This window comes from Cornus florida, unplaced genomic scaffold (assembly GCF_030987335.1).
Source record: "Cornus florida cultivar Cherokee Brave unplaced genomic scaffold, ASM3098733v1 CherokeeBrave_3.0.0_Hap2_Chr06, whole genome shotgun sequence".
Taxonomy (NCBI): domain Eukaryota; kingdom Viridiplantae; phylum Streptophyta; class Magnoliopsida; order Cornales; family Cornaceae; genus Cornus; species Cornus florida.
In genome coordinates, this window is record NW_026775576.1 from 83,749,692 (window position 1) to 83,876,849 (window position 127,158).

Consider the following 127,158-nt stretch of genomic DNA (forward strand, 5'->3'; position numbering starts at 1 on the left):
TATACGTGCTGCAGGTAGAGGCACGTAACAATACACCTTTTTTTTTTTTTTTTTAATAAAGAAATTGTTTGGGCTAAAACAGTAATTCAGAGAAATAATTAACTTGCAAAATAATACTGTATCTTCTAGTAAAGTTATGTTTATTTAATTTTTTTATTGAAGGATAAATTGGAAATTACGTTTATAATAAAATCAAGACAATATAAGTTAGGAGTACATGTTACTATTGAAAGAAAAATTAAAAATTATATCAAAAAATATATTAGACTAATTATATTTGATGGCACGACAGTTAGGAAATAACATGTGCAAAGAGTGAGTATGGGCCGGCTAGAATAGGAGAGATGTGTGTTGAGATTAAAAATGATCATATTTAAAAAAATTATTCAAAGTAAACATATGCATAATGTTCAAAGGTCATGAGCCAATATATATATATATATATATATTAAGTAGTGATATAACATTAGATAATTGAATATATTCAATTATTTTATATGAGTAGAGATTAAAATTAACATGGCATTATGTCATTCCTCTCAATTAAGAGGAGTTCTTCATAGTGTTCATTTATATGTGACTTTGGGCAAGGCCCACTCCAGAGTAAAGCCCAACTGGAATTCGTATTTTATTAAAAAAAACACACACACACCTCTTATGTTTCAGGTTTTTTTTTTTTTTTTTAGGTCATGGCAAATAATTAAAATCAGAATCTGGATGATTTTCCCTATTTTTTTTCTCTCTCTCCAATACGTGGTAATGTTTGATCTCATAATTTAACTTGTGTTATATCAACTCATTTTTAATCAAGCATGAAATTATTTTGCAATCATCAAAACAAAAACAAAAGTGAATAGACTGATGTGACACCTTCAGAACCATAAAACCTTAGAAAGATTAAAAAAAAAAAAAAAACCCTAAGAGAAATAATTTCTTAACCGCCTCAAAAAGAAATGAACATCCTCATCTTTAAACTTTAATATTTCATTTTAATAAATTGAATAGATACCACCCAAATACAATACAGGAGGTTATACTATTGGGCTAATGCCCCATTGGCCCACTATTTGATTCCCTATTTTTAGCAATTTTCTTACTGAATTCCTTCCTTAATGAGTGGTTTAGTCATTCTGGACTGTTTTCTTCCCTTTGTTTTCATACTGAATTCACACTACTCACACAGTCTTCCACTAATATTCTACTACTGCTGAAAAATAAAAATCCACCTCACAGATGACATGACATATTGGTATAAACATTGCTCCCACATAAACAAATGATTATTTTCCGATTCACCATTACAAGATGGATGGTAGCATCGTATCATCGTTTTGAATTTGAAATTAAAAGAAATTTAATTTAAATTTTAAACTTCCAATTTACAGAGATGCAAAATTTGCACAATCCACTGAGAACTTTTATTGCCTGGTGATAAAACCTGCCAAATGGCCACATAGGGCATGGGCTGGTTCAGAAGGAAAGCACCAGGATAGACAGACACGGTGATATGGGAGAAGAGGAAATTCAATATGAACAAGTCACACACAGCTCACAGAGCAAGATCAGAAACTCAACACAAGAAGCATAAATGTTGATATATTTATTTATGCAATATACTTTTTATGTAATGATAAACGCGAACACTGCCATTCATATTGTCTTCCCTAGTATGTACAAGAAAGAATTGCCTACAGGTAGAACCATCATCAAGTATCAAGTATTAGTCACACATCAACTCCATTGCTAAGATGGACCTTTCCAATTCAAAAACATATGGAGATATTTGAGAACGAAAGAACTGGGAAAGAAAAACATCATCCAAATAACAAAGATCTCTGAGAATCAAGCTTGAGAGGTAAAACTAAACTAAAGAACATGAATCCTCCGAATCGCCTCTTGTTGAAGAGAGTATCCATTTAACACCAGCTTTACCATCTCTTTTCATATGCCCATACACCAGTATGCCACCAATGACTTCAAACTCCCAAATCTGATTCCAAATTCAGAAGTCCCCAAAATTGTAATCCTACTCTCTGCCCGGTTTCAAGAAATCGAAACCATGATCAGCTCCATAATTTTCCTGCTCACAGTGCATATTTTCAAATAACTTTGCATCCCAATTCTGCAGTTGGTATACTGAATCTGAATGCCTTTCATGCCCCACATTGTTATAGTTGGACGCCCCCAATTGACCAACATCATTACCCGAGTCATGCAAGTATGCTGGAGCAGAATAGGGAGAAGTTAAAACCCCAAGTAGCTCTTCCACATCGAACATTTCATCCCAAAGTAGCTCTTCCACATCGAACGTTTCATCCACTGATAAGTTATGCAAGGTGAACCCATTGTCCTGATTGATATCCGTAAGCTCTCCCATTGATTCATTCATCGAACTCGTTGATGGACCAGCCCCATAGGCTGACAGAAGTGGATTACTATCAATTAGAGGCTCTTCTGTTGCTGGTTGCTTCATTGAGCCCTCTGATGGACCAGCTCTATACGGTGACAGAAGTCGATTACCATCAATTGGAGGCTCTTCCACTGCTTCTTGCTTTAATGAATCCTTTGGTGGACCAGCTCCAAATGGTGACAGAAGCCTATTACTGTGGATTAGAGGCTCTTCCATTGCTTCTTGTTTCATTGTGGAATCTGAACTCGAACTTGTTAGCACCGAAGAACTGCAATTCGGAAGGTTGAGGCGAGCACAAGAACCATACAAGGTTCTTGCCGCTTCATCATAAGCGAGGGCAGCTTCAAGGGCAGTTGGAAAAGTACCCAACCAGAGCCTATTACCCCTCTTGGGTTCTCGAATTTCCGCTACCCATTTACCCCATGTCCTCTGCCTAACACCTCTATAGTTACAACGGGAGTTCTCGGGTCCTCCTTTACCCTTCATACACCCCTTCTTTGATCCCTTGGCAGGGACTCTGCAAACTGGTTTGCCTTTATCTTTATCATCATCCAAAGAACCATGCTCCTTCCATTCTGCAATTGTCTCAGCTACAGTTTTCGACCTACGGGGCTTCTTCTTCCTGGAATAATCCAAGGGCAGAGGAGCTACGTTAGAAACTTGACCAAGACCCATCCTTTTAGTTTTGTATACAAAAAACAACCTTTCAAGACAACAAATTAGGACAATGGTATGGTATATACACTCTCAAAATCCAAAAACCGAACTTGTAGATCTTAAAACAACAATAAGACTACCAAACCCTAATTAACCTCCCCAATCTACACAAGGATATGCAGCAAAACTCCAAAATTAAATAAAGTTATTCACAGAAAATTGAACACTAATTAACATTCCAAGACTCGTAGGGGGAATAATGAAATCAATCTCTAAAACCCTAAAGTTCTAGAAAACCCCAAGATTTATCCAAAACCCAAAATTCAAAAACAATTTTTTTTTTTTTTTAAATAACATAACAGTCTTCCGCATAAATGCTATTATAAATCTAAGTCTAATGAAAAAAAAAAAACCCATTATTTGTGTGTGTTTGTGTGTAAAGAGGAAATGAGGAGTAAGATTATAATCGACGCACCTCTGGATAAATTCGGACGCCATGTGAGAAGAGAGCGCTGAATAATAAATCCGATGTGTTTTGTGAATCTGCGATCAAAGATTGCTTCTCCGCGACGAAACTAGGGTTTTTTTTTTTTATCACTCTCTCTGGGTTCTTCTCGATCAATTTAAGATTTGTTGTTCGTCTTCAGAGTGCTTTCTTCTCTCTTCAACCGGAATGAGAGAGTAAAAATCGAGCAGCGGCTGAGGCTTGTTTGAGGTATTTATAGCCTTCTCTAGATTTTTTTTGACAGCAAATATACATATCATTGACACGTGTCGACCGAAGCTTCATGAACCACACGTGGCTGTTCGGCCTGGTTTCCTTCTCTTCGGTTTTTTATTTCGCCGAAATTTCTTGTTGTCTTTCGGCTATTCCAGTTTCTAGAAGTTACTCTAATGCCCTCAAATGTACTCGCTTTTGACGTGCATTTCAAAGAGTCAAAGAGATGCGGATGTCATTCATGACCTTTGGCTTTAGTATTAAGACAGTCAAAGTTAAATGTCAAAAGTTATTGCCTTCTTGTTGTATTAGATACACTTAAAGAAAACCTTTTAAGTAAGAAATTTGAATTAATGCTAATTTAATACTAAGATAGTACAATTAAATTAAATTTGAATAATTAGTGGGTCATTGAATCAATAATATAATTTTTTATTTTTTATTTTTTATTTTATTTTATGTTTAAGGAGGGGGAGAGAAAGGGACTTATCTAATCCAAATAATATACTTATATATAGTGAATATGATTTTTTTTTTCTCCTTCTCCTTAATTTTTGAACTTTGACACAAAAATTGACAACATAAGCCAACTGTTAAGGGCCCGTCTAGCACGCGCATTATTTTAAGTGTTTTGTTTTTGGTTAAAACAGAAATAATTTTTTTGCTATAGGAATGTTTTGAAAAAAATCGAAAGCACGTTTGGGAATAATGTTTTGCTGTGAAAATTTCAGAAACACAAAAATATGAACAATTATCAAAACAAGAAAAAACTTTTTTTTTTTTTTTTTTTTGAACCACTAGTCACAAAAGTGCTTTAGCACTATGTAAAATAAAACAAGGCCACACCAAACATGTTTTTATTGCCAAAATCGACACTGTACCAGCGAAAAAATAAAAACAGCAAAAACAAAACGCATACAAAATAGGACCTAAATCAAAGAATTTGGTAAAGGGGTCTTGAATGTAAATTTTGATTCAACTAAACTATCACATACTATCAAATAATTATTTGGGTAAAGTGCATTAAACCCCCTTGAACTATTAGTCATTTGCAAGAAACCCCCCTGAACTACAAAAAAACTCCCTGAACAATGATTTTGTTGCAATTTACCCCCTTGAACTATTGGTCATTTGCAAGAAACCCCCCTGAACTACCAAAAAAACCCCCTGAACTATGATATTGTTGCAATTTACCCCTTTGAACTATTGGTAATTTGCAAGAAACCCCCCTGAACTACAAAAAACCCCCCTGAACTATGATTTTGTTACAATTTACCCCCATGACATCAGTTTTTGGTACCGAAAATTTTGAAAGACCAGTTTACCCTTATAACACACCGCGTTGTTTTAACTTATACACTTCTTACATTTTTTTTTTTTTTTTTTTTTTCTGCCAAAAGATGTTTTTCACCCAACACAACCCAAAACAGAGAGCTAGAGAGAGAGAGAGAGAGAGAAGAGACCAAAGAAATCCGAGGTCGGCGGGATGGCTCGGTCTCGGATGATGGGGGCTTGTGCGCAGAGGACTCGGTTGTGATGAGAGCTCAGTTGACTCGGCCGTGAACTGTGGAGGTGGCGGCGAGCTCAAGGGGGCTCGGCGGTGAACTGTGGACGACTGTGTGCTCGAAACATGGACGGCGAGCAAGGTGAGTTGAACGGCGGGCAAGGCAGTGACGGCGATGGGTTGACGCAACGGTGCAGAGAAGTGCGATATATATGGCCGACGGATCTGGCTGGTGGTGCAACGGCTATGATGGAGCTATGACAGGAGACCCACCGATCCCAGCAACAGATTTCTTGGCTTATCCAAACACTCCTCAGACGACATCTACCATTCCGATCCCAGCCACAAATTCCTTTGCTTTATCGTCCCTTTCAGTCAATCAATTCGTGCGGATGGGGTAAACTGCAAAAAAATATATAGTTCAGGGGGGTTTCTTGCACATATCCCAATAGTTCAGGGGTTTTTTTTTGCAACTTTTATAGTTCAAAGGGGTTTTTTGCGCATACCTCAATAGTCAGGGGGGTTGCAACTTTTATAGTTTAGGGGGGTTTCTTGCACATACCCTAATAATTCATGGGGGTTTAATGCACTTTACCCTAATTATTTTATTAATAAATAATGTGTAGAGGAAAATAAAGGTATAGTTGTGCCATACTACCATATCATAGATGTTCATAAAATAAAAAAAAAAAGAAAAAAGAAAAAAGAAAAGAAAAGAAAGATATATAATTACTGTAATTTTATTTAATTTTAAAAAATTTAAATAAAATAATAAGATAAATAGAGTTAGATGTTGTTTGAGAACTCAAAATTTTCAAGTAATACCAACTTTACGTACCATTAAACATTTAAATTATTATTTTTATTTAAAACATTTAAATTCAACCGTTATAATTTGAAAAAAATATTAAAATTCTTAATTTGTAATTCACAATTAAACGTTCAACACCTAATTAAAATACCTTGCTTAAAATTTTCAATATTCTCGTTATAAAACATCTTAAATATTTACATTTTGAGATTATGTTAAAATTTTTAATTGTTCATTCTCAATCCTTATTCAAGTTGTAGATGTTTGAGCTCGACTTTGAATATAAATTGAAGAACTCCAGCTTAACTAGCATGACTTGCTTAGCCAATTCTAAGTATGGAAGTGTAATACATAAGATATTTGCAATAATTCTAAAATTTAATCTTCATGTAACATTTTAAGCTATAAACCTATGAAAAAATTATTACATAGTGCTGAAATTTTAGTTAGCACAATTTTTTATTTTTAAAACAAATTAATTAAAGTTAATATATTTACTTACATATAAATGGTGATAATGATTCATATTTACTATTTAATGAAGTTAAAGTCTCGTATGTTTGAAAAAATGAATACATGAAAAAACATGATTTACCCTTACAGAGGTACCACATTTATGCACATAAGTATCACTTTTTGTGCATGTGGGTACCATTTTTTGTCATCGGGTACCACTTTGTGATATCTATTTGAATAAAAGTGGTATCTCTATGCCCAAAACAAAAGTGATATTTGATGCACAAAAAGTAGTACCCGTGTGCACAAAAAGTGGAACTTCTGTGAGAGTAAACAGTATTTTTTTATGTCTACGTCAACGTTTTGGTCAACTCTATTTTTTCGAAACTATGGGATTTTGATTCCATCAAATAATAAATATAGATCATTACTTGTTAGCTCCATTTATATGTAAAATCCCTATTACACATATCAGCAAAAAAAAAAAAAATTAAAATTAATAATTTATAATGCACATGACATGGACTCGTGTCTCTTATTTTATTATTATTATTATTATTATATATAAAAAGAAATACGGTTACATGATGTAAGCATACACCTTATTGATACTCTAAAGTTAGAAATTTTATCTTCTCTAAATCAAAAAGGTGTATTAAAAAGTGTATTTTGACTATTTCTCCAATTTTCATAAAGATCGTATCTAATCCACAGCTTTTGTAAACACATGACCCGAGAAACTACCAAATAGTGCCAATATTAACATCTTTTCTTCTTCTCACTCAAACTCACCATCTAATGCTGCTTGTGCATCCATATAATTTTCGTGGATATTTCAAACAAAACACAAATAGAAAACTATATTTATCACATGAAATGTAAAGTTTTCAAAATAACATGGTCTATCGTCAGTATAATTTTCCAATTTGTTTCCAAACTTCACTAACCTTACAATTCGTAATAATAACATGCAACATAACCGGACAGTTTCTTTTCCTAGTTTTTTTTTTTTTTTGTCTTTGTTTTGTTTTGTTTTGTTTTGTTTTTTTGTTTTTTGTTTTTTTTTTTTTTTTTTTCATTCACTAAACAAACAGAGACAAATTTTACAATAATAAAAATCACTATATATCCATGCATTCACATCCTCTTTCTAGAAGTATCACTCACAAGTTTAGTAGGCCACTAAAATTTTCTAGATATATCATATCTTTGTTCTTCAAACCTAATAAATCTCTTATTCTCTAACAATCAAAGCACATATACGATGGGTTTAGTGGTAGATTATGGAAGTGCTTTAAGAGGGCCAACACCATCAATCTTCACCAAAAAAACAAAAATAATATATATATATATATATAACAATCAAAACACATATACGATGAGTTTAGTGGTAGATTATGGGAGTGCTTTAAGAGGCCCGACACCATCAATCTTCACCAAAAAAATATATATCTTCACCAAAAAAATATATATATATTTTTTTGGTGAAAATTGATGGTGTCGGGCCTCTTAAAGCACTCCCATATACTAGGAAACGGCACGTGCGATGTACGTAATGAATGTTTTATAACTTATCGAATTTTTCTTTTCATATATATTTTTTAATTTTTTTATAGAAATTATTTTATTTTATTTAAATATATCCGTCTAATTAAATTTTCTTTTATTAAAAAACTCACAATAAATATATAAATACAGAGGTTATATGTGATAGAGTTCTCTTTTTATATTAAAAAATAAATACTAAAATGTTGAAACTCTTTACACTTTTATATTTTATTCATATATATTCTTATATTATTATATATTTTATTTAAATATATCCTTGTCTAATGTGATAGAGATTTACAAAATATAAATAAGGTAATTTGTGATAGAGTTTTATAAAATAATTTGTCATAGAGTTTTATAGAAAATAAAATAGGTAATTTGTGGTAGAGTTTTATAGAAATTATTTTATTTTCTTTAAATATATAATTATCATTGTCTAATTAGATTTCCTTTTATTAAAAAACTCATAATAAATTGATAAATATAGGTTATATGTGATAGAGTTTTAAAGAAAATAAAATAGATAATTTGTGGTAGAGTTTTATAGAAATTATTTTATTCTCTATAAATATATTCATAATAAATAAATAAATGTATTCTTGTCTAATTAGATTTTATTTTATTAAAAAACACATAATAAATATATAATGTGATAGAATTTTATAGAAAATAAAACCGCTAATTTGTTGTAGATTTTATAGAAATCATTTTATTTTCTTTAAATATATTCTTGTTTAATTATATTTTCTTTTATTAAAAAAACACATATTAAATAGATAAATAGGTAATATGTGTTAGATTTTATAGAAAATATTTTAAAAACTCTTTTTATATCAATTAATAAATATTTTTTTATATTAATAATTCTTGTATAATTAGATTACCTTTTATTAACAAAACTCATAATAAAAGATAATTTGTGGTAAGGTTTTAGAAAAAATTGTTTTATTTTTTATATTAATTAATAAATATTTTTTATATTAATATTTTTTGTCTAATTAGATTTTCTTTTATTAAAAACTCATAATAAATAGATAAATAGGTAATTTGTGTTATAGTTTTATACAGAAACTCTTTTTGAATCAATTAATAAATATATTTTTTATATTAATAATTCTTGTCCAATTAGATTTCCTTATATTAAAATACTCATAATAAATGAACAAATAGGTAATTTATGTTAAAGTTTTATAGAAACTATTTTAAAACCTCTTTTTTATATCAATTAATAAATATTTTTTATATTAATAATACTCGTATGATTAGATTTCTCTTTATGAAAAAAAAAAAATCATAATAAATAGATAAATAGGTAATTTGTGTTACAGTTTTATAGAAACTTTTTAAATATATCTTTATCTAATGTGATAGAGTTTTATTGAAAAAAAAAAATAGGTAATTTGTGGTAGAGTTTTATAGAAATTATTTTATTTTCTTTAAATATATCTTTGTCTAATTAAATTTCCTTTTACTAAAAAAACTCATAATAAAAGTTAATTTGTGGTAGAGTTTTAGAAAAATTATTTTATTTTATATATTAATTAATAAATATTTTTTATATATTAATAATTATTGTCTAATTAGATTTTCTTTTATTAAAAAACTCAAAATAATAAATAGATAAATCGGTAATTCGTGTTAGATTTTTTTAAAAACTTTTTAAATATATCCTTATCTAATGTGATAGAGTTTTATTGAAAATAAAATGGGTAATTTGTGGTATAGTTTTAAAAAAATTATTTTATTTTCTTTAAATACATCATTGTCTAATTAGATTTCCTTTTATTAAAAAATTCATAATAAAAGATAATTTGTGGTAGAGTTTTAGAGAAATTATTTAATTTGTGGTAGAGTTTTAGAAAAATTATTTTATTTTATATATCAATTAATAAATATTTTTTATATTAATAATTTCTTTCTAATTAGATTTTATTTTATTAAAAAACTCATAATAATAAATAGATAAATCGGTAATTTGTGTTAGAGTTTTATAGAAACTCTTTAAATATATCCTTATCTAATGTGATAGAGTTTTATTGAAAATAAAATGAGTAATTTGTGATAGAGTTTTAAAGAAATTATTTTATTTTCTTTAAATACATCATTGTCTAATTAGATTTCCTTTTATTGAAAAGCTCATAATAAAAGATAATTTGTAGTAGAGTTTTTAGAGAAATTGTTTTATTTTCTATATCAATTAATAAATATTTTTTATATTAATAATTCTTGTCTAATTATATTTTCTTTTATTTAAAAACTTATAATAAATAGATAAATAGGTAATTTGTGTTAGAGTTTTATAGAAACTCTTTAAATATATTCTTATCTCGTGTGATAGAGTTTTATAGAAATTATTTTATTTTCTTTAAATATATCTTGTCTAATTAGATTTCCTTTTATTAAAAAACTTATAATAAAAGGTAATTTGTGGTAGAGTTTTAGAGAAATTATTTTATTTTAATTGGTAACTTATAGGATTTATTTTAATTAATTTTAATTGGTAATTTATTTAATGATATCTATAAATGATTTGAAAGATTGAATTTCAATAAGACAATTACCTATTTAATTTTAATTGGTAATTTAGCGTAATATGATTACTTTTAATTGGTAACTTATAATATTAATTTTATTTGGTAACTTATAATAAAATTAAGTATTACAAATTTTAGGAGGTGAATATTAAGATTTAATAATGAGAATTTTTTTATACTTATTTGAATTTTAAGTGTTTAGCGTCTGTGAAAAGTAAGCCCATCTTGTTAAAATTTAAAGTGCAACAACTTCTTTTAAATGCTATCTAATTTTTTTATTTTTATTTTTTGTTGGAATGTATATCTAAATTTTGTTATCAACACACTTACATTTAATTTACTCAGAAATAAGAGTTAAATTGAATTATCAACAACTTATTCTACTCTCATTAATTATTATATCCCACTATCAATAAAGAGTTTAAACAATTACCTATTTGGAAGTTACTAAATTCTAAACTTGAAATTTAGACGGCCCAAAATGTGACAACAATTTCATAAATAGTGGACTTTTCTTTTGGATATCCCACATTTTGATGTGTTTCAACATTGGAAAGTTAAGCCTACAACAATTTCATAAATAGTGGACTTTTCTTTTGGATATCCCATATTTTGATGTGTTTCAACATTGGAAAGTTAAGCCTACCTGTATCAAGCAAGTCCAGTTTGTTTAAATCCGCTAAAAAATGTCTCAGTTTGCTTAATTCATAGTCAATTTAGTTGGTCCTGAAAGAACTCGCATTGATACCACCATTCACAGATTGCTAGCCCTTTAAAAAAGGGATAAAATTTTAGATGTGCTTGTTGTTCCACAATTGATACCACCATTCACAAATTGCTAGCCCTTTAAAAACCATTGCTAGCCCTTTAAAAAAGGGTAAAATTTTAGATGTGCTTGTTGTTCCACAATTTGTGGAAGAACTACATGACTTTGGGTGCTTCTTGTTGTTCTTCTTCAAGGCTCAATTTTTGTACCCTTCCTCCTTCTTCCATGCCTCTATTTATAGTCTTCTTGGATTAATAGAATGATGACATGTGTCCTCTACTGATAAGGACAAAATCATAGCTGGCCGGGCCGAATGAATGTCATTATCTTTTATTTGACCATATGGACTAATTAAATAATAGATAAATATTAAAATACTAAAACTCTTTTAATAATAGTATAGATTTATTAGGTAATTTGTAATTTGAATTTATAGAAACTCTTTTAATAATAGTATAAATTTAGTAGGTTAAGTAATTTTTTGAGTTTTATAGCAATTAATAAATATTTTTTGATTTATTAGGTAATTTGAATTTTATTAAGTAATTTTTAGAGTTTTATATTAATTAATAAATATTTTTTGATTTATTAGGTAATTTGTAATTTGAATTTTATTAAGTAATTTTTAGAGTTTTATATCAATTAATAAATATTTTTTATATTAATAAATAAATACTGAAATACTGAAACACTTTGTACATTTAATAATAATATAGATATACATATACATATATATATAGACTTAGCCATATATAACACAAGTTAACATTAAATATTGAGATGATGAAATATCGTAATTTAAGAAAGATAAATCAGATATTTAAAGACGTATTTGAGCCCCAAATTATGCACGTTGATCAAAAATCCCCAAAGAGGCTAAAGAAGACGAAAAATAAAAAATACTTCGTAAAAAGCAAAAGCAAAAATTTACTAAATTGCAATAAAGTTAGGTTCAGTTTGTTTGGACGTAAAATATTTTTTTTGTAATTTTTTTTTCAAGTAAAATATTTTTTTATTCTTACTTTGTCAGTATTTGGCAAATGTCTACGTCGAGGTTGAGGCCGAGTCCATCGGGTGAGGGATGTAAGGGATGTAAAATAACTTGTCGAAAATTGATGGATAAGTTATTTTTGTTAAATTTTAATATATTTTTCTCTTCGTAAATATTTTACGACAACCCAATACTAGAAAATAAAAAATATTTTTTGAAAAATATTTTATATCTAAACAAACGGAGCCTTAAAGCTGAGTTTTTTTTTTCAAAAAATGAAAAAGTGATGAAAACGAATAAACTAGTGCAGTGATAAAAAAAATATTTCCAGGAAAATACAATAAAATGGAAAGCAGAAAAACACAGGTGTGAAGCAATTGGACCTGAAAGCAAATTAATAAAGTAAACTGGGACTCAAATTCCGGCGAAATTAACGGACTTGATGTCAGATTCTGGCGAAATGAGAGCGGCAGAGAACAGATTGGCGGTGGTCCATGGAACACCATGAAACAAAGTGTTGAGTAGTGTTATTTACTGATTGGGTAGGTCAATTCTAGTAACTCTTTCCAAATTGCACGTAGCATATATGTAATGCAGCTAGAGGCAAGTAACAATCCACTCTGCTTTTTTTTTTTTTTTAATAAAGAAAATATTTGGGCTAAAACAATAATTGAGAGAAATAATTAACCTGCAAAATAATACTGTATCTTCTAGTAAAGTTATGTTTATTTAATTTTTTTTATTTAAGGATAAATTGGAAATTACGTTTATAATAAAATTAAGACAATATAAGTTAAATAGAGGAGCACTGAGCACATGTTACTATTGAAAGAAAAATTAAAAATTATATCAAAAAATATATTAAACTAATTATATTTTATGGCAAAGAATGTTAAACAGAAAAATCGGAGTAACGGGCTGTTGGCTTGGAACGAAATTTAATTTTTTTCTTGAAGGACGACTTGATTCCCCATTGTGGCATTGTCAACGTTATACATTACTTTTGTATAATTTCCATGAGTTGAGTATTCAGATATGTTTAAACTATCAATGGTTTTATATATATATTCAAAGTAAACATATATATAAAGTTCAAAGATTATCAGTCATGTCATGACATATATATATATAAATTGAGTTGTGATATAACGCTAAATAATTGAATATATTCAATAAGTAAAGGTTAAGATTATCACGACATTATTACACAAGTGGACTCTATATCATTTTTTTTAATTAAGAATTCTTCACATGATTTAATTAATGAGATGATATTAGGTAGCTATTAAAATTTTTGATAATCTGTCATTTCCTTTAACAGAAAATCACAAGTTAAATAGAGGAGTACATTTTTTTTTTTTTTTTTTTGGTAATCGTGGGTGTTCGGGCCAGTTTTCACTCACCTTGACTAATCTCACAAGACCCTAAAGTTAACGATCAAATAAGTCTCAAATTTGAATGAGTGACCCAAGACCACCTACAGGTTCAGTACATGTTACTATTAAAAGAAAAATTAAAAATTATATCAAAAAAGATATTAGACTAATTATATTTTAAGGCACAAAATGTTGGACGGTTAGGAAATTGCTTGTGCAAAGAGTGAGGGCAGATTCAGAGTGCCGAAAAGACCCCTTCGTTCGTGTAACATCCCTCGTACCAGCATCATTGTGATTAGATGCTCTCATAAAAGACTGCAAAGCCTAAAAGGGACGAAGAAAGAGTCAATCCATCAACAAGGGCGGATAAAGCAATTTCGCGCTAAATCTGATGGTCATTGCATTCGTTTTTGACATGACATAAATGGGCATATTTGACATTTGTTTGACTTGACATGACGGTGTTCCTCGTAATATCTAACCTTGATTGAGAAGTTGCCTCAAGCTTAGTTGCACAATTTTCCTATATGAGTCGTATTGATGAGCCTCACGCAACAGACAAAAGTCAGTTTGATCACGCAGGCATAGGGGACCCTTTTGCCGGTCTAATGAAATGAATGGAGACTTTTCGCCTTGCTTCTGCTCCTGTCTTGTGGTCGCTTACTAAGGGCCGGCTATACCAACTTTGAGTCTTTGAGATGAATGTGTGATAAGATTAAAAATGATCATATCCAAAAAAAAAATGTTATAATGGTACAAATTAAAGATAAAATAAGAGAAAATAAATTTAGATAGTTTCAAACATGTGCAAAGACGACGGTGCAGAACGGGCAGACCAAGCTAGACGGACCTGTTGCTAGACCAGAGATCGTTGGGCTTTGACTGTTGATGGGCTAGGCGGGGCCTGAAGGCATTTTAAAAAACCAAAGCCTGGCCCGAGTAATGGGCTCTTGGCTTGGAGTGAGATTTAATTTTTTTTCTCGAATGACGACTTGATTACCCATTGTGGCACTGCCAACGTTATAATTAACTTCTGTATGATTTCTATGAGTTAAGTATTCTAATATGTTTTAAACTATCAATGATTTAATATGTAAATTCAAAGTAAGCATATATATAATGTTCAAAGGTCACGAGTCAATATATATATATAGAGTCGTGATATAATGTTGGATAATTGAATATATTCGATTATTTTATATGAGTAAAGATTGAGGTTACCATGACATTATTGCGCATATAGACACTATGTCATTCCTCTCAATTAAGAGTTCTTCATCTGATTTAATTAATGAGATGATATTAAGTAGCTATTAAAAATTTTGGTAGTCTGTTGTGAGACAATGTGTTCATTTATATGTGACTTTGGACAAGGCCCACTCCAGCCCTTTACAGAAGTCCAAGATGAAAATTTCCACCCAGAGCAAAGCCCAACTAAAATTCATATTTTATTATAAAAAAAAAACACACACACACACACATCTAACCCCTTCGTAGCATCTATAATGCTAAAAGCTATTTTCGCATGCCAAATTTATATTTTCACAGGTGTTACAGTGTCAAAATGCTACATTTTAGCAATTCTGCTCCAATGGTGCATTTTATCCAAAATATTATTTTTTAACGCAACCACTATTTTCTTTTTTCAACTACCATTCCCAACTACCATATTTGGATAGAATATGGAAAAATGTAAAAGGAACCCATCTACCATAATCCTCAAATTAATCACCAATTTTCATAAAGAGACTTCAAAATTAGAACTTTATTTTTGCTTTTTGTTTAACAAAGAAAGGAAAAAGAAAAAAAAAAAACAAAATAAAAAACTACAAGTCTCAGACAAGTATAACTAGTGAATACTTTTGCTAGGCTTTCATTTATAAGAAAGAAGACTTTTATTTACATGCATTCAAGAAAATCCATTGTATCTCATGATAGAAAATCATCATCAAAAACTAAAAAATAAAAAAAGTTCATATATTAAGTCCACAATAACTCACTGTAAAGTCATGAAAGAGAATTATAACCGAATTTCAGAATAAATATTCCATCCACACAGATTTTTTTTTTTCCCCCTGAATGGCGTGTTTTTATAAATATAACCAAAATAATACAATTACACAAGGAGATAAACTCCAATACATAAATAGGAATGGATACATTTCACTCCCAGCAAAAAGACATCAAAACAAACTAAAAGATTAGGAAACTTATTAGCCTAAAAGCCAAATCTAATCAACACATGAGCAGGCAGCTTCTCTTTGATCTTCAAAATATATTACTTCAGCAAGCCTTCTATCAAAACCACTCATATAGAAACATTATCTGAATGTGCAGCAGAAAGCTATACAATCTGAATTGTCATCAATTGCAGATAGTCAACAAATCTTCCAATCTAATATTGAGATATGCTAGCATATCCCAAATTATAATCCTGATAGCATATTCATAAGAGTCTTTTATGCTATTGTGTAATGTTGAATTTCTACTTTACCAAATTTTCAAAATTGTAACAACAAATAAAGCACCAAAACAAACTTCATCAGGTAAATCAATCTGGACAGCCCAAGCACCATTATGAATGATATCAGATACCATAGAATTTCTGTCAATGTGTCTAAACTGTGTAGCCCCACATAAATACAAGTCATAGATGTAAAAATCATAACCGTAATTAGATTCTTTTAAGCTTAAACACAAGAAATCCCTCTCCATTTTCAGAGTTCAATCAGATATAAAAAGCATACAAGTTTGAAAAAAAACCCAACTTAAATTTCGAGTCAAAACCCTCTAATTTTTGCAGATCAACAGAGATTGAATTGAATTGAAGACTGCAAAATACATATACACACACATGGAAATCAAATCAACACAAAACATATGCACAGAGAGAGAAATCTGGATCCCAAATACAAAGCCCATGCCGGATTTTAGAATGAAATTGAAAATTTTTAAATCAAAAAGCATATATATGCAAATATATAAATATATAGATTTCATACCTGTTGCTTCCTTCTAGAGTTTCAAAGCGACGGAGGAGTGGTTATGGTGTAGGCGAGTTGTCTATGGTTTGAGGAGAGAGTGCGTGATGTAGGAGAGAGAGAGAGGGAGAGAGGAGGGCAGGGCTGAGGTCGAGCTCTGATCGGGTTGCTGGTGGTGGGGTTTGATCGAGAAATAGCAACCGTTCTCTTCTCTCTCTGTCGCTAGTCGCCGTCTGTTGCCGCCTTTCTCATCTCTCTCTCTCTCTGTTGCCCTAGAATATGAGCGAAATAGGAGCGGGTTCGCAAATAGCAATTGCCATTTCTGGTGCTATAATTGGCACTAAAATAGGCAAAGTTAAAATTTGACAGGCGAAATGACCGTCCATTGCAGAACCCATTTGAAGCCCATCTGCTATATTTTAGGTGTTGATGTTTGATCCCATAATTTAACTTGTGTTATATCAACTCATTTTTAATCAAGCAACATGATATTATTTTGCAATTATCAAAACGAAAACAAAAGTGAATAGACTGATGTGACACCTTCAGAACCATAAAACATTAAAAAAAATAAAATAAAAAACCTAAAAGAAAAATTTTCTTAACCACCTCAGAAAGAAATGAACAACATCCTCATCTTTAAATTTTAATATTTCAATTTAATAAATTGAAGAGATACAACCTAAATACAACCCCGAAGGTTATATTATTGGGCTAATGCCCCCATTGGCCAACTATTTTATTCCCTGAATTTAGCAATTTTCTTATTGAATTCCTTCCTTAATGAGTGGTTTAGTCCTTCTGGACTGTTTTATTCCCTTTGTTTTCTTACTGAATTCACACTACTCACAGTATTCCACCAATATTCTTCTACTGTTGAAAAATTAAAATCCACCTTACAGATGACATGACATATTGGTATAAAAATTGATCCCACATAAACAAATGATTGTTTTCTTGTTCACCAGTACAAGATGGATGCAAGTATCATATCATCGTTTTGAATTTAAAATTAAAAGAAATTTAATTTTAATTTTAAAGTAATTTTTCTCCAATTTAAAATTCAAAACACCGATTTGGCGTTCCCAAATATAGCATCAAATGAGATGGAATAGGAATGAACTTCCAATTCACAAAGATTCAAAATTTGCTCAATCCACTGAGAACTTTTCTTGCTGCTGAAAAAACCTCCCAAATGGGCACAGAAGGCATGGGCTGGTTCTGAAGGAAAGACAGACACATAGTGATATGGGAGAAGAGGAAATTCAACATGAACAAGTCATACACAGCTCACAGAGCAAGATCAGAAACTCAACACAAGCAGCATAAATGTCGATATCTTTATTTATGCAATATACTTTTTATGTAATAATAAATTCCAAGGAACAATGCCACTCAAATTGTCTTCCCTAGTATGTACAAGAAAGAATTCCCTAGTATATACATAATGTTCAAAGATTATAAGTCACACATCAACTCCATTGCTAAGATGGACCTTCTCCAATTCAAAAATATATGGAGAAATTTGAGTAAGAGAACTGGGAAAGAAAAACATCACCCAAATAATAAAGATCTCTGAGAATCAAGCTTGAGATAAAACAAAACTAAAGAACATGAACCATTCTAAGAACTAAAAGTAATTGAATCCTCCTAATCGCCTCTTGTTGAAGAGAGTATCCATTTAACACCAAGCTTTACCATCTCTTTTCATATGCCCATACACCAGTATGCCACCAATGACTTCAAACTCCCAAATCTGATTCCAAATTCAGAAGTCCCCCCAAATTGTAATCCTCCTCTCTGCCCGGTTTCAAGAAATCGAAACCATGATCAGATCCATAATATTCCTGCTCACAGTGCATATTTTCAAATAACTTTGCATCGCACTTCTGCAATTGGTATACTGAATCTGAATGCCTTTCATGCCCCACATTGTCATAGTTGGACAGTGGAGCAGAATAAGGAGAAGTTAGAACCCCAAGTAGCTCTTCCACATCGAACATTTCATCCCCAAGTAGCTCTTCCAAATCGAACATTTCATCCGCTGATAAGTTATGCAATGTGAACCCATTGTCCTGATTGATATCCGTAACCTCATCCATTGATTCATTCATCGAACTCTTTGATGGACCAGCCCCATAGGGTGACAGAAGTCCAATTAGAGGCTCTTCCATTGCTGGTTGCTTCATTGAGCCCTCTGATGGACCAGCTCTATACGGTGACAGAAGTCTATTACCATCAATTGGAGGCTCTTCCATAGCTTCTTGTTTCATTGTGGAATCTGAACTCGAGCTTGTTAGCACCGAAGAAGAACTGCAATTCGGAAGGTTGAGGCGAGCACAAGCACCATACAAGGTTCTTGCCGCTTCATCATAAGCGAGGGCAGCTTCAAGGGCAGTTGGAAAAGTACCCAACCAGAGTCTTTTACCCTTCTTGGGTTCTCGAATTTCAGCTACCCATTTACCCCAAGTCCTCTGCCTAACGCCTCTATAGTTACAACGGGAGTTCTCTGGTCCTCCTTTACCCTTCATACATCCCTTCTTTGATCCCTTGGCAGGAACTCTGCAAACTGCTTTGCCTTTATCATCATCCAAAGAACCATGCTCTTTCCACTCTGCAAGTGTCTCGGCTACAGTTTTCGACCTACGGGGCTTCTTCTTCCTGTAATAATCCAAGGGCAGAGGAGGTATGTTAGAAGCTCGACCAAGACCCATCCTTTTAGTTTTGTAAACAACACAGACAATACTTCAATACCATTCAAGACAACAAATTAGAACAATGGTTTATACACTCCCTCAAAATCCAAAACCAAACTTGAAAATCTCAAAAACTACAATAAGACTCCTAAACCCTATTTAACCTCCCCCAATCTACCCAAGGATATGCAGCAAAACTCCATGCAGAATCCATAAGCCAAAATCAAATAATGTTTTTCACTATGCAAAGAAAATTAGGGAGAAAATACTGAAAACCTCGTGTTCGTGTCAGGCCTAGTGTAAAGACTAAATATCAGGCACAGTGTGAACACTAAAAAATTTTCGTTCTTTTCTTGGTACCCAAGAAATTGAAACTGAAACTAACTTTCTCTAATTGACATTTTCTCAGTAACAGAACGCGCATAACTGATCGGACCCTCGTAGGGAAAGTAATGAAATCAAACACTAAAACCCTAAGTTCTAGAAAAAACCCAATACTTAACCAAAACCCAAAATTGTTTTTTTATTTGTGTGTGTTTGTGTGTGAAAAGAGGAAATGAGAAGTAAGATGAAAATCGACGTACCTATCAATAATTTCGGACGCCATGGGAGACTAAGAGAGCGCTGAATCTGTGATCAAAGATTTGCTTCTCCACGGGACCGCGACGAAACTAGGGTTTTTTTGTGATCCGCCTGCCTGGGTTCAGCCCGATCGATTCGAAACTAGGGTTTTTTTGTGATTCTGCTCGATCGATTCAAGATTGGTTGTTTGTAGTGTTTTCTTTTCTGTTCAACCGGAATGAGCGAGAGTAAAAATCTAGAAACAGCCGCGACTTGTTAGAGGTATTTATAGCCTTCTCTGGATTTTTCGACAGCTAATATCCATTGTATGTAGTGATGACGTGGCGATTTAACTCGTGTTGACCGAAGTTTCCTGAACCCCACGTGCCTGTTCCGCAGTATTTCCTTCGTACTGAAGGTCCCATATTATCCTCTTCAGTTTTTTATTACGTTGTATTGAATGAAGCTTGCCAGAAAGTTGTTGCTTTCTTTCTGCTACACCTTTTCCCGAAGTTACCATAATGCCCTCAAATGTTCTTGCTTTTGACGTCTATTTCAAAGAGATAGGGATGTCATTCATGACCTTTGGCTTTAGTATTAAGACAGTCAAAGTTAAAAGTCAAAAGTTTTTGGCTAGTTGTTGTATTAGACACTGTTAACAAATAAAACTTTTTAACTAAGAAAATTGAATTAATGCTAATTTAATACTAAGATTGTACAACTAAATTAAATTTGAATATGAATTAGTTGGTCATTAAATCAATAATATAATTTTTTTTTTTTTTTTTTTGTTTAAGGAGGGGGAGAGAAGGGTTTGAATCCCTATGAATAATATGTGTGATTACTTATCAAAATAAAAAATTGAATATGAATTTTTTTTCTTTTTCTCGTTAAATTTTGAACTTTTGACACAAAAATTGACCAAATTGAACTAAACTATCAGATACTATCAAATAATTTTTTTATTAATAAATAATGTGTAGAGAAAAATAAAGGTATGGTTGTGCCATACTACCATATCATAGATGTTCAGAAAATTAAAAAAAAAAAAATTAATAAGAAAAGAAAGATATATAATTACTGTAATTTCGTTTAATTCTAAAAAATAAAAATAAAATAATAAGATAAATAGAGTTAGATGTTGTTTGACAACTCAAAATTTTTAAGTAATGCCAACTTTACATACTATTAAACATTTAAATTATTATTTTTATTTAAAACATTGAAATTCAACGGTTATAATTTGAAAAAATACTAAAAATTCTTAACTTTTAATTAACAATTAAAAGTTCAACACTTAATTAAAATCCATTTCTTAAAATTTTCAATGATCTCGTTATATAACATCTTAAGTATTTACATTTTGAGATTATGTTAAAATTTTTAATTGTTCATTCTCAAACCTTATTCAAGTTTTAAATGTTTAAGCCCGACTTTGAATATAAATTAAAGAGCCTGTAGCTCAACTTACATGACTTGCTTAGCCAATTCTAAGTATGAAAAGTGTACTACGTAGGATTTTTTTAATTTTTAGAGTACGTGTATCGGCCCCACAATACAAGTACTATTTAAATTAGGGGTGCGGTTCAAAAGCGAGACTTTAATAACTTACTTTTCAAATTCCTGCCAACACCGTTATACCCCTGAGACTCTATCTTTACACTAATTCTAAAATTTAATCTTCATGTAGCATTTTAAGCTATAAACCTATGAAAAAATTATTACATAATGCTGAAATTTTAGTTGATGCAATTTTTTTTAAAAAACAAATTAATTAAAGTTAATATATTTACTTACAGTACTTATTACATATCCGCTAGACCAAAAAAAAATTAAAAATTAAAATTAATAATTTCTAAAGCACATGCACTCACGTCTCTTATATTATTATTATTATTATCATTATTATATATAAAGAAATACGCTTACTGCTGTAAGCATACACCTCTTTGATACTCTAAAGTCAGAAATTTTATCTTATCCAAATCAAAAAGTGTATTAAAAAGTGTATTCGACTATTTTGACCATCTAAAAAAAATAATCATGTATTGACTATTTTTGACACGAATATTTTTAGACAATGACCCAAGAAACGTATAAACACTGACGATTTGTTAAAAAGAAAAAGAAAAAAAGAAAAGAAAATGACGATTTAGTAATTTGCAGATTTTCACAGAGAATAGGACTCTGCAAACTTAACACATTTCAGTGAGTCGATATCAGAAAATTTCCGAACTTAAACGGACTCAGAACTCCTCCTTTTCATGTTTTGAACTATCAATTGAAGTCTTAAACCCTAACCCTAAGTTCTCTTACTCCATTTTCACTGAAGACGTGCGTGGAGGTCATTTTACCATTGTTTATTGGATCAGATGTTGCCAGTACACAGGTCTGATCCGATTCTCCATATCCTGTAAGCTTTGCCTTCTTTATTGAGGTGTTTCTTCAATACTTGATTGGGGTTTTTCTTATATTTCTCTTGTTTGATTTATTTTTGGAACTTAGGTGTCTGTGGTATTTGATGTTTCGGGATGTTTTGGGGTTTGGGCATTTCACTTTGATGATCTCATACATGATTATTAATTTATTATTTAGCTTGATTCAGATCTCTATTGCATTTTCCATTTTTCTATTTTTTGATGATCTCATTTGACTTTGATGAGTTAATGCTGTCCACTGAGAACATAGCATCAAATAAGATGGAATAGGAATGAACTTCCAATTCACAAAGATTCAAAATTTGAAAAAACCTCCCAAATGGGCACAGAGGGCATGGGCTGGTTCTGAAGGAAAGACAGACACACAGTGATATGGGAGAAGAGGAAATTCAACATGAACAAGTCACACACAGCTCACAGAGCAAGATCAGAAACTCAACACAAGCAGCATAAATGTTTGATATCTTTATTTATGCAATATACTTTTTATGTAATAATAAATTCCAAGGAACAATGCCACTCAAATTGTCTTCCCTAGTATGTACAAGAAAGAATTCCCTAGTATGTACATAATGTTCAAAGATTATAAGTCACACATCAACTCCATTGCTAAGATGGACCTTCTCCAATTTGGAAAAATTTGAGTGAGAGAACTGGGAAAGAAAAACATCATCCAAATAATAAAGATCTCTGAGAATCAAGCTTGAGAGATAAAACAAAACTAAAGAACATGAACCATTCTAAGAACTAAAAGTAATTGAATCCTCCTAATAGCCTCTTGTTGAAGAGAGTATCCATTTAACACCAAGGTTTACCATCTCTTTTCTTATGCCCATACACCCGTATGCCACCAATGACTTCAAACTCTCAAATCTGATTCCAAATTCAAAATACCCCCAAAATTGTAATCCTCCTCTCTGCCCGGTTTCAAGAAATCGAAACCATGATCAGCTCCATAATATTCCTGCTCACAGTGCATATTATCAAATAACTTTGTATCGCACTTCTGGAATTGGGATATTGAATCTGAATGCCTTTCATGCCCCACATTGTCATAGTTGGACAGTGGTGCAGAATAGGGAGAAGTTAGAACCCCAAGTAGCCCTTCCACATCAAACATTTCATCCCCAAGTAGCTCTTCCAAATCGAAGATTTCATCCGCTGATAAGTTATGCAATGTGAACCCATTGTCCTGATTGATATCCGTAACCTCTTCCATTGATTCATTCATCGAACTCTTTGATGGACCAGCCCCATAGGGTGACAGAAGTCCAATTAGAGGCTCTTCCATTGCTGGTTGCTTCATTGAGCCCTCTGATGGACCAGCTCTATAGGGTGACAGAAGTCTATTACCATCAATTGGAGGCTCTTCCATATCTTCTTGTTTTAATGAATCCTTTGGTGGACCAGCTGACAGAAGCCTATTACTGTCGATTAGAGGCTCTTCCGTTGCTTCTTGTTTCATTGTGGAATCTGAACTCGAACTTGTTAGCACCGAAGAAGAACTGCAATTTGGAAGGTTGAGGCGAGCACAAGCACCATACAAGGTTCTTGCCGCTTCATCATAAGCGAGGGCAGCTTCAAGGGCGGTTGGAAAAGTACCCAACCAGAGCCTATTACCCTTCTTGGGTTCTCGAATTTCCGCTACCCATTTACCCCATGTCCTCTGCCTAACGCCTCTATAGTTACATTGGGAGTTCTCGGGTCCTCCTTTACCCTTCATACATCCCTTCTTTGATCCCTTGGCAGGAACTCTGCAAGCTGGTTTGCCTTTATCATCACCCAAAGAACCGTGCTCCTTCCATTCTGCAAGTGTCTCTGCTACAGTTTTCGACCTACGGGGCTTCTTCTTCCTGAAATAATCCAAGGGCAGAGACGCTATGTTAGAAGCTTGACCAAGACCCATCCTTTTAGTTTTGTATACATCAAAAACAATACTTCAAGACAACAAATTAGGACAATGGTATTATAAATCTAAGTTCTAGAGGAAAAAAAAAAAACCCCAAAATTTGTGTGTGTAAAGAGGAAATGAGGAGTAAGATTATAATCCTCGTACCTCTTAATAAATTCGGACTCCATGTGAGACTAAGAGAGCGCTGAATAGAAAATCGTATGCGTTTTGTGAAGTTGCGATCAAAGATTTTTCTCCGCGATGAAACTAGGGTTTTTTGTGATGGGTTCTGCTCGATCGATTCAATATTGGTTGTTCGTCTTCGAAGTGTTTTATTTTCTCTTCAACCGGAATGAGAGAGAGAGAGAATCTGGCATCGGCTGAGTCTCGTTAGAGATATTTATAGCCTTCTCTTGACAGCAAATATACATTGTACTCGTATGTAGTAGATGACGTGGTATAAGGCCTTTGACCCGTGTTGACCGAAGTTTCATGAACGACACGTGCCTTTTTAGCAGTAATTCCTTCGTTCTATCCCCTTCGGTTTTTTATTACGTTGTATAAAGTTCTTGTTTTCACCATTTTCTCGAAGTTACTATAATGCCCTCAAATGTTCTTGCTTTTGACGTGTATTTTCAAATAGTCAAAGAGATGGGGTTGTCATTCATGACCTTTGGCTTTAGTATTAAGATAGTCAAAGTTAAATGTTAAAGGTTGTTGTGTTAGATACTACTCTTAACAAATAAAACCTTTTAACTAAGGAAATTGAAGTAATGCTAATTAAATTTGAATATGGTGGGTCATTAAATCAATAATATAATTTTTTATGTTTAAGGAGGGGGAGAGAACGATTTCAACCCCTATGAATAATGTGTCATTACTTATCTAATCCAAAAATATATATATTGAATATGCATTTTTTTTCTTTTTCTCCTTAATTTTCGAACTTTTGACACTAGAATTGACCACATAAGCCAACTACTAAGAGCCAGGCTTGCATGCGCTTTGTTTTCAGCTTTTTGTTTTTGGCTAAAACAGAAACAATTTTTTTGCTATAGGAGTGTTTTGAGAAAAAATCGAAAACACGTTTGGGAACGATGTCAAAATGTCGGAAACACAAATATACGAAATATGGTTTTGGACCATGAATGATTGTTAAAATAAGAAATAAAATAATAATAATAATAATTTTTCAGTGTTTTGGTTTTGAACCACTATTCACGAAGTGTTTTGGCACTGTGTAAAATAAAACAAAGCCGCACTAAACATGCTTTTATTGCCAAAATTCATACTGTAGCAACCTAAAAATAAAAACAGAAAAAAGAAAACGCATACCAAACAGAACCTAAATCAAGAAATCTGGTAAAGAGGTCTTGAATGTAAATTTTGATTCAACTAAGCTATCACATACTATCAAATAATTTTTTTATTAATAAATAATGTGTAGAGGAAAATAAAGGTATAGTTGTGTCATACTACCATTTCATAGATGTTCATAAAATTTATTAAAAAATTGATAAAAAAAGAAAGATATATAATTATTGTAATTTTGTTTCATTTTAAAAAATATAAATAAAATAATAAGATAAATAGAGTTAGATGTTGTTTGAGAACTCAAAATTTTTAAGTAATGCCAACTTTACATATCATTAAACATTTAAATTATTATTTTTATTTAAAACATTTAAATTCAACAGTTATAATTTGAAAAAATATTAAAAATTCTTATTTTTTTTTTAACAATTAAAAGTTGAACACCTAATTAAAGTCCCTTGCTTAAAATTTTCAATATTCTGGTTATATAACATCTTAAATATTTACATTTTGAGATTATGTTAAAAATTTTAATTGTTCATTCTCAAACCTTATTCAAGTTGTAGATGTTTGAGCTCGACTTTGAATATAAATTGAAGAACTCCAGCTTAACTAGCATGACTTGCTTTAGCCAATTCTAAGTATGAAAGTGTACTACATAAGATCTTTGCACTAATTCTAAAATTTAATCTTCATGTAACATTTTAAGCTATAAAACATATGAAAAATTATTACATAGTGCTGAAATTTTAGTTAACACAATTTTTTTATACAAAACAAATTAATTATAGTTAATATATGTATATATTTTTGGTTAAAATAAAGTTAATATATTTACTTACATATAAATGGTGATGATGATTCATATTCCATTTAATGGAGTTAAAGTCTCGTAGTTTCGAAAAAATATAGATATGGAAAAACACGGTTTACTCTCAAAGAGGTATCACATTTAGGCACATAGGTACCACTTTTTGTGCATGTAGATACCATTTTTTGTCATCGTAGTACTTGTGTAAATAAAAATGGTATCTCTATGTCCAAAACAAAAGTGGTATCTAATGCACAAAAAATGGTATATGTGTGCATAAAAAGTGGTACATCTATGAGAGTAAACATTATTTTTCTATTTGTATATCAGCATTTTGGCTAGCTCTATTTTTTCGAAACTAAGAAATTTTGACTCCATCAAATAATAAATATAGGCAATTACTCAATCGCACCATTTATGTGTAAAATCCCTATTAAATATCAGCCAAAAAAAAAAATTTTAATTAATAATTTCTAAAGCACATGGACTCGTGTCTCTTATTTTATTATTATTATTATATATATAAAGAAATACGGTTACGTGATATAAGCATACACCTCATTGATACTCTAAAGTTGGAAATTTTATCTTATCCAAATCAAAAAGTGTATTAAAAAGTGTATTTTGACTATTTCCCAATTTTCATAAAGATCATATCTAATCCACAGCCTTTGTAAGCACATGACCCTAAGAAACTACCAAATAGTGCAATATTAACATCTCACTCAAACTCACCATCTAATGCTGCTTGTGCATCCATATAATATTGGTGCATATTTCCAGCAAGACACAAATAGAAAACTATATTTATCACATGAAATGTAAAGTTTTCAAAATAACATGGTCTATCGTCAGTATAATTTTCCAAATTTTCCCAAACTTCACTAACCTTACAATTGGTAATAATAACGTGCAGCCTAACCGGACAGTTTCTTTTCCTAGTTCTTTTTTTCCCGCTAAACAAACAGACACAAATTTTACAATAATAAAAATCATTATATATCCATGCATTCACATCCTATTTCTAGAAGTATCACTCACAAGTTTAGTAGGCCACTAAAATTTCCTAGATATCTTTGTACTTCAAGCCTAATAAATCACTTATTTTCTAACCATCAAAATACATATGTATGATGGGATTGGCGGTAAATTATGGAGGTGCTCTAAGAAGTCCGACGTCACCAATCTCCATAAAAAAAAAGAAAAAAGAAAAAAAGAAAGATATATATATATATATATAGACTTAGCCATATATAGCACAAGTTAACATTAGATATTCAGATAATGAAATATCGTAACTTAAGAAAGGTAAATTAGATATTTAAAGACGTATTTGAGCACCAAATTATGCACGTTGATAAAAAAATCCCCAAAGAGGCTAAAGAAGAAAATGAAAACGAAAAATAAAAAACACTCTGTAAAAATCAAAAACAAAAATTTACCAAATTGCGATAAAGTTAGTAAAATATTCTTTTTTGAATGTTTTTTTTTTTTTTTTCGGGTAAAATATTCTTTTATTCTTACTTTGTCGGTATTTTACAAAGGTCTGTGTTGAGGTTGAGGTCGAGTTCATCGAGTATGGAATGTAAAATAACTTGTCGAAAATTGATGGATAAATTATTTTTGTTAAATTTTAATATTGTTTTTCTTCATAAATATTTTACGATAATCAAACACCAAAAAATAAAAATAATATTTTTAAAAAAATATTTTACGTCTAAATAAATGGAACCTTAAAACAGAGTTTTTCCCGAGAAAGAAAAAGTGATGAAAACGAATAAACTAGTGCAGTGATAAAAAAATAAAAAAAAATTCCTGGAAAATACAAGAAAATGGAAAGCAGAAAAACACAGGCGTGAAGCAATTGGACCTGAAAGCAAATTAATAGAGTAAACTGGGACTCAAATTCCGGCGAAATTAACGGACTTGATGACAGATTCCAGCAAAATGAGAGCGGCAGAGAACAGATTGGCGGTGGTCCATGGAACACCATGAACAAAGTGTTGAGTACTGTAATTTTTTCTTATTTACCAGGTCGGTAGGTAGTAAGTGCTACGTGTGGCACAGTCAATTCTAGTAATTTTTTCCAAATTACATGTAGCATATATGTGCTGCAGCTAGAGGCACGTAACAATACACTCTTATTTTTTATTTTTTTTAATAAAGGAAATGTTTGGGCTAAAACAATAATTCAGAGAAATAATTAACCTGCAAAATAATATCTTCTAGTAAAGTTATGTTTATTTAATTTTTTTTTAATGAAAGATAAATTGGAAATTACATTTATAATAAAATTAAGATACTCTTAAATGAAATGACCTTAACTTTACAAATAAATAATTATTAATTTTTAAATGATACAACTGTCCTTTCATTTTTTCTTTTCTTTTCTTTAATCTTTAATATTTTAATTATTTTTTTATAACACAAATGAAATAAAATAAAATAAAAATTGAATATATATATTTTTTAAAGGGACCAAAAAATAAAAAATTTGTTATGTTGAATAAATTGCCTTTTTGACTGGATCAAAAAAATAAAAAGTAACCATTTAAAAAAATTATCTCTTTTGACATAAAAAAAGAAAAAACCCACAAAAAAAAAAATTTATTGAAGAAATTATCTCCGTTGTCAAGATCCCAAAAAATAATAAAAATAAAAAGTACAAAAGGAAGATGATTAAATTATTATTATTATTATTATTATTATTTTATCTCTACTGAATAAATTATCTCTTTTGGTAAGATAAAAAAAAAAAAGAGGTTTTTATTGAATGAATTATTTCTTTTAACAAGACCCATAAAAAATTATCAAAAAATAAAGTTACCTCTTTCGACGGAATTGCAAAAAAGTTAATTTTGTTGAATAAATATCTCTTTCAATAGTATAAAAAAAGTCACTATGGAATAAATTATCCATTTTGACGGCCAAAAATAAAATTATTAGCATAGAATAAATTATTTTCTTTGTGAGAACCCCGAAAAAAAAATAAAAAATAAAAAATAAAAAATAAAAAATAAAAAATTAATGTTGTGTAAAAGGTAAATATAACATTATAAATTAATGAATTGTGCATTAATGATTTCAAAGACCTTCTTATCATTTTCTTTAAAAGAAAATCACAAGTAAAATAGAGGAGTACATGTGTGGTTTTTTTTCAATCGCGGGTGTCTGGGCCAATTTGTGCGCACCTTGACTAATCTCACGAGATCCTAAAATTAACGACCGGATAAGTTTCCAGTAGTTCTGTGGAGACTCAAACAGATAATCATTGGGGAGCAAACCCTAGACGACCTATAGTGTTCAGTACATGTTACTATTGAAAGAAAAATTAAAAATTATATCAAAAAAGATTTTAGACTAATTATATTTTATGGCACAGAGACAATTAGGAAATAACTTGTGGAAAGAGTGAGTATGGGCCGGCTAGAATACGAACTTTGAGATGAATGTGTGACAAGATTAAAAATGATCATATTCAAAAAAATTGTTGTAATAGTACAAATTTAAGATAAAATAAGAGAAAATAAATTTAGGGATTTTTACATATAAATAGAGTTAGGGAGGTATATTTACTCATGGATGAAGTCAAAGTCTTATATTTTTACAAAAATGAGTTTGACCTAAATGATGACATGGCACATGAAGTTTTACTGTTTAAAATTTTTGTTACCTAAAATACCCTTCTTCCTATTCTAATGCATTTACCTTACTACCCTTTGTTTAGAAAACATGGAACCTGGAGGCCAAAAAGTGGTACCTTCAGTTCAAAAATGTTATACCTTTAGAACAAAAGTGGTACCTTCGTAAAAGGGACTTATTTTTGCTATTGAAAATGGCATTAAACCCCACACCGCTAATTAAGTTGCACATTACATCCATAAACAGCTCCATTAGCGCCATGAATAACACAAAATATTCTCCAAGCTAGCTAAGCGAGTATTTAGAAAACATGGTACCTGGAGGCCAAAAAGTGGTACCTTCAGTTCAAAAACGTGGTACCTTTAGAATAAAAGTGGTATCTTCGTAAAAGGAACTTATTTTTGCAATTGAAAATGGTATTAAACCCCACACCGCTAATTAAGTTGCACATTAGATCCATAAACAGCTTCATTAGCGCCATAAATAACACAAATATTTCTTAATTATCATATACTACATCTAGATAGTTGGTATGGTAGATTTTTTTTTTTTGCACCATTTTAATCGGCAAGGCTGTTTGGGACTTTTGAATAACTATTTCAATAATGCAATTGTTAAAAAAATTATGGTATCCAAAGATCATGTTTGATATGGATCTAGGTCATAATTAAATCTTTAGAATTTTTCAATGATAATAGGGAGACAATTTGGTCTCTAGACCTCTTATACATGAAGACCATTTAGAATTTTGATATAGATCTGGGTCCTAATTAATTGTAGGATGCTACTTATATATATATATATATATATATATATATATATATATATATATATTAATTGTATGAATTCAAACATACATCCTATACATTATAACTTAAAGAGATTAATGTGTTATTGAGATTCTAGAATGCCCTAGTCTAGAATTATATTTTTCTTTGCATACAATTATAATTATACTGATGTGTTATTGAAATTTTGGAATGCCCCAGTTTAGAAATTTTGGAATGCCTCATCTTATGCATTTAATTATATTTTTTCATTTTGTTTAAGAGTTTTAAAATTTGTCCATGTTTTCAGTTCCTCTCCTTCACTTTTTCCGTTTCGCTTACTTCTTTAAGGTTGGTTAATTTTTTCGTTAATGTGATACAATTAAATGTAGTAACCTTTTTTTTTTTTTTTTTTTTGACAGTGTGTTGGAGGATCGATTCTTGCCATTTAGACTTTGTATGGATGAGTGGGGGCTAATATTGCAATCAAGACTTTGTATGGACGAGTAGGGGCTAATAAATGTTCAAACTTAATAATTATGTTCTTATTTTGCAAAAGATGATTGCTTTCTTTAAATTTAGTGATATAGTTTTTTATTTTTTGTTGACTTTATTAGATTGGATGGATCATAACTTTTTTGACATTCGTGGTGACTTAAAGTATTTTGTAGACATGGTACTTTACTTGATGGTTTTGATTTAATAAAAAGTAATGGATTTTGGTTGTTCCATTTAATAAATACATGCATGTTAGGCTCTTATATTTAATAAGAAGGTTTATAAATTTTTCAACAGCAGTTTATGGATCTAATGTGCAATTTAATTAACGGTGTGGGGTTTAATACCATTTTCAATTGCAAAAATAAGTTCCTTTTACGAAGGTACCACTTTTGTTCTAAAGGTACCACGTTTTTGAATTGAAGGTACCACTTTTTAGCCTTCAGGTACCATATTTTCTAAACACTCGCTTAGCTAGCTTGAAGAATAATTTGTGTTATTCATGGCGCTAATGGAGCTGTTTATGGATATAATGTGCAACTTAATTAGCGGTGTGGGGTTCAATGTCATTTTCAATTGCAAAAACAATTCCCTTTTACGAAGGTACCACTTTTGTTCTAAAGGTATCACATTTTTGAACTGAAGGTACCAATTTTTGGCCTCCAGGTACCATGTTTTCTGAACAAGGGTGATAAGGTAAATGCATTGGAATAGGGAAAAAGGGCATTTTAGGTAACAAAATTTTAAACAGTAAAACTTCATATGCCATGTCATCATTTAGGTCAAACTCATTTTTGTGAAAATATAAGACTTTGATTCCATTCATGAGTAAATATGGCTCCCTAACTCTATTTATATGTAAAAATCCCATAAATTTAGATAGTTTCAAACATGTGCAAAGACGACGGTGCAGAACGGGCAGGCCAAGCTAGGCGGACCTGTTGCCAGACCCGAGATCGTTGGGCTTTGAATGTTTGATGGGCTAGGCAGGGCCTGAAAGCATTTTAAAAAACCAAAGCCTGGCCCGAGTAATGGGCTCTTGGCTTGGAGCGAGTTTTAATTTTTTTCTCGAATGGACGACTTGATTCCCCATTGTGGCATTGTCTATTGAGTTAAGTATTCAAATATGTTTTAAACTATCAATGATTTAATATGTAAATTCAAAGTAAGCATATATATATATTGTTGTCACGAGTCAATATATATATATATATATATATATATAGAGTCGTGATATAACGTTGGATAATTGAATATATTTGACTATTTTATAGGAGAAAGATTTAGGTGACCATGACATTATTGGTATAAACATTGCTCCCACATAAACAAATGATTGTTTTCTTGTTCACCATTACAAGATGGATGCAAGAATCATATCATCGTTTTGAATTTAAATTTAAAAGAAATTTAATTTAAATTTCAAAATAATTTTTCTCTAATTTCAAATTTAAAATATCAATTCGACGTTCCCAAACATGACATCAAATAAGATGGAATAGGAATGAACTTTTAATTCACAAAGATTCAAAATTTGCACAATCCACTGAGAACTTTTCTTGCCTGCTGAAAAAACCTCCCAAATGGGCACCAGAGGGCATGGGCTGGTTCTGAAGGAAAGACAGACACACAGTGATATGGGAGAAGAGGAAATTCAACATGAACAAGTCACGCACAGCTCACAGAGCAAGATCAGAAATTCAGCACAAGCAGCATAAATGTTGATATCTTTATTTATGCAATATAGTTTTTATGTAATAATAAATTCCAAGGAACAATATACATTGTATGTAGTGATGACGTGGCGATTTGACTCGTGTTGACCGAAGTTTCATGAACCACACGTGCCTGTTCCGCAGTTATTTCCTTCGTACTGAGGGTCCCATATTATCCTCTTCAGTTTTTTATTTTGTTGTATTGAATGAAGCTTACCCGAAGCTATTTCTAGGGTTTGTTGAAAGCTGATCGCGTTCGTTTGCAGATTGTTTTCTCCATTACAAATTTGATATCTGTAAGTGTTGTGCCGTTATGATTTTTTTGTTGAATGGAAAGCCCCATGTTAGGTTCTTGTTAGATTTGTTGTTGTTTATACTCGTTTTATGTATTTTGTCCAATGAATTTCAATTTCATTCTAAACACGTTTATACTATTCTCTCTCTAAACAAGTTATACAATCAATATCTGATTTGTCATATTCGATTTTGAGCTCTGCTTTGCAATTTCTGCTACGTTTCTGTTCGGTTGATTTCAAAAGTACCCTTAAACTTAATTGATGTGTTGATAACTAAGTTCAAATTTGAACCTGATAATTATTCTTATAATTTAATTTCGTGTTTTTGTTATTTTTACTTGTTGGAATCTTAGTTTTATGAAATATTGGATGACTGATATGGAATTTATGGTGATATGTTTGCATCTCGGCAAGATGATTTTTGTAAAAAAAATTTCTGTAAAATATCAATCCTTTATTTATCTTGATAAATGTTCTTCTTGAAGCTTAGAGAAAGTTATTTGCATCACTTTGTTTAGCTTGAATAATGTGGGAAAATCCCATATCTTGAAAACTTAATTTTCCCCCTCCATGATCATCTTTTGCTGAACTTAATTTGTTAATTGGGTAGAAAGAATATTGCATCAAATGTTTGGAAAACATGGTACTGGTTAAAATATTTAGTAGAGGTTGGTCTATATATTAGTAACTACCTCCCCTTTACTAACATCGCCTTTCCAGGTTTAATACATCAAGAGAAAGAATGAATTCCTCCTCTACAAAACTTAAATGAAAAAATTATCCTCATTTTAACCAAAGAAAATACAGAAAACAATCTGATTTAGGTTTATGTAGCTAGTGCCATTTGCCCATCCGTTGCTCCTTTTAGACCATTCTCTCCTTGCTACTTGAGAAATTTAATTTGGTGGCTTTTAAGGATGCCTGGTTATTTTGGGTCTTCGGTTGGTCTTGGTTTCTACCACGGCTTTTCAGGGAAATTTAAGTCCAATGGATCAGCAAGAACGGCATCACTGGCGAGCAAAAATTAGCATCAAAGACTTTAAGAAGAAAAGCAAAAAATTAAGGATCAAATTTCTTACATGTAATCTGTGTTTGATAGGGAAACAAAGCTGCTTGGAATTTCTCCACTTAGTTTGTTAAAGCTGAGGTCTCTGCAAGAGAAATCAAGAGAAGTTGATTTTAGAATGACAATCCCAGGAGAATTTCTTTTAAACCATTTCATTCCTGTAAAGCTTAAAAGTGATAATCAGTATAATATTGAAGTTTGCAATACAATAAGATTTTAACTGTCTCTGCATCATAAGTGTCTAAGAAAACACCTCAGGTTAGAAACTTCGAGATTGTCTTGGATGCTCACTGCTCAGGAATTGGTTCTTCTTTTTTTCTTCTTATTAACAATTTAATGCATAGATAGAATATTCATAAATATAAATATGGGGAAGAGCTACTTGCTATAACACTCTGGTATTTACCATATTGTTATTACATTCACAAAAATCATAGCATTGCTTTATTTTTCTGCCCCCTATTAAGGTAAGCAGTGCATGATTGAATGTCCTGTGGAGGATGAGCTTTTTCCTACAATATATAATATCTGTAGGTTCATAGCCAAATTGAAATAGTTGTCATAGCCAAATTAGGTTTAATTTTAGGTTCATTTTTTTTTTAGTGGGAATGGTTGTTGATAAAGTATGAATGGTGGGAATGGTAGTGGAAAAAGTAGAGTGGTTGTGTCAAAAAATAGCATTTTGCGAAATGCACCATTGGAGCAGAATTGCTAAAATATAGCATTTTAACACTGTAGCATCTGTCAAAATATAGATTTGGCATGCGAAAATAGCTTTTAGCATTGTAGATGCTCTTATTGCCTAGTTGTTGTACGTATTAGATACTGTTAACAAATAAAACTTTTTAACTAAGAAAATTGAATTAATGCTAATTTAATACTAAGATAGTACAACTAAATTAAATTTGAATATGAATTAGTTGGTCATTAAATCAATAATATAATTTTTTTTGTTTAAGGAGGGGGAGAGAAGGGTTTGAATCCCTATGAATAATATATGTGATTACTTATCAAAATAAAAAATTGAATATGAATTTTTCTTTTTCTTTTTCTTGTTAAATTTTGAACTTTTGACACAAAAATTGACCAAATTGAACTAAATATCAGATACTATTTTTTTATTATTAATAAATAATGTGTTGAGGAAAATAAAGGTATGGTTGTGCCATACTACCATATCATAGATGTTCAGAAAATAAAATAAAAAAATTTAATAAGAAAAGAAAGATATATAATTACTGTAATTTTGTTTAATTTTAAAAATAAAAATAAAATAATAAGATAAATAGAGTTAAATGTTGTTTGATAACTCAAAATTTTTAAGTAATGCCAACTTTACATATTATTAAACATTTGAAATATTATTTGTATTTAGAACACTTAAATTCAACAGTTATAATTTGAAAAAATATTATAAATTCTTAACTTGTAATTAACAATTAAAAGTTCAACACTTAATTAAAATCCCTTTCTTAAAATTTTCAATGTTCTCGTTATATAACATCTTAAATATTTACATTTTGAGATTATGTTAAAAATTTTAATTGTTCATTCTCAAACCTTAATCAAGTTGTAAACGTTGAAACTTGACTTTGAATATAAATTGAAGAACTCTAGCTTAACTAGCAAGACTTGCTTAGCCAAATCTAAGTATGAAAAATGTACTGCATAGGATTTTTTATATTTTTTTCCTTCTTAAAGTATGTGTATGCGCCCCACAATACACGCATCATTCAAGTCCGGAGTGCGGTTAGAAAGCGAGACTTCAAAGACTTACCTCTTAAATTCCTACCAAAACTACTATACCCCTAAGGCTCTACATAGGATCTTTGCACTAATTCTAAACTTTAATCTTCATGTAACATTTTAAGCTATAAAAAACCTATGAAAAAATTATTACATAGTGCTGAAATTTTAGTTGACACAATTTTTTTAAAAACAAATTAATTAAAGTTAATATATTTACTTACGGTACATATTACATATCCGAAGAAAAAAAAAAAAATGAGGTTCATCTTCAATACTTGATTGGGGTTTTTCTTATATCTCTCTTGTTTGATTTATTTTTGGAACTTTGGTGTCTGTGGTATTTGATGTTTCAGGATGTTTTGCGGTTTGGGCATTTCACTTTAATGATCTCATACATGATTATTAATTTATTATTTAGCTTGATTCAGATCTCTATTGTATTTTCCATTTTTCTATTTTTTGATGATCTCATTTGACTTTGATGACTTAGTGCTGTCTAGAATTATCAGATATATATGATTTATTTTGGTTAATCAGTGGCCTATCCTAGTGGAGCTGAGCCAATCTTGAGTGCCCCAAACTATTTGAATTTTGACCCAATCTTGAACACTAATGCCCTAACTTTTTCCAAACACCACAGTATCAGCTTTGATTAGATTGTTTTGCAATCTGCCTATATATTTGTAGAAGCCTAGAAAGATTTAGTGAATTTTAGATCTCCATCTTGCTTTTTAATAACTTGCATCGAAAAGTCGCGGCCGAATGAATGGCACATAATTTAGGTGGTGAAAGGAAAGGGTACCAATATCCTTCATGTACAAGAGGTAGTAAAGGAATTGCTTGACGTGGTAAAAAAGTAGGTGTCATTGTCCTCCATTGAATCCTAACCTTGGTACTGTACAAATAATTATACACTAGTTTATATATATATTTTTTTTTTTTTTTGGTGGAGGATGATGATATATATATAGACTTAGTCGTATATAACACAAGTTAACATTAGATATTTAGATGATGAAATATCGTCATTTAAGAAAGGTAAATCAAATATTTAAAGACGTATTTGAGTACCAAATTATGTACGTTGGTCAAAATCCCCAAAGAGGTTAAAGAAGAAAATGAAAACGAAAAATAAAAAACACTCCGTAAAAAGCAAAAACAAAAGTTTACTAAATTACAATAAAGTTAGGCTCGGTTTATTTCGACGTAAAATATTTTTTTTGAAATTTTTTTTTCAAGTAAAATATTTTTTTATTCTTACTTTGTCGGTGTTTGGCAAAGGCCTACGTCAAGGTTGAAGTTGAGTTTATCAAGCAGGGCATGTAAAATAATTTGTCGAAAATTGATGAATAAGTTATTTTTGTTAAATTTTAATATATTTTTTTTTATTTACGACAACCAAATATCAAAAAATAAAAAAATATTTTCTGAAAAATATTTTATGTCCAAACAAACGAACCTTAAAGCAGAGTTTTTTTTTTTTCAGGAAAAGAAAAAGTGATGAAAACGAATAAAGTAGTGCAGGGATCAAAAAAAAATCCCAGGAAAATACAAGAAAATGGAAAGCAGAAAAACACAGGCGTGAAGCAATTGGACCTGAAAGCAGATTAATAGAGTGAACTGGAACTCAAATTCCAGTGAAATTAACGAACTTGATGTCAGATTCTGGCTAAATGAGAGCGGCGGAGAACAGATTGGCGGTGGTCCATAGAACACCATGAACAAAGTGTTGAGTAGTGTAAATTTTTCTTATTTACTGATTGGGTAAATCAGTATGCAGTAAGTGTCACGGGTGGCATACTGGCATAGTCAATTCTAGTAACTCTTTCCAAAGTACACATAGCATATATGTGCTGCAGCTAAAGGCACGTCACAATACACTCTGTTTTTTTTTTAATAAAGAAAATGTTTGGGCTAAAACAATAATTTAGAGAAATAATTAACTTGCAAAATAATACTGTATCTTCTAGTAAAGTTATGTTTATTTAATTTTTTTTATTTATTGAAGGATAAATTGGAAATTACGTTTATAATAAAATTAAGACAATATAAGTTAAATAGAGGAGCACATGTTACTATTGAAAGAAAAATTAAAAATTATATCAAAAAATATATTAAACTAATTATATTTTATGGCAAAGAATGTTAAACAGAAAAATCGGATTAACGGACTGTTGGCTTGGAACGAAATTTAATTTTTTTCTTGAAGGGGACTTGATTCCCCATTGTGGCGTTGCCAACGTTATACATTACTTTTGTATAATTTCTATGAGTTGAGTATTCAGATATGTTTACACTATCAATGATTTAATATGTATATTCAAAGTAAACATATACATAATGTTCAAAGATTATGAGTCATGTCATGACATATATATATAAATTGAGTTGTGATATAACGTTAAATAATTGAATATATTCGATGAGTAAGAATTGAGATTACTCTGACATTATCACGCACACCTGGACTCTATATCATTCCTTTTAATTAAGAATTTTTTACATGATTTAATTGATGAGATGAACTTAGGTAGCTATTGGTAGTCTATCATTTCCTTTAAAAGAAAATCACAAGTTAAATAGAAGAGTACATGTCCCCTTTTGTTTTTTTTTTTTTTTTTTTTTGTAATTGTGGGTGTCTGGGCCGATTTGCGTGCACCTCGATTAATCTCATGAAGCCCTGAAATTAACAACTGAGTAAGTCTCCAATAGTTTTGCGGAGACTCAATAGAGTGACCTAAGGCCACCTACAGGGTTCAGTCAAAAAAATGTTAGACTAATTATATTTTATCGCACAAAATATTGGACAGTTAGGAAATAACTTGTGCAAAGAGTGAGTATGGGCCGGCTAGAATACCAATTTTGAGATGAATGTGTGATAAGATTAAAAATGATCACATTCAAAAAAAAATTGTTATAATGGCATATATATAATGTTCAAAGGTCACGAGTCAATATATATATAGAGAGAGAGTTACATTTGTAACGTTGGATAATTGAATATTCAAAGTAAACAGCTCACAGAGCAAGATCAGAAACTACACAAGCAGCATAAATGTTGATATCTTTATTTATGCAATATACTTTTTATGTAATAATAAATTCCACGGAACAATGCCACTCAAATTATCTTCCCTAGCATGTTCAAGAAAGAATTCCCTAGTATATACATAATGTTCAAAGATTATAAGTCACATATCAACTCCATTGCTAAGATGGACCTTCTCCAATTCAAAAACACATGGAGAAATTTGAGTAAAAGATTTGGGAAAGAAAAACATCATCCAAATAATAAAGAACTCTGATAATCAAGCTTGAGAGATTTAACACCAAGCTTTACCATCTCTTTTCATATGCCTATACACCAGAATGCCACCAATGACTTCAAGCTCCCAAATCTGATTCCAAATTCAAAAGTCCCCCAAAATTGTAATCCTCCTCTCTGCCCGGTTTCAAGAAATCGAAACCATGATCAGCTCCATAATATTCCTGCTCACAGTGCATATTTTCAAATAACTTTGCATCGCACTTCTACAATTGGTATATTGAATCTGAATGCCTTTCATGTTGAGTTTAAATAAATAATTCACGCGTAGAAATTAAGAATATTACAATTAATTAAATAAGGAATTTAGGCTCGTACCTGATTGATGATTAGATCTTTTAATACCTTTAAGAATTCCTTAGCACCTTTTGAGAAATCTGAAAAATTAGAGCAGTTTACCCCCTTCTGAAAGTTGTCGATACGATAGGTTTGAATAAGAGTTTTAAAACCCTTATATATAACAACAACAGGGGGGGACGACTTCTCTACAAACAAGCATACCTAAGTTTCCCTTCCTATCATAGAAACTTAGATATTAATGGTTATAATTAAATCACACCAAATAAGTTAGAAAATCACAACCAACGGTATAAAACTATACTCCCAATTAGACCACCAAATTGGAAAGTACAACCCAATCCATCAAGTATCAATAATCACATTGCAATCCTATTTTAGACAGCGTAGTGCATAGGACCATAAAATAATTTTTATTATTTAAATATATATATAAAAATTCCAACAATCTCCCACTTGATCCATGCATGTTTTATAAAATGACACTATGGATTGCAACAACACTTTATAAAAGTCGAGTGGCCACTCATTTTTATTTAGAAAACACAATTATCGAAATTGATGGATTGAAAACCTTAGAACACTCTCCTCCATAAATTTCCTCAATAGTGGATCATGAATGCGTAGACAAGTAATATATTAGTCTAAACAATTCCATGGTCTCAAAACCGATTCCATCTAGGATTCAAGCAAACATAGTGGTTTTTACTGTATTTCATGAGATGTGCAAACTGCATGTGGTTTAAACGCACACCTCACTATCCGTCCTGCTTCATACCATCGCAGTATGTCACCTAAACATATTACAGCAAACCGCCAACCTTTTGTTCAGTGTGAGGGTTTATCGATATGGAGCCAATCCCATATCTAGCCCAAGCTATCCATCCTACTTCATACCATCGCGGTATATCACCTGAACATATTACAGCAAACCGCCAACCTTCTGTTCAGTGTGAGGGTTTACCGATATGGAGTCAATCTCATATCTAGCCCAAGCTATCCTCATGGAGTGTGAAAAAACTCCCATAGGCAAACTTTAATATTTATGTTTGGATTTACCAATGTGGTGTTAATCTCACATCTAATCCAAACAACCTCATGAGTGAAATACCACTCCCAGACAAATCTTATATTTGGATTTACCGATATGGCGTCAATCTCATATCTAGCCCAAACATCCGTATGAGTGAATTATCACTCTCAGACAACCTTTAATAATTATTTTGGATTTATTGATGTGGTGTCAATCTCACATCTAACCCAAACAACCTCATAAGTGAAATATCACTCCAGGCAAACATAATAGCACGTGCATAAACCATATATATTAAAATAATAATAATTATGTATCATAACTTTATTTTGGATGCAAATAACTATCACCATAAGGCGTAAACTGGAGGAAAAATAACTGTCACCACAAGGCGTAAAGAAACTAACTATAATATAGCATATACAAAAGAAATACAAGACATCATACCATAATGACTCTCAAACACCTATCCGAATCACGTGCTCTTTAAATACTTTATTATCTTCGACTGAAGATTTTAGTAAAAGGACTTACAACAATCTTTCTGTAACCATATAGGAAAATCTTAATGACACTTCAACCTTAACCTTCTCATGCTTGAAAATGTACTTTATGTCAATGGGCTTACTACGCTTGATCACCCTTAAATTGTTCCATATACTAAATTAATATAAGCCTTTAGAGAAAGTCCAAGTATTCCTGTAGCGTGTTCTTTATGAATCCTAATGCCAAGGACATACTTTGCATACTTATGTCCTTCATGTCAATTCTTTACATAAAATTCTTAATATTATGAATCACATGAATGTTATTGCTACCTTGCAAAATATCAACAAATAGGACAAGGAAAACAAAATGACTCCCACTGAACTTAAGGTATATGCATTTATCCATAACATTCTCTTTGAACTTACAATTAGTAACCACTGTATCAAAATTTTGGATACTACTACTGTAAAACTTATTTAAGCCATAAATGAGTGATAATGAAAGAATGACTTTTAAAGAGTTCTTTAATGAAACCGGAAAATAATCTCAAAGAAAATAACACTTCACTTTTGCTTAAGCACTTGACCACCAATTTTGTCTTATATCCACCAGACACCTCAAAATTACCAACTACAGTATACTTCTAAGCTCTAGAAGATCTCCTAAGCTAAACTGGCTTGGGAACTAGATTGGAAACTAAAAGAAAGGCATACAAAGAAGAAATAACTAAATGAGTGGGAATAATTGAAAGAGTGGGAATTAGAGCTTTAACTGAAACCACTATAGAAAATGGAATAAAGCCTGAAATAAATAGAATATATGCTGAAAATACTTTTCTGCAAAAGAAATTACAATATCTTAAACTCTTACTGGATTCGCCACTCTCATTAAATATGCATGACATATTCCAATAATCTCTATAGGTCTACAGGACAGTAAAATCTCGAATTCTTTAATCTTTCAAGATGTCTAATAAAATAATCATTGGTAATGTGAGTATTAAGCTCCTTAATATCTGCATTATATAACTCTGTCTCTATAAGACATCTCCACACTTTCTTTTCTGTAACTTTATTTTGCCCAGGAGAACTAGGAATGGTGTACTGTGGCACAATACCCTACTCTTCAAGTATGTACTGAAAGTACTACAATTTACACCCTCCTTACCATTCTCCCAATAAAACTCATCACCTTAGTCCGATTTTAAAACCATAATCTTTATACCAACTACTTTCAACTTTAGTCTAGAAGTTTTTACACACATCAAGTGTTTCGGACTTCTGGTGGATTAAGTATACAATCATACATTGAGAACCCATCAATGAAGACAATGAAATACCTTTGTCGCTACAATAAAAATGGACCACAAATGTCGGTATAAATATAGTCCAAAAAACCAAATGACCGATTAGCCTCAAAATTGCGTTTCTTAGCATCTATCCTTTGACACAACCAACGCATAAAATTTGTGGCAGCCCAATAATCGCATCCTTGACCAAGCGTTCAAGTCTCTTTGGAGAGACATTCCCCAATATCCTATGCATAGCATAGATGAATCCCCTCTAAGCAAATCACGATTTTATTCGGAAGGTATCGAGTCTATAGAAAAACAAAAAACAAGTAGGATCACACTCGAATCCATCCACCATGTCTATACCTATACTTTTACCAGGTTAGGCTCAACTATTAACATGGGAATTTTCTTTTCCTACTTTAGTTTTCTTTTCCACCACAATAACCTTTTCTTTTGATATCCTTTTATTTCTACAGAACTAACATTTATCATTCTATGATCAATGTCTTTTCATGTATTGTTCTGCCTTTCTTTATTAGCCTTACACACTTTCTTGCCGCCTAGTTTCTTCTTGAAACTATCTTACTATCACCGCAAGATAAGCTGACTCAGTTCTAACACCCTTGAGTCGTTTCCATTCAATAACACAAAATGCAAACAGCTGGTTAATGCCACATTTAACTTATTGTGAATTATAATTCATCTTGAAAAGTTGGAAAAACCTAAGCAGAGAATAGATCACCATGTGGACTAATTAACTTATTAGCAAATATGATTCTCTACTACCTCAGATTATTAACCAGCTTGCACATCTTATAGATATACTCCCTCACTGAACCATTACTATCATATCTCACTAACATAATCTATGTCAGATAATAGTATTGTAGTTATTTCTTAATACCCATTAACTCTTTCTTGATCAAATCAAGAAGCTCCTTGGCAGTATCAAAACTAGAATACCACCCTGAATAGTATCACCAATAGAAGTATAAATTAATCTAATGGCATGGTAGTACCTGTAGTTCACTTAAAAAATGCAACAACTTTTCTACTTAAGAAAACAATGCACTGGGCATATGGGTTTCTTTCTAAAACAACAGACACGTAGTCCAATAAATCCAATATAATATCAAAATATGTCTTCTAGACAATATAATTTTAACCATTCAATGGTTCAATCCTTATGCGATATCTTTAAATTGCGGAAACGTTTGTAACCTGAATAAATGTTATATTGAATAACATCACATAAACAACATATAGTAATATATCTCAGCTTTAGGGATTATAACTTTAATTCGTGCTTGGGGTCTTAAGTCGAATTTATCAAGGTGTTTTACTATGTGCAAAACCATCTACCCCGCGGGAACAAATAAAATGTCATCTAAAAATTAACTTTTGGCAGAATTTTAGATTTTATTTTACCCCCAAACCTGCGATCAAATCGCACATAGACCTATTTGATTATACTTGAATTATTGCTAAACACTTCCACTACTTTTTGGCAAGAGGGTTATTTAGTTATAATCCAAGCACTCTCAAATATTCTACTTACTTATCCCACACTAAGACATTCATCACCTTTTGGCAGAACTAATGCCTTCATGTAGGTAAATGTACTGTGAGACCTCAATAAGACCAATATCTTAAAATGTTAAAATAATAACTTCAGTGAGCGTGTCACCTTTTGGCAGACATCACCCACTTTGGCTACCACATTTGAAACGGTCACTTTACCAGTTTTCCTAAACCCCAAGGAAGAACCTAAACTGCAGAAGTTTCATTTATTTAAGTTCAATAATTTCTTTATAATGCACATAAACTAAACCCAAATATTATGGAACATTTGATTTCACCGTAATATAAATTGCTTTAACACAAAAAAAAAATAAAGCCCCCTCATACATCTTAAGAAATTACAGTGAACAATATAATAATAACATGTACATCAATTGAGATTTAAAGTCTCAATTCTTTATATACTTTAATTAAAATAAAATAATAATAAAAACTTTGATGCATGTATATTATATATCCGATGAATAATTTAAAATACTAGATTCTTTAAATTAATCAAGTTAATACTGTTTGCTTATAGCACACAAGTCCTATAAGTTGTTTAATTTAAAAATTAAACAAATATCATGAATTACTTAATAAAAGTACTCGACATAAAGCATGGCTAGATAGCCGGCCACACAGCTTCATATTAAACTAAAATTTATTTGTACATGTAATTCAAGATATATACCTCATATTGATACACATAAAATATTAGATTTTAATAAATAATATTAAAAATATTAATCAATCAATTCTCCTCCTCCTCCAAACCGTAGGAGTACAATCGCAAATATACTACATGTATCACAACATACTTTAGCTTGAATATTATATTAATTAAAATTCAATCAAACTTAACACTTGAAATCTTCTCAAATAAGTCATTAATGAACATATGTAATCCTGTCTATATATAAATAGATATGAAAATTCATTCAACATAGATGGAAAATCCAATTGGAATTATAAATTCAAATATTTAGAATTTTTCTTTTCAATTTGGTTTCATAAGAAACAATTGGGTTTGGATGGTGAAGAGAGGCTCATTGCAACTCACTCCAAGGGCCGCCAAATAGAAGGCACAGGCCAGCTTAACCCCTTAAGCTCTGTTTTCTTGCTGCTCTGACAAGTCGGCTAAATCTCCACAAATCATCTAGTTCGTGAAGAACTTTATGAGTGTGCACTCACCACCTGACCCAATACAAATTTTCCAACGCCTTAAAGCTCCCACTTGGGTCACAAGCTCACGAAACTAAGCCCATCAGAAGCAAACATATATATAGGAAACAACATATATATATATATATATATATATATAAAGCATTTGTTCCTTTTATGACAGCACATGGAAGACTAATTGACTCTTCATCACACACATTCGTATATGTAGTTATAATATCAATTCTTTGTCAAATTGTCTACCCCATCAGTTTTGTCAACTCAACCTGTAAGTTTTTAAAAGAGAGTTCTTTTCACCATACCCTACTAATGCTATCTGTTCAAGTTTCGTCAGATTTGATCTAACATCTATAATATACATACATACAGGTAGACGTAGTAATACGGCGTAATCCCGAGTTAACTATCACCACGGACATCAATATAATTTGTGCAATATTTATTTATGATTTCTACACTAAAAAATTTAAACCCTAACATAGCTTTGATACCAATTGTTGAGTTTAAATAAATAATTCACATGTAGAAATCAAGAATATTACAATTAATTAAATAGGGAATTTAGGCTCGTACTTGATTGATGATTAAATCTTTTGATACCTTTAAGAATTTCTTAGCACCTTTTGAGAGATCTGAAAAATTAGAGCGTTTTACCTCCTTCTGAAAGTTGTCGATACGATAGGTCTGAATAAGAGTTTTAAAACCCTTATATATAACAACAACAGTGGGAACGGCTTCTCTACAAACAAGCATACTTAAGTTTCTCTTCCTATCATAGAAACTTAGATATTAATGGTTATAATTAAATCACACCAAATAAGTTAAAAAGCCACAATCCAACAGTATAAAACTATACTCCCAATTAGACCATCAAATTGGAAAGTACAACCCAATCCATCAAGTATCAATAATCACATTGCAATCCTATTTTAAAAAGCGTAATGCATAGGACCATAAAATAATTTTTATTATTTAAATATATATATATAAATTCCAACATTTCATGCCCCACATTGTCATAGTTGGACAGTGGACCAGAATAGGGAGAAGTTAGAACCCCAAGTAGCTCTTCCACATCGAACATTTCATCCCCAAGTAGCTCTTCCACATCGAACATTTCATCGCTGAAATGGTATGCAATGTGAACCCATTGTCCTGATTGATATCCGTAACCACTTCCATTGATTCATTCATCGAACTCTTTGATGGACCAGCCCCATAGGGTGACAGAAGTCCAATTAGAGGCTCTTCCATCTCTGATCTGATGGATGTAGAGTTTATTATTCAGCCTGAATCTATCATTAAACAGACTGAATCTATCATTAAAATGCTTGGTTACAAAGAAAATTAGACAGAAAAGAAGAAACGATGAGAAAAACAATATTATACAATATTTTAAGCCCCTATTCTTTGGGCTTAAAATACTGCTTGGCACCCAAGTATACAATATTCTCAATAAGTTGAAATTGCTACCTAAAAACATGGAAATAGTTCATAAGAGGAAATAATGCTCAATGCTCATTCCTAAAATTGGTTAGTTTTGGAGGACTACCTCGGTTCTATATATACACCTCCTAAGTACAAATATTTAGTAACTTTACAAAACTACTTACTCTTTTAGAATATTTTTTACCCTCCACAAATATTTTTAATCTCTTCACTTTTAGAATATTTTCTAATCTCCCCAAATATCAGCTTATCAATCAAAATTCCAAGACTTGTAGGGGGAAAATAATGAAATAAAACTCTAAAACCCTAAAGTTCTAGAATATTTAACCAAAACCTCTAAGTTCTTAAAAAAAAAAAAAAAAACCAATATTTGTGTGTGTATGCGTGTGTAAAGAGGAAATGAGGAGTAAGATTATAATCCTCGTACCTCTTAATAAATTTGGACTCGATGTGAGACTAAGAGAGCGCTGAATAGAAAATCGTATGTGTTTTGTGAAACTGCTTCTGCTCGATCGATTCAATATTGGTTGTTCGTCTTCGAAGTGTTTTATTTTCTCTTCGACCGGAATGAGAGGGAGAGAAAAAAATCTGGGATCGGCTGAGACTTGTTAGAGATATTTATAGCCTTCTCTTGACAGCAAATATACATTGTCCTCATATGTAGTATAACGTGGCATAAGGATCCTTTGACCCGTGTTACCGAAGTTTCATGAACGACACGTGCCTGTTCAGCAGTAATTCCTTCGTTCTATCCTCTTCGATTTTTTATTACGTTGTATAAAGTTCTTGTTTTCTTTCAGCTATACCATTTTCTCGAAGTTACTCTAATGCCCTCAAATGTTCTTGCTTTTGACGTGCATTTTTCAAAGAGTCAGAGATGGGGATGTCATTCATGACCTGTGGCTTTAGTATTAAGACAGTCAAAGTTAAATGTTAAAAGTTATTGCGCAGTTGTTGTATTAGATACTCTTAACAAATAAAACCTTTTAACTAAGTAAATTGAATTAATGCTAATTTAATACTAAGATAGTAAACTAAATTAAATTTGAATATGAATTAGTGGGACATTAAATCAATAATATATATATATATATATTTTTTAATGTTCAAGGAGGGTTTGAATCCCTATGAATAATGTGTGATTCCAAAAATTATATATTGAATATGAATTTTTTTCAATTTTAGAACTTTTGACACAAGAATTGAACATATAAGCTAACTATTTAGGACCGTCTAGCATGCGTTTTATTTTAAGCGTTTTATTTTTTGTTAAAACAGAAATAATTTTTTTTTTTGCTTAAGAGTGTTTTGGTAAAAATTCGAAATCATGTTTGTAAATAATATTTTGTTGTGAAAATGTCGGAAATACAAATATGCAAAATATAGTTTTGAGCCTTGAATAGTTATTAAAAATTAATTTTTGGTGTTTTAATTTTGCACCACTATTCACGAAATATTTTAGCACTGCGTAAAATAAAATAAGGTCGCATCAAACATGTTTTTATTGTTAAAATCAGGGACGGAGCCAATGAAGGCCTAGGGGGCACCTGCCCCCCTAAGTTGGTGAGCAACCTATAATATATGTGGTAATTTTAAAAAAAATTTCCATACATATGAAAAAATTTATATAGTGCCCCCCTCAAATTTGTAGTTCCTAAAATTATATTCTTTTTTTTTTTTTCTTTTACTTTTCACATTTCTTAAATTTTCTTAGTAGAAAAAGTAAAATTTTTCTTCCTCAATTGAAACTTTTTAACTATTTCCTATTAAAGTTCTTTCATTTTTCTTTCCTTTTATATTTTAATAATGTTCTTCTTCTTTTTGAATTTTATAGTTGTTATATATATATATATATATATATTTGTTTGGCAGTGCGTCCCCCTCACTTGAAATCCTGGCTCCGTCACTAGTTAAAATCGACACTGTAACAACAAAAAAACAAAAATAGCAAAAATAAAACACATGCCAAACGACCTAAATCAACAACTTGATAAAGAGGTCTTGAATGTAAATTTTGATTCAACTAAACTATCAGATACTATCAAATATATATATTTTTATTAATAAATAATGTGTAGAGGAAAATAAAGGTATGGTTGTGCCATACTACCATATCATGGATGTTCAGAAAATTAAAAAAAAAAATTATAAGAAAAGAAAGATATAAAATTACTGTAATTTTGTTTAACTTTAAAAAATAAAAATAAAATAATAAAATAAATATTAGAGTTAGATGTTGTTTGAGAACTCAAAATTTGTAAGTAAGGCCAACTTTACATCACATTAAACATTTAAATTATTATTTTTATTTAAAACATTTAAATTCAACAGTTATAATTTGAAAAAATATTAAAAATTCTTAACTTGTTAATTAATTAAAAGGTCAACACCTAATTAAAATCCCTTTCTTAAAATTTTCAATAGTCTCGTTATAACATCTTAAATATTTACATTTGAGATTATGTTAAAATTTTTAATTGTTCATGTTCAAACCTTATTCAAATTGAAGAACTTCGGGTTAACTAGCATGGCTTGCTTAGCCAATTATAAGTATGAAAAGCGTACTCCATAAGATCTTTGCACTAATTCTAAAATTTAATCTTCATGTAACATTTTAAGCTATAAACTTATGAAAAAATTATTACATAGTGCTGAAATTTTAGTTGACACAAATTTTTTTAAAAAACAAATTAATTAAAGTTAATTTATTTACTTACGTATTACATATCATCTAAAAAATGAAATTAAATTAATATTTTCTAAAGCACATGTACTCATGTCTCTTATTTTATTATTATATATAAAAAAATACGGTTACACCATGTAAGCATACACCTCATTGATACTCTAAAGTTGGAAATTTTATCTTATCCAAATCACAAAGTGTATTCGACTATTTTGACCATCTAAACCAAAAAATCTCAAATTAATTAAAATTAATATATTTACTTAAGGGTATGTTTGGTAGGGTTGATTTGGAGGGATAAGGAGAGAAAAGAAAAGAGAGGATAGTTTGAGAGTATGTTTGGGTAACTTAATTGAAGAAAAAAGAAAAGATAGGGAGAGAAGGAGTGATAGCTATCCCTCCTTATCCCTTATAAATTTTCTCTCCCAATTTGAAAAGATAGGGAGAGAAAGAATAGTGGAGTAAGTTGTAAATTCTTAATACAAAAAATACCCTCTACAAATCAATATAAATAAAAGTTATTCCATTTATGTCCTAATTTTGTTTTCATCCATTATTTTTATTTTTTTATTTTTTATTTTTCTTTTTTACTTTTGTTTTTACTCATTGCATTGAACTATCACAAAGAAACATTCCAAATATCCTATATGAGATTTTGGAAATGGATAATATGTGAAGTGGTTATAAAAGGGTAGGATAGTAATTTGGTCATTATCCTTTATTTTCTTTTCTCTCCTATACCTTATCCAAACAAGAATAACTATTCTTTCTTTTCTTTTCTTTTCTCCCATATCTATCCAAACACGAATTAAAATTATTACTATCATTTATTTTCATTTCTTTCATAACTAATACTATCATTTCTTTTTTTTTTTTCTCCCCGTCTATCCAAACACACCCTAAGTATTACATATAATCTAAAAAAGAAATTAAATTAATATTTTCTAAAGCACATGTACTCATGTCACTTATTTTTTTTTTTATTATTATATATATAAAAAAATACGGTTACACCATGTAAACCTCGTTGATTCTCTAAAGTTGAAAATTGGGTTAATTACAACGAAAACCCCTGAGGTTTGATGTATTAACAGCCATATATAACGTAGCCATTTTTTGAACAATGACACCCCCTGTGAGAATTTTGATCCAAACAAGCCCTTAAAATGTTAAAAAGACGAAATTGCCCTTCAATGTTTAATTCATTTTTGAGAAAAAATATCAGAACTTATGAAAAGTCAATTTTGCCCTTATATATATACATTATTACATCAACACCATCATATATATATAAAACCAAGTCCAACAAAAAATTAGGATAGTAGCACCGTCGCCAACCACAGCCGAGCTCCACCTCCCTTGCCGGATCTGTCTCACCGTCCACAGCCACCGGCTGAGCTCGCCGTCGCTCTCATCGCCGGTCGCAAATCATAGCCGATTTCTCCTTGCCCGCCAGTGGACATCATCAAAGCCGAGAGTCCCTGCCGGTGGACATCCAGATCTGTCTCACCGATCCACAGCCACTGGCCGAGCTCGCCGTCGCTCTCATCGCCGGTCGCAAATATCCACAACCGAGTTCTCCTTGCCCGTCGGTGGACATCATCAAAGCCGAGAGTCCCTCCTCGCTCACCGCCGCAGTTAACCAGCCCGTCTCTATCGGCTTCATCAAGCCGTCACAGCTAGTCCGTCACCGCTTTGCCGCAGTTCATCCACACCCGTGCTCTCCATCTTGCTCGCAAGCTCGCCGCCGAGTCTCCACGGCCAGTGGATGCTTTGACGAAGGCCCGGCACCGCCTCCACTCTCTCTACCACTATTGCCTCTGTTCATTCTTTCAAGAAATATATATATATATATATATATATATATATATATATATATATATATATATATTTGCCCACAAAATTGAAGAAACACATTGGATAGGCATAGAGAAATTAATTAATAGTATGCAATAATTCTCACTAAACCCATTTGCAATCTCTCTGTTTCGTTTTTTGTTGGAGGTGGCAGTGGTGGTTTTGGGGGCAAAATTTCTGGTTTTCAGTGAAAGAGGATAGAGATATAAAATTAGAAGTCATAAGGGTAATTCTGTCATTTGAAGATTTGGATATTTTAAATTAAAAATTAGTATTTTATTGAAGGGCAATTTAGTCTTTTCTCACCTTTTAAGGGTTTGTTTGGATAAAAAATTCTAACAAGGGGTGTCTTGTTAACTTTATCAAACCTAGTGGGGTGTCATCGTTTAAAAATGGTCTAACTTGTATATGGCTGTAATTATAGTAAACCTCAAGGGGTGTCACTGTAATTAACCCTTGAAAATTTTATCATATCCAAATCAAAAAGTGTATTTGACCATTTTGACCATCTAAACCAAAAAATTTCTTGCATGTACTATTTTGACACGAATATTTCTACACAATGACCCATGAACCCGAATTAACACTGACGATTTGTTTAAAAAAAAAAAACTGACGATTCAGTAAATTTGCAGATTTTCAACTCTGCAAACTTAACACATTTCAGTGAGTCGATCTCAGAAAATTTCAGAACTTCAACGGACCCAGAACTCCTCCTTTCATGTTTTGAACTATCAATTCAAGTCTTAAACCCTAACCCCAAGTTCTCTTCCTCCATTTTTACTGAAGACGTGCGTGGAGGTCATTTTACCATTGTTTATTGGGTCAGATGTTGCCAATACACAGGTCTGATCCGATTCTCCATATTCTGTAAGCTTTGCCTTCTTTTTTTGAGGTGTTTCTTCAATACCTGATTGGGGTTTTTCTTATATCTCTCTTGTTTGATTTATTTTTGGAACTTTGGTGTATGTGGTATTTGATTTTTCAGGATGTCTTTGGGTTTAGGCATTTCACTTTGATGATCTCATACATGATTATTAATTTATTATTTAGCTTGATTCAGATCTCTATTGCATTTTCTATTTTCTGTTTTTTTATGATCTCATTTGACTTTGATGAGTTAATGCTGTCTAGAATTATCAAATATAAATGATTTATTTTGGTTAATCAGTGGCCTATCCTAGTGGAGCTGAGCCAATCTTGAGTGCCCCAAACTATTTGAATTTTGACCCAATCTTGAACACTCATGCCAGAACTTTTTCCAAACACCACGATATTCAGCTTGATTAGATTGTTTTGCAATCTGCCTATATATTTGTAGAAGCCTAGAAAGATTTAGTGAATTTTAGATCTCCATCTTGCTTTTTAACAACTTGCATCGAAAAGTCGCGGCCGAATGAATGACACATAATTTAGGTGGTGAAAGGAAAGGGTACCAATATCCTTCATGTACAAGAGGTAGTAAAGGAATTGCTTGACGTGGTAAAAAAGTAGGAGTCGTCCTTCATTGAATCCTAAACTTGATACTGTACAAATAATTATACACTAGTTTATAAATTTATTTCGGACTGCTGAGAAAATAAAATGGTTGGATATATAATATACGTACAAAAAATGGGAGACAATGATTCTATTTCCTGATGGTTGGCATATATTGCTGGATTTAATTGCCTTCTTGGTGAACTCAGCTAATTTGCCACTCCTTAAATCAATGTAGGGAAATTTCGAGTCTCATACCATATTTTCTTGTGTGTTTGAGGGCAGAGAGGGACTTCTTGCTGTTCCTTAACGATTAAATTTAGTGCCATCTATACTTATTGAGAACCATGGGATATGAGCTCTGAATTTTTAGAACGTGGTCTCAAGTTATACCCCAAGTTAACAGATGAAACATTTTGGAACTTTATCCATTTACTTTCCTAAACTCAATCATAAAACATCTAAAATATTGTAAATATTTAAGGAACTATTTGTAATATTTCAAATAATACTTTTAAACAATTTGCTATATATTAAATAATACGACAGCTTATATTTCCTTTGTTCTTATACTTCTCTTTTCTTCCCTCATTTTAAAATACATGCAAGAACCTTTTACGATTTAGTCCTGTCATTAGTCCTCTTTCCTGCTGCATTCTAAATTATTTAGGGGTTGAATAAATCTCATGATTTGTTATCACTATGTCAATAGTTTACTGTATGCTTATCAGAAGTTGATGACCTTGTGTCCCTTGGCTAATTCAAAATTTCAAATATATAGTACCATGCCAGTGTACTATGTCTTTATAGTTTATATTAATAACTAGTAGAGATTGTTGGCTTCAGAATGCATATTTATTCAGGGAAAAAAGAAGAAGGTATATTTTGTGAATATTACTGACATAATCTAAATTTTCTAAAAAGCTCAATGAATCTCTTGAGATACATTGACTCGTGTATGATTCTTTAAGTCTCATAGTATAAATATTCTGGTACTTGATATCGGAAGTGGCTTTAATTGCATTTTTGATGTTGTTCAGAATGGATCATAGATTCACTTGAATGCCAGAATGGCAATTCACCAGCATCAATTCTTTTTAATTTTTAATTTTTTTTATTCATTGTAACCTTCAGATTGCAAATGATGGTCCATGTTGTGAACATTCCTGTTTTTTGTTGAGGTTTAACTTTTATTTTACCATTTTCTTTATCTTTCTTTCCCATATTGACATTATACAATAAATGCTCAATTGTTCAGAAACAAAAAGATTTTCTATAATCGGCTCCAGAAACAATAGAATCTATAATCAAGTAACAAGTTGGGTCTGATTCTAAATAGATGGTTCTTGGTTTTGCAATCATGTTACCATCTCTTGACTCTTTATCTATAAAAAAAGAACAATGAAAGGAAAAATAAAAATAAAAATTAAGAACAAAGAACTGGCCCCAATGCGGGGAAAACAACACTGAACTCGTGTACTAGAATCAGAAAAAAGTGACTACCCTTGTTACAGGGCACACTAAATTTAATTTGTGGCTTTGCTTCTGTCCATGATATTAACAGAGAGGCAGATCATTTGGAGGAGGCTCTAGTGACTGCAATTCCCCAACTCCATTTTCCACGATGAAAGCCATGGCCAAGCCCCAGGTGAGGTGAACATCCAAGTGACAATGCATGATCCAAAGTCCTGTTTTTGTCCAAACATAAGAATTTGAACATCAAATTGCTGAATGAAAATATGCAGGAAGAATGCGATATTTGAGATAGCTGTTTCTGTAAAATTTTCAGATATATTTACCTGGATTATCAGCAACAAATCTAATGGCTGCCCATCCTTTGACGGGTACACTAGCTGTATTCCTCATAGGTGGATCAACAAGGTTAAACTTAGCTGTATCGGTTTTGGGATTGAAGTTTCCGAAGCCCTCAGCAACGATGTAGAAATCATATCCATGAAGATGAATTGGATGGTTCTCTGCTGTGAATATGCTCGTTCCCTGTAGCACCAGCTGCACCCTTGACCCATACTTCAACTTGTACACTTCAGTTCCCGGAATAGGTTGCCAGAGTGCTCGGCTCACGTTTCCAGTGTAATCAAATTTTACTGGTGGATTTGGTGGAAAGTTGGTGGTGAAGACTCCTGGAATACCTTGCTGATGTGCTTGCAGTAAAGATACGCTGGAAGGGAGCACAAAAGATACGTTGTTCATGCTTGCAGTGAAGCGGGTTCCATTTGGACCCTGGCAGTTGCGTGCCCTGGCACCCTTTGGACAACTGTTGAGTCCTAGACCAACTGTGAATAGGAGGTTTTCATCGATATCAGTAGGGACTGAAACTTTTCGGGGACTTCTAAGGGTGGTAGTGAAGGCTGTGGCAGTGGCTGTGTCATTATATGCAGGTAAAGATGGGGAAACGGGTTTGATTGAAGCACCCTTGGCTGGGCAAGGGGCAGTCTTGTATTCAAGGATGGCTGTGGTGGTTGTATTGTCAAATGGTGCGCCTTGAGCGCTGGCGTAGGCACGTGCTGCAATGTAATATCTAGCTGGTGGCTGATCGGCAGTGATTAGGACATCAGTGGTTTGTCCAGGCCCCAACATGATAACTGAGGTAGTGAAGGGTTTAAGATAAGAAGCATCAGCTCCAACTACTGTGAGCTTGTGGTTGGCAACCGTGAAGAAAAGCTGTTGATTGAGTGCAGCATTGATGACTCGAAGCAGGTTGGTCTCGCCGGAGTCCACTGGAACTATCACTGTGTCTGCATGGTAGCAATATCAGCAGATCATTTTCTCGAAATCATAAGTTAAGCATGCGTGATGTGGAATCTATGTTAGTGTTGGTGGGTGATTCATGCCCTATCCTTTGAAAGACCCTCTGTTCATTTGCCCATCATGGCCAAATGTCTCCCTCTCTTAGTTATGATGTTTATGTCAGGTGGTGGTTTTCAAACCTTTTTTCATGCTAACGAACCAGTATATATATATATATATATGTATGTATTTATGTATAGGTTTAATCTATCCTTGGTATTTGGGGAATTTGATTTTGAATATCAGTAATTAAGCTGTGCTTAGTTTACAATGGTGAAGTAATCTTGTAAAATAATGATGCTTGGATCAATGCTACCGAATTCACTAGGCTGATTATTTTATATCTCAATTCATTTTCAGGTAGAAGGATTTCATCTTAGGAGTTCGGTAAAGGAGAACAGAGGAGCTGATGAGTTGATATAGTAGCAAACCTTTGCTGGAGCATTTGTAGAGATCACCAGGTTGGCCATTGATGGTGTATGCATCAGACACGTTTGGAGATGCTCCTGTTCTTCTGGCCTCATTCACAACATCAATAGGGTTTGAATCCCACCATTCACCTGGTTATTTTCAGACAGTTGTTTTATAACATGTGAAATAAATTTACATTAAAAAAAGATGAGTCGAATATTTTTGCTGTGTTGATTATTACTGAGTGAGTAAATTAGATGTTATCATTAAGACAAGTAAAAAGAGAGAGTGAATACCAAGAAGAATGGGTGTTTCACGTTTTGGCTTTGTGTGTGGGTAGGAAGATCCTTCTTTAGGGTGAATAATCAGAGCTCCATAAACAGTGGCTCTGAGCCAGGAGCTATGGGCATGCCACCATAGTGTCCCTTCTTGTCCATCAATTGTGAATCGGTAGGTGTAACTCCCTCCTGGTCTAATCGGGCATTGGGTTATGAATTCTGGGCCGTCTGCCCACGCTGTTCTCATCTGTCGAATTCCATGCCTGAAGAGAGGTAATAGTGAAAAATTATAGAAAATGTTAAAATAGCCGAAACTACTCATCAAAAAGAATGAGAGACCTTTTGATGCTGAAAGTTACGTTAGGGTTCTTATTCTTTCGTAGGATCAAACGCACTCTTTGTGCATGCGTACTTAGACATATATTCACACACACTATAGACATGTAAAATATCAAATATGATTATGTATATTTTGTAGAGGTACATGTTGACGTGCATGCATGCATCATGCACACTACATACCAGTGAATAGTGACATTGTATCGAGCTCTGTTGACGACCTTGACCACTAGAGAGTCTCCATTATTCACTTCCAATGTTGGTCCTGGAAATTGTCCATTCACTGTGATGCTGTTGTGGGTTTTGCATAGCCTCTTCACTTTTGTTGCTTGAACCTATTCCATTACAAACAGTTATTAATCACTGTCCAAGGTTGTATAAATTAATATATATATATATATAGATAGATAGCTAGATAGATAGAGAGAGAGTACTCACAACAAAACCATGATAGTGAGTTTTTGCATTCGCTAGCGGTGCGACATTAGCAAGTAGAAGCAGGAGTCCCAAGAGGAGGAAGGAGCACCAAGTTTTGTGTATGGTGTTGAAAGCTTCCATGTTGATGATCATTTACTTGGTGTGTCAAGACTTTGTTGAATGATGGTTTGGGTGGTAATGGTTGTGATTAAGAGACTGAGAGTGGGTGTGTGTAGAGGGGAAGAGAGGGTGCTTTTATGGGGCAAGAAAAGAGAGAGATGGTTGTTATGAGGTTGGCAGATTAGGTTTTGATTAAGCAAGATGGTCTGATTCTAAAAAAAAAAAAAAACTTAGTTCAACCCTAAAGAGTTGGTGCACCCACTGGCCTATCAAAACTGAAAACAAATTTCATGAATGCTTGCTTTACAAGTCTCTTCTTCTCCACTGGGGTTGAATTTCTACAGAGCAAGTTTATTTTAGGTTTATAATAATTAGAAATGAGAATGGTTTTATTTTTATTTTATTTTTTATGTTTAATTAGCAAATGTTATTTCCAAAATTATTGGAACAATCAAACTAGTCAAACTCATTTTCATATTGCATGTCCAAGGAAAACAACTGATGTGAGCATTCCAACATTTCAAAGTAGAATTACAATTCACTCCTTTCCACACACACAAAAATAAAATTGACATATTGGATTTGTCTTCTAATCAAATCACAATCACACAAAAATAGGAAAATTTATGTTGAGATTTCTCTTCTTGCCAGCTTCCTTGTCTAGTTGTTGGATTGAGAGTGTAAACATATAGATGAGAGAGTAGTCTTTAGTCTTTTACTAGATCTCTTTCATTTTTCTTAATTTTTTTTTATTATTATTATAATTTTTTGGAGCAAGTATTCTTTACTAGTCTCACTTTTGTGATATGGTTCCATAAAAATAAAAATAAAAAATTACATAAAAGTAGATGAAATATGTTCTATGTTCTACTTCTTACTCTTAATAGCATATACATGATATTTTTTCGTTAACGTGGTGGGAGAGTCATTCAATTAGTTCATGACCATTTACGTTACCCCCCCAAAAAGAAAGATTAAACATAATGTTTGTGACTAATTGACTTCTCAAAAATTGAAACGATGACCTTAAAGTTTAGGACTAGCTTTTACAAAGTGGGCAACTTACATCAATACTTGTTGTAGATTAAAGATTAATTTTTTCAAGCCAAGACAGGTACACAATCAATGTACATGGTCTCTTTGGAAATCCCTTGGGCATGTTTGGTTAGTGTTTTTGTTTCGTGTTTTTTTTTTTATTTTTGTTAGTGTATTGTAATGAAACAAAAGTACGAAGCATGTTTGGTGTGCTTTTGAATAGTACAGAAGCGCTTTCAAAATTAAGGCCAAAATCGGAAACATCAAAATGATGCTTTTGTTTGCTTCCGTATTGTAACAAAGCACTGTTAAAAAAGTATTAATAATAAATAAATAAATTCTAAAATAACATTTTTAACTAATCATTTAAATTTTTAAACTTGCAACACTTTTTACCAAATATGTTTTCATGTTTTTGCTTTTAAAAATCTTGTAACAAATTTACGTTATCAAACAAGTTTTTAAATAATGTTGAACACATTTTAAAGTAGAAATCTACTTCGGGTCAGAGCAAAAGCACAAAATAATTGTGGTTACCAAACGGGCCCTTAGCTTTGTGTTTTTTACTTTTGCCAGTATAGTGGAACAAAACAAAAGTACGAAATGTATATAGTAACTTTTGTTGTGATTTAAGTAGTAATGAAAACACTTTCGAAAAAGAGGTTGGAATCAATGTAGAAAAAACAACAAAAGAAAAAAATTGTAAAATGACCTTTTTAAGCGGTCAATTAAAATTTTTAATCTTGTAACATTTTGTTACCTAACATATTTTTATATTTTTATTTTTAAAAATCTCACAACAAATATTAGTTATTAAACAAACATTCGAATAATATTAAATACACTATAAAACAGAATCAAAGTAAAAACACAACAATTGTGATCCACCAAGTACACCCTATGGATAGATATACATATATTTTGACTATGATAATGACAGAAAATGTCCTTTTGACTATGTACGGGCAAGTTTGAAAAACTAGAGGGTTGCTAGTTTTAGGTTAGAATTGTGAAATAAAACCGGATAGAGGGAAAGCTGTTCCTTGATAAGGTGTCAAACATGATAATAAATTGTTGTTGCTGATCTAACTGGAGTTCAACAACAATTCAGTTAGAGATTGCCAATTAAATTAAAAATGACTGACTGATTAATCCCATCTAAATTAGGTGGGCTGTCAATGAACGGTGTTTAGACTTGTACTTCTTCTCATATATATATATTGCCCTTTTTACACAAAACTTACTTCTTCTTCTTCTCATATATATATATATATATATATATATATTTTATGATCAAACAACATGCACTCATAGTCTCATAGGCTTCCTGTTTGCGGATGCGTGCATGTTTCATTATCATCAAGTGTTGGTAATATTTTTTAATTATGTGAGTAACACACTTTTTATGGGTTCAATCCATTCGTAATACGGTGTGTTAGAGTATATATATATATATATATATATATGAATACTTAAATCATACTTGACCCAAATCATACTTTTCTTAACCTCAAAGGTGATAGTTTAATGTGGGACTCTGATCTCAGTGTGAAGGTTAAAATCTTTTTTTTTTTTTTTTTTTTTTTTTTTTCAAAATTGCATGCTTGGTGCAGGTGAGAGGGTTTGGAGGTTAAGAGCTCGAATTTGTTGCCTACTGTTTGAATTTTTTTTTTGATAATTATATGTCTAGTGCATATATGACGAGGGAGTTCCTATGACTTGTAATGAAGTATAGAGTGTCTAGAAATATATTATCATCGAGAATGAAAATATTACATCTTTTTTTAACCTGAATGATACTGTCCAGTGTCAATGAATTTTTAGTGTTGGTGAAAAAAAGTAGATTTGACTAAAATATCTATATGAATGAATTTTTAGGGTTGGTGAAAAAAGTAGATTTGACTAAAATATCTATATGAAATGGAATTTTTTTGGTAAATCAGCGGTTTAAATTGGTGGAATTGAAAAGAAAAGAAATACATACATATATATATATATATATAACAAAGGGAATGATAGTAATTTTTATATTTAGTTTATTACTAACAAGAAAAAATAAAGGATTTGGAGAAGTCCCTTTGATTATCCTTCAAAAAATGAGAAATTTTAGAGAGAAATGTAACAACTCAAGTTATACTTTTATAATAAGAAAATAACATTAACATTTTAATAAAGAAAATTTTAAAAACATTTGAGTCACCACCCCTTAACATTGGAATATAATTGTAAATTGATTAAAATACTTTCTTTTCCTTCTCTTTTTACTGTCTCAACAAGAATGCTTTCATTTTCTTCATAGTTTATTCCTTTTTTTTCCTCCTCTTTTCTTCTTTCTCATAATTAATGTTATCATTTTTTTTCTTTTCGCGCTCTTCATTATTCAAATTAACTCTTAATCTATATATACGCATCATAGTGTATAATTGATGATGGAAATTTCTTTAAGTTATAGAAAAATGATTTTGTTTTGTTACACCTTTTCTTGATCTTGGGATGGTTACACTTACAACCGAAATAAAAGAAGTAATTAAGAAGAGTGACAACCATTAGTCTCTTTGAATTGAAGTATAAATATATATATATATATATATAATTAAGAAGAGTGACAACCATTAGTCTCTTTAAATTGAAGTATAAATATATATATATATATATATATATATATATATAGAGAGAGAGAGAGAGAGAGAGAGAGAGAGAGAGAGAGAGACTGTTGAACAAGAAAGAACATAAAAATCAAAGTTGGCAAGTTTGTTATTGACTTGTTGAGATGCATAAGAAGAAAAAAGTACAGAGATTGAAGATTTGAAGTCCTTAAAAAATAGTGGAAAATAGGAAAAAATTGATTGAAGAGCTGAAGTTAAATTCCCTAGATCTGATCATGTTTTGCCTTCCACACCACTTATTAGTTAGTCTTTAATTAGTTGGGTACTCGTTTTTCACAAGTAGTTATAGGTGGGTGAGAATTTTTTTCATTGTTACTTCCATCATTAAAACAAATTAAATCCAACAAATGGACCATTTTAGGTCATAAATTAATTGTGTCACACTTCACATTAATTTGAAAAAAATTAACTGTCTAACACTAACATAATCTTTCTTGAATTGCCATATAAAAGAAACCCTTAGGCCTGCAATTTATGTGCCCTTCTTCCCAAATGCAGCAGCGGTGTTTGGAAGATTCAAAGTGCTACAGTACTCTGCGGAGGTTAGCGCAATCGGGAGATTACTTTGTTTTCTAAGTTTAATTTTGTGTTTATGAGCTGAAATTGCACCTAAATATGGGTAATAATATTGCATGCAATGCCTTTGTTTACATTGTTTTTGGTCAAATATTGTGTTAGGTTGGTTGTGTGTGTGTGTGTGTGTGTGTGTTTTTTGAAAGGTGGTTCTATGTGTTCTTGATCCAACTGAGTTTGATTATTGATTTGGTGTTTGATCAGTTCATTAGGGTTTAGAGGGCTGCCCTGCAGATACTAATAATCTTCTCAGGATAGAATCTGCAGATTCTACACCTATCAATATTTCAGTATCTGATGAGTACTTAACAAACAATACGGGCTGCAAAGCCCATATACGGCAGAGATTTTTTGTTGCCGTTGGAAAAAGAAGAAGCCCTACTCTTATTAACACAGGGACTGGAAGTGGAATCAAAGGAAACAAAAGAAAGAAACAGGCATAAACTTTTTTTTTAATAGATATTCGCTCTATGTTCCCTATGGTAACTGGGTTCATGAATTATGGTCAACAAACAATACGGGCTGCAAGATACATTGGTTAAAGTTTCATGATTCAGAGACTGGGGATATTTTAGTAGGTAAATTAACGCCCCAACGATGAAAGAATCATTGTATGCCCAGAAGATAGATTATTGCAGGCCATACCTGACTTTTTAAAACTATGATTAATAGATACTTTTAGATTATGATTCTATTTCGACTATGATCCCATACCATAAAAATTCTCAAATTTCAATGTAATCGCATTCTTTGCTGGGGAGAAAATTACCCGTTTGGTCGAGTATGCTATTAATAAATTTCTACCTCTTGTTGTTGAAGAGTAAGTTGGTGGGTAATTTTTTTTGAAAAAAAATTAAAAATCAGCATGTGAATGGCTTCATAAACTTTATGAGTTAGTATAAACTTGTTTTATATGTAGTTTATGAAATCAATCAAATTTCTGAATAACAATCTAAACATAGAACAATCTGTTCGAGAGAATGTGGTTCCCTAAGAGCATCCTAGCACAAACCATCTGTGGAAAATATCTGCTGTTGTCGTCGAGAAGCAGTGTTTGGTGAGCGCATTTCATACTCGTGGACCCCCACTACATATTATACACTTGATACTTTCATATATGGAGAATTGAGTAGCGCCTGATCGGTCTTTGTGTGTGATTAATAATATAAAATGCAAAAATGATATTGTGTGATGGTGTATAGAATAATTCTTATATGTATTTATTTAAGATTTATTGTGTATGTTTTTCTATGTGTATTGTATTAAATAATTAATGTCAAAAGAGTCATAATTTAATTAATTAAAAAAGAGTCATTTTTTTTAAAAAATAAATAAAAAGAGTAATTTAATTTGCATAAGAATTTAATTATTTTTTTAAAAAAAAATTATTCGTACTTTTTGACTTATCAATTTAATTTATTTATTTATTACATAATAATTTAATTAATTTGCATAATAATATAAAAAATTACATTTTATTCGATTACAATAAATTTAAACATCTTCATCACTGATTAAATAATTTGCTTAATAATATAAAAATTACATTTTATTTGATTATACCAAATTTTAACATCTTTACCACTAAATTAATTACACAAATGTTTCATCAAATGTCTCTTGAGATCAGCTTTATCCGCTCTATTGCGAATTCTTCTAAAGCGACCGAAAATGTGTGTGGCCAACATTGTTGGGTCTCGAATGTATTGTCGGAGGGATGTTGGCTTATCTGGCGGAGGCATTCATTGTAAAATATGTTCACGCTTGTGGAGGGAAAAATTCCCCTCCAATAAGAATTGTTCACGTCACTATAATAAAAAAAAAAAAAAAAACCACGCTTTTAACCTTTGGATGTATTGTAAAAGCCCAGCCTTGGTCAACCGCAAATTAAGTCTTTATTAGCACAAGATCGCTAATGTTAAGCTTTCAGCCCGTTAAGCAAGCTCAGCCGGCCTAAGATGTATTCGGTCCAAATGTGTGAAAGATTGAATAAGTCCTACTAAACGAAGGATTCTACATAAAAAAAAGTTCTACAAAAGGAAAAGTCTGACATAGAAATAATTATAAAAGGAAGTAACTTTATAAGTAAAGAGTTATAGATAGAATGTATTGGAGGACAAAATCCTACCATAATTCTATCATCTTTTTGCATATAAATAGAGGCATGTACCTCCAATAAAGATCATCTAGCAATATACGCTTTTATCTAAGTAATGGTTGTTAAATATTGTTTTATATTGAGTGAATTGTATTATTTTTCTTAATTTCTTTTATAATGAGAAATTTTGCACCTACAGATATTCTTTATCTCAATAATAAAGTGTAGAATGAAAAAATGAATCCATAACAAGAACTTCTAGTTTCCAAAATAAGTGTAAAGCCAAGTACAATTGCTGAAGTGTAGAATGAATGACAACTTGGAAATAGAAAATATGGAGAAGAAAATGGAAAATTGAGACATCCCACACCGCCAATTGGTCATAAAATACAAATAAATGGATTATTGTCCATTTGGCCTTACATTTCCTGTTTATATAACTAAATGTGTAATAACTAGCTGACCTTTTAAACCAATGGACACTAGTTTAAATGGTATAAATTTTCTTTTTAAAATGAAGAGGTTGAACGTTCTTCTCTCGGATGCATAAAATATATAAGGGGTGTATGTTTAATTGATTTTTCAAAATTAAAAAAGAAAGTGAATTCTTAATTTAGACACAAGGGAGAAGCAATGTATAATTATGGAATTATTAAAAAAAATTGGTGTGAGAGGCTGGGGGCAAAATCTGTCCTCAATTGAAGTAGTATTTCAGTAAACTAATAAAATAAAATATGCTTGTAGGCATTAAATTCAATTGACCAGGAAGTCAAAATTAAGTTTTAAGTCAAAAGTTCTTGAATGCAGATCTCACAGTAAACACGTATCAAGATTTCAAGAACAACAAAGTTTTTTTTTTCTTTTTTGAATATTTTAAATATAGTTCATGATCTAACTCATCCATAATATGTCTTTTTTTCTTTGAGCTTTCTTTAATTTTGAAGAAAGTTAACACAGTCAAGCTCTTTGTCATGTATTAAGAGCCTTGTGATTCAATGGTATCTTTTTTAATTTTTAAAGTAAATGATGAGAGTTCAAGTTTAAAAAAAAAAAAAAAAAAAAAATTCTTTTTATTATAAAATAATTTGACTACCTCCTATTCCTTGGAAATTAATAAAATCTAATATTTGTTCCACAATTTCGTTTTATAATAATGAAAAATATAATATATAATTAATATACAAAAAACAACTTTCTAATCCAAATTTATTTCAAAGTGAGACTCAACTTTTCGACAACGCGTTTTTAGATTTTATTATTATTATTATTTTTTGTTTTTTCTTATTTCAGCCTAATGGGCTAAAAGAGTCTCACTTTCTGAAAAAAACCCTTTAGCCCATTACATATAATCCATTTATATGTTTCTGCAATACTTATTTGGGCTTGGAAACACACTATTTACCCCAATTGTCGAGAGTCCACTCTTTTTGAATTTTTTCATGGGATAATAATTTCGATTTTAAAAGTTAAATATTTTTAATTAATTTATATGAGTAAAAGTTAATATTAAATTAGTAAGATTTATTTGACTTTTTAATTATCATGTTAAAGAGATTTATCTAACTAGAAATTTATTATTAAATTAATCAAATTTATCTAACTAGAACTTCATATCATAATTCTTTAATTCACATGAATTAATCTTCACAAAATGTTATACTCACATAAATCAGTACGTTGATCATTTTGAAATGATGATGTCAAGGGCACTCACTCTTTGTTATTATTGAATATTGAATGTACTTACTCGATACTAAATATGTAAATCTTATTCAATATCATAATTATGGAGTTGTCTAGTAATTATTTCTTATTTCTTCACCGAGTTAACTCTGTGACCCCGAGTCAACACCAACGACTCGGACCTTGTTGCAAGCTCTCTGTACTCTTCATACCGTGTCGCTTCCCTCACTTGCCGTGTAATCCCAGAATCCACATGCCGTTTCATCACCGTCTCCTCCTCACTTCACTACCGTTGTCGCCGTCGTCTCCTCCCTCTTAGCAACAACCACCACCAAAACCAATCGCCCACGGCGGCGATATAGCTTCTCAATTCGTAAAAATGACAAACAAAGCCATTCGACTGTAGAAAACAAAGATCTCTCAAAACTATTCATATTTTCAACAAATTAGAGTGAAGAAAGAGAACAAAAATGATGGGGTATGAGAACCAGGGCTACGAAGAAGCCCATCTCTACGCATCGCGAGAAGAGATGGAGAGTCTCGTCCTCGACGAGCCATCCAACGGCGGAGACTCTCACACCGATCCCTTATCATCATCCCTACCGTTCGCCGAGATCGCCACCGACGATGATCCCCAAATCTCTTCTCCATCGTCGATTCTGCACTCTCAAAGCCCTAACTTTTCCTTCAATTCAATCCTCGAACCCCCCTCATACGCCGACGCGATCTTCAGATCCTTCGACGGAGACCACAGCAGCAGCGGCGAGATCAACGGCCACGATAGCTCCGGAGTGCTATCCTCGTCGCCGTCGTCGAGCTCCGAGTATATAAAGATTTCGGTTTCGGACCCGCAGAGAGAGCAAGAGCTCTCGAATTCGCTCGTTCCTGGCGGAAACACCTATATAACCTACCTGATTACGACGAGAACGAACATGCCGGAGTTTGGTGGACCTGAATTCAGTGTTCGGAGGCGGTTCAAGGACATTGTCACACTTTCCGATAGGTTATCGGAGTCGTATCGAGGGTTTTTTGTGCCGATAAGGCCAGATAAGAATGTGGTGGAGTCTCAGGTGATGCAAAAACAAGAATTTGTGGAGCAGAGGAGGGAGGCATTGGAGAAATACCTCCGTAGATTGGCTGCGCATCCGGTGATTAAGAACAGCGATGAATTGAGAGTGTTTTTGCAGGTGCAGGGGAAGCTTCCGCTGGTACAGACCACGGATGTGGCGTCGAGGATGCTGGACGGAGCAGTGAAGCTTCCGGGGCAGCTGTTTGGGGAGTCTGTAGGAATGGTGGACCCGAATGAGGTCGTGCAGCCAGCGAAGGGAGGGAGAGACTTGTTGAGGCTCTTTAAGGAGTTGAAGCAGTATGTGGCTAATGATTGGGGTGGGACAAAGCCGCCGGTGGTGGAGGAGGATAAGGAGTTTTTGGAGAAGAAAGAGAAGTTGCAGGATTTTGAGCAACAACTCAGTAATGTGTCTCAGCAGGTCAGTTTTTGTGTTCAATTATTCATTCAATTTATTGACTCAGACCATGGTTATGTATATGTGTGTATATATAGATAGATAGGTTTAGATTATGTATAATGGATTGCGAAAGCATGCAACTTTAAGTTATAGAGAGGAATATTTATCAAAAAAAAATATATATTTACTCAAAACGGATTAAGTAAAAGGAAAATAATTTGTAGATGGATGATAGAGAATTTAGCTAGCTCTTAAAGTATGTTGTAGTTGGTATGATTGTTGTAGTTGGTAATTACGTTGTTACTTGTGATCAAGCCTGGTTGAATCTGCATGAATAAAGCTCAACTACGCATTGTTGGGGCCACTGTGACTCAAGCTGAATTTGTGTTTGTTTGAACAACCTGAATTTGGCTTGGCAGAGTTGGAATGGCTACCACCTACTTATAGTCTAATGCAACTATAAATATATCATGTACTAACAACCTCATATTAGCAATTTTAGTTTTGGTATGAGTTAAAGTAATTTTTTTTTTTTTTTTTTTTGAAACTCAGAACTTTGTTATTTTTATTGATCCTTTTAGGCTGAATCACTTGTCAAAGCTCAGCAAGACATTGGAGAGACGTTGGGAGAATTGGGGTTGGCCTTTGTCAAACTGACAAAGTTCGAGACAGAGGAAGCTATTTATAACTCGCAGAGAGTGAGGGCTGCTGACATGAAAAATGTGGCAACTGCTGCTGTTAAAGCAAGCAGATTGTATCGGGAGTTAAATGCACAAACAGTCAAACATTTGGTATAGTACAAGAATTTTACTTTATGCATATTTATCTATTTTATAGGAATGACACACACACACACACACACACACACACACACACATCGGAATGGAACTTGAACCCTTCAGCTATAGCTTTGAGTGCAGGTAAAATCACACAATCTAATAGCCGGTGGTGAATTTTGTACTATTTATCATGTGCTTTCTTCCACCAAATCTGTGGATATTTGTTTTTTGTTTTTTTGAACTTTAGATGTTTGACCTAGGTGGTTCGTAACTGTTTAGAGGCACCCAAAGCTTTTTACATAATCAGGAAAATTTCTTAATTGAGTGAATTCAGTGCATGCAATATTTTGGCTCACTATTCACTGCCCTTGAAGGAAATGTTGTTTTTATTTGTTTATACATTCTTATGTTATACAAATTGCAGGCTAAACTCCATGAGTATCTTGGGGTGATGTTAGCTGTCAACAATGCATTTTCAGACAGATCAAGTGCATTGCTAACTGTACAGACTCTTTTATCCGACTTATCTTCCTTGGAATCAAGGATTGAAAAGCTTGAAGCTGCTTCATCCAAAATATTTGGTGGAGATAGGTCTAGAATTCGAAAAATAGAAGAGCTGAAAGAAACTGTCAGAATTACAGAGGATGCTAAAAGCTGTGCAATTAATGAATATGAACGGATCAAGGTAACTAACATCTTGTGTCCGGTACAGTCTAAGGCAATGGAAATTGAAGCTATTTTTTCTGTTTCAATTGCTCTAATAACAACTTTTAGATCTTTCTCAATTGCTCTTATGATTAATATGTTGTTTGAGAGTTCCAGATATCTTAAAGTTGATCAGTGCTTCTTGCATTTTTTGTTTTATAAAATTTAGAATTCTCAAAGATTTTTTTTATTTATATATATTTTTATATATATCTGAAGGAATTTGTATGTATGCTCCGGGCTCATTGCTGATGGAACCTGTTTTATTTGTAGATTCTATCGATTTAGTTTGACATGTTGACAGTGCCTAGGGTTGGAACAGGGAGGGGGTCCCTTCCCCATCCCTATCTAAGTTTAAGCATATTCCCTATCCCAGCCTAAAATTGTTTAACAGAAGAGCCCTCCTCTCCCGTTTAAATTATCCCACCCCTCTCCTGTGCGACCCTGCTCTTCCCTACCGAACTCAAGCTGTGAAAGAGATAACTTTGTAGAACCAACCTTGCGAAAGTCAAACATTGCAGAACTTCACTGATCAATGGAGTATTCACAGATCGTTGACTATGGATAGGATTCTAAATTGATGGATTATTCACAGATCGTCAAACACTCAAACGTCTATGGGGGGTGAAGTATCTGTGTGGTTCGAAATCTCCGATTCTAGAGTAGGAGATTTGCAACTGATGGATTAATCACAGATCCTTGAACACTCGCATGTTGGCTATGGGGATTGAATATCAAGGGGAGGTTGGGGAGGGGGCGTCCCTGCATGGGGGCTGCTGGTAGTAGTAAAGAGTGTTGGAGGTGTTAGATTTAAGGTTCAGACTTGAGTCATAAGTATGTGTGTGTATGTGGTGCTTTAGTATATTTTTTAAAGTATAGGGGTAATATTGTATTTTTGTATCATAAACGGAATGGGATGGGGCATTTGCAGGGGCAGAGGTACCTTTTCCTGTCCCTGCACCGAACCTGTGCGGGTTTTTCCTCCTTAACCCCTTCCCCATCCAAACCCTATTAGAGAACCTCCAAAAAATCTTGGGGGGAGGGAACGGGGCGGGTCATTTTGCAATCCTCAGTGCTCAACTATTTTATATTGAACTGAGAACTACTGTTGCACTGTGGTGAAATAATTTCTCTGCTCCTTAATATGTCACTTTTCATAACTTGTTAGGTTAAATGTACAAACATATTGGCTCAATTTGTCACTGTTCAGTAATTATGCAATTCAGCAACAAATTTGTGTCTTCTTTTCACCCAACAACAATTCTTGCTTAATTTTTTCTTCATCACATTTTATTTATTTATTTATTTTTTGTGTGTGTGTGTGCCCCAAGTGACTATTTTTGAGAGACTACCAGATTTTATATATATATGTGTGTATATAGAGTTATATATATACGTTTTGTTGGTTTATTTACTTAAATGCTTTCAGTTGGAATTATGCTTCTTTTCTCATTATTTTTTTTTGAACTTACATCAGTTATATAAATTATGTCAACAGTTTTTTTTTTTTTTTTTTTTTCACGGTGAGTCATTTAAATATGTAGCGGTGAAATGATTGCAGGATAACAATAAGAATGAGCTTGAAAGGCTGGACAAAGAGATTAATGATGACTTCCTGTGCATGCTGAAAGGTTTCGTAGTTAATCAGGTACCTTTTATTTCTGTTTTTGACACTTTAACATTATTTTATGTATTTATTTATTTATTTGAAATTCTTGGTGTGTGAAGCTGCTAGTGGTCTCACCATGGTCTATTTATTCTTCATTCACACCAATTTTGTATAAGATCTAGGGTGGTGTTTTTTGTCTAAGGTATAAAATTAGGAGAGTGACATGCTTGAACTTGAGGAATTTTGGTGGCTATTGGGATTTGTAGGAAGTGGACCAAGTTGGTTCACTCCTTGTTTTTTATCCCCTCCATAGTTCCATGGATTAGTCTGCTTATTGTTCACTACTTGGTTTCTTGGAGCAACGATTCCACCTTTTTCTTGGAACAATCTGTCTTTGTTCTTTGGATATCTGGAACAGGCCCCTGTGGTACTGGTAACCTGAGCCTAGAAGAATGGTGAGCTAGAGAGAGAAAAACTTGCGTGATGAGAAGCTTACCCTTTTAACTAAAAAAAAAAAAACTTGCATGATGAGCTAGTGCATTGCCCCATCCCATTCCGTTTATGATAGACTAAATTAAAACCTGCATGGTACATAGTTTAGGTTGTCCAAATCTTGCTGAAAATGCATCTAGATAGACTCAGTTAAACTTGCGCCAGGAAGAACATTCACCTGTGGGTTAAATTGAAGAATATGGTTGATGAAAGTCCTGCTTCTTTGGGCCTGGTCATAGTTACCCCCCCTCCCCCCCTCTCTCTTCCTCTCCTCTTCTTTGCCTTTCCTCTTTCTCGGTTTTGGTAGGACTGGAGCAATTGATTTTTACCAAAATTGGTTGAACCTTTCATTTAGCTTTGTCTTTTTCTCTTGTATATTTTTCTTTCTATATTACCCATTTGTGAGCTCCCTTCTCAATATGCTTGAACTATAGAAATTATATCTCTTGTATGGTTTTCTTTCTATATTGCCGTTTTCGATACCCCTTCTCAAAATGTTTGAACAAGATTAGTAGTCATATCACTTGTTTTAACAGGTTGGATATGCAGAAAAGATGGCAAATGTGTGGGAAATGGTTGCAGAAGAAACGAGTGGTTATGTGAAGGATGGTAGATGAAGTATGTGGGTGTAAATTTTGTGTTCAGTTTTCTCCTTCTATTTTGTACTCTATTTATACGTTTTGGAACTTTTTACGACATTAAAAAGTTAGCAAAGTTTTTTTCCCCATTATTTGATAATATTAGCAAAGCTTTTTCCCATTATTTCATATATCAATTCAAATGATCTCTTCTTCTGCTCGATCATCTATCAACTGTCTGTTTTCTTTTTCTTCGGTAACTAGGGTGGGAATATACCTGTTGAAATCCATAAACTCAGTTGCAACCTTAGATTTTTGTAGGTAGATCAAGAGAAATTTAATCCTAAAAAGGCCATTTTTGTGTCTATGTTCAGGGGCCAAATGCATGCTATATCCATGTTTTATCTTTATAGAAAAGAGATCGTATTAGTTGATCTATGTGAGAACCTAGCAGAAGAAATTGATATATATATATATATATATATATATATATATATATATATATATGTGAGCAATAAATAGAGAGACATTAGAAAGAGATTGTGTTAGCAATTTGCTTTTTAATGATATTGCAAGACTTAAAATAATAATAATAATAATAAATTCGAACTTTGTATCTATAATATTTTATTAACCTTAATTTTACTTCTTTTCATAAATTCTCTCCTCCCTCCCCCTCTCTTGCTCATTGCCTTGCATAATTGGATGTTGATTATTTCTTTTTACTCCTTAAGAAGTTATTCATGGTATGCATATGATGTGAAAGATTTTATTCTGTCACCACTATTCTACTGATTGTGGTATAATCTTTCATATTTATTTTTCTTTTTATGATTATTGGGGTTGTTTAAAACTTTATACTATATAACTCTCATAGAATAGTTCCCTTTTAGCATTATAAGCAAATTTTTATTATTTTTCTGTTTTCCTTAATTTTCATATAATGATTGGATAACATATAATTTTGACATATTGAGGCCAAAGATGTTTATAAAGGAGTTCTTGTTTTGTAGGAGGGGTTGGTTGAGCAGATAATAGGTTTATTAATTTTTCGTTTTGAAGAAGCTGGTAAAGCTTAAATATGATGATGTTGGTTTCTGCTTCTCTTTGCACTTATTGCAACTTTTATGCCATTTTCTTTTTTGTTGCAACTCTCGACTTGGACTTTTTGATTTCATGGTTATTGCATAATTGGAATGGTAAGACTTGGGAGAAATTTTTTAATCAATTCTTCAAAGGATTTTAAACTCTCTGCAGTGTGCCAGATCTTGCTCTAGAGTCTGGTCCATGGTTCAACGACACCCCTAGTGTTTTTTATTAACAGAATTGTTGATCAATTTTTATAAAATAACAATTTTGTCTTATATAAAATGTAATATAATATATTATTATAATATGAGGATATTATTGATTAGGCTCATATTTTGGTCACGTGCCTTTTTAACTTTTCTTTTTTCCCCAAGTAAAGAGTTATCTATCAAACAAGAAAGAAAACCATTATCACATGAGATGTTCGATTTTTGGTCAGCAAAAAATAAAAAATAAAAGGGAGAAAAAAAGAGAAAAACACTCACAAGATAGGGATTTAATTACTTGCTATAAATCAAACCCAAACCAAGAAAAAAAAAAAAAAAAAAAATCCGCGGGAAATAAATTTTAGTAGATAAATTGCAGTGAGAATTAGTCTCGTTTCATTGAATGTGAATGATTATGATGGCTGTGGTAAACAAGAGCAACACGTATTATAGAACTCGTGATACATATTTTGTTGGCTTTATTAGAGACAACTTCAATCTGCATCAAATGGCATTCCGGAGGCCAAAAGTCAAAATGATCATATAGTAGTAGATTCCTCCTCCAAGTGTCGCATAAACTAAAACCGCACAAATTTGGCAAAGTATACAATCTCGTCAACAACAAATACTTGACTCTGGGTATTTAGGGTATTTTTGTAAGTTTATAATTATAAGGAACTAGTATACGTACATAGTATATAATAACTAATCATAACCTATATACTCATATAATTTTGTATATCATATTTGGTATATTAATTTTTGACAATTTATACAAGTTAGGACTAGTTGTAATATCAGACTTAATCCCTGACAAAAAATGGGAGAGTATGCATAAGCCTGTAAAAGTTCGACCATAAGCCTATGAGGGTGATTGTAACGTTCCACATTATCTAGAGAGAGGTTTGATATACTTGTATACGTGGACATCCTTAATTACGTAGACGTTCTTTGAAAAAAATAGTGAGTATCGAGAGCAGATAATGTAATTTAATCAACTTAAAATGGTTATCAGGTTAAGTCAGGCCTCTCAGAATAATTCATAATCTAATCAAGTGTTGTTTGTTTTTTTAAAATTTTTTATACGGATCATTAAAATGAGTTAGTTTTTATATAAACCCCACTTACAAACTTTTATTAGAGATTTTAGTCAAATTAGGCATCATTATTTTTGTTTTGGGATACCAAGCTAGTCTAATTCTATATACGTATGAGAATATTAGGGTTAGGTTAGTTTCTATTTAAAGATACGGAAGGCATCATTAAAGCATTCTTTGAGGTACAATGTAATTTAGCCTAATTAAAGTAGAAGAATACTCCATAATTAAGAGAAAGTTGAGAAGCTTTTGAATGTAATTAAGCTGCAGAAGATAAACTTTGGCTAATTCAATACCATGGTTAACTCCTTCACGTATCATGCGTACGTTCTCATCTATGTACATTCTTTGACGTACAATTTAATTTATTGATGAGTTGGACAAAGTTGGTTACGTGAAAGGCCATGAAGACGGCATATATATATATATGTGTGTGTCACCTCAATCCACCATAATTGCTCCGATAAAAGGATAAAAAAGTGTCGGTGTATTAAACAGATAGTCGTGACTTGTTTATTCTTTATTGTTGAATGATGTGAATTGGAATGTTACAGACTCTCATAACTTGTTTATTCTTCGATGTTGAATGATGTGAGTTCCGATGAGTTTTACGTGAGTCCTATGCTATCTAACGGCGAAAAACAAACAATGATCACTTTGTATAGGAAATGTTTGATAGAGTGAAAAAAGAAAAAAGAAAAGAAAAGAAAGGAAAAGAGGATAATATTAATTATAAGAGAAGAGAAAAGGAATAAAATGACATGATAGCGTGATATTTGGTTGACTAATAAAAAAAAAAAAAAGGTAAAAAAAGAAAATGAAACTATTTAAATGAATTTAGTATCATACATTTTTCATAAATTTTGTCTTTTATAAAAATAAGGACAAATTTGATATTAACAAAGTTTCATTAAAAATGTTAGGGCATGCTTGATTTGTAACTATAAAAATAATTTTCTGTTCTGAGAAAATTGTACAAAATTTTTTTTTGTTTAGTTCAAATTTCTGAAAACTCAATTATAAAAAAGTTTGTTTTCAGATAATATTATTTTATTATTCATTGAAAACTTATCTCTATTTTCTGAATTTAAAAAAAAATCATTTTTAGAATTACAAACCAAGTGCCCTTACTTTTTCCTTCTATTCTTGAAAAGATAACAAAACAACTCATGACCTTTAAGGTATCCTTACAAATTCTTCCACTTCCTTTATTTTTCTTTCAAAGTTTTATGCCAAACACAAAAAATCATATTCCTCCATTTCATTTCTCTTCCTTCCATTTTTTTCCAATCAAATTGGGCCATAGTTAATTTTAATTAATTAAGCTGTGATAAACTGATTTTTTAAAATGTTAAATAGGTAGGTTAGTATTTCACGCGACCCTCCTTTTGCTGGAGTTTGGAATGAGAGATAGGAAAGATATATAAGATGCCCAAGTCCTAACATGCACACAAGAGACCAGAATGGCAAAGATAAGGCTTTCTTGAACTTTTGCCAGCAAAAGATAATCCAATAACAACACACGCATAGAATAACATTGACTTTCACATGCCAATTCAACTAAAAGATAGCTAGCTAGCCAAAGACACTAAATTAATTCCCTGCTTGTGTTATATACACTTGGCATATGTAACAGTGTATAAATATAGAATAATAAACTAAAGTCGCATTAAAAATCTACCGAAAAGATTCTAATGCATCCTCTATAATCATTCAAAATAAATAAACATTAGCTCAGATGCTATAAACTTTCCTTTCAAAATAGAAAGGTTGAATATGTTTAAGCCTGAACGAAGCGAACACCGCTTCCTTAAAAAATTATAACTTGTGCAATTAGTTATAATAACAACGTATAATTAAATTCTAACAAAAGTGATAAGATGGCACATGAGAGAAAAACTAATGAAGAAAATCAAAATCCTACCATTATAGCAAAAAGTTGTCCTCTTCCTTCTGATGAGTTTTAAGCATGTACAAAGTTCATCTTATAACTTTCTTCCTCAAAGCTGAAGATATTCTGCATCCAATCAATTAATTAAATATGCCTCGTCTTTTGACCTTTCCTCCAATCAGAATCTAAGCTTTACATTCAAGCATGGAAAATGTCTTTAAATATATGTGAATTAAGAGGTATTTTAAATCCATACTCAGAGAAAAAGAGAGAGAGTTCTCATGGCTTCTTCCTCCTTTCCTAATGTATGGGGTTGGATTCAGAACCTTCCACCAATCACCCAATGGAGAACAGATTCCATGTCCATATGCATATGTTCTTCTCTCAAACTCTCCATAACCAAAAACCTCCAATCCTTCTCTTTTTGCTTCTCTATTTTCGCAGACTTCAATCTTCCTATCCCTCTTTGGACCTCCAAACCACTCAAACTCAACTCCACATCCACAAACTTATTAGATGAAACCACCATTCCCAAACTTCTATACAATCTCATTGAAGATGTCCTCAATTACTGTCCAAACAAAAACACTTCCCTGCTCAAAATCCCAAAAACTGACTCAATCACCAATCTAAAAGACGTCTTCAATCTCTCTTTTCTCACTCTAACTTTCCTCATTTGCATCTATGAAGCTCCTGCAGATATAAGGTCAGAATGCCTCAATACTCTCAAGAATCACTTAGCATGTTCGCAGTCAAGAGAGGCGTCGAAGCTGCTTATGAGACTCCTGGGATCCAACACAGAAGAGCAATGGATGCGTTCTATAAACCTTGCAATCACTAATTGGATTGTGGAGGTCAGAGCGTCGAACCACAGCCTCAAAACACCGTCCCCACTGTTCTCCTATGCAGTTTCGACAACAGGGTTGTGGAAAGTTCAATTGTATTGTCCTGTAATAGCCATGGATGTCGCGAAGTCTAGCAATCCTTCACCGGATGAGCGCCTGCAGTTCGCTCTCAACTATCATCAGCTCGAGGGCGTGATCCAGCTCAACTACAAAGTCATAGTTCGTGAGAAGTGGATTGATGTCATGGTAAATACAGACAACATAAGGTAAAATTCTCTAAGCATTTTATCAGATAACACACAACATTAATTGGTGAGCTGAAACACCTCTAAGCATTTATCAAATGACACACGTGACAATTACGTTGTTTTATGCTTTTGCTTTGACCCGAAGAAAAAGAAATGTTTCTACTTTAAAGTGTGTTCAACACTAGTTAGAAGTTTCTTTGATAATGTGAATTTGTTATAAGATTTTTAGAAGCAAAAACATGAAAGCATAATTAGTAAAAAGTGCTGCAAGTTTAAAATTTTGAATGGTTAGTTAAAAATGTTATTTTAGATTTTTTTTATATTTTAAACAGTGCTTTTGTTACAGTGCAGAAGTAAACAAAAACATCATTTTAATGCTTCCGATTTTGGTCTCAATTTTGAAGCGCTTCAGTACTATTCAAAAGCACATCACATATTACCAAATATTGTTTGTGCTTTTGCTTCGCTACAGTATACTAGCTGACTAGCAAAAGTAAAAAATACGAAGCAAAAACACTAACCAAACAAGGTTACAACACTATAAAGAAACCAATTATAAGTTTCTTGGACAAAACCTTAAACTCATCAAAGATGATGAATTTTGCCTAGGTATATCTTCAATTTTTGTATTGTTTTTTCAAACAGATGTGATGTAATTCGACTTGTAAACGAGACTCTTATGAAGGAGAGAGGAGCTGGGACAGCCGAAAAACACTTCCCTTCGAGAATATCTCTGCAACTTACTCCAACTCTTCAAAGCAGCGTGTTGAGCATATCAGTGAGCAAGTCTTCTGACAACCCCACAAGAGAGATTGGCTCAGAGAGGACCCTGGAGGCTTCATTCGATCCACCAAACTCCTTTGGACTCACGGTTTCAACCGGAGAGACCACGACCGTGAACTTGAGGCCATGGAAATTCGAGCAATCAGTGTACGGTGACAGCGCGAAATTGAACTGGTTTCTTCATGACAGTGAGGATGGAAGGGAGGTGTTCTCGTCAAAGCCTTCGAAACTCGCATTGATTCATCCCAAGGCGTGGTTCAAGAACCGGTATTCGAATGTTTACCGCCCTTTCACTAGGCAAGGAGGGGTGATTTTTGCTGGTGATGAGTATGGGGAGAGTGTTTGTTGGAAGATGGAGAAAGAAGCTGTGGGGAAGTGTATGGAGTGGGAGATAAGAGGGTGGATTTGGTTAACATATTGGCCAAACAAACACAGGACCTTCTATACTGAGACCAGGAGGTTGGAATTCAGAGAAGTTCTTCATCTTACACTTGCTTAGCTGAAAAAGAAAATGATATACAGATCATCTATATATGTAACTTTTAGTTTTCCTAATTGTTTGATGAAACAAATGTGTTTAACATATTGTTCTCTGTCATTTTGAAATTTGAATATTATTTCTTGTTCAAAAAAGCACGATTATATATAAATATAGTGATGATAGAGAGTTCAAGAATCGAATAATTTGATTAATTTTATGTGAGTATAATTTGATGTTATTGTGTTTCAATATTTGACCTTCTAAACTATTCAAACAGTTCATTCTCATTCAAAACAAGTTAAGTTAATAATTAGTCTTTTCGTATAATTTTTTGAAATTTAAATTTTGTACACCGCGTGAAGAAATGAAAATGTACAATAGAATGACTTGGCACCACATGGATGCTGATTTGGTGTGTTACCCATACAATTGCTCTGCATTGTGACATTCTTGTAATTTAGATATACACACTGTTTTTAGAATATGCAACTTAAGCTGCTAAGTGCTCTTCTTAATTACCCATGGTCATCAATGTTGAGAGATAAAATGCTTCATGTTGTTTTTTTCAAAAGAATAGTATTATACAAATTCAGATCTAAAAAAATTTGTGAGGAAGGTAGCCTTTTAATTTGTGAGGACAAATTTATATGGTGGGTTTATTTTTGTAATTTTAATGGAATTTTTTTTTTCATAAATTAGCAAAAATTTAAAGTATAAAATGCAATAAAAATAAAAATAAAAAATACTGGGGGAAAATTGTAATTTTAATGGGGGCATCTTCATAAATTCTTAAACATTTAAAGTAAAAAATGTTTAAAAAAAAAAAAAAAAGAATTCAGTAAAGACAAATTACAATTTTAGCGGAAATATCTTTATAAATTCTAAAAAAAAATGACGTATAAAATGAAAATATAAAAATTTCAATGAGAGCATCCGTCCCCACTCATCCTCTATGTTGGGTTCGTGCCTGTACAAATTGAATAAACTGGTAGGATAATTCAAATGACATAAGTTAACCTCTTCAGGAGGGTTCTGGTGTGAACAGAAAAAAATATATATATTTTATCTGTGTCCGGTTCGAATTCCAATCTAAAAACGAGTCAGTCCAAGCGACTACAATTTTTCATATTTTGAAGTTTTAACTTTGTACGCTACATATAAAGAGGCAGAGAATGAATGAGAAAGCGTAAAAGGATGATTATAACCAAAAGTCTCGTGATACTAACATGGCATGTGGTACTGACTTGCATCTCGTGTCAAGATGAGATATGTTTGATGACTTGGCACCACATGGATGCTGATTTGGCAATCTGGTTATAATCTAGACATACAAAGTATGTTAGGCTCTTAGCCAATGACTCTCAATTTGCTTTCATATAATTAAAATATTTTACAGTTTTTTTTTAGACCTGACAATTCATCATACGAACCTGCTGGCAAGTGTGTCAAAAGTTGGATTGATTTGGCATAAAATAATTAACTTAAAAGAGTGATGACAGAGAGTTTGACATATTCCATTAGTTTTATGTAAGTCAAAACGGATAATATCATTAATATTAATGACATCACGATGATATCAGCTCTCACTCACATTTTCAGTCCGATTTGTCTGACTTTTGGACTCCAAATCATTATCCTTGACCTAATTATTGCAATATAAATGATATCACGATGATGTCGATGCCAGCTCTCACTCACATTTTTAGTCCGATTTGTCTAACTTTTGAACTCCAAACCATTATCCTTAACCTAATTACTGTTTTTCCATTATATTTCGGAATTGCCTTCAATATTAAGAGATAGAAAGAATACGAAACCAAGAAAGAAAACCATGTATGACATAAAATAAAATTTGGTTGATAAATTCATACAACATCACTAGCAATTAGTTTTTTATTTTCTTTTTATTTGGATCAGCTACATGAATTTTATTTGAGCCGGCCACAACCTTAGGCAATTTAATAATTTATATATTATTACTCTTATATATATTTTTTACTAACTCTACCCAAATTAACTTTGGTCTTTCTCTTCTTTTCAATGTGAAGTTCTTCATCTTACTCATGCTTAGCTGAAAAAAAATAAAAAAAAAATAGATATACAGATCATCTATCCATGTAACTTCTAGATTTACTAATTGTTTGAAGAAATAAATGTGTTGATTAACTGTTCACATCATTATGAATTTTGAATATTAATGCTTCGTTCAAAAAGGCCCGGATTATAGATATCTTGACTGAATGGAATTTATGAAAGTAAATGTTACAACAATTTTGAATCTACAAAGTTGAGATGAAGCATAACAAATAATTGTTGAATACTAAAGCTACAAGTTGTTTAGGCAATAGATTCTTAAAAATGACTCAATTTGACACTCTCTGTACATATTAATCTAAGCGCAACTCCAATGGTTGCTTATCTGGCAATTTTGGCCCGGTGACCCAATCCCTCAAATGGGCTCGCCAAAATCTGGTCCAAAAATATAGCAATCTAAATGAGTCACCCTTTTTGGCAACCGATATAGCGATTGTCGGCCCGCGATATATATAAATTTTGAAATTAGCAAAAGATCATTTTTTTTTTAAGGGTGTATTTGGATAATAATAATAATAAATGCATAAATAACTTTTTTGGCTTTTAAATTTTTTTTTTTTTCTCCAACAAAAGTGAACCAAAGAGCGGTTAAGGCCTTAAGGTTTTTTAGGCAAAAAAAGAAGGAGAAATTCAATTTTTTTTTCTTTGTTTTTTGTTTTTACTTTTTCTGCACAACTAATATTGTATTACTTAAAGGCTTAATGAATATTGTATTAGTTGATTTTTATAAGGGATATTATATTGTTTAATAGATATTGTATTGTTTAATTTTTTTAAAAAATTCATATCATAATGTTGTTTTAATTTATAAGGAATATTATATTGTTTAATTTCTTTTTATAATTTAGCTTTTAGATATATACTTTAGGATAAAGTTTTAAAAAAAAAAAAAAATTATTAAAATATTTTTGGAGAGCAAAAATGGACAATTGGAACACATATAATAACTAAAATTTGAAGAGTCCAAAACGTTAACATGGCTCTCATGATGACGTAGCTATTGAAAAATGCTACAAATTTGAACCGCCAAATTTTAGAGATGCATTAAAGTTGCTCTAATAATCACAAGAATAAGATAATTATCAAAAGTCAACTAAATTCAAATCTAATTCAAGCTCCAATAAAAATTTGAAAATTTTGACATTCTCCATATGGCTTTGAAGGGACTAATACACTAAATTATACCTAATGAGTGTAGGAACAAATGCGGAAGTGTAAAAATTACAAAATTTAAATGACATAGTAAAATTAGAAACAGAAGTGTGCATAACACACGAGCAAGAGCCTGATAGCATCCCCCATTTGAAAGAATGAGGTGACTAAACTGATACAGAACAATGAATTTTGAATCAAATAAATATTATATGTTACAAATGCATGTACTGCAAAATAGAGTGGCACATGTTACCAAAATGACTTAATTGACTTTATATTTTGAAAGTACAACAGGATGATTATTACAGAGTTCGTGACACTAACCTGGCATGTGGTACTGACTTGGCATCTCGTGCCAAGATTAGATATGCTTGATGACTTGGCACCACATGGATTTTGGTGTTAATTAGCATCTTTACAGTTGCTTATGGTAATTTAGATATACAAATTATTTTTAAGGCCCAACGTTTGACATTGTATGCACGGTGTAAGTTCGATCATGGACTTTTAAATTTGAAAAATAATTTAATTATTAGGACGGTCAATTTGACAATTTTAATGTGAAAATTGATTCTGAACTTCTACCCTAAACAAATACTGTTTTTCTTATTGTACTTTAAAATCAACAATACTTAATTGCCATTAATGTCAAAATAAATATAAAGCTTCAGGTTTTAATTTTTTTTCAGTTATATAGCCCGTATAAATAATGACATAAATTAAAATTTTGGGTGATAATATTTCGTACTCTACTTTTTTTCTTGGATAAATTACAACCACACCCCATGAGGTTTGGCAAAAGAATACTAAGAAGAAATTTACCTGTTTTTTGGATAAAGAGATCCCCTGAAAGTTTAAAAATGGACAAAGACATCCCTTTATATGAAAAATTGATCAAATTATCCTTCAACCATTTATGAGACTTTTTTAACTTTACAATTTAATAAATTGGACCAATCTACCTTCATGAATAATTTATGCATAAAAAAAATAAAAAAAGTTTTTTTTTTTTTTTTTTACTTTATAAATTTCCCAACTTCTTAAAAATGTAAACATTTAAAATAATTTTTTGATTCAATACATATATTTCAATTAAATTATATTTTGTTATTACTTTATTATTATTATTATTATTTTAATTAAGATACTTAATTCTTTCATTTAAAAAAAATTAAACCAATCTTTTTTCTTTAAAAATAAAAAATATGATACCAGTATAACTTTATACATCTTAAATTATATATAAAATATTATGCATTTTTCAACATAAAAGAAAATAGGTACCAGTGTAACTTTATGCATGCCTTTGTTGTTTTTTTTTTCCCTTTGTTTTATTATTATTATTTTTTCCCTTTTATGTTGGAAAATGTATAATATTTAATATATAATTTAAAATGCATAAAGTTATACAAGTACCATATTTTTTATTTTTATGAAAAAAAAATTAGTTTAATTTTTTTAGATGAAAGAATTAAGCATCTTAGTTTAAAAAAAAAGAAAGAAAAAAGAGGTAATAACAAAATATAATTTATATGAAATATATGTATTGGATCAAAAAATAATTTTAGACGTCTACATTTTTAAGAAGTTGGAATATTTATAAAGTAAATAACAAAAAAAAAAAAGAATAAAGTAAATAATATAAAGTTTTTTTTTTTTTTTTTTTTTAATGCATAAATTGTTCATGGGGATAGATTGGTTCAATTTATTAAATTGTAAAGTTAAAAAAGTCTCTTAAATAGTTAAAAGGTAATTTGGTTAATTTCTCGTACAAAGGGGTGTCTTTATCTAAAAAATAAATAAATTTTATTTAAGTGTTTTTTTACCGAGCATTAAAAGGTGAGACTGTACTTTACTTTTTTTTTTTTTTTCTTTTACGCTCAACTTATTCTTCTGTTTAAAAATAAAATGAAATAAATCCGCTCTTATTATTCAAAGTACCATTGTACTTTGTACTTCAATTTTGACGTGATAAGATGCTCGTAGAAGAAAAATGAAAGAATATATTATGTGGTGCCAAAAATAATGGAAAATAAAATGCATTGTGACGACGATCTGGTGCTACCAGAACCGCAAGTTTACTGGTGGATCTGACCACTAAAATTGTATATATCCGACACGTCAGCACAAATTAACAAAAATTTAAGTAGAGTTGGTTGGACAGTATGTTTGCTGACCTTTTGGCAACATTATTCTCAGCAGCTGGACCTGGAAAGTGGAAGAAATGAAGCCCCACACGCACACGCACACTCACCGAGGCTTCAGTTTCAAAGCACCACTTCATTTACACACCGCTCGCCGTAGTGTCTCTGTTCCACTCGAACACCGTCTCCGGCGACGATTCTCGCCGGAAAACCATGCTTTCAGCTGTATTTCAACTAAAAGGAACCGGCACGTTGTTCTCGCCGCCGGTCGTCGTCAGAATCCACCAGAAGAAGCGGAACATGTCGACGGAGTTCAACGGAATCCGAACACGAGAAGGAGAGATGTTCTGGTCGCGCCGTTCCTGGCCACCGGTGCGTGTTTCCTTCGATCGACGGTGGCGAGGGCGGCTGAGAAGGCGGCGGAGACTGCGGAGGCTCCTGTGACGACGGCGGCAAATTCGGAGGCGAAGGTGGAGGAGAAGCAGGAGGATGTGATAAGTTCGAGGATTTATGATGCGACGGTGATCGGAGAGCCGATGGCGGTGGGGAAGGATAAGAGGAAGGTTTGGGAGAAGTTGATGAATGGTCGGATTGTGTATCTTGGCGAAGCCGAACAAGTTCCAATTCGCGACGACAAGGAATTGGAGCTTGAGATTGTGAGGCATTTGAGAAGAAGGTGTGTTGAAGCGGAGCGTCCAATTTCGTTGGCTTTGGAAGCTTTTCCTTGCAATCTACAAGAGCAACTGGACCAATTCATGGATAAAAGGTATGATCTTTATTACATATCATGTTATTAAGATAGTTGCTGACAGAGATTTACAGAGTAGTGTACCTTTTATATGATTGATTTGTGGTGAACTTTATGATTATGTGTTAGTTTGTGACTCAAATGGTTTAATGGCTTGAAAGGTTTCTGATGAAGCTCATTAATTATTGAACTTTATTATTGCTATTTTGAAGCCTAGAGTAATATGGCTTTGTTCCATGCATCCTGTAGAATATGCTTATTTTGTAACATTTACTTACTTTATTGGGGTTTATATATTCTTCTTGTGTATCAAATTATCAATTCATATATTTTTGAGCTGCTTATGTTGAAGCCTTCACATGATGGCAGGATTAATGGAGAAACCTTAAAGTCTTTTGCATCGCATTGGCCTCCTCAGCGCTGGCAGGAATACGAGCCTCTCTTGAGTTATTGTCGTGATAATGGAGTTCGTTTAGTTGCTTGTGGTACTCCACTTGAGGTACTAGTGCAATTCCATGTGAATTTGTGAATCTATTACTGAAATGTCCATGCTTGCAGGGCAGGGAATATAATTAAACAAATATACACAAAGAAAAATAATAATCAGTCTGAATGAGAGAGAATAAAAGACCTCAAGATGGCATATCAACCCCTAAGCTTAAGAAGATAAGTTCTGCATACACTTATTCCCCTGGAATGGGAGTTCTCCTCACTCAAATCTTTGATTAAAAAAAAAAAAAAAAAAAATTTACATTAAGGATATCTTATGCTAGCCTTTATGTCATATGTGAACATTTTGACAACCCTAGCACTTAATGCTCTTTTCTAGCAATTTTCTTCTAAGAAATGCTATCATATCTATGCAACAGAATATTCATGCTTCCAACTTTTGGGTACCCACCTACATCTTAAGCTTGTAATGGCAAATTTTATTTAGTTATTTATTTATTTTTAAGTATTTTATAGGTCATTTTTAATACACATCTATTTTTACAACCCTTACTTATTATTTTCCAAACTTTACCATTTTTTTTTGTTATTCTTAATTTGTCCTCTTATTTTTCAGTTTGTGCAAGAGTTGATATTGTAATTACGGAGAACTTCCTAATTATTTTGATACGATTGTTTGTCTAGGTCCTAAGGACTGTTCAAGCCGAAGGTATTCATGGCCTTTCTAAAGCTGATCGTAAGATATATGCTCCTCCAGCTGGTTCAGGCTTCATCTCAGGCTTTACTTCTATCCCTCGTAGATCATCAATGGATATGAATTCTCCAAATCAGAATGCTTCCTTTGGGCCAAGCTCATATCTCTCTGCACAAGCAAGGGTGGTTGAGGACTATACTATGTCCCAGATCATCTTAAGAGCAATGGTAGATGGCGGTGCCTCTGGTATGCTCATAGTGGTGACAGGTGCAAGCCATGTAACATATGGATCAAAAGGGACTGGACTACCAGCAAGAATTTCAAGGAAAATACAGAAGAAAAATCAATTTGTTGTTTTACTCGACCCTGAAAGGCAATACATAAGACGGGAGGGAGAAGTTCCTATGGCTGATTTCTTGTGGTATTCTGCAGCAAGACCCTGCAGTAGAAACTGCTTTGATCGTGCTGAAATTGCCCGAGTCATGAATGCAGCTGGTCGGAGGCGAGATGCCCTACCCCAGGTACGTTGTTCCTATGGCTGATTTCTTGTGATAAGGCGGCATTTACTATTTTGTTGTCTTAGTTTCAGATTTGAGCTTCCTTGAGATGTGCATTATTGCAAAGTTTGATCCTACTTTGTTGGAAGTTGAACTGTTACTGATTTGACACCTTTCTGGTGATGAATTTCTTTGCAACTGTATAATTTTTAAATTTTGTTATGTAGAAAATGGATCCGTAGCATTCAGCAGGCAAGTTTGGTGCTGCTGATGTGGTTGTTTTAAATTTATTATCTTTTGAATATCAATTAAAAGGTAGTGTTGTGCACCCTTGACCTTGAACAAACACGTAAAATGTCTACTTGCAGATTTCTGATTTTAAAATTATTCTTTCTGAATTTATTAGAGTGGAAAATCACTTTGAGCAATAATTTAATGCGCCTTATGCACATGTATGTGCAATGTCGTATTAGAATTTCTAGATACAGCGAGCAATTCACAATGATGACTTATTTAGAGACTTGAGACCCCTCTATGATGATTTGACCTGATGAGAATTGGAATGACAATCTCAAGAAATGTGTGAGTTCATTGTGAAAGCAACATTGGATAGAGATTGCGGAAATGACATTGTATCTTAGTTGATATTTTTAGTCTTTGAATAGATCAATGATTTCATTATCAATGATTTGTTGTTCATGCCATTGTTTTAAAAATTAATTCTGATGTCATGCTAGCTTCATATAACCAAATCTTATAGAACTAACATTTTATGTCATCACTGATAAGATAAAATCCACAAGATAAGTATTGTATGATTGACTAAATATTGTGACATACTCTTATCAGGACCTTCAAAAAGGACTTGATCTTGGCTTGGTATCTCCTGAAGTGCTACAAAATTTCTTTGATCTGGAGCAATATCCTATTATTTCAGAACTCACACATCGGTTCCAGGTAGGCTTGGTTTTGTAATTAATCTTTGTTTGGTATTCAAGGCTTTCAACCTTAAAATTTTATTATGTATCATTGTAAATTTAGACACAATGTGCATGTGGGAGAATCACAATTTATATTTTTTCTTTGTGATGATGTGAGAACAATTAAAAACCAAATGTATCGTTGATTAGGTGCTCAATGTTGACAACAGCTCATCTTAGTGATGCAGGGTTTCAGGGAGAGATTATTGGCAGATCCAAAGTTCTTACATAGATTAGCTATAGAAGAAGCTATATCAATTACAACTACTCTCCTAGCACAGTATGAGAGGCGTAAAGAGAATTTCTTTGAAGAACTTGACTATGTTATTACGGATACTGTCAGGGGATCAGTTGTCGACTTTTTCACCGTATGGCTTCCAGCTCCAACTCTGTCTTTCTTTTCATTTGCTGATCAGATGGATACAACTGATAGCATGGAAGCATTTAAGGGTCTTCTTGGGTCCATTCCTGATAATGCATTTCAAAAGACTCTGGCTGGAAAGGATTGGAATTTGAGTCATAGAGTTGCATCGGTGCTTTTTGGTGGTTTAAAACTTGCCAGCGTTGGTTTTATTTCAAGTATTGGGACTGTGGCTGCGTCAAATATTTTGTACGCAGTACGCAGATTACTGAACCCAGCAGTTGCTACAAATCTAAAGAATAAAAGATTACCAATATTTAAAACTGCAGTTGTATATGGATTCTTTCTTGGAACATCGGCAAATCTTCGTTATCAGGTAGAGTGAATAGCGGTGCTCATGTTTTTTATTTTTATTTTTTATATGTCTGTTTATGTTCAAAAGAAAATGTATTTCAAGAGAGCATAAGATAGAGGTAATCAGTAATGTCTACACCATTCATGGTGTCAACGAAATTCTGGTTTATTTTCTTTTGCTTATGTGCTGGATTCACTAAAGATGGTCCTACAAAAGGAATCTGTTTTGGAAAATGACCTGAGCAGATAATCCTGACCAATCAGGGATCAGTCAATAGAGTGTTCATAAATGACCGGCTAGGTTACACATGGTTGATATTGGTCTAAAAGATCTAGTAGATGGGGCTCCTCTTATTGAGTTAGTGCTCGTAATGTGTTTAGCTTATTCATTATGATAAAATATAATGAAGGGCCACACATTTCTTAGCGAGTGTTCCCATGTCATAATTGTTAAACCCATAATATGAGTTATCTTCTGAGACATTTCCTTTTAAGCCAAAAATTTGCATGGTGTTGTCTCTGGTGCTATCAACATTCCAAAATACTCAGGCTACAAGCTTAGGTTGATGTTACATTTGCCTATCTATGGAATGATTACCTAATCATGAATTATTGAACAATATGATGACAATGTAGATGTCAATCTCCTTTACCACAAGAAAGAATTTCTATATGTTTTTGATGTTTCAAGCTTAAGTGTGTGTCTGAGATTGATATCAAAATATAATTTAATGCAGGTTATTGCTGGAATAGTGGAGCATAGAATTTCTGACCAATTTGCTTCTCAAACAGTTCTTGTAAATATGCTATCTTTTTTTGTTCGGACAATCAACTCCTATTGGGGAACCCAGGTTAGTTACACTTTAGTTCCCTTGAAGTTCTAGCGTTTATCTCCTTGTTTTTACTTTTTTGGTTTATTTTCTAACCGTGACATCAATATCATGATTGTTCTTGCCAGATAGTTGCATCTTTTTTAATTACTAAGTTTTGAAATTTGAGTCGAGATGATAGATACGTATGTACTTTTGACTAGAGAGACTACAATGTATTGGCATGCTATTTCTTTTCTGTATGTCCGTAGAACTGTTTGAACAGTATATAAAGTATTGGTAATTGGTGGTGGTTATGCAAGTGGAGTTGATATTCATTGGTGCTTCTGGCACGTAATCAAGCCTTATTGAACTGATAAATTGCACGTTTCAATATCTTCCAGCATTAATCCATCATTTTCGCTTAATTTTCGCCAGCACTATCACTAGTGCAATTGAATTATTTCTCTTGCTTACTGTTGGTTTAATTTTGTATCCCAAATGGTGCAGCAATGGGTCAATCTTGCACGGTTTACAGGATTGCAGACTCGGAAGAGCAAAACACCCTCTTTCCAAACTCCAGATTCTCCAAATCATGCTGCACTAGAATGTAAAACTTCAGAAGAAGCCAGTGTTGATGAAATGAAGAATCAATGAGGTGATAATTTCACTTCATATAGTTTGTAAAGTTCTGGCATAATCTGTAATACGTGAATTCCAATCTATATGCTGTATGTGTTTTTTTGTAGTCCCAAAGTGTAAATTCTTCAAAGTAGTTCTTTTAAGTTTTAGCCAGCACACATGGCGATACACTAGATTAAGCTAACCAGGATATTCACTTGGAGCTTAGATTGGGAATACTTGATTAACATATTTTTTTGAGTTTAATCACTTACATATTTTTTGAGTTTAATCACCATGGTATAAATTGGCACAATTGTTGAAAAGAAAACCATATCATCTCATCAAAAACCATGTCAAATCTTGGCCATTTGGGTTGATAGATCGCATCTTTCTAATGCTGAATAATCTATATGTGATACAATTTATTATTTGGATTGCAAGCCTAATGCAGTGATACTATATTAATTTGTTATTGCTGCGATCTTTGTAGTATATTACTCCCTTCAGCTTCCATGTTTCTTCTACTGGTGAATGTACAGCGAAATGTTGAATGATCCAATTCCAGAAAATCATCTTCTAGGCTACCTAATGTTACTACTAGTTACAAATTAGTATATAGTGTACGATGTCTAATGCAGAGTGCACTTGCATTATTCTTAAATGTGGGATGTCATCGGAGTTTAGGAATGAGTTTGATAAAGCATCTCCCGGGTGTACTTGAGATTATAGGAATTTTTGTGTGCGCACTTGCAGTGACCACGATATGTGGAACTAGGTCGATGATTGGAATTAGGAAGACATAGCAAGATAGGGAAAGATTTGTGAACGAAAATCAAAAAGTTTGTGTCCACTGGTAACTGGGTTGAGATATTGTTAAGAATATGCTGTGCGCCTAACGGAGATAGCTCAGGGAAAGGGCACTGTGCAGTACATTCCAGGCATAGATGTTTAGATCAATTTCTTTTTCGGTCAAAGTAATGATCAGGAACACAATACTAACTGAAACGAACTTTCGATTTGTACTGGTTCCACGGTTTTTGTGCACCCTAATGGAAACCAAAACCCTTAGGAAAGCTATTTACACAAAACTAATCCTTTCCATCTTCAGTTATCACAAACATTTCACTAGGACTATTTTATTAGGACTATCCTGCCCTCTGAAGATGAGCTAACAAAACTGGACTCCTATAATATGTGCCTTCTGTGTGTATAGTTATACTCACAATCTGCCTGACACCAGTGAGAAGACAAGAATTTAGGTTGAAGAAGTGGAAATCGACTCTCTGCAATGTCTGTCCCAATTATAAAGATGAGCATGATGACAATCCAGCATTAATAACTAAAGACATCTTTCGGGCTCAGTCGAACTCAATGATTGGCACTGTATAATTGCGGCATGGGGGACAATTGCCTCTCATTATCTTCTTAGGTAGGGGCTCTCCATCCTCGTCTGTAAGATTTAGTCTAGCAATTCCTCGCCCCTTGCACCACTTCTGGCCTTTCGTTTTTCTTTTTTCTTCACTAGAAAATTAATAAAGATGAATAACAAGATTTCTTAAATAAAGGGGACACGGGGAACAAAGATTTAGGGGGAGTTGGGGACAAAAAATGAAAACAAAATGTTGCTTATGAACTAACTCTAGTTTCAGTACAAATTCTATACTCTATTCATTGAAATAGTCCATGTAATATTTTCGCCTGCGGATGTATTTGCTGTACTTTGGTATTGCGTGCTATTGAGGGGATTTTTGTCATGAATGTCCGGATTTGCGGTGCGGCCGACTAAATTACCCCCTATTCTTTGTTGTTGCACCACCAATATCGATGCTGTGGTCTCAAGATCCGGTGAAGCAAGCAAGTCACCAACGACACCAAGTTCTGGGCACTCGCTCCATGCATCAAGTCCGATAAGAAGAGGGGACTCCTGATGGTTCCTCCCAACCATAATTAGGTCATAGCAGTTTTCCAATTGTCTAATAGATGAAGCTAGCCCTACCCCGTTTCTCACCACCTCTTCTTCATAGAAGAAACCTTCATTTCCTATGTTGACATGACGGACTTCCTCGATCAAGTCATTGTCAAGCTTCCGTTCTCGAGCGTTATCACATCCGAAAAGGAGGAAGCGAATTATGGTTAGAGTGATATTTCCGTGTGTCACCATGCGAGCAGCATAAGACAGTGCCTCTGCGTCATCTGCACCGCTAATGTAGATCACAGCCACATGATATTCTGATTGAGTATTTAAGATGGACATTGAGCTGTTTAGAACTCCCCGGTCGATGAGGATTCCAACTGAAAATGGTGCTATGTCCATGATCTTGTGGTTCATGGCTCGGGTGTGACGGTTCGCTGATGCAATGGAGCCATCAATGGCCCATTGCTTATGAAAGGGCAGAATCACAATGGTGGCATTTTGGTCACGTGCCACCCTGCAAATGTCGTCATACATAATGTGGTGATATGTGAGTGAAGTGAATGATTTGATGGTGACAAAGCCTTCATTGTAGAGCTCAAAATGTCGCAAGGCATTGATTATGTGATTGGATCTGGCCATACTGTGTTCAAGGTTTTGTTCAGGTTGGTGCTCTATGAGGACGGGGGTGCTCCGGCCAACAAGCGGCACAAGGAGTACTGCTATGACTGCAATGTGGCTCTCTTCAGTTGCATTGGAAGCTTCTAACAGGTTTATCAATGAAGGGATATTGTCTTGGTTATGGATGCCAATCAGTATCCGTAGCTCTGTGTCGTGCTTGGCATGTTGGATGGTCGTTCTCTTGATCGGGAGGTGTTGCTTAGATGGATTGTAGAGGGCTGCTATAAGTGGCGATATGACCGATGTCACTCCTATCACCGAGATAACAGCCAGAGTGAACTCTTGATCAGTCAGCATCTATTATTACAAAGAAATTGAGTTCATTTTAGGATTAGCAACAATTTCAGAAAATGGACAAAGATATAGCAAATGTATTGTGTTTCACACCTCACCATCCATCCACAAGTTGTACAGGATGAGCTCACAAATGCCTCTTGCATTCAGTATGAGTCCGAGCACAAAACCTTCTCGAATGGGGATGTTGAGAAAGTACGCAGGCACTATAACTGCTGTAATCTTGACTAGGGTAGTGCAGAGAACCACAAGCCCCAAAATGCAGAAAGACCGAAGATGAACTTTGAAGACATTGGTTTTCAGCCCACTGACGGTGAGAAAGGTCGGGTAGAGCAATCCTGAAGCAAGGGAATCAATCTTCAACGATAAGGTGGCTCCTAAAGGTGGTCCATCTGGTACAGACAAGCCAAAAACTATCGCTCCGAATACAAAATGTTGGCCAATAACCTCGCTCAATAAGCTAGCAACAAGAACTGCTGCGAGAATGAAATGGATATGCGTCTCTCCTACAGGTTTCCCTTCTGGTGTACGGCGTAGAATCCATTTCAATGCTGGTCGGGAGACGAACACAATGCCTAACAACACTGCAAATGTTGATAAAATTGCCCAGATGCATGTTATTATTTGGCCGTCTCTAGTTTCTTGTATTGATAAACCAACTACTGTTATGCTAATACCAACGATATCACAAAACATGGATGAAGAGATGGCCAGACGGCCAATGTCAGTGTTTAGAATCTTGAGTTCAGCTAGTAGGCAAGCGATGTTCGCAAAAGGTGTTAGAAACTGTGATGATGCTATCATTGGAAGCGCTTTTGCAAGGCTATCATCCATGGGGAGATATTTTCTTAGAAGAAGGGATACTGGAGTAGTGAACGCCAATGTAGTGAACATTACTGAGCACCCTATGGTAATTGCCTTGCGCTCTGGTCGTACCATCATTCTTGAATCCATCTTCACTCCTACTGAGAAAAGGAAGTACATGAGGCCAAATGTTGCCACAGTTTCAAGTACCAGGGTGCCTGTTGCCGGGAATAACCGTCTGGCAATCACTTCGTCATGCCCAAGAAGTGAAGGTCCAAATACTATACCACCCTGGAAGTGAATTTTAAAAACTTTTAGTTGAATGTTGATCTTTCTTGAAAAATTAATTCAACAACAGTTTGATGCAGTCAATGATCATTTTTCCTATACTAGTTCTAATATCATATAGAATATGTTTTTTTGTGTGTGTGTAAAATGATGCTGTCATATCTTACATGCCCAAGTAGTCAAGTTTAAAATTGTTAGGTGTTATCATCTATAGTTGAATGTTGATGTTTCTTGAATTTAGTTCAACAACAGTTTGATGCAGAAAATGATTCAAGTTTACTATGATAACTAGTTCTAACTTCATAGGTAATATGTTTTCCTTACTCATTAGTTTAAGGCCATATAGAATATGTTCCTTTTATCTGTAAAGTAATGCTCATCACTTTCAACTATTTACATTACATTGACTTGCTTAATTTTCTTTTTATTTCTCCTAAATGCCAGGGGATTCTGTTTTTTCTAGGGATATATTGCTTATTTGTTGTTTTTTCTGTGTGTGTGTGGTTGGGATTTGGTTCGAGTGTCTATATGTGACCTCTACCACTTTTAATTATTTTTTCATGCATATGCTATATAACTCATCCTGGGTTGCAGAGTAGTATTGAATTACATTTACTAAATTGCATTTGATTACAATGTGTGTGTGTGTGTATATATATAGATAGATAGATAGATAGATAGATATAATCTGCATAAATGTGAAGAAAAGAGAAATTCTTACGAAAATTTGTGAGATGATACTGGATTGTCCAAAAGGCCTGAGACAGAAATCAATAATCTTAGAGGTTATGGAAATTAGAGAGAGCTGCATCATCAGAAGTGGAGCAGAATAATGTAAAGGGTTGTGATGCATGAAGACACCCCAGGAATTGATGCTTCCTGGGTCTTGGCACACAAGAGTCCTGTTTTCTGCCAGCAGCATGGTGCCGCCTGCTGCCATTGCTGTGTGTGTGTGTGTGTGTGTGAGAGAGAGAGAGAGAGAGAGAGAGAGAGAGAGAGAGAGGAAAATGGGGAAGAAGAAAATGTGAAGTTGGAGAGAGAGAGAGAGAGAGTGCAAAGGCATGGTGAGGCTCAAGTTTTGGAGCCAAAGGTGGTTATTAGTAGGCGGTCTACAAATTTACATATGCTATCACATGCCTCTTATACGGATACTATCCTTCCTTTGATTTAAATTGCTGTAGAAATTAAATTAAAGGATTGTTAATTTATATTTATTTCTTTCATATCTCTCTACGTGGGAGGAAATATGGGAGAGAGATTCTTACTTATTAACTGAATAATGTTTATCACCCAATTATTTTATCATTTCACCCGACAATATAATATTTTTTTTGGTAATATAAAAAATTTGTGCTTCCATTTATTATTATTATTATTATTATTTGGCAAAAAGAATCAGACTTGATCAAATATTCAAATAATTCATCCGAAATTTTTACCAATATTAATTAAAAACATTAAAATGATGGATTTCATTGGATTCTTACAGTGAATTGATTTAATTCCGAAATTCTGGGCAGGTTTTTAGGTCCAAAACAGAGCTTACATTAACACGGATAAATGTTTCAAAAATGCATTTTCTTCTTCCTCATTCTTTGATTTGGTGTTATCAAACGCAACATTACTGATTTGGTTACCAAGCACTATTGGCAGAAGTAAACTCATTTTTTTCCTTTTTATGTACTTTGTGATATTTTTGCCTCCTCAGACACAAGATTGATTGCAACATTTCGTAATACAGTTTTAGAGCTTAATATACATTGTTGGCCTCGTTATTAGATTACAGTTTCACTCCCTGTAACACAAATTACATCGATCATCAACCACCTTAACCTAGTGTTGGCACTCATTTTGGCAAATTACGTGTTAATGATTTATTTCTTCAAAAAGACAAAGTTCGACCACCCTGTTTTAATTTTGAACCAAGCCTATTGGTTCTAGCACACTTGCGTTAAACAATTTTTGAATTGGCAGAGCCTTCGAATTTAGTGGTCAACACCAAGATTTTCATTCATCAAATTTACGGAAAGCTAGTATCTAAATTTTCATGACAGATTGGATTAAGATATATCCAAACAGAATGATTTTACTCTAGGAAGAGTACATTAATATATATATATATATATATTATAACAATGGAAAAGAAAAAATGGCTCCAACATATCTGAAAAATAAGATAAATATTACTAAGATCAAACTACAATACTATATTAGTACTTAATAATTCTCTATTCGTTAGTAGATGAACTTGGAAATCTCCATGCTTACAACTGATAAAATGTTGTGTGAGATGTGTGTGTTTTACTGGTTCTCAGGCTTCATTTCATGTTCCTCCCAAGTGCTTGCTGCCTTCCCAATCTTGTGAAGAACTCTGATGACTTCTTCTGCCGTCACGTTGCCGGAAACTATGACCTTATTCAGCTGTGTGTCAACATCGTATGTTTCGATTTCTGCTAAGCCGAAAATTAAAAAATCTTGAGACATGGGTTGAAGATGAACAGTTTCGGATAATTAAAATTTAAGGACTTGTAAAGATTAGGTGATGTGAAATATACCATCCATCTTCTTGATGGCTTTCAGGATTTTTCTGATGCACTCGTCACAATGCAACCCTACCTTCAATTCCACCACCTAGTGCATGCCATTTGAATCGCCCAGTGTCATCATTCATCAAAATAAACATAGCAAAGAGAGAATAATGAATTACTTACATGGACAATGTTATTCAGATCTAACAGTCTAACCGAGAAAGCTAGCTAAAGGTTCTTATCCCTTGAATGCATCAGATAAGATCAAAGCTTTGATCTTAACCGATGCATTCAAGGGATAGAAATTCCTGAACTAGACTTCTCGGCTTTCAATACTTAATAGTGTAGAGTTGAGGTACTTACATTTCCCATATGGATTGGTGAGTTTGGAAGATTTGGAGAGTGTAGATTTGCTGAGTTGAAATTCAGGGTTTGTGGTTTCACTTGTGTGAAGCTCTCTTAGTAGCTGAGAGAAGGAAGAAGTGGGAAAGTGCTTTTGATTTTTGTGTCTGTGAGTCCACAAATGCGTTTAAATGAGTAGAAACTGAGGTTAGGTATTGATTCCATTCTTTATTGATAGAGACTTAACTTTTCCAAAAGCTAACTTTATTTTTTCTTTGTTGACTTCTGGGAAATCAATGTCCACACAAAGTGAGCGGCCCAAAATGATGTTTTTGTCAGGTTTGGATGCAACAAAAGAAGGGAACTTTGCCTATTTTTCAATAGCACTATTGAAATCTAAACCATAAATTGACATTATAAAACTAAATTTTATTCCACTTTAAAATATAACCTTTTTTAATAATTAAAGATACAAATACCCGTTTAATGTTCCAATAATATTATTGATGTAATGTGAGGCACAATACAAGGCTTTATGAATTCACTTTTCTTCTATTTCTATACATTCATAATAAGAGGAAAAAGAGGGAATAAAGAAAGGTGATAATTCTATGTAATCATTGGTATTGAGCTGGGAGGCACCCATCAATTTTCATTTGTGACAGCTTTCATCGTTACGTCTTCCTAACCGGACAAATTTTACTTGCCCAAGAGGGACAATTTTTTATTTGTTATTTTAATCTTTTTTATACTCGCCTGTCTAGGGATGTACACGGTCCTGTTCGATCCGATTTGGTTCAGAACTGAAACCGTTGAGATCTGAAACCGGACCGAATTGAACTATCATTCACGGTTCGGTTCCAAGGAACCGTTGACTGTCGTTGACTGCTACAATGGAAACCTAAATTTTCTAAGAGCTTTGCAAATCTCCGGCCACCCCTCTTTCTTCCAAGGCTTAATATGAAAGGTCATTTTGGTACCAAAAAAAAAGAAAAAAGAAAGAAGAAATAGAATAGGATTTAGTTCGCAAAACAAGAATTACAATCTTACAGACCTTGATTAATTGATTTAGGGAAAAAAAAATAAATAAATAAAACAAAACCCATACATACAAGTTAGCAGTTGCAGAGAGAGGGGGGCAAGCTTGAGAGTTGAGAGACGGCGGCTGAAGCTTGTGAACGGCGAACCCGAACTGGAACAGCGGGTGATGGAAACTGAAATATATGAGTTTTGATTTTTTGAACAATCTGAAATGATATGCCGATATGGGTTTTGAACTTTTGATTCTTGTAGACGGATAGATAAAGTGAAATATATGGGTTTTGAACTTCTGATTCTTGTAGATTTTGTAGTTTGCAGTTGCAGAGAGAGAGAGAGAGAAGTTCAAAGTCGAGAACGAGAATAGAGATGTAGGCGATTGCAGAGAGAGAGAGAGAAGTTCAAAGTCGAGAACGAGAATAGAGATGTAGGCGATTGGGGAGGCTGAAATGATTTGCCCTAAAAATATATATTTTTTTTTGGTTTAGAATTACTAATAATATAATCAAATATATATATATGTATTACGGTTTGGTTTGGTTCCGAAACCGAACCGTGAGACCAGAACCGGAACTGAACCGAATCTCAACGGTTCCTCATTTTAGGAACCCCTACGGCTGCCCACGGTCGAAATATAATTTTAGTGTGAAAAAATAATAATACTCTTAAATTATAATAAATATATTATATTATATTTTATACTAAGAGAATGACAAATTTATCGTTTTATAAAATTTAGTTAACACGTTTGTCGAAAAGAAATGTAAGAGTTATCACTAAGTACACACACTAAATTTCATGGAAGGTCAAAGTAATAAAAACTGAACTGTTTACCCATTTATAATTTGTCCAAACCGCACAGGAGATAAAGTGTACTTTACCTTTTTATTATTTCTCTCTTTTTTTTTTCCCTGTGTGAACCATGAGGTAGTTTGCCTCTTTTTTTTTTTTTTTTTTTGGAACTCTCACGGAATAACTGAGTTGGCATAAAATATCTTAACATACCTAAAGGTCCTGTGTTCAATTCTTGATTGTCAAAAAATTTCTAGTTGAGATTTTATTTTTTTTTTATTTTTTATGGCAAGGAGTACACATTCGTATGCTCCTATGGGATTTGAACTCTCGACTTTTCTCTTTGGAAAGTGAATAAGTACCACTGAACTATAACCCTTAGTATCTTCTACCTGAATTTACTTGAATGATTGCGATTATTTGACTAGATTAATCCCCCACAAGGAAATGAGGACTCCCGCCATTATAAATAATTATGACAATAATAATAATAATAAAGATTGTTGGGGAAAATGAACTCCCTCCAACCCACTCAACGGTCAGTTATTGTTAAGAGTTAAATTCCTCTTTCATCACACATAGCGGAAGCATCATCATCACACAAGCATATATGGAGAAAACAATCATAAACATTCACGCACAAGACAATATTTTACATGGTTCACCCAACTCTAGGACACGTCTATGGACAGAGAGATTTCACTATCATAAATTAAAGAAGAGAATATACAACCTGATGTCAAAACCCCATTCACTCTCTCATTTATTTTGAGGCTACATTTATATACTCGAGAATTACATATAGTCTCCCCTCTCCACACTATACATACCCCTAAACCCCTTACATCTTTTCTCTCTTCTCTCTATATCTCTCTACCCAAACCCATCTCTATTTATAGAGTCTTTAAACTTAATTCTTTGTTGAACAAGTATTCCACAACTTGCTTATAAAGAGTTACCATATCAGTCTTATGCCTTCCATTTCAAACTTGTTCAACTTTTCTTGAACTGGTTCAATTAGGGTTACAATCATATCAAACCAGTTTAAGAAAATTTTGAATTGGTTCTAAACAACTTGAACTTATTCACTTATCCCAGAACATTACTTGCACACCAAATTCGAGCCAAAAAATCCAACAAGAATGTGTGTTCATCAAGTTATTTTAATGTTGTGATTGTTAGGGATATTAACTCCCTCTAACTCATTCAACTCAACAGTTGGCTATTGTTGAGAGTTAAATATCTCATTCAACACACACAGTGGAAGCATCATCATCATATTATCACACAAATATGTATGGAGATGTAACGACCCAAACCTGAGGGTCTGAATTGCTAACTGGGTCCTTACCCGAACTCGAGATAATCCAAGGACAAAATGGCTAATCTAAGTCATTAGGTCCTTTACCAGGTTTATTATAATCCATTAAGTGATTAAGAGTCATTAAATAGTATTAGGATACGTTTCATGAAGTTCCAGGCTTAAGTGCGAAAAAGAGAGAAAGATGGAAAATTGGCTGAGGCAAAAGGGCTACGTCTGGTCGTAGGAAACTCACCGCTCTACAATAACATGGCATGAAAATTCCAAGTATAAGATCTACCTCCCTATGACCGGTCGTAGAAACCCTAAAATGGTCATTTAGCCTCTCTATGGTAACCATCCATCTTAAGTCGTGAATTAACCACTTAGGTCATGCCAAACCTGTCCCAACTCGCAAAGAAACACGACTTTAATAATGAAATAACATTCATGCATTTAAATGAAAGTAACGACAATTTATCATCCACGTAACAAAATAGATACAATTACATCATTTCTTTATCAAAACGGTTCAAATTACATCAATGGATTAGAAAATCCTAAAGAAACCACAAAAAGATACAAAACGGTCTCAATACTATTTTCATCCACAAAATACATAAAGATAGCCTTCATACACTAGCTTAGGGCAAAATATACATATTTGATTATAGTTCCCATTTCTACATCAAATACAATCATACATCACAATACTAACCTCTAGTCAACAAAAGGTGTCCTTAATGTCATTGTGTATGAGGTTGAGGATTGTCCTCAATGTCATTGTGTATGAGGTTGAGGATTGTCTATTATTTCTTTCTCAGTTCTTGAAAAATGTAGAGGGTGAGCACAAGACACCGTAAAGATTGCCTAAGTGGCATCTCCTCAAGCAAAGTAAATAACAACATGCTTTACACGCAAAGAATAGAGAAATGAAGACGGGGTCATGCTAGGGGTCTCAATTACACCATTTAGATCATCAATAGTATTAACCATCATTTTCAAACAATGTCATGCATGGAAATGCATTATGCAACCGTAAACTACACACGCATCCCCGCATATCCACACACTCGCACCGAAAACGCACAAGATAACCGAACCTCGGGTACCTTACTTGATCCTTAAGAAGAATTCTACTATCGTCCCTGATGGAGGGTACCTCCAAACTGTCATTTGGGGCTCGAGTCGCTATAAATTTCTCACAAGTACCTCCCGTATCCCTATTAGCTAACTAGCACCGCTGACAAAGGGGTTCCTCCCCAAGGCCGGGTTTGAGAAAACATTTTCTCAAAACTTCTCAAAATTTGTAAATTCGTCCCTTTACATTCCTACACATGCCTCTACACACACCCATCTCATATGATTATAAAATGATGTTAATGCCATGTGAAAGAACATAAAAATCTTAAACCGTTCCACTTATTAACATGTTTTCTCAGTTTTTTTTTTTTTAAGCAATTCATATTCATAACAAGACTACATTTATTGGTCACAATGTCATAGGAAAGCAATATCGGCAATTTACACACAATCAACACATTGCCATCGCATTTAGCATGTTTTGATTATGAAAATTTTCACATACCACCTTAGGCAACATATTATTTAAATTTTTGCAACATTCAACCACATAGTCATATACATTACAACAAATTGCAATAATATTCAACATGTATAAACCCTGGAATCATCCAAATAAACATCAAATTGGTATATTAGAGATAGGGAAAAACATGAAATTATCTACAAAATTAAGGAATAAACCAATCAGACAACTCTACCTCTTTTAAGAGCAAAACCCCTGTGATACCTCCGAGTTTCCGAATGCGGGTTGGCCAGGCCCACGCCCGAATACCCGAGGATATCAAAACAAATTGATAATAAACGAACACAGAGTACAAAAGAATAAAGAAGAATAAATTAATCCTCCATAAGTCATTCAACTTGTTCAGTTGACCTAACTTGAATATAAATAGGACTTAACATTTTAGTTAATTCATTCCCTTATATAATAAATTAATCCTCCATAAGTCATTCAACTTGTTCAGCTGACCTGACTTAAATATAAGTAGGATTTAACATTTTAGTTAATCCATTCCTTTATATAAAATAGGTAGGACTTAACTGATAAGTTAATCCATCCCTAGAATGCCACCGTCGCATACCGGTGCATTAAACCACACAATCCAACAATTGATGTAACAATTAAGAAAATATATCAAATATTCCATAAATAACTATGATAAATATGATATCAAGTTATCACATAATAGGAATGACTTATTATTTCTTTAAACTTCCTATATCATATGTCTTACACAAACTGAATCTTATGCATGATGATATTTTATTATACCGTTAAATAAGGATTCTCTATATCCAATTCATCCTACACATTTAATCTCAATTGCTAAAATATTTTAAAAGATTAAATCCATTCGTTTGTTTAAAACATTCAAATAGCAAGCATCATTATGATTGAGTTTATTTAAATTTATTAAAACCCAAACCTAGTCCCTATTTAATGTTTAGGAATCCTAGGCATGTTTTTACGTTCCATCATTCCACAGATATGAAAAATACGTAATTTAAACATGTAAAAATTCACATAAGAAATCAAATCAAAATCATGCATTTTATCAATTCATAACACAAGAACAGATATGAACCAATTTCATAAAACCTATGTTCTAACCCAATTAAACATGCATAATTATTTAATTTTATGTGTTTAATAAATCCTGAAATTTCCTAGGCATGTACAGAAACACGAATCAAAGCGAAAAAGATAGAAGAAGAACTTGCCTTAAACTTTTGGATCGAAAGTTAAACTTCTTCTTCCTTGATCTTCTCTCTACAGGGTTTTTTTCCTCATTCCCTCTCTAACTCTCTCTCTAGAATACATTACGTGAATATTTTTTAACCCCCTTTTACAACCTATAGCTATATATTTATAGGCTAAATAAAATAGCCCTAACTCTTTTTCCAATCCAAGTCAACTTAAAAAAATAAATATTAAAATATTAAAAAGGTAAGTAAAATATGTTACGTATATAATTTATGTATATCTTTATTAAATAAATAAATTATACACATCCCATTATTTATTAATGGATTATCCAATAATACTTAAGTTACTATAATATTATAAAGTAACTTAAAACATAACACGTATCAAATCTATGTATATTTTTACTATTTAAATATAAAACATATACATCAGATTGAATATTACTACCCAAGTTACCATAAAAGTAATTAATAAATTACTTTCCCTTTTATATATATTAAAAAAGGTAAGTAAATATGTTACGTATATAATTTATGTATATCTTTCTTAAATAAATAAATTATACACATTCCATTATTTATTAATGGATTATCCAATAATACTTAACTTACCATAATATTATAAAATAACTTAAAACATAACACGTATCAAATTTATGTATATTTTTATTATTTAAATATAAAACATATACATCAGATTAAATATTACTGCCCAATTTACCATAAAAGTAATTAATAAATTACTTTCCTTTTTATATATGTATATAATATATATCTATATATATACATGCACAACAATCCATGAGTAATAATCCATACACATTCAACCTCCTATTCAAGTAATCCATGGGACTCAATTGGTTGGCCCATGACTACTAACCATAACCATAAAAGAAAACTAAAATAATAAAAGAAAAGAAAATATTTACTTTGAAATTAATCAAAAAACCATTTAAGCACATAATCTAATTAAACAATTAACACATAGACAAATACAAATAATACATAGACACATAATCAAATAATTAAGTAATATCTAATTCAATTAAACACATAAGCAATTAGTCAAATAATCAATTAAATAATTAAAAAAATAATTAAAATTAAATAAGTAAAAATACAGTTAAAACAAGTAAATAAATACCGATACTATCCTTTTAAAATTAGGGGTATTACAACCCCCAAATTTTGAAAATTCCAATATCACCCAAATGGAACTTTGCTCGGATCAAATCGAAGCCCTTGACGAGCTCTCTGACTTTATCTTCTATGGCGTCAACAACATCTAAAAGGAAAGGGTCCAAAATGAAGCTTAAAATGTGGATTTCATGAGTTTGTAGAAAGAGAAAGAGTTTATTGTGATACTCCTACATTTTTCACGCATAAGTTGATCAGGCTTATACACGAAAAATGAGGGATATAAAAAACAATTGGTAATATACAAGCATGGAATACAAAATGATAATAATAGAAGAACTTAGACAGGAAAGGAAAACTAAATGATAAAACATCCATCCATCCTTTATTAAATACAATACTCCTTTATACAACTTGGAAATCCTATGTCAAGGATTCCTAAATATAAACCTGAAAGTTCAACGTCGGAAGTACATAAAACTAAAATCAACATAATACATAAAACTTCTACCCTGAACAAGACCGTAAGAGTAGATGAGTTCGGATGGTGGTCCCACACTGCTAAGCCTCAACCTTGAAACGGGTACTGACCGTGTCCTGAAATAACAACAATTGTGGGTCAACCCCACAAGCAAGTCCTCTCTACTATGACCCAAATCAGAGAATCAAATAAATTAATCATTAATCTTCAGAATTATACTATATCTATATACACCCTAATGAGACTACACAATGTATAATATGACCTCAACCAGAATAGACGGTGATCACTTAGACTCACACAAGGTGGTTAAGTGTCTCCTTTCCCTACTTGGGAAATCAGCTATTAATACAGGGTGCACGGTACTAACAACACAGACTATAAGTCCTACACAGTGATAACACATCTCAAGGTACTAATGAATATACTGAGCATATCACTTAGGCAACACATGCCAATAATATTAAACCACATACCCTGACAGTCACACAGCTGTCTATGGCAACGAATGCATAAGGTATAAATGAGTCTAAACCTATTAGTCAGCTCACATGGTTCTATATGGCAACACATCCATATAATATAAATGCGACATAATTTATTAAGCAGTCCACTTACTACCTGAAATGCACACAGCATAATAATAATGATCTATATGTCATTAACAACATAAATAATCCTGTAATGTATAACGGACAATTTATAGGAATCACATCATGTAATCATTTCATTTAGCATTAAATAATAACACAATTTATATTCAAATATGTCATTACATTAATTACATCTGTTTCATAGCGATCCATACTGTAAATGATACAATTAATGTTTAGAAATATTAATCGGACCTAATAATAATTAACGGGTAATAAAATAATAATTTAACTATCCTGTTAATCCCGAAAATATCAACCCGAGGCCCAAAAATGCAAGTTGAAGGTTCTGGAAATTACAAATCAGTCCCTAAGGGTATTCTGGACTTTTTCAGCTGCTGAAGAGACCCCACACGCGCCCTCACGCGCCTCCTAGAGCTTCCCACACGCGCCGCCACCTTCCTCACACGCGCACGCGCTTACACGCTCCCCCACGCACGTTTGGCATCTGCCACGCGCGCACTAATGAATCCTGATGACGTGGCGCGTTCTAGTTGGTTGGTTGTAACAGACTCCTATGGACGCGCTACACTGAATCAATCTACCTTATCTTCACCTAATCCAAAGGTTCTTAATCCTGGTGTACTGCAGTAACATGGACTGCGATGCACCGGATCAATCAGATTCAACTAATGGCCAGGATACGGGTTTACAGTGCGTCGCATCACACCGGATTACTCCGGTCACCTTCCTCACTGCCCGTGATCGGAAATCTCACCGGAATCTCGCCGGAAATTTCAGAAAATTCTCGAAAAATTCCAGAAAATTCTAAAAAAACTCCTAAAGCCTTAAATAATTATTTTTAGCTATATTTTAATTACATAGACAAATAAATAAATATCTAACTGCCTAATAATTAAAATTTCATTAATTTAATAAACTAACAATTAATTTATTAAAATTCCTAACACGGTTTCGATACTTCAAAATAACCTAAATAAATTAAATAATTAATTTATGGATTCAAAGGGGAAAAGTAGATAATAACTTGCCTTATGGATTTGAAACAAATCCGCCGGTTGCGCGTAGTCGGGTAAAATCACCTACACCGGTCCAAGCTTCTTTCTCTCTCTTTTCCTTTCACTTTTCTAAAATAACTCACTGTTATTTTTTCGTTTCCTATCCTACTTACGTGAATCCCCTTCAATTGATAAGCTAACTAACATATATATATATATATATATATATATATATATATATACTAACTTATATAATATAAATATTACAAATATCTAATTTATCATAACTATCAAAACCTTCCCACCTATATTACTTTAAGCCATGCAATCTAAGTCAAAAAAATTGGCATAAAATTCCACCATAGTAAATGAGATTCTATCCTAATCTCAAAGTTACATCATGACATAGTTTTAATATTATTATTATTATTATTATTATTATTAATATTATTAATATTGTTATTATTATTACTACATAATAATACACTACTTTACAAACGTACTACTTTAATTAACTAATATTACTTAATATAAAACATAACCAATTAACATTACAATATAAAGAACATATAATTAATATTACATGTACAAATAAATAAGATTAAGTTAATAATTTAGCATACACAATTAATAGGTGAATAATTCTACACATTAACTAATTAACCCAATACAGAATTAATTTAAATAAACTCTTTAAAAATACGGGGTATTACATTCTCCCCCCTTAATAAAGGAATTTCATCCCCGAAATTCACTACATACCTGTATGAAAGAGCTCTAGATATTTGGCACGGATAATATCTTCTCGTTCCCAAGTAGACTCTGTCTCACTATGATGACTCCACTGTACATGTACTAATGGAATAGTCTTCGTGCGCAGTATTTAATTCCTACGATCGAGAATAAAGTAAAGTTGTTCTAAATAGGTTGCATCGGGTTGCAACTCAATCTCACCCACATTAATGTGTTGATATCTGTCTTCTTCCCGTAGAAATTTTCGCAGCATGGATACATGAAAAACATTATGTACCCTATGAAGATTATCTGGTAAAGCCAGACGATAAGCTACTGCCCCAATCTGATCTGTAATCATAATAGGACCCACAAAACGAGGCGATAACTTACCTTTTGACCCAAACCGCATTACTCCCTTCATGGGAGAAACCTTAAGTAAAACCTGATCACCAACCTTAAACTCCAAAACACGAGTTCGACGATCAGCATCACTTTTCTGTTTGCTTTGGGCTATACGCATCCGATCCCTAATGATAGCGATCTTTTCTGACGTGTCCTTAATAAATTCAGGACCCAAAAAGCTCTTCTCGCCAACTCCAAGCCAACAAATAGGATACCTACACGGTCTACCGTACAAAGCCTCAAATGGTGCCATACCAATAGTTTTCTGATAACTATTGTTATAAGCAAACTCTGAAAGCGGCAAATATTCCTCCCAATTGCCCTTAAAATCAAGAACACATGCCCGCAACATGTCTTCTAAAATCTGATTAACTCGCTCTGTCTGTCCATCTGTTTGAGGATGATAGGCAGTGCTAAGATACAGTTCTGTACCCAAAGCCTGCTGAAAGCTCCTCCAAGATGGACAATGGTATGCCATGGAGTTTCACCATTTCTGTAATATAAAGCTTAGCATACTGTTCTGACGTAAAGTTTGAACGAACAGGCAGAAAATATGCGGACTTGGTCAATCTATCAACAATGACCCAAATAGAATTGTGATTATGATGTGAAGTAGGTAATCCCTCTATAAAGTCCATGGAAATACTCTCCCATTTCCACTCTGGTATGGGAAGTGGTTGTAAAGATCCTGACGGTCTCTGATGATCAATCTTAACCATCTGACAAGTGCTGTATTTAGAGACAAAGATAGCTATATCTCTCTTCATGCCGGCCCACCAAAACTGGCGTTTCATGTCCTGATACATCTTGTCTCCCCCTGGATATACAGAGAACTAAGAAGTGTGTGTCTCTCTCATCACAACATTTCTCAAATTGTCAGCTAAAGGAACAATTAAACGTCCCTTGTACCTCAATCCTCCATCGATACCTATGGAATAAAAAGGAACATCTCCTGAAGCTAACTCCAAAACACGATCAATACACTGTTGATCTGTGAGTTGAGCTTTAATGACCTGGTGAATGATAGAAGGAGTTACTACCACACATGCCATAAAAGCTTTTGCTAACTCATCAGCAGCCTTCAAAGCATCCCACTCTGTTGCAAAAACAAGGTTGAAAGGCTAACATAGGGTCGGCGGCTGAGTGCATCTGCTACTACATTCGCTTTCCCTGGATGATATTAGATAGAGAAGTGATAATCTTTCACGTACTCCAACCATCTGCGCTGTCTCATATTCAGTTCGCTCTGAGTGAACAAATACTATAAACTCTTATGATCACTAAACAAATGAAAAGTTTCCCCCAAAAAATAATGCCTCCATATACGCAAGGCAAAAACCATTGCTGCTAACTCCAAATTGTGAGTCGGGTAATTAAGTTCATGAGGCTTAAGCTTCCGGGACCCATAAGAAACTGGTCGCTCTTCTTGCATCAACACACAACCCAAACCCTTCAGAGAAACGTCGGTATATACTAAATACTCGATTCCACTCTGAGGTGTGGCTAAGACAGGTGCAGAAGTTAACTTACTCTTCAATTCAACAAAAGTGATCTGACAAGAATCATCCCATACGAATAGTACATTCTTCTTGGTCAGATGAGTAAGTGGACCCGTAATTTTAGAAAATCCCCGGATGAACCTGCGATAATACTTGCCAATCCCAGAAAACTGCAAATCTCTGTCGGTGAGGTAGGCTGTCTCCACTCCATAACTGCGGCAACCTTGGCTGGATCTACTGCTAACCCTTCTTCTGACACTACATGGCCCAGAAATTTGACCTTTTTCTGCCAAAATTCACACTTCTCAAACTTTGCAAACAACTGATGTTCGCGAAGTGTCTGCAAGACGGTGTGTAAATGTCTGGCATGGTCTTTCTCCGATTTAGAGTAAACCAGAATATCATCGATGAAAACAATGACAAACTGATCTAAGTACTCTCTGAATACTCTGTTCATCAAGTCTATAAAGACAGCTGGGGCATTAGTTAAGCCGAAAGGCATAACACGAAACTCATAAGATCTGTACCTTGTGAGAAATGTTGTCTTTGGAACATCTTGTTCTCTGACTCGTAGCTGATGATAACCAGATCTCAAATCAATCTTCAAGAAGTAAGTAGCTCCCTTCAACTGATCAAACATGTCATCAATTCTGGGCAACGGGTACTTGTTGCGAATAGTGACCTTATTCAGTTCTCTGTAATCAATACAAAGACGAAGAGATCCATCCTTTTTCTTAACAAACAATACTGGTGCTCCCCATGGTGAAGTATTCCTGCGAATAAATCCCTGGCTGAATAACTGCTGAATTTGATCTTTTAATTCTCGCATCTCCACTAGTGCCATTCTATATGGCGCCTTAGCAATAGGCGTAGTGCCTGGAGCTAAATCAATGACGAAGTCTATCTCCCGACTCGGTGGCAAGTCTGGAATTTCCTGGAATATATCCTAAAATTCTTGCACTACCGGGATACTGTCAAGAGATACCGCAGTCTCTTCCTGTGAGTCCTCCTCAATGACGAATAAATAAGTGCTAGGCCCTCCATCAGGTTGTGGTACAACAATAAGATGCATCTCATGTCCTGGTATAGCAAATACAATAGACTTTTCGTAACAGTTAACCTGAGTATGGTACTGAGATAACCAATCCATCCCAACTATAACATCATAAGAATGCATATCCAATACTAACAAATTTACAAGAAATCGAAGCCGGCCCATATCTATGAGGATATCACCGATACACTCTCGTAAAATTACGCTAACTCCCAATGGTGTATAAATATTGAGAGGTTGGTCACAAAACTGAGTCGTCATACCAGATAAGATAACAAAAGATCTAGACATAAAAGAATGTGATGCACCAGTGTCAAACAGTATACGAGCAAATCTACCATGTATAGAAAACGTACCCTCAATAGCCTGAGGAGACTGCCCATTATGTGGCATGAAGTTATATACCCTGCCATGGTGCAACTGTTGTAGAGGTTGTCCCTAAGGAAGTGGTGGTGCTGGAAGTGCCAGAAAGTTCTGAACTTACCCACGTGGTATCTGTGGGGCCGGTAAAGGTAATGGCTGATTAGGTCTCAGCTGCCCGTACTGTCCATTTTTAGCTTTGGGACACATCTTGGCTGGATGCCCAATCTCTCTACAGTGATAACAACATCCCTGAAAAGGACCTGTCTGCCTCCTCTGTTGATTTCCCGAAAACTATTCCTGTCCAGTCTGAGGTATTACAACTTGCCTACCCTGATTATAAACCCCATCTCTCTGCACAGCTGTGTTTCTTTTGTTTTTCTTCCAAGGTTGATGTCCTTGAACTCTGCCCTGGTCATTAAACTTGGTACCACTACTGTTTCCCCTCTCCACTGTCTGGTGAGTGAAATCTCGGTTAGCCCGCTTATCTGCCTTGGATTTCCGGTAATCACTCCTTATCTGGCAGTGCTGTAAAGCGGCATTAACCACCTGTATGTAAGTAGTATATGCAGGACTACCTACGATCACCATTTTAATTGGCCATATTAACCCCTTAACAAAACGGTCTCTCTTATTTTCTTCAGTATTCACCTCCTCTGGTGCGAACAAAGATAAATTAATGAACCTCTGTTCATATTCGGCCACGGTCATATCCCCCTGCTATAGATCCAGAAATTCGGTCTTCATTACTGATCTTACTGACAAGGGAAAATACTTGCTATCAAAGCGAGTTTGAAATTCAGCATATGTCAATCTGGTCCTCTTTTCAATGGTAGTGATAGACTTCTACCACTTCAACGCATTCCCTATCAATATAAAAGCAGCTAGCATCTATTTCTGCACTTCGGTACAAACTACCATCCGAAGATGATGTTCGCTCTCCTGTTTCCACTGATATGCTAACATGACATCTATAGACCCTACAAATGACGGTGGATTCCCTCTGATGAACAAGTGACAAGTTTTGTCCCATGACATTGGCTGTGCTACTGGTTCAGGAACAGGTGCAATCTGAGGAGGTTGTTGGTTTCGTAGAGCAGATGCTACTCCTGCTGCTACAGCTCGTGCAATGATATCAGCAACTTGAGGAGAAAATTCCTGATTCTCATCTTGATTTGGGGAAATACTACGATTTCTGTTCGCACTCCTTGTCCCACGTCTAACCATTCTTCTGTTGAATTAGAAAATCTAACGTCAGTACATTATAATGGACCGACTAAAGAGTACAAAGAATCCTAAGACTTAGGCTCTAATTATCAGAATACACAACGCGGAAGTATAGTAACCACAGATACCTAAGACACTCGAACCTGGAATGCTCTGATACCAACTGTGATACCCCCACATTTTCCACGCATAAGTTGATCAGGCTTATACACGAAAAATGAGGGATATCAAAAATAATTGGTAATATACAAGCGTGGAATACAAAATGATAATAATAGAAGAACTTAGACAGGAAAGGAAAACTAAATGATAAAACATCTATCTATCCTTTATTAAATACAATACTCCTTTATACAACTTGGAAATCCTATGTCAAGGATCCCTAAATATAAACCTGAAAGTTCAACGTCGGAAGTACATAAAACTGAAATCAACATAATACATAAAACTTCTACCCTGAACAAGACCGTTAGAGTAGATGAGTTCGGATGGTGGTCCCACACTGCTAAGCCTCAACCTTGAAACGGGTACTGACCGTGTCCTGAAATAACAACAATGGTGGGTCAACCCCATGAGCAAGTCCTCTCTACTATGACCCAAATCAGATAATCAAATAAATTAATCATTAATCTTTGGAAGTATACTATATCTGTATACACCCTAATGAGACTACACAATGTATAATATGACCTCAACCAGAATAGACAGTGATCACTTAGACTCACACGAGGTGGTTAAGTGTCTCCTTTCCCTACCTGAGAAATTAGCTATTAATACAGGGTGCACGGTACTGAATACACAGACTATAAGTCCTACACAGTGATAACATATCTCAAGGTACTAATGAATATACTGAGCATATCACTTAGGCAACACATGCCAATAATATTAAACCACATACCCCGACAGTCACACAGCTGTCTATGGCAACGAATGCATAAGGTATAAATGAGTCTAAACATATTAGTCAGCTCACGTGATTCTATATGGCAACACATCCATATAATATAAATGCGACATAATTTATTAAACAGTCCACTTACTACCTGAAATGCACACAACATAATAATAATGATCTATATGTCATTAACAACATAATAATCCTGTAATGTATAATAGACAATTTATAGGAATCACATCATGTAATCATTTCATTTAACATTAAATAATAACACAATTTATATTCAAATATGTCATTACATTAATTACATCTGTTTCATAGCGATCCATACTGTAAATGATACAATTAATGTTTAGAAATATTAATCGGACCTAATAATAATTAACGGGTAATAAAATAATAATTTAACTGTCTCGTTAATCCCGAAAATATCAACCCGAGGCCCAAAAATGCAAGTTGAAGGTTCTGGAAATTACAAATCAGTCCCTAGGGGTATTATGTACTTTTCTAGCTGCTGCAGAGACCCCACATGCTCCCTCACGCGCCTCCCAGAGCTTCCCACACGCGCCGCCATCTTCCTCACACGCGCACGTGCTTACACGCGTCATGCGCGCGCACGCGCTGCCACGCGCACACTAATAAATCCTGATGACATGGCGCGTTCTAGTTGGTTGGTTGTAACAGACTCCTATGGACGCGCTACACTGAATCAATCTACCTTATCTTCACCTAATCCAAAGGTTCTTGATCTGGGTGTACTGCAGTAACATGGACTGCGATGCACCGGATCAATCAGATTCAACTAATGGCCAGGATGCGGGTTTACAGTGCGCTGCATCACACCGGATTACTTCGGTCACCTTCCTCACTGCCGGTGGCCGGAAATCTTGCCGGAAATTTCAGAAAATTCTCGGAAAATTCCAGAAAATTCTAAAAAAATTCCTAAAGCCTTAAATAATTATTTTTAGCTATATTTTAATTACATTGACAAATAAATAAATATCTAACAGCCTAATAATTAAAATTTCAATAATTTAATAAACTAACAATTAATTTATTAAAATTCCTAGCATAGTTTCGATACTCCAAAATAACCTAAATAAATTAAATAATTAATTTATGGATTCAAATGGGAAAAGTAGATAATAACTTGCCTTATGAATCTGAAACAAATCCGCCGGTTGCGCGTAGTCGGGTAAAATCACCTACACCGGTCCAAGCTTCTTTCTCTCTCTTTTCCTTTCACTTTTCTAAAATTACTCACTGTTATTTTTTCGTTTCCTATCCTACTTACGTGAATCCCCTTCAATTGATAAGCTAACTAACATATATATATATATATATATAAATATATATATACTAACTTATATAATATAAATATTACAAATATCTAATTTATCATAACTATCAAAACCTTCCCACCTATATTACTTTAAGCCATGCAATCTAAGTCAAAAAATTAGCATAAAATTCCACCATAGTAAATGAGATTCTATCCTAATCTCAAAGTTACATCATGACATAGTTTTAATAATAATAATATTATTATTATTACATAATAATACACTACTTTACAAACGTACTACTTTAATTAACTAATATTACTTAATATAAAACATAACCAATTAACATTACAATACAAAGAACATATAATTAATATTACATGTACAAATAAATAAGATTAAGTTAATAATTTAGCATACACAATTAATAGGTGAATAATTCTACACATTAACTAATTAACCCAATACAGAATTAATTTAAATAAACTCTTTAAAAATACGGGGTATTACATTTATAAAGAGATACGGAATTTTGACTGAGGAGGGGAGGAAATGCAGAAAAAATGAGACTCTTGTCCTCCTACTAACTTTGATTAAGGTGAGTCCCTCTCTGACCCTTAAAATGTCCTAAAAGCCCTTCATGCAATAAGTAACTCCATACATGCCCCATTAGTCTAATTAAACACATCCATATATAATTATATATCAAATCTAAATAACGAATGTCATAAACCCGAAAAATAGCCCCTAGCACGGGATATCCTGGCTTAGGGTCCACACGGGACCTCCCGGATCAAAATTCTGAAAAATGCCTAAACGACTCGAAGTGCATTTCTAAGAGTCCTAAACTTAAAGAAATGCTATAATCAACTCCCTAGACTCACACGACACGCAAAATGAGACAAAAAATAAATAAATACAAAAAATTCCAAAAAATTCGGAACGTCATGTCACGATATCACCTCTAAAATTTTACCAATGTGATGCAATAGACATGCACTCCAACGTGTCATGAAGACATTTTCACAAAAGTAAGCAATAATTTTTTTTATATCCATCTTTTTTAAGTTGCTCCGAGTCTAAAAAAAAATATTGGTTTTTTTTTTTAAAAAAAAAAAAAAAATTCCATTTCATGAAAAGGTATGAAATGTTTTAATCTTCGGGACATATATTCTTCCAAATTACACATATATATATTTTTGTTAAAAACAAAATACACTGGCTTCCTTCTCACAAAAATACCAAAAAAGCTAGTCCTACACAAAAATAATAATAATACAAAATAAGTGAACCAATAACAACCTGATAATTTTGAATTGTTTAGATTTTGTAACAGGATGAAGCTAATAATGGTTGTAGTGTCTGCTCATTGTTTAATAAAACTTGGAAAAAAAAAAAAAGAAAAAAAAGGAGGCTTCTGAAACTAGTACAGTACTAAAAAGACATTTTTTTCTATTGTTTATAGGCATGTCAACAGGGATATAAAATTAGCTTAAAAAGGAAAAGGGGAATCACATTATTTTTTTTTTTTTTTTCTCCTGGCAATAGAATGCCCTACGGCATCTACAAGCACTGAACAACAAAACAACCAACAAAAAGAACAAACAACCAAAGGAACAAAAGAACCACAGCCCTGCAAAAAGTACACAAGCAACAGATCAATTAGGCGTGTCATCCCTAGGTTGAACATCACCAATCAAAAGAGCCAGCTGCGTAGCAAAAGATTGCGACGGAGATGATTCCGAGTTAACTGAATTGCCAGTCTGAGCACTAAGAGGAATGTTACCCGCAGCATTAAAAGAAAACTGATCCGTGACCAAAAAGGCCGTAAAAGGAGCCATTGAGACCTTAGGTTTCTTCCTATCAATCAAAGGTGATCCCTGACCCGACATAAGATTAAGAGGTCGACACTTACGACTATTTCGCGCAGGAAAGGAGCCTTATCTTTGAGATGATGCCGACGAATCAGAAGAACGACCTTTATGAGGTACCGCCAGACCTTTACCTTTCCTACCACCTTTAGAAAGTTGGTTTCATCGAGACAAAGGCAACACCAGCCCTTGGCCCTGAGAAACGGAGGGCACACACTGAACTGGCTCCTCAATATGGGCCGAAGCAACAAAACTCTGAAAGGGGGAACCATGAACTTCATGATTGGCCGAACCATAGACGCTCGCCCCTACCGGAACACCGTCACCAGAAGGACCAGCACTTGCAACCTCATTAACACCTAAATGAGACCCTACAAGTGAAGGCTTAGAACATGCACCATGAGCAACACCAACCGATCCCAAAACCGCCACCCCAACGGTTGACAACTCCCCTTCCACAACAGGAACAGTAGCAGAAGGAGCTGGACTTTGAGGCTCAGTCAAAGTGAGGTCGCCTACAACCCCGTCGGAATCATCACCTCCACATAGAGCCAATTCTTTCCAGAACTCACAGCTAAAGAGTTATTTCGATCACCACCAGGATTCCAAATATCCTTCCCCAAGTAACCCTCCACTCCTAACCAAGGACCATACTCCAACAACTCTATAAAGGGCCGAGAAACACCAATCGAACAAGCCTTCCAGTTATACCCAATAATACCACAAGCAAAACACAAGGACGGGAGCTTTTCATAGCGCACTTGAATCTAAAACTCCGTATCCAAAGGACCTAACAACCACACATTCCAACGAAGCAGTTGAGATATATCCAACTCCACTTTGAGACGGATCACCCTACTATCAACCAGTAATGTCTCCTTGTTCTCCATCACACCTTTGTCACGCTATTCCACCTTCAAACAGCGTCCCAAAAAGTCAACAATGTGCCGCCCAACCTTTTCAGAGAGATAATTAGCTGGAACATCACAAAGTTGTAGCTAAAATGGGGAAATCCGAAACACCGACTCAGAAAAGAGAAGACCATCCTTCTACTCTTTGAGAACCAACAGATGCCCATTAAACAACCTTGGACAGCTAGAAAAGATCCGGAGATGAACCGAACTATCCGGAATAACCAGTTGAAACAAGTTCCCGGCAATCTTATAGACAATGAGACGTAAGGACATAACTTCAGACTGTTTTTCCTTTGGCCACAGCTTGTGAAACATTCGGCTAAACGTATACTTAGCACGAGCTAAAGTAATAGACTTTGAAGCCCAAACTTTGCCAAACAGACTATTACGGCACATATTCACCCTTTGAGCTGCATCCTTAGCTGATAAATGAACAGGCTGCTTCTCCGCCGACGGAAGTATTAACCCATTCAATTGAACAATCAACGAAGATGCCATCAACCCAAGACAAACAGAAGAAAAAACAAGACAACACAAGGAGACCTGAAGCTGCCACCGACTTTGGAAAGTAAAAAACAGGAAACCCAAAAAGAAACACAGCAGGCTAGAGAAGATAACCCTAAAGAGGAACATACGAGAAATGTATAGAAACTAGTCAACCTGTGGACTCCAAGGAAAAGAACCCAACCATAAATAAGAAGAAGTACTATAGGAAAAACAACTGCAAATAAACGTGGGTGAAAATAACTCACAAAAGTGAAAAAAAAAAAAAGCTGACAGAGATCCACATGAATTATTAGACGAAGAAACAGATTGATATATGATGACTGCAAGGGCAAGAATTCACCCACGTGGCAACAAAACTAGCCAAGCACACATAAACAAAAAGAAAGCATTAAACGCACCTTTAGAGTCTGACCAAAGCCCACGTGAGCAAGCCCCATAAAAAATTGACCAAACTGGGCCCACCAGAAATTAGCCCAACCACACAATACATGCCAAATCCAAAGCCACACCAACCAAGAACACCCCTACCATCGGAGACGACGACGAGCTCCAACCAACCGCCAACAAACAATAAAGGCAAAACCAAGCACCAAACAGCATCGCCGAGAAACCAGCCAAACAAAAACAAATACCAGAGGCAAAATCATCACAAGGATAATATACCACCAAGACCACAAAAAGAAGACCTCATGACCAAAGCGAATGCGGAAGCGCGAAAAGCCTTGAAGAAACATCACACCCAAACCACAACACTAACAAAGAATAGCAAAATCAGGAACCAGAAAGATAGAAAAACATACTCTAATCAGACAGAGAACTCAGCCAAACTGAGAACTCTCATGAGAGAGATAAAAGAACTCTCGGAATCACACTATTTATGTTTGTGTTGATCTCGTGGTCCCACTAATAAGATGATTTTCTATTTCTTTTTAAAATATAAATAAATTCATGACAATTGTTTTGGAAAAGAAATACATTTTATATCTACTAATATCATAATATAAAGATATTATTTAAACTTTTTTTTTAATCTATTTATATGTCTAAACAATTTTTTAAAAAAACTTTAAGAATTTGTAAAATAAGGATTCGAATTTTTTGAAATTCCAGTTAACTCTTTTCTATTAATTTATTATTATTATTATTTGGTACCAACATTGTTATAAAAAAAAATAAAAAAAATCCTAATATCAGTGTGCACTGGTTTCGGAGTTTGGAAAAATTTTGTTTTCTTTAATTTGCATTTTATTTTTATTTTTTATTTTTATCTTTAATTTTCTTTTATACTTTTATTTTTATTTTATATTTTTATCTTTACTTGTCCATTGACGGTGTCTTCCAATAGTGTCATTTTCGGTCATTTTATAAAATTATTTACTTTAATATATTTTATAAAATGGTTCAGTAATGATAATTTAGTCAACTTAGAGTTTAAATTTGTCAGAATGACCTATTTGCACCAGATTGAAACTTTAGAGATGCTTTTTGCATAGGAGTGTCTTTAGACATTCTCCAATAATGTCTTTTTAGGTCATTTTACAAAATTATTTATATTTATATATTTTATAAAATGGTTCAATAAGGGAAATTTAGTCAATTTAGGATTTAAATTTGTTTGAGGGACCTATTTACATAAAATTGAAACTTTAGGAGTGTTTTTTGAGAGGTGTGATATGCACTGTAAGCATACTTTAGGGGTGTTTCCTGCGCTTTAAATTTTAAAAAATTTCTCAATTATAATAAATGCATGAACTCAAGTAAAAGCGTCTGTATGATTGATTCTTTTTTTTTTTTTTTTTTTTTTCTTTCCTACAAATTATACTCATCTCTCTTAAATTTCTATCAGACGACTCAGTAGAGTGATATATTTTTACCTTTTTGCCCTCAAATATTATTATATTACTTTTAATTGAAAGTGAAATTAAAGTCACAATACAAGGAGAAATCTTGTAATTTAGTTTTTTTAACATAAACAGATTTTCTCCTTTGACCTTATTGACCATAAACATAGGAAATACTATATTACAAAGCTATCTCAAGAGTCTCGAGAGTTATTTCGCAATGCTATACTTCTAATTTATCATTTTAGCAGATAATTTTTCAAAAATAAAAAACTAACCACATAACCAAATTGGATAAATGAAAAAAAAAATAAGAAAAAAAAAATGACCAAACATATTAGTTAATCATTTGACACTTAACAAGAATATATTTATTGATTATTTTTCTTTATGTCTTGTTTAATTGATAGCCCTGCAACAGTAGCATTAATTTTGATTTTAACAACAATATAAGTTAAAATAATAATAAGTAATGAAAAATAAAAATTAGTAATAAGTTGGGTTAAAAGAAAACTAATTTCAGAAATAGTAATTATCTGAAAAAAACAAAAACCGTTGACAATGATTTTTAACCCGCCGCCAGGTAAGAGATCTACATCGCGTAAGGTTAGCACAAATAACTGCACAATCGCCAATTAGAAAACCCCACGTGGCCTTGTGTGTTCTGATTCGTTCCTGCACTCTTACGATTCCCCAACAAAAGCATTTCCAGCCCCCTGTTTCTCTCTCTTCTTTCTCTCTCTTGATTCTTCTTCAGCTTCAATTCATTCCTGCACTCTTACAATTCTCTCTTGATTCTTCTTCAGCTTCAATTGATCCACCTGAGAGATATAGATAACACTTTACACAGCACATAGGGGATAGATAGGAGTATCCAAAAATGGGAAACGCCCTCAGGTTTTTGTGTGCCCAATGTACGGAACCATCTGCAGACTCTGGATCTCTCGGGCCCCATGGCGTGTCGGCCACCACCGTCGGTGTTTCGGCCCTTGCCCAAGATATCTTTCACTTTGATATCACCTCCCAGGTGGGTGGGTGTGTGTGTGTGTGTGTGTGTTTCATCAGCGTTACAGCTTCAATTCAAGCCTTGTTTAACGATTTTAATTTTTAATGCTTAACAGTTTGTTATCCCCAATTTGGGTCATAAGTTTAGGAGCTAATTTTGGAATTTTGGTATCATTGATTTCATACCCATCTGCTAAAAAAATCCCAATTTTTCCATTTCAAGGTGCCAGAAGGACTAAGCAAACATGTTGTCTCATCCAAGAAAGCTCAGGCTAACTGGTAATTTTCTTCTTCTTTCTTTTTTTCTTTTTTTTTCCTCTAGTATTCTTGAAACAATATTATGATTGTGAAGTGAATATGTGTTCTTGGATTAAATTATTGAAAAATGAAGGAAACTATAAACTAAATTTGTTTAGTAATTGGGGCATTGGTGCAATGGAAATGTTTGATCCATTGTGAACGGGAGGTCAGGGGGTCGAATCCGAAAACAGCCTCTCCATACGGAGGTACTCATATAGTGGGAGTCTTGTGCACTGCTGTAGCCCTTTAGTAATTGGGGCATTTTTATTAACTATAATTGAATTATGTCTCTTGCTTGATTCCCCTTTCTTTTTCCTACTTTGAATTGTCTGAATTTCAACCATAAATGAAGGTATAAGAAACTTTTAGATGCATGGAGAGAAGCAAAACCTCCACCAAGAACACCTGAAGAAGCTTCAAGGCTAGTCATTAAGACCCTAAAAAGACATCTTAAGGCAGATGTGGAGGTATGAGTTATAAACCTTGTCACAACGAGTTGGTTGAATATAGAAGTACTACAAACACCAAAAGGGTAAGAAATCTAAGTACTGCATTTCAACTGTGGTTGCTTGTATTCCATAGGGTCTCTTGGCTTTTTATGGTCTTCCTCTCCCTCAAACTCTGGTTGAACTTTCTTCTGAGGTGCCCACTTCACTCCCCGAAGGACTCAAATTCGAATTGCAGACACTTCCAGTGAGAACAACCTTCTTTATCAACTCATCATCCCCAAATTCTCACGCGCACACATACATATTATGTTTGTATTTTGGTAAGATGAAGTATTTCACTGTAATCAGGTGGATGCAAAAGCTGTAGCTGATGGGGATACTGTAACTGTGTATGTTAGTACCACAGATCCGAGGGAGTCGTCATATGTTCCTAACGATGTACAAGTCGCGGCTGTTCAAAGATCAAAAGCGCGTGCTGAGAGGAATTATACAAAGGCAGATGCATTGCATGAGAAAATTGTTGATGCTGGATATCGGTTGGTCATCAGAATGCTCTTATTACATGAATTCTCATTAGCATTTCCTTTTTTCTTACCGTTCTTTCTTCATAGGGTACTCAAAATTCAAAACGAGGAGGTCTTAGCTCGAAAGTATAGGATTCGATTAAGGTATAGTCTAGCATTTTCTTACAGTGATACTACTTTCAACTTGTTTCTTGGTACAATGTGGGGGGTTGATGGCTTTCTGAACAAAACAGGGGAATAGATGCACCAGAGAGTAAAATGCCATATGGGAAAGAGGCAAAGGAGGAGCTAACTAATCTTGTTCAGGGAAAGTGTTTGAGAATCCTTGTTTTTGCAGAGGATCGCTATGGTCGCTGCGTGGGGGACATATATTGCAATGGCATATTTGTACAGGTACTGATTATGATGTTCTTCTACGCTTTCAATATGCCCTAATCAGAATGAGTCTTCGCAACCCAATGAGTATTCATTCTAATGTCACACACAGGAACTGATGCTGAAGAAAGGTTTTGCATGGCACTACACAGCCTATGACCGACGATCAGAACTGGAAAAGGTAATGCCTATATATGTTCATTCTTGTGCCTAGATTAAGACCATCTTTTTCTAAACGGCAATCTGAATCATGTCAGTGGGAGAAAGAGGCTCGAGCAAAGAGGGTTGGCTTGTGGGCAGCATCAAACCCTGAGAAACCATGGGACTGGAGAAAGGACCGGCGTGAAGGAAGATGATCTTGTTCTAATGGAAGAAATCACTTTGTCAAGTGATTTGCGTCCAGTTTGCCATGAACCGGTATTGGGAAACATATTCGAAACCAGTGTCATTCATGGTAAAGAAGGCTCACATCAATGATAAATGCAGGCTAGCAAAACAGAAGGATACAAAAACTAAGTAATAAGAGTTCTGTTCGCCTGCTAAGCCGGTCATATTTAAACTTAAATGTATTCAATCATATTCAAGGCTGTAGCAAGCTAGATGATGTATAATTTGAGGGCCGAACTGAAAGATTCATAAGCTAGTAATCATCTTGCACAACTGACAGCAATTCCAAATCTAGAACAACAAATGTAATAACCACCCTTATTTAACCACATACACATACATCTAGATTCTTTAAAGAAAATGAAGTGAAAAACATAGCGTAAACTTACCGTACAACAATATCAAGGCCAAAATGATCCCAACTATTGTAGCAACAAGAAGAATATGTTCTATTTATTCATCACATCTGTAATTGTCTCGCTAAGCATTACATTGCTGATAGGATAAAGAAATCAAGCCCATGTAAACAGAAATGGCAAGATGATTCATACAGAAAGATCAGTATAATTACAGGGGCACTTACTCTTTGGACAAGCACCAATTTTATCACCGTCCAATTTTATCACCAACAGCGAATAACTTAAGGTTACAAATTAAAGAAAAATTAAGGGAGAAACTAACTTGCAGGCGCGAGTGCTACCGAAGCCTGAGTATGGGCACTTGCCCACTCCAACAATACACTGCGGAAAGACGAGACGCTGATTAGTAGAAAATAAAAGGTTTTGTTGTTTACAAGCATTAAAGATTGCCATTTTCTATAACGAAATTGATTACAGATGTTGGGTTGCAATAAGTCAAGAACTGATTGATTGGGTCTACAAAGTTTGTGTGGTATTATGGCCTTCCCAGTGAGAAATTGGATGCCACCAAGAAAGACTAGATGTGCAATAAAGGTGCATTCTGCATTACAGCGAGCTTCTTTTCTTTTAGTTATTTGTTCTTTCTAAATATAGGTACCAATACCACAACAAATCGTGTGCTCATGAAATATTAAGTTTACAGTCTATTGTGAACTAAAAATTATTTGTGAAAGCAAAAGCCACCACATGATCTTCAAATCCACTTGGGAATCTTTACACCCAATTTAAGATAGATAACTTTTTTGTTTTTTTGATAAGTGAATTTAAGATAGATAACTATCCCATCTCATTGAGAAAGTAAGCCCATAAATGTGCAAGACATTAGTAATGCAGAACATGCTGAACACAACAGAAGCAAATTCCGAACTTCTACAGACCTTACCTGGAACAATGTACGAGTAAGGCTTTGTGTAACTTGAAAAGCCGATTTATGTTTTTTGCAAGTTAGAAGAAAGCTGATCAGATGCATTTATACTTTGTTAAGATTTAAGGGCTATTCTGTGATTTCCATATTTATAAGGCATGGGCTGTGGTTATGTGTTCTTTATCAGGTCTAAAATGCTTTTCATTGTGGATCATTTTACTAGATTGTTATGCATTCTTTATTGGGTCTAAAATACTTTTCATACTCAAAGCTTATTTCGTTATTGGCGAAGTTTCCTATTGTCAAATCCTTGTAAAAATAGGAAATTCCCAGTAGCTTATGAATATCTATACAGACTTTCTACTCAGTGAAGAGCTGAGTTTTTGAAAATTCAAGTTTGTGTTGTACCAAAAAATTAATGAACAACCTCCTTATCTTCTTCACTCAGCTTTTTTTCACAGCCTTAGATAGCCTATATTTTGTTACCAGAATTCTACAGTACCAAGCCCTAATCAAATATAACCTTTTTCCCCTCCTTTTGACGACTAATCTGTGTCAAAATTGTAAAATTACTTGCTCTCCAAAGAGTAAACACAAAACACTTCCTTTCTATATATATATTTTTTTACTCTGAATTTCCTGCAACCTACCGGTTTGAAACCAAGCCAATTCTTTTTCTTTTTCTTTTTTTCTTTATTTATACACCCTATAACATTTTTCTACTTATTAGAAGTTTAGAACCAAAATATCTACAAGTGTTTTATTCATCTAATCCTTCAATAAAATCAACTATAGGAAGCACAACTGAGAAGTGTCTCAGATATTCATTGGCATTATCAAGAATATAAAATTGTTAAACGAAGCAAAATACATAGCCGACATGACAAATCAAGAGAAGACTCAAGGAAGCAAAACATTGGTTCTATGTCCAGGTGCCCAGGGTTTTAGTGACTTAGTGCAGTACTTTGCATAAGGGATTGAATGCCATTAAATTTCAAGACACTAGTCATACTGACAACTATAAATAGAAGTAATACTTTTCTTGCAGGATAGCTTTAACATGTACAAACCTAGCACTGAAAATTTAGGTCTTCACCAGTTTCTATAAGTACCAAAGACAGTGCTTTTGAAATAACTGTTCCAAAAATTTGAAAAACCAAAGAAAAGATTTGGTTAATGACATTCACTTGGGCCTAAAAAACTGTAACATCAGTCGAGGCACTTCCCGTCTTGCTTCTCCATCCAATTTTTGGCCTGTAAATGTTCCAATTGAATGGAAAACATATCAAGTTCCTAAACTACAAGGGGTTTATCCTCAGAAGCACCTTACTGATCAAGAAGTTTATAGGGTTTGAAAATCAAGAGAGAACAATTTTGAGTTGAGCATTACAAACCTCACAGTCACGAAAGAGATACTTAAGGGGCTCACACAACTCAATCTTTCTGCCCAAAGCAAATTTGAATGTGGATGATACAGTATTGGATTTTAATTACAAGCGTTCGAGCTCTCTTTGAAGTTTGAAGCACTTTTTTCTGTTCTTTTTTTTTTTTTACTTTTCTTTGTGTGTGTTGGGAATTTAAAATCTTTGAAGCACTTTCTTATCGAAGGAAGATGTGAGTTTGAAGATCAGAAGTCATAGCCAGAAGATAAGTTCTCCAGGTTACCTAATTTTGTTTACATCGTGAAATAAGAAGGCAGAACAAAAATACAAACACGTCCTACAAATTAAGAATTGGTGAGTGCATCCAATATATAATGTATACATCACAATACATACTCACATCCCAAATTAATGCAATACCTTGTCAAATAAAAGAAAATCAGGTAAATAATTGAAAGTATAACAAAACAATAAAAATGGGAGAGGATTCAACTCACTTTGTCATTGTTAATTCTACAAGAACGAACATTTAATCCTACTTGGCATCATTCTTCACATCATCTGAATCGGAATCACTAGCATTGTAACCTAAATGAAAAAAATGCAATTAAAACCAATAACAAGAAGCAAGAAGCAGAGCCACTATATGTATGTGTGTGTACACAAATATGTGTGGAGAGAAAGGGCTAACCTGGATGTTTATCACTAACTTTCCACACAGAAGATCGACTCTTTGAAGCTTTACTAATCCAAGCTCGTCCCTAAATTCAAAAGGCAACTGAAATTGTTATATTCACCACAATATACTTTCACAGCAAAGAAAATAATACAAAGTCATAGCTCAAAGTGGCATACCAGTTTTTAACAGACAATAAAGAAAAAATAAGATAAACCCCAAAATCTTAAAGTTCCCAATGAGCTCAAAAAAAGAAAGAAAAGGAACGAGTCCTGATAGGGAAACAAGTGCCTCTCAATAAAATTGTCCTCTAAGTCTAACCATGATCACACATTAAACCCAAGAAAATAAACAAGAAAAGCAAAGGAAACCCAAGAATGATAAAGTCAAACTGTGTATCTCTAGGTACACCATAGCAGTGGCATATCAGTTCTTAACAGACATTAAATAAACCCCAATATCCAAAAAGTTCCCATTGAGTTCAATAACATCCCAAAAAAAAAAAAAACAACAACAACAAAGTCCAACCTTGATATGAAAATAAGTGACACTCAATAAACATGATCACAGATTAAACCCAAAAAAATAAACAAAGAAACCCCAAGAATGAAAAAAAATCAAACACCTTCTGGGTGTCTCTAGGGATACCATAGCCACTGTAATACATCTGACCCACCAAGACCTGCATGGCGCTGTCACCGGCTTTGGCCTCCTTGAGGGTGTCCTGAAACCACCGCTTGACGCAGTCGGAGACCACCTCCGCCAGCGGCACGCGGGTCTTCTCCGAGGTCTCCTCCATCTTCACCCTGGGCTGCACGAATCGGGTTGTGGACGCGGCGGGTTTGACGGATTTGGGACCCTGGAGCTGCTTGTCCAAGAAGACAATCCTGGGAAAATCTTGGAGAGTGAGTGCAGAGGGAAGTGATTTTCCCATACAACAAACAAATGGAAAGAAAATGTGTACTAGTGATATTGTGGCTGGGGTGATTGCGAGAAAGAAAGAGACGGAAAAGTAAATGGATTTCTTTCTTTTTCCTTCGGAATGGCTTCGTGCGTTTTTTTTTTCTTTTCAGTGGGGGTGGGCCCTCCCCTTATCCGGTTTTCAAACAAAAAAATACAAAGAAGGAGCCAGTTTGGGGCAAAAGTGGGAAACCCTTTAACTTATCCATCAAATGCAACACAACACCAACAAATATCTCCAAAAACACACACATCATCAAAGCCACTGCCAGAATAACAAACAGTATCATTCTTGTGCAGCCACTGCCACTCCTGTTTTTTTCTGTGGTTTGTGTAAATTATACAATTAACCTTTGTTGATGTTTAAGAAGTAATTTTGAGTGTGAAAACTCAGTAGGGAGTAATATTTTTATTATATAAATAATATATTTTATTTTATTTTATTGGAATATATTCTAACATGTATATTGATATATTAAGAGATATATGGTTTATATAAAAGGGGTAATGTGTGATGGACAAGTAAATTCTATATGCTTATGGTAATTAAATATATTCTAACCATATATAGGATTATTTATACATAATTATATTTTATATACATGGTTAGAATATATTCTACAACTACAATATGGTAATAATATATCTTATATATGGTAATAATATATTCCACTTATATTCTACAATATATTCTAACATTACATAAGGAGATGAAAAAATTATGAGAAAAAAAAGAAAATTTAAAACTGTCATTGAACACACGCATCAATTCTCGATGGAGGTTAAAATAATAAACGTTAAACCATCTACCGTAAGTTATTTGCTCAAACCTCATACAATTCAATGTAATTTACCTTTAATTTTGTTTAGCTAACTAATCGAGAGATGGCGAATCTTAAGACAACAATAAAATTCCTTGTTGTCACTTGGAGATGACATGTTCTGAGTCAGGATAGCCTCAGGGCATGTGAACCTCCAAGTTCACTATGGGCCTATTATGGAGACACCAAGAATGGGCACTCATATATATTAATACAATTAACTTTAATTTTGAGGACAAAAAAATAAATAAAATAAAATAAAATAAAATTCACCCTCATAATATACTTCCTTTGAGAAGAAAGATATAATATTCTTACTTATTTTCACTTTAGGATGAAGAAATAAAGCACAACTAGACTTAATAAAAAAAATCCGATAAATAAGTAAATCAAATTGGTTATGAAACTCCCACAAAGATGTAAAAATCTGAATTTTTTTTTTTTTTTTTCCTTCGCAAAGAGTTAGAACAATGTTTTTGAGAAGACTTGAACTGTTTCTATTTTTTACTTTGAAATGAGAGGAGATATTGATTTAGTAGTTTTTTCCATAACAGAATGCCAAAAAAAATAGCATAAACCTATCAAAGTGAACCTCCTCACAGAGGAGGTGTTACTGCTCTATTAAATTAATTTCAGACTATACATTTTGAAACTATCCCTTCTTATAATTTAGCAAGAGAAGAAGGGTTGCTGAGAAAAATGTGATTGTGTTTACTGACTCCATAAATGTGACACAATAGGTCCTGGGGCTTCAATTATTTGAAGTGGTTCATTGATTCTTTGAATGACAACACTTTCAAATTCATGAAAAGGAAATAGTGAAATACAGTAGTAGTCAATAAAGTGGCAAAAACACTTAAGCTGTCTTGTTGTATTAGATATAGCTTTCATTGTTCATGTACTAGTTGTCTAACAGACGGGGACTGACTACATATATGTAGCCCCACCTCCCCCTCTTCTCTGTGTGTCTGACTCTGTGTGTGTGTGTGTGTGTGTGTTGGTTGCTGATTGAGGGAGAATTGAAGACAAGACATAGACTGTTATCATGTGATTATGGGACTCTTTTCTTGCTTTAAAGAATATAAATGAAGTATGTGTTGGACCTATTTTTAGTTCCAAATGCATTGTAATTTGCAATCACATGCATATAACTTTTCATATTGTTTATGAAAGTAACCATAATTGACTAATTTCAGTTCCTTTATTTTGCTGCTGATTTTTTTTTTTATTTTTTTTATTTTTTATTATTATTTTTTTTTAATAGTAACTTTGTTGTGTGAGAACTTATTATTTAAGTTTGGAAAATATTACAATGAGATGCTAGCTCACTTTGAGAGTTTACTCATCATAATATATTTACTCTTTTTAAGTTTTAAGACACTGATTAAAAGTTTGAGCTAATTGCTGCTGAATTTTTATATTTTATTTTTTTTAACTTGTTACTAACTTTTGTTGCATGAAAACTTATTAATTTCTTATTGTCACTCAAACACTAAATATTTTGCTGGGCTAAAATTCTCTCCACTCCCAAAGTAAATCTAATGAAACAAAATGTGCAACATTTACCAGGTTTTATCTTTCGAATTTCACCCATTTGTAATGGTAAAATTTGATTACATCACTTACTTAACAAAAGGATTTTGTTTTACAATTCAACATTGAGACACTAATAATATTAAAATTTACCATTATATTGGTCAAATTTTATCATTATATTGGTCATAATGATAAAATTTTAATATAAACAATAGAGTAATACGAAAGGAGAATTATGTCGTAATTTGAATAGTTCATATACCAAATTAATATACTCAGGAGATAATTTTGTACTTTCTAGCGGGAAAGACTTTGAATAGTGATCTTGTTGATACTAAAGTACGGTGTAGTTAGAGGGTAATTGAAGAAAATGAAATATTATGTTGGTATAAATTATTAAAGA

At 33.2% G+C, this 127,158-nt stretch overlaps 12 protein-coding genes and 3 long non-coding RNA genes across 19 annotated transcripts in view; 5 read left to right on the forward strand and 10 right to left on the reverse strand.

Annotated features, from left to right (window-relative positions):
* LOC132312441 (putative dehydration-responsive element-binding protein 2H) overlaps window positions 1–212 on the reverse strand; it is a 10,318-nt gene extending 10,106 nt beyond the window's left edge. For 2 of the 4 annotated variants that reach the window (XM_059810814.1, XM_059810816.1), the window contains exon 1: window positions 1–212. This exon is cut by the window's left edge and continues 223 nt beyond it. The gene's annotated coding sequence lies outside the window, so the exon portion shown is untranslated. The other 2 variants (XR_009483271.1, XM_059810817.1) reach the window with 2 other exon arrangements.
* A 1,272-nt stretch (window positions 213–1,484) lies between these two features.
* On the reverse strand, window positions 1,485–3,765 carry LOC132312443 (dehydration-responsive element-binding protein 2C-like). The gene is made up of 2 exons (XM_059810818.1): window positions 3,543–3,765; window positions 1,485–3,032 (listed from the first exon to the last, which is right to left on the reverse strand). Exons 1-2 carry the CDS (start codon window positions 3,563–3,565, stop codon window positions 2,027–2,029), a joined length of 1,029 nt encoding a protein of 342 aa, XP_059666801.1. The 5' UTR covers window positions 3,566–3,765; the 3' UTR covers window positions 1,485–2,026.
* Window positions 3,766–15,805: 12,040 nt separating this feature from the next.
* On the reverse strand, window positions 15,806–17,489 carry LOC132312444 (uncharacterized). Its single transcript, XR_009483272.1, has 2 exons — window positions 16,777–17,489; window positions 15,806–16,127 (listed from the first exon to the last, which is right to left on the reverse strand). It is a non-coding gene; the product is annotated as an uncharacterized LOC132312444 (long non-coding RNA).
* Window positions 17,490–18,066: 577 nt separating this feature from the next.
* Window positions 18,067–20,279, reverse strand: LOC132312445 (dehydration-responsive element-binding protein 2C-like). The gene is made up of 2 exons (XM_059810819.1): window positions 20,036–20,279; window positions 18,067–19,416 (listed from the first exon to the last, which is right to left on the reverse strand). Exons 1-2 carry the CDS (start codon window positions 20,056–20,058, stop codon window positions 18,498–18,500), a joined length of 942 nt encoding a protein of 313 aa, XP_059666802.1. The 5' UTR covers window positions 20,059–20,279; the 3' UTR covers window positions 18,067–18,497.
* A 3,030-nt stretch (window positions 20,280–23,309) lies between these two features.
* LOC132314457 (dehydration-responsive element-binding protein 2A-like) lies at window positions 23,310–24,440 on the reverse strand. The gene has a single exon (XM_059813321.1). The coding sequence runs from the start codon at window positions 24,354–24,356 to the stop codon at window positions 23,310–23,312; it is 1,047 nt and encodes a 348-aa protein (XP_059669304.1). The 5' UTR covers window positions 24,357–24,440.
* A 21,888-nt stretch (window positions 24,441–46,328) lies between these two features.
* LOC132314979 (uncharacterized) lies at window positions 46,329–47,414 on the reverse strand. The gene is made up of 2 exons (XR_009483555.1): window positions 47,259–47,414; window positions 46,329–46,677 (listed from the first exon to the last, which is right to left on the reverse strand). It is a non-coding gene; the product is annotated as an uncharacterized LOC132314979 (long non-coding RNA).
* A 4,372-nt stretch (window positions 47,415–51,786) lies between these two features.
* LOC132312448 (uncharacterized) lies at window positions 51,787–54,732 on the forward strand. Its single transcript, XR_009483273.1, has 3 exons — window positions 51,787–52,220; window positions 54,418–54,501; window positions 54,599–54,732. It is a non-coding gene; the product is annotated as an uncharacterized LOC132312448 (long non-coding RNA).
* On the reverse strand, window positions 54,104–57,707 carry LOC132312446 (laccase-12-like). Its single transcript, XM_059810821.1, has 6 exons — window positions 57,128–57,707; window positions 56,873–57,024; window positions 56,369–56,613; window positions 56,093–56,221; window positions 54,653–55,609; window positions 54,104–54,541 (listed from the first exon to the last, which is right to left on the reverse strand). Exons 1-6 carry the CDS (start codon window positions 57,257–57,259, stop codon window positions 54,411–54,413), a joined length of 1,746 nt encoding a protein of 581 aa, XP_059666804.1. The 5' UTR covers window positions 57,260–57,707; the 3' UTR covers window positions 54,104–54,410.
* Window positions 57,708–65,461: 7,754 nt separating this feature from the next.
* Window positions 65,462–71,094, forward strand: LOC132312449 (sorting nexin 2A-like). The gene is made up of 5 exons (XM_059810822.1): window positions 65,462–66,768; window positions 67,329–67,538; window positions 67,951–68,211; window positions 69,793–69,879; window positions 70,869–71,094. The coding sequence occupies exons 1-5, from the start codon at window positions 65,752–65,754 to the stop codon at window positions 70,947–70,949; spliced, it is 1,656 nt and encodes a 551-aa protein (XP_059666805.1). The 5' UTR covers window positions 65,462–65,751; the 3' UTR covers window positions 70,950–71,094.
* Window positions 71,095–75,460: 4,366 nt separating this feature from the next.
* On the forward strand, window positions 75,461–77,762 carry LOC132314980 (uncharacterized). The gene is made up of 2 exons (XM_059813740.1): window positions 75,461–76,304; window positions 76,932–77,762. Exons 1-2 carry the CDS (start codon window positions 75,475–75,477, stop codon window positions 77,566–77,568), a joined length of 1,467 nt encoding a protein of 488 aa, XP_059669723.1. The 5' UTR covers window positions 75,461–75,474; the 3' UTR covers window positions 77,569–77,762.
* Window positions 77,763–82,956: 5,194 nt separating this feature from the next.
* LOC132312450 (protein RETICULATA-RELATED 5, chloroplastic-like) lies at window positions 82,957–88,724 on the forward strand. The gene is made up of 7 exons (XM_059810823.1): window positions 82,957–83,709; window positions 84,061–84,190; window positions 84,826–85,356; window positions 86,182–86,289; window positions 86,501–87,049; window positions 87,765–87,878; window positions 88,347–88,724. The coding sequence occupies exons 1-7, from the start codon at window positions 83,024–83,026 to the stop codon at window positions 88,491–88,493; spliced, it is 2,265 nt and encodes a 754-aa protein (XP_059666806.1). The 5' UTR covers window positions 82,957–83,023; the 3' UTR covers window positions 88,494–88,724.
* Window positions 88,725–90,005: 1,281 nt separating this feature from the next.
* Window positions 90,006–93,090, reverse strand: LOC132314458 (cation/H(+) antiporter 15-like). The gene is made up of 2 exons (XM_059813322.1): window positions 91,438–93,090; window positions 90,006–91,350 (listed from the first exon to the last, which is right to left on the reverse strand). Exons 1-2 carry the CDS (start codon window positions 92,329–92,331, stop codon window positions 90,118–90,120), a joined length of 2,127 nt encoding a protein of 708 aa, XP_059669305.1. The 5' UTR covers window positions 92,332–93,090; the 3' UTR covers window positions 90,006–90,117.
* Window positions 93,091–94,602: 1,512 nt separating this feature from the next.
* LOC132312451 (copper transport protein CCH-like) lies at window positions 94,603–95,487 on the reverse strand. Its single transcript, XM_059810824.1, has 3 exons — window positions 95,331–95,487; window positions 94,995–95,070; window positions 94,603–94,889 (listed from the first exon to the last, which is right to left on the reverse strand). The coding sequence occupies exons 1-3, from the start codon at window positions 95,337–95,339 to the stop codon at window positions 94,741–94,743; spliced, it is 234 nt and encodes a 77-aa protein (XP_059666807.1). The 5' UTR covers window positions 95,340–95,487; the 3' UTR covers window positions 94,603–94,740.
* A 22,242-nt stretch (window positions 95,488–117,729) lies between these two features.
* On the forward strand, window positions 117,730–120,369 carry LOC132312452 (staphylococcal-like nuclease CAN2). Its single transcript, XM_059810825.1, has 9 exons — window positions 117,730–118,083; window positions 118,285–118,340; window positions 118,714–118,828; window positions 118,944–119,054; window positions 119,159–119,346; window positions 119,422–119,478; window positions 119,568–119,727; window positions 119,822–119,890; window positions 119,967–120,369. Exons 1-9 carry the CDS (start codon window positions 117,937–117,939, stop codon window positions 120,063–120,065), a joined length of 1,002 nt encoding a protein of 333 aa, XP_059666808.1. The 5' UTR covers window positions 117,730–117,936; the 3' UTR covers window positions 120,066–120,369.
* LOC132312453 (uncharacterized) lies at window positions 120,112–124,520 on the reverse strand. 2 transcript variants are annotated; one of them, XM_059810827.1, is made up of 5 exons: window positions 124,403–124,503; window positions 124,064–124,325; window positions 123,454–123,523; window positions 123,260–123,350; window positions 120,112–120,836 (listed from the first exon to the last, which is right to left on the reverse strand). In XM_059810827.1, exons 2-4 carry the CDS (start codon window positions 124,235–124,237, stop codon window positions 123,298–123,300), a joined length of 297 nt encoding a protein of 98 aa, XP_059666810.1. In that variant the 5' UTR covers window positions 124,238–124,325; window positions 124,403–124,503; the 3' UTR covers window positions 120,112–120,836; window positions 123,260–123,297. The 2 variants fall into 2 exon arrangements, with proteins under 2 accessions (XP_059666810.1, XP_059666809.1); XM_059810826.1 differs by having other exon boundaries at window positions 124,064–124,520.
* Window positions 124,521–127,158: the final 2,638 nt, after the last annotated feature.

What these genes read in the sequence shown, in the direction of transcription:
- LOC132312449 (XM_059810822.1), top strand. Translation starts at nt 65,752, where the DNA reads ATGATGGGGTATGAGAACCAGGGCTACGAAGAAGCCCATCTCTACGCA. An exon ending in TCAGTAATGTGTCTCAGCAG is followed by an intron (nt 66,769 to 67,328) that starts GTCAGTTTTTGT and finishes TGATCCTTTTAG; the next exon opens with GCTGAATCACTTGTCAAAGC. An exon ending in ATGAATATGAACGGATCAAG is followed by an intron (nt 68,212 to 69,792) that starts GTAACTAACATC and finishes AAATGATTGCAG; the next exon opens with GATAACAATAAGAATGAGCT.
- LOC132312452 (XM_059810825.1), top strand. Translation starts at nt 117,937, where the DNA reads ATGGGAAACGCCCTCAGGTTTTTGTGTGCCCAATGTACGGAACCATCT. An exon ending in AAGAAAGCTCAGGCTAACTG is followed by an intron (nt 118,341 to 118,713) that starts GTAATTTTCTTC and finishes CCATAAATGAAG; the next exon opens with GTATAAGAAACTTTTAGATG. An exon ending in TCGAATTGCAGACACTTCCA is followed by an intron (nt 119,055 to 119,158) that starts GTGAGAACAACC and finishes CACTGTAATCAG; the next exon opens with GTGGATGCAAAAGCTGTAGC.
- LOC132314457 (XM_059813321.1), bottom strand. Translation starts at nt 24,356, where the DNA reads ATGGGTCTTGGTCAAGCTTCTAACATAGCGTCTCTGCCCTTGGATTAT.
- LOC132312453 (XM_059810826.1), bottom strand. Translation starts at nt 124,372, where the DNA reads ATGGGAAAATCACTTCCCTCTGCACTCACTCTCCAAGATTTTCCCAGG. An exon ending in TCCCTAGAGACACCCAGAAG is followed by an intron (nt 123,524 to 124,063) that starts GTGTTTGATTTT and finishes TTTTGAATTTAG; the next exon opens with GGACGAGCTTGGATTAGTAA. An exon ending in AGTTAGTGATAAACATCCAG is followed by an intron (nt 123,351 to 123,453) that starts GTTAGCCCTTTC and finishes TTTTTCATTTAG; the next exon opens with GTTACAATGCTAGTGATTCC.
- LOC132312451 (XM_059810824.1), bottom strand. An exon ending in AGCCATCAAGAAGATGGATG is followed by an intron (nt 94,890 to 94,994) that starts GTATATTTCACA and finishes TCGGCTTAGCAG; the next exon opens with AAATCGAAACATACGATGTT.
- LOC132314980 (XM_059813740.1), top strand. Translation starts at nt 75,475, where the DNA reads ATGGCTTCTTCCTCCTTTCCTAATGTATGGGGTTGGATTCAGAACCTT. An exon ending in GTAAATACAGACAACATAAG is followed by an intron (nt 76,305 to 76,931) that starts GTAAAATTCTCT and finishes TTTTTCAAACAG; the next exon opens with ATGTGATGTAATTCGACTTG.
- LOC132312446 (XM_059810821.1), bottom strand. Translation starts at nt 57,259, where the DNA reads ATGATCATCAACATGGAAGCTTTCAACACCATACACAAAACTTGGTGC. An exon ending in CTCACTATCATGGTTTTGTT is followed by an intron (nt 57,025 to 57,127) that starts GTGAGTACTCTC and finishes GTAATGGAATAG; the next exon opens with GTTCAAGCAACAAAAGTGAA. An exon ending in TGAAACACCCATTCTTCTTG is followed by an intron (nt 56,222 to 56,368) that starts GTATTCACTCTC and finishes GAAAATAACCAG; the next exon opens with GTGAATGGTGGGATTCAAAC.
- LOC132314458 (XM_059813322.1), bottom strand. Translation starts at nt 92,331, where the DNA reads ATGTACTTCCTTTTCTCAGTAGGAGTGAAGATGGATTCAAGAATGATG. An exon ending in TGTGGATGGATGGTGAGGTG is followed by an intron (nt 91,351 to 91,437) that starts TGAAACACAATA and finishes TTGTAATAATAG; the next exon opens with ATGCTGACTGATCAAGAGTT.
- LOC132312445 (XM_059810819.1), bottom strand. Translation starts at nt 20,058, where the DNA reads ATGGCGTCCGAAATTATTGATAG. An exon ending in GCGTCCGAAATTATTGATAG is followed by an intron (nt 19,417 to 20,035) that starts GTACGTCGATTT and finishes GGATTATTACAG; the next exon opens with GAAGAAGAAGCCCCGTAGGT.
- LOC132312443 (XM_059810818.1), bottom strand. Translation starts at nt 3,565, where the DNA reads ATGGCGTCCGAATTTATCCAGAG. An exon ending in GCGTCCGAATTTATCCAGAG is followed by an intron (nt 3,033 to 3,542) that starts GTGCGTCGATTA and finishes GGATTATTCCAG; the next exon opens with GAAGAAGAAGCCCCGTAGGT.
- LOC132312450 (XM_059810823.1), top strand. Translation starts at nt 83,024, where the DNA reads ATGAAGCCCCACACGCACACGCACACTCACCGAGGCTTCAGTTTCAAA. An exon ending in AACTCACACATCGGTTCCAG is followed by an intron (nt 86,290 to 86,500) that starts GTAGGCTTGGTT and finishes TTAGTGATGCAG; the next exon opens with GGTTTCAGGGAGAGATTATT. An exon ending in CGGCAAATCTTCGTTATCAG is followed by an intron (nt 87,050 to 87,764) that starts GTAGAGTGAATA and finishes AATTTAATGCAG; the next exon opens with GTTATTGCTGGAATAGTGGA.